General features: G+C 36.6%; 1 non-coding gene across 1 annotated transcript; it reads right to left on the minus strand.

Moving 5' to 3' along the window:
- Positions 1-37645: 37645 nt before the first annotated feature.
- TRNAG-CCC lies at positions 37646-37718 on the minus strand. Its single transcript has one exon. It is a non-coding gene; the product is annotated as a tRNA-Gly (tRNA).
- Between the last annotated feature and the right edge of the window lie 106461 nt (positions 37719-144179).

The raw sequence follows: 144179 nt of genomic DNA on the forward strand, positions 1-144179 counted from the left end.
GGTGGAAGCTTCAGGGCCATGGAGGAGAGCGCAGCCACAGGGGAGCAGAGGGCAAAGCAGAGACATTCCCACACAGAGGATCGGTGCAGACCTGCATTCACCAGCCCAAGAGGCTTGTCTGCTCACCCACCAGGGCGGGGTGGCGGGGGCTGGGAACTGAGGCTCTGGCTTCGGAGGTCAGATCCCAGGGACAGGACTGGGGTTGACTGTGTGAACACAGCCTGAAGGGGGCTAGTGCGCCACAGCTAGCCAGGAGGGAGTCCAGGAAAAAGTCTGGAACTGCCAAAGAGGCAAGAGACTTTTCCTTGCCTCTTTGTTTCCTGGTGCATGAGGAGAGGGGATTAAGAGCGACACTTAAAGGAACTCCAGAGACGGGTGTGAGCCGTGGCTATCAGCGCGGACCCCAGAGATGGGCATGAGACTCTAAGGCTGCTGCTGCCGCCGCCACCAAGAAGCCTGTGTGCGAGCACAGGTCACTCTCCACACCTCCCCTCCTGGGAGCCTGTGCAGCCCGCCACTGCCAGGGTCCCGTGATCCAGGGACAACTTCCCCAGGGAGAACACATGGCGCGCCTCAGGCTATTGCAACCTCACACCGCCCTCTGCCGCTGAAGGCTCGACCCGCATTCCGTACTCCTCCCCCGCCGTGGCCTGAGCGAGGCAGAGCCGCCTAATCAGCTGCTACTTTAACCCCGTCCTGTCTGGGCAGGGAACAGATGCCCTCAGGCGACCTACACACATAGGCAGGGCCAAATCCAAAGCTGAACCACAGGAGCTGGTCAAACAAAGAAGAGAAAGGGAAATTTCTCCATGAAGCCTCAGGAGCAGCGGATTAAATCTCCTCAATCAGCTTGATGTACCCTGCATCTGTGGAATACCTGAATAGACAACGAATCATCCCAAATTGAGGCGGTGGACTTTGGGAGCAACTGTAGACTGGGGTTTGCTTTCTGCATCTAATTTGTTTCTGGTTTTATGTTTATCTTAGTTTAGTATTTAGAGTTTATTATCATTGGTAGATTTGTTTATTGATTTGGTCACTCTCTTCCTTTTTTGTTATAGATATATGTATATTTTTTCCTTTTTCACTTTTTGTGAGTGTGTATGTGTATGCTTCTTTGTGTGATTTTGTTTGTATAGCTTTGCTTTTGCCATTTTTCCTAGGGTTCTGACTGTCCGTTTTTTGTTTGTTTGTTTTTTAGTAGAGTTTTTAGTGCTTGTTATCATTGGTGGATTTGTTCTTTGGTTTGGCTGCTCTCTTCTTTCTTTCTCTCTTTTTTTAATTACTTTTTAATTTTTAAATTTTTAATATTTTTTTCTATTTTAATAACTTTATTTTATTTTATTTATTTATTTTTTCTTTCTTTCTTTCTTTCTTTTTCTCCATTTTCTTCTGAGCCATGTGGCTGACAGGGTCTTGGTGCTCCGGCCGGGTGGCAGGCCTGTGCCTCTAAGCTGGGAGAGCCGGGTTCAGGACATTGGTCCACCAGAGACCTCCCAACCCCACATAATATCAAATGGCAAAAGCTCTCTCAGAGATCTCCATCTCAATGCTAAGACCCAGCTGCACTCAATGACCAGCAAGTTACAGTGCTGGACACCCTATGCCAAACAACTAGCAAGACAGGAACACAACCCCACCCATTAGCAGAGAGGCTGCCTAAAATCATAATAAGTTCACAGACACCCCAAAACACACCACTGGATGTGGTCCTTCCCACCAGAAAGACAAGATCCATTCTCATCCACCAGAACACTGGCACCAGTCCCCTCCATCAGGAAACCTACACAAGCCACTGAATCAACCTTACCCACTGGGGGCAGACACCAAAAACAATGGGAACTACGAACCTGCAGACTGCGATAAGGAGACCCCAAACACAGAAAGTTAACCAAAATGAGAAGACAGAGAAACACACAGCAGATGAAGTAGCGAGGTAAAAACTCACCAGACCAAGTAAATGAAGAGGAAATAGGCAGTCTACCTGAAAAAGAATTCACAGTAATGGTAGTAAAGATGATCCAAAATCTTGGAAATAGAATACGGAAAATACAAGAAACGTTTAACAAGGACCTAGAAGAACTAAAGAGCAAACAAACAATGATGAACAACACAATAAATGAAATTAAATTCTCTAGAAGGAATCAATAGCAGAATAACTGAGGCAGAAGAATGGATAAGTGACCTGGAAGATAAAAGAGTGGAAATAACTACTGCAGAGCAGAATAAAGAAAAGAGAATGAAAAGAGTTGAGGACGATCACAGAGACCTCTGGGACAACATTAAACACACCAACATTCAAATTATAGGAGTCCCAGAAGAAAAAGAGAAAAAAAAAAAGGGACTAGGAAATATTTGAAGAGATTATAGTTGAAAACTTCCCTAATATGGGTAAGGAAATAGTCAGTCAAGTTCAGGAAGTGCAGAGAGTCCCATACAGGATAAATCCAGGGAGAAACACACCAAAACATATATTAATCAAACTATCAAAAATTAAATACAAAGAAAAAATATTAAAAGCAGCAAGGGAAAAGCAACAACTAACATACAAGGGAATCCCCATAAGGTTAACAGCTGATCTTTCAGCAGAAACTCTGCAAGCCAGAAGACAGTGGCAGGACATATTTAAAGTGATGAAAGGGAAAAACCTACAACCAAATTACTCTACCCAGCAAGGATCTCATTCACATTCCACAGAGAAATTAAAAACTTTATAGACAAGCGAAAGCTAAGAGAATTCAGCACCACCAAACCAGCTCTACAACAAATGCTAAAGGAACTTCTCCAGGCAGGAAACACAGGAGAAGGAAAAGACTTACAATAACAAACCCAAAACAATTAAGAAAATGGTAATAGGAACATACATACCTATAAGTACCTTAAATGTAAATGCATTAAATGCTCCAACCAAAAGACATAGACTGGCTGAATGGATACAAAAACAAGACCAATATATATGCTGTCTACAAGAGATCCACTTCAGACCTAGGGACACATACAGCCTGAAAGTGAGGGGATAGAAAAAGATATTCCATGCAAATGGAAATCAAAAGAAAGCTGGAGTAGCAATTCTCATATCAGGCAAAATAGACTTTAAAATAAAGACTATTACAAGAGACAAAGAAGGACACTACATAATGATCAAGGGATCGAACCAAGAAGAAGATATAACAATTGTAAATATTTATGCACCCAACATAGGAGCACCTCAATACATAAGGCAAATGCTAACAGGCATAAAAGGGGAAATAGACAGTAACACAATCATAGTAGGCGATTTAAGAGCCCACTTTCACCAATGGAAAGATCATCCAACATGAAAATAAATAAAGAAACACAAGCTTTAAATGATATATTAAACAAGATGGACTTAATTGATATTTATAGGACATTCCATCCAAAAACAGCAGATTATACTTTCTTCTCAAGCGCTCATGGAACATTCTCCAGGATAGATCATATCTTGTGTCACAAGTCAAACCTTGGTAAATTTAAGAAAATTGAAATCGTATCAAGTATCTTTTCTGACCACACGCTATGAGACTAGATATCAAATAGAGGAAAAATTCTGTAAAAAATACAAACACATGGAGGTTAAACAATACGCTACTAAATAACCAAGAGATCACTGAAGAAATCAGAGGAAATCAAAAAATACCTAGAAATAAATGGCAATGAAAACACAATGACCCAAAACTTATGGGATGCAGCAAAAGCAGTTCTAAGAGGGAAGTTTATAGCAGTACAATCCTACCTCAAGAAACAAGATACATCTCAAATAAACAATGTAACCTTACACCTAAAGAAATTAGAGAAAAAAGAACAAAAACTCCCCAAAGTTAGCAGAAGGAAAGAAATCATAATGATGAGATCAGAAGTAAAAATAAGTTAAGGAAATGAGAGCAAAGATCAATAAAACTAAAAGCTGGTTCTCTGAGAAGATAAACAGAATTGATAAACCATTAGCCAGACTCATCAAGAAAAAAAGGGAGAAGACTCAAATCAATAGATTTAGAAATGAAAAAGGAGAAGTAACAACTGACACTGCAGAAATACAAAGGATCATGAGAGGTTACTACAAGCTAGTATATGCCAATAAAATGGACAACCTGGAAGAAATGGACAAATTCTTAGAAAAGCACAACCTTCTGAGACTGAACCAGGAAGAAATACAAAATATAAACAGACCAATCACAGGCACTGAAATTGAAACTGTGATTAAAAATCTTCCAACAAACAAAAGCCCAGGACCAGATGGCTTCACAGGCGAATTCTATCAAACAATTAGAGAAGAGCTAACACCTATCCTTCTCAAACTCTTCCAAAATATTGCAGAGGGAGGAACACTCCCAAACTCATTCTACAAGGCCACCATCACGCTGATACCAAACCAGACAAAGATGCCACAAAAAAGAAAACTACAGGCCAATATCACTGATGAACATAGATGCAAAAATACTCAACAAAATGCTAGCCAACAGAAGCCAACAACACATTAAAAGGATCATACACCATGATCAAGTGGGGTTTATCCCAGGAATACAAGGATTCTTCAATATACGCAAATCAATCAACGTGATACACCATATTAACAAATTGAAGGAGAAAAACCATATGATCATCTCAATAGATGCAGAAAAAGCTTTTGACAAAATTCAACACTCATTTATGATAAAAACCCTCCAGAAAGTAGGCATAAAGGGAACTTACCTCAAATAATAAAGGCCATATATGACAAACTCACAGCCAACATCGTTCTCAATGGTGAAACACTGAAACCATTTCCACTAAGATCAGGAACAAGACAAGGTTGTCCACTCTCACCACTATTATTCAACATAGTTTTGGAAGTTTTAGCCACAGCAATCAGAGAAGAAAAAGAAATAAAAGGAATCCAAATCGGAAAAGAAGAAGTAAAACTGTCACTGTTTGCAGATGGCATGATACTATACACAGAGAATCCTAAAGATGCTACCAGGAAACTACTAGAGCTAATCAATGAATATGGTAAAGTAGCAGGATACAAAATTAATGCTCAGAAATCTCTTGCATTCGTATACACTAAGGATGAAAAATCTGAAAGAGAAATTAAGGAAACACTCCTATTTACCATTGCAACAAAAAGAATAAAATACATAGGAATAAACCTACCTAAGGAGGGAAAAGACCTGTATGCAGAAAACTATAAGACACTGATGAAAGAAATTAAAGCTGATACAAACAGATGGAGAGATAAACCATGTTCTTGGATTGGAAGAATAAATATTGTGAAAATGACTATACTACCCAAAGCAATTTACAGATTCAATGCTATCCCTATCAAACTACCAATGGCATTTTTCACAGAACTAGAACAAAACGTTGCACAATTTGTATGGAAACACAAAAACCCCGAATTGTCAAAACAATCTTGAGAAAGAAAAACGGAGCTGGAGGAATCAGGCTCCCTGACATTACACTATACTACAAAGCTACAGTAATCAAGACAGTATGGTACTGGGACCAAAAAAAAGCCCAGAGATAAACCCACACACATATGGTCACCTTATCTTTGATAAAGGAGGCAAGAATATACAATGGAGAAAAGACAGCCTCTTCAATAAGTGGTGCTGGAAAAACTGGACAGCTTCACGTAAAAGAATGAAATTAGAACACTCCCTAACACCATACACAAAAATAAACTCAATATGGATTAAAGACCTAAATGTAAGGCCAGATACTATAGAACTCTTAGAGGAAAACATAGGCAGAACACTCTATGACATAAATCACAGCAAGATCCTTTTTGACCCACCTCCTAGAGTAATGGAAATAAAAACAAAAATAAACAAATGGGACCTAATGAAACTTCAAAGCTTTTGCACAGCAAAGGAAACCATAAACAAAATGAAAAGACAACCCTCAGAATGGGAGAAAATATTTGCAAATGAAACAACTGACAAAAGATTAATCTCCAGAATTTACAAGCAGCTCATGCAGCTCAATATCAAAAAAAGAAACAACCCAATCCAAAAATGGGCAGAAGGGGCTTCCCTCGTGGCGCAGTGGTTGAGAATCTGCCTGCTAATGCAGGGGACACGGGTTCGAGCCCTGGTCTGGGAGGATCCCACATGCCGCGGAGCAACTGGGCCTGTGAGCCACAACTACTGAGCCTGCGCGTCTGGAACCTGTGCTCTGCAACAAGAGAGGCCGCGACAGTGAGAGGTCCGTGCACCACGATGAAGAGTGGCCCCCGCTTGCTGCAACTAGAGTAAGCCCTCGCACAGAAACGAAGACCCAACACAGCCAAAATAAATTAATAAATAAATAATAATTAAAGGTGCTAATAATTAAAAAAAAAAACGGGCAGAAGACCTAAATAGACATTTCTCCAAGAAGATATACAGATTGCATGAAAGGATGCTCAACATCACTAATCATTAGAGAAATGCAAATCAAAACTACAATGAGGTATCACCTCACACAGGTCAGAATGGCCACGATCAAAAAATCTACAAAGAATAAATGCTGGAGAGGGTGTGGAGAAAAGGCATCCCTCTTGCACTGTTGGTGGGAATGTAAATTGATACAGCCACTATGGAGAACAGTATGGAGGTTCCTTAAAAAACTAAAAATAGAACTACCATATGACCCAACAATCCCACTACTGGGCATATACCCTGAGAAAACCATAATTCAAAAAGTGTCATGTACCACAATGTTCATTGCAACACTAGTTACAATAGCCAGGACATGGAAGCAACCTAAGTGTCCATCGACAGATGAATGGATAAAGAAGATGTGGCACATATATACAATGGACTATTTCTCAGCTATAAAAAGAAATGAAATTGAGTTATTTGTAGTGAGGTGGATAGAACTAGAGTCCGTCATACAGAGTGAAGTAAGTCAGAAAGAGAAAAACAAATACTGTATGCTAACACATATATACGGAATCTAAAAAAACAAACAGACAAAAAACAAACCAAGTGGTTCTGAAGAACCTAGGGGCAGGACAGGAATAAAGACGCAGAGATAGATTTGGATTGGATTTGAGGACACAGGGAGGGGGAAGGGTAAGCTGGGACGAAGTGAGAAGTGGCATGGACATATATACATTACCAAATGTAAAATAGATAGCTAGTGGGAAGCAGCCCCATAGCACAGGGAGATTAGCTCGGTGCTTTGTGTCCACCTAGAGGGGTGGGATAGGGAGGATGGGAGGGAGATGTGAGAGGGAGGTGATATGGGGATATATGTATATGTATAGCTGATTCACTTTGTTATACAGCAGAAACTAACACACCATTGTAAAGCAATTATACTCCAATAAAGATGTTAATAAATACATAAAGTCTGTGGGTTCTGACACTTGGTCACCTCAACTCTTTCTTTCAAAACTCAATTCAGTTTTGACTCCAAGACACAGGACAAGAGGAAGCCTGATTATCTAGAAAAGTTTCTAACAGATTCAGTAACTCGCAGAGGCCATTTCTGAGTAAATGGGACATTTCTTCTCCTCAGTTCTCAGCTACAACCCAACCCAATAATAATGAACATCCACAATGACAATGTGATTGCATTTTTAATATACTCATAGATTCAACTTTGAACATTTACTAAAAAGCTAAATATGGAGTTTGAGATAAATTATTTTTTCCTTCTCAGATGACCAACGTAAACTGAGACATCATTTGTTACATAGTAGAGAAGATTAAAGACATTTCCCTCCTAGAAACTGAAACAGATAAAATGCCCATTAAAATCTGTATGGAGTTATAAAAATGAAATATATTTGTTCCACTTAGGCAATAATAGAGCTACTGAACTAATGTGTTCTTAATTATCACATATGGTTGTGAAGAGAATTTTCTGTTATTTCTGAATAACCTTCACTTTTTAATATCTTTTTTATAATCCTAAATGCATACAATTGTCTCCTTTACAGTATCTATGCAACATTTGGCTGAACACTAAACCAGTATGAAGTGTTTGTAGAGGGGCCAATCAGAGACAAGTTATAGGGACCGATGGAAAGTAGACATGACTTTATGTCAATAATATGGTCTAAAGATAAATAAATGCTATTTATCTCTAGACCACAGAAAAAAGTGTCTAGAACCCAAAGTGTTAGGCAAATCTAAAATTCAGGTGTTGTGGCAGATAAAGAGATTTGGGGGAATGTGATGGTAAAGGGGGCTTTACTTTATCCCTAAACTGAAATAAGTTTCCTGAACCTCCCTTTTACTGTCAATTTCTAATGCCTGTTTGGTTTCATGAATATGGCAAGTGGTTTGGGCCTTCCAGCTCTTAGGAAAAACAAATGAATCTAAATGTTTCACACTTAATGGTATTTGTAAAGGAAAGAAACAACAAAAGGCATTAATAAGCTCTGGGCTGAGTCAGCAATTCTAACATTTCTGTATTAAACATGGAAGTCAGCCAGAACAGAGCTTTAAATAACTTTTTTTTTTTAAATGTATGACATAGAATAAAAATAATGAATTAAAATTGATTCTTTCCTAGCATGACTGTTTATGATGTTTGTAAAAGAAATTTATGAGACGGTCTCTCTTCCCAGTAAAATTTACTGATTGGTTTATTCTTTGACAAAAGATGTGAACAGAACAATTTTGCAATTGCCTAAAAATAATGCTGGATTTATGGCCTGGTCAGAATGTAAGAGAAATTTAATCATCTGGAACAGATGGAAGTGATGTAGTCAGCAAAATCTGCTTCCTGAGTACAAATGGACCAGCAAAAGCTATCCTACTACAGAGGCATCCTGGTAAGAGATGGCAGAGACTCGGAAATAAGGAAGGAGAGATAAAACAAAAGACAGCTGGAAGACACCTGCCCAGAACCTTCACTCTTGAATAATTGCAAAAGGAAGCTACCAATAAAAATCCCTAATATATCCAAAACCCCCACTCCATTTTAAGGTCAACAAGAAAAACCTCTTCAAGAAGTCTAACCTTACTAAGAACTCTTTATTCCACTGCATTCTGAGGGTACTGATATATATTACACAGTGAATTCTATAGCTGCTGATTTCAAGCATCATAATTGCATTGTAGTTAGTTGTCCAGTACGTGATCTCCCTATATACATATTAAGTTATTTGAAAACAGAAGGTTTTCTCCTTCTAGCAACTAGGAAAGAGCAAAAAATGGAAATGTGCCTAATCAAAAATAAATAAATAAATAAAATCAAAGTAGCCTAAAGTGGTAGGCTTTAGAGCTAAACACTTTGGAATCTAAAATCTGACTCTCACATTCAACACATACCTACTCAGCCTTAGGACAATTACAACAATTAGATATTACAGTATTTGCTACACTGCCAACATACATAAGACAATTAATAGCAGCTGGTAAATGGTAAATGGCAAAGTGTAGGAGAAGGATTATATATAGAATGTATAGTCACAGAGGTATATCAAATCTTGAATTTTCTGACCACGAGAAGAGACTTCAATATCTTGAGCCTTGGTTTATTTATCTGGATAAGTAAGATGATAATGGATAACTTGGTAATTAAATGAAAGAGACCTTTGTCTGCTAAGTTATATGAACTCAACAAGTTCTATAAACTCATTGAGTATTAGTTATCTCTCCTTTAATATTTGGAATAATTAGAAAATTGCAGATATGTATACAAGTTGCATACTATTTCCTTTTGATATGTCATTTTATAAGCATCCTTCTCTCACTGATTTGCTGAATTGTGCCCTCACTAGGAGTCTTATTTTCTTTGTTCTGAAGAGAGAAAGACTTTTAGACACTTAAGCCTTCATATTAAGCCCCAGATCCAGAATTAGGTGGTCCATGAACAAAATTGTCTTGAATCAGTGTTCTTTATCACCAAACCAGATTTAGATCCGAGATGTACCCTGTCATTTCCTTGGTTAAATGGCAAGCCCAACATTAACTCCAATCAACAAAATTGATGAATTGAGATCCATCCTAGTCCTCCCGGATCTCTCTCTCACGTGTATAAGGTAAGACTCATTTTCTGCACCTAATAGATTTTTCTTAAGTTAACAAATGATGTAAGCTATATTATAAGAAACCATGATGTTCCACAGAATCCAGACTTTTGTGGCACAAAGTAAACCAGAATCAGAGGTTCTGATGCTATGAGAGACCCTTCTCCATTGTCCCTCCTTGCTTCCCGCGTGACTGCTTTGTTCTTTTCTGGTCAGACTGACATTTTTTGTTTCTTTGTTTCATAATGCACAATTTAGGGCCATGCATAGTCTCTAGATTACATGGTAAATATCCAACAACTTAAAGAGAGAAAATAACTTCACCCAGGTTTTCCAAATTACTAATGAAAAAATTCTGACTATACCAGCTAGGATTATGTTCCTAACTTCAGTCCAATTCACTGAGCATATGGGGTTGAAATTCTGTTTTAATAAGAGGCTCTAGTGTCCCACTGAACTACATGAATGGAGGGTGGCAAGATCGAAGATTTCCTGAAATAAGGTCTGGGAAGGCAATCAAAAAGATATTAGATATTCCTAGTCCCTTTCTATGTCAGGGACCCTGTGTTTAATCACAAAAGATTTGGAGAAACAGTTTCCATGGCAACTCCTCCTCATCATGAGTTTAATGATCGATTTGTCCCACTTTCTGGTCATTCTGTAACTTCCTTGTTTGTGTAGATCTCTGAGAGCCATGACTAATGTCTGGTTGGCTTCTGGGTGTCCAAAGGACACTTGAATTGACTGTTGGCGTGCATTTTCCTCCTAAAATCACCTTCTGAGTTCTGATGCTCGGAAGCTCTTATTATGGCTTTTGGCATATCAAGATATACCTTGGACCACCAAGATCAACTTGTATTGTTGCATTCATTTTCCTTTCACTATTATCTTTCTCTAACATCTGTTATGTAATTTTCCAACCACAGCATGTACTACGGTCTGACCTTATGGAGATTCAAGAGAATCCTTCACATTTTGACAGCACTCTCCTCCAAGTAGCCTTTAGAAACACTTTTGTCTTCCTTGACACAATGTATTGATATAAAGAGGGGACATGATTCTCCCATATCCTGGAACACCAATATGCTGGAATGGCCCTCCTGCTTGGCGAACCTTATGACAGAGACCAAATTTCATGCTGATTAGTAGGCATGGCTATTAACCTTCTTGCTCAGCTCCCATGCCAGAAGGAAAGAAAAACAGGACTTTACTGGGGCAGTAAATATTCCATACAGCCTTGGATAAAAGTAGTTACATCTGTGAAAGATTTACATTTATAGTCAACATAAATTAACTGTCCAAAAAATGAAAAATATAGATGTCTACATAATTTACTAGTGGACTACCTTGCATAGCTTCAAAGTATATTGAAGTGATTACCAGCAGAGCCCTAGTGATGACAAGCAGTTTAGATTCACTGTGAGGATATTATTGCTTCCTACACAAATGAATGAAAGTACAAATAATGTAGCTTCAGGAGGACACTCTTCTTTTCTTTGTATCAAATACTTGGCCGTCATAAGACAGGGTGGCAGAAGCTTTGGGAAGATGCTAATCTCACACACTGTATCAACTTGAAATTATGGAGGGAAGATGCATGTGCTCTGATTCCTTGTGATAAAAATGTATTTTATGAGTTAAATGAACATATGCTTCTGAAAGGATAATGACCTCTAGGAAACACTACCCTAAGTGAAATTTGCCTGATCTAAGAACAAATGTATAAATTAAAATATTAGCACAAGAAATATATAAGAATCTAATTATTTAATACATGTTATTCTAACAATAGAATTTTAGCATTCAAATGAATCTAATATATCCTTTTGGGTTACCCTTCTACTCCAGTAAGCAGAGCAGATGAACAGAAAAGTGAAGGCTGCATTTTGAGATCACAAAGTGAAGACACAACCTACTCAAAACTAAAACCTTAGTAGTATGATTCTTACTAGAATATTCATTAACTTTTACCATTCTCTTTAAGAAAAACCATTTAGAATGTCTGGCACATTTCCTAACACATAAGTGGTACTCAGTAAATATTTGTGGAATGGATTAATCAATGACTCAATATTTATTATCTTCAGTGGAAAAATCAGGGTTCAGAGAAGTAGAAGACAGAGTCCTCTTACCTAATTGCTCTATAATTCAGTAAGGAAATACAACTCAATATATTTAAAGCTCTTAGTTTAAGCCAATTATTCCAGACACAATGTCATTTTTGCAAAAGTTTTCCCAGAGAATATTTTATTACTGCCACTTAAATGAACACCAACTATAATTTAGGAATATGAAGTTATGAATACTTGGGTCTTTCTCAGTCTAAATGGCGTTTCCAAAACATGAACAACTTTTGGAATTTGACCTTTTCAGCCTACTTTGTTGAGTTGCTTCACTGACTTTGCATGTTTTCATCTTCTGAACTGTGAAGTTAGGTTGAAAATAAATGTAGATGTTCCTCTTGATAAATATATGAAGTGAAAAGGACTGTCTCTAATCTTTCCTGAAATACAATATTCCTTCTATTCTCAGAATCAGAAAAGATACCATTATGATTCCACCACTTTTGTATCTTTAACAATGTTTTAGTACTATATCATATTATATCATTGGTACAAACTTCCATTAAAAGCTGCAAGATATGTGTGTGTTTGTATATATGTGTGTGCATAAATAGAACTTAAAATGAAAATTCATGATTGTACATTTCTGTTTCATTTGTAGACCATTCCCTTTCCCAACAAAATAATCAGTTCTCATTGACTATCATCACTTTCAAATAATTATATGTACAATGTCAAAATACATAATGATCACCCAGATAATTAGCGAAGAATAGCAATCCTACTACCAGCTTTAAAAAATGACTGATATTTGAAAGGGAAACCATGGGCAATAGTACTATATGACAAAATGTGAGAGAGAATCAATCATCCCAACATTCGGTCTGCACTGTTTCACTGCAGTATAGCCACTGTTTTCACATGGACCAGAGCTGCCAAAAATACAGACTCATTTTCAGCTAGATGATACTACATCAGTAATCTCCAATGAGGGAGATTCAAACAAAAATGTCCAGTAGCAGATTTTTGTAACTTTAGCTTAAAAGACAGTTACTTCTCACCTTGGCCTTTTCCTCCTTCTTTTGGGTTGGAATGTGAACATGATGGCGAGATTTGGATCAGCCATGCTGAATTATGAATTCATATTGGAAATAGCATCCAGGCAAGGAGGAAAAACACCAGACAAGGAGGAAAAACAAAGTCAGAAGGATCTTGGTTCCATGAGGAAACTCATGGAGCATATTCCCCAAACTGTCTTTGGACTACCTGTCTCTGTACTCTACTTTGAGCATAGAACAAATTATTTATTGAATTTAAGATTTTGTTACACCAGGACTCTCTAACTAATTAACAAATTCAATTGTTAATTATAAAGGTAATTTGTATCTAGGAAAAGTTTTTGTTGGGTACTACACTCAAGTGGGGGGAAATATACATATTCATAAATAGAAAGAAAATGTGCTTAAATGGTATCTTCAGAAGACCTAAGAATTTTTTGTTGTTATTTGGCACCTCAATTATTCTACCTTGCTAGAGTAATATGTACATAGGGAATAATAACAGAGTATATCTTATTCATTTTAAAGGGCATTGACTACAGAAGTGAGTACTTCATTACAGTGAACAATTTTAGAAAAAGAATAATCCCCCCTGCAATCCAAACTTCAGTATCTAACGAAACAGATTTTAGAAATGACTGACACAAATGAGAAGAAAATTTTTTGAAATACAGAGAAAAAATATTTGTCTCCAGAGCTTAGGGCTGTAGTGCCCTGTATTCAATATGCAGGTCTTCTCAAAGTCAGGAGGCCTCTGGACCCAATAACCAAGGGGAAAAAGAGACGAGTGAGAGACAGAGAAAAAAGGAGGGAGGGAGAGAGAGAGGAGAGAGGAAGAAAATAATCAATTGTCTGTGTTTTCTCCTTCAATTCACTGATAGAAAATAGTAGCCTCATATTTAAGCAAAACCCCTCTTCTTTTTTTTTTTAACATCTTTATTGGATTATAACTGCTTTACAATGGTGTGTTAGTTTCTGCTGTATAACAAAGTGAATCAGCTATACATATACATATATCCCCATATCTCCTCCCTCTTGCGTCTCCCTCCCACCCTCCCTATCCCACCCCTCTAGGTGGACACAAAGCACCGAGCTGATCTCCCTGTGCTATGCGGCTGCTTCCCACTAGCTATCTATTTTACATTTGGTAATGTATGTCCATGCCATTTCTCACTTTGTCCCAGCTTACCCTTCCACCTCCCTGTGTCCTCAAGTCCATTCTCTATGTCTGCGTCTTTATTCCTGTCCTGCCCCTAGGTTCTTCAGAACCACTTGGTTTTTTTTTTTTTTTTAGATTCCATATATGTGTGTTAGCATACAGTATTTGTTTTTCTCTTTCTGACTTACTTCACTCTGTATGACAGACTCTAGGTCCATCCACCTCACTACAAATAAGTTAATTTCGTTTCTTTTTATGGCTGAGTAATATTCCATTGTATATATGTGCCACATCTTTATCCATTCATCTGTCCATGGACACTTACAGGTGGAATTTCTGTCTTTCAAACAACTTATCCTTGAGGAAGAAAAGGCGAAAGGAGAAAGTAGGAGGTTTAAAGTCATTCTGTTTGTGATAAAGTTGGGACCTGAGAAATATTTGTTGAATGGAGGCATGGATGAATGAATTAATAAATAAATGAACAACTGGGTAAGTGATGTCAACAAGTTGCACTACTTTTTTTAAATTGTGCTCTGTGTGTATGTATACACACATATACATATTTATATATGGTCTTTCCTGAAATATAATAATATAAATAAATATATGTTTAAATTTACATTTGGTAAAAAAATCACTTTTTTGTATGTAACTGTATGAATTTTAACATACATATAAATTTGTGTAGCCATCACTACAAACAAGATACAGAATAATTCCACAACCCGCAAAATTTCTCTTGTGCTGCCCCATGCTAGTCAAGCACTCCCACAACTCCTAACCCCAGCCAATAAGAAACCTATTCTTCATCCCTGTAATTTTGTCTTTTCTAGAATGTAATATATTTAGAATCAGATAATATGTAATATTTGGTTTCTTTCACTTAGCATAATGCTTTTGAGATTCAGTTGTGCTGTTGTGTTTATCAATAGCTTGTTCCTTTATAACTGCTGGATAGCGATCCATTATACCACAATTTATTTATTCAAATGTTAAAGAAAATTTAGGTTGTTCCCACATTTGGGTGATTATGGATAACACTGCTAGAACTATCCATGTACAGATTTTTGTTTGAATATATAGGCATTTCTCTAGGGTACATGCCTAGGAGTGGGATTGCTGGGTCTCGTGGTAGGTGTATGCTTACTTCAACCACCAGGCTGTCTTCCAATGTGGCTGTAATATTTTGCATTGTTACCATCAATGGATGAGAATTCCAACTGTTCCATACCCTTGTCAGAATTTGGTATTGTCATATTGTTATCTTTGTAAATTTTATTTTAGCCATCCTAATAGGTATGTATTAGTACACCATTCCAGCTTTAATTTGAAATTCCTTAATGACTAATTTATATTTTTCTTGTGTATAGTTGCTTTCAAGTATCTTCTTCAGTGAAGTATCTGTTTACATATATTGCCTGTTTAAATTGGTTTATTTGTTTTTTCACTGTCAAGATTGGAGAATTCTTTATGCATCCTGGATAAAGCGTTTTGTTAGGTATGTGATTTGAAACTTTTTTTTTTTTTTTTTGGTGTGTGTGAAATCTCCAGATTGTCTTTTCATTTCCATAACATGGTCTTTTACAGAGCAAAGGTTTTTAATTTTGATAAAGTTCAGTTAATCATTTTTTATTAATCATTATTTTATTGTCATAAATAAGAACACTTAGCCTAACTCAAGGTCACAAAGAGCCTTCCTATGTTTTCTTTTTAAAATGTTTAATAGGTTTATGTTTTACATTTAAATAAATCTATGATTCAGTTAATTTTTATATATAGTATAAAGTTTAAACTTCTTTTTTTTGCATATGGATGTCTGATTATTCCAGCAATATTTGTTGAAAAGGCTATGCTTTCTCTATTGAATTGCATTTGCAACTTTTTCAAAAATTAATTGACCATATTTGTTTCCATTTCTGCACTCTTTATTCTATTCCATTGTTCCATGTGTCTACACCACATAGCCTTGATTAATGAAGCTTTTTTTAGGTCTTAAAATCAAGAAGTCTGAGTCTTATAACTTTGTTGTTCTTTCTAAAAATTATTTTAGCTCTTCTATTTCAGGTCTCTTTCCAAATAAATTTTAGAATCAGCTTGTTTATATTTATAAAATACCTTCTGAGGTATTTAGAACTGAAAAACACAATAATGTAAATGTTTAAATCACCAAAAAGACTCAATAATAGAGATGACATGTGAAAAGATCAGTGGAACTGAAGGTAGATTAGTAGAAATCATAGTCTAAACGACAGAGAAAAAGGATTGAAACCTTCTGAGATTTTGATGGAGATTGCATTAACTCTAAAGATCAGTTTGTGAAGAACTGGCATCTAAACTATACTGAGTTTTCCTATCCAAGAACACTGTTTTTGAACTCTGAGATAAAATAAAAAGCTGGTTCTTTACAAAGTCACTCGAAGTAAAATATCCCATAGGGATCTCTAATTTATGTGGTAGTTGTCATATGTATTATATATACATAATTTGAAAAAAAATCAGACAATGTAATAATTTTTGCTTTCAACAGTCATACATATTTTAAAAATTGTAAAAGGCAAAAATGTAATCTATTACACTTACACAGATAGTTGCTGTCTTTGTTGCTCTTAATTCATCCCTAAGGTTCCAGATTTCCCTCTTTTGTAGTATCTTTTCCATTGAATAAGCTCCTTTGCATCCTTTTAAAGCATGTTTATGGATAACAAATTGTCTTAATGTTCTTTCATCTGAGAATACATTTCACTTTCATTTCAGAGAGATAGTTTTGCTGAATAGAGAATTCTAAGTTGACGTTTGTTTTTCCTCTCAGAACTTTAAGAAATGCTGTTCTACTCTCTTGTTGCCACCACTAATTTCGATTAGAAATCTAGAGCCATTTGAACCATTTTCTTCTATGTGCAATGTATTGTTTTTCTCTGTCTGCTTTTAATTGTTTTCTCTTTATCCTTGGTTTTCAGAAGTTTGATTGTAATGTGTCTGGCATGGTTTACTTTAAGTTCATTCTGCTTGGAGTTTGCTGAGTTTCTGGGATCTACAAGTCTATGAGCTTTACCAAATTTGGAAAGTTTTCAGCTATTGTCAGTTCAAATATTTTGCCACGACATATCTCTTGTGTCTTCCTTTTGAGTCTGCAATGACACAAATGTTAGAACTTTTGATATTGTCACACAGGTCCCTGAAGTTCTGTTCATCTGGATTCAATCGTTTTTCTCTGTTGTTTAGAACTATGATTTCTACTAATCTACCTTCAATTCCACTGATCTTTTCATATGTCGTCTCTATTATTGAGTCTTTCTGGTGATTTAAACATTTACATTTTTATGTTTTTCAGTACTAAAATTTCCACTTTTAAAGATTCTTCTTCATTGACAAATCTTCTATATTTCCATTCATTTGAAGACTGTATTCATGGTGCATGATTATAATGCATAATTTAAAGCTATTATGAGACTTTGGGTCCTGTAAAAATCTCTTAAAGAACTTTTTTTAAAGCAACCAGTCAAACTGGTTTGATTCAGATCACAAGTCCTGACTTACTTTTTTTTGAATTGTGATTCCAGTGACAGTTTAGCTTTCAAAGCTTTTGCTGGCCAATTTTGGTTGGTCCAGTATGTGAAACAACCAAGTTTCACACTGGGGTTGGCAGTGATCCACACATTTGTTCAGTCTTCAAAATTTTTGCGTTGTTGATTCGGATCAGTTCTACACATGGGTAGTTCAAGGAAGAACCCAAGACTTACACAATATATATTCAAAGCATCTCTTTTGTCTCCCTCTCTGTGATCTTCTCCATACTCCTGAATTCCCAGTGTCCTCCTTCCTGCTGCTCTGGTTAAAAACCTGAGGATTTAGTATCCCCATTGTATTGCACATTTCCCATGACTGGGTCAGTGTTGAAGCAAAACAGCAAGAGCAAAGAGTGTGGAACTGTTCCTGCTGCCACCACCCACCATCTCCCCTCCCCGCTGTCTCTGTTGCTCTCAGGTTTTCACCAGGGTTTGCCGAGCACAGTGCCGGAGGAGCCAAAAGAGTTTCATTCTGCTACCTCCTATGCCACCATCTCATTCCTTTGTTGAGAACCAGTGTTTTTTCTTATAACATTTCTGTCTATACCCATGTACAAATCTTGGAGTTATGAGAGTCTAATCAAGAAGATACAGGAGAAAAATGAGCATAATATAATAACAAAAGCACAGAGCAAAACATAACAACAACAAAAAGAGCAAACACAAGGAGGTAATTTATCACCATATGGCCATTTTTTGTTTTAATTTCCCTACTCTGTCTGCCTGCTCTCATTTACTGCACACCATCCTCTAGCAGCTGCTTGATTTCTTTCCATGATTTTTACTAATAATCAGTGAGCAGCAGTAGCTAAATGTGCATACTCCATCTTAACTGAAACTAAAAACGTCTTGCACCGACAATATATAAGAACTGCTGAGTCCAATAGACTATTATGAATGGCATAAGAGAGATACATGTTAAGAGAGGTGAGAGGAGAAAGCATTATTGTCAGCATCTGGGAAAGGATACTCTGTATTCCTGATTAGAGTTCCAGATTTTGATTACTGAAATAAAGATGGAAAGTTATTTCCTTAGAGATGGCATTTGATACTTTCTTGACAGTCAAGGTTACAGAATGAACTAATTAAAAGGGAGAAAGAAAGATTGAAAAAGAGGGAGAGAAAGAATTCTTCTACATGAGAGGTTTGAAGAGGTAGAGAGGATTATTATATATGGGAGATTCGAAGAGGTAGTCAAAGATATTTCTCACATCAATAGTTTTTCTTGTAAGTGTTATTTTCCTTGGTGTATTATATCTTACATTCTTTCGTCAAAGCACGTTTAAATATATATATATATATATATATATATTTATACATATGTATAAAACATATATACATATTTTGTTTAATTTGTGGAACTACATTAAAGCAAATATTGGAAAATTGATTTAGGACAGTAACTAGGGAAGACTAAGAAGAGACCACAATATAAAAAACTAAATAGTTAAAAGAAATTATGAGTGTATGGTTAAATTTAAAGTCATAATCAACAGTTTCAGTTGCCTGTTTAAGCAAGTGTTGACTCAGAGGATGATGGTAATATGAGATGAGGGTTAGAAAATGCTGTAATAGGTAAATCAAGAGAAAGCCCTTTTGGTGGCAGTCTTGTCAGGGAGAAAGTTATTGTCATGTTCACTAAACATGCACAACTCTAAGAGTCAAAATACCCCAATATCTCATACTCAGGAACCGTTAGAAGACAACTGATCCGAAATAATGTAGGCATCTGAATTCTATTGGCAAGGGATGAGCCCAAGGACGAGAGGCCATTAAATTGATTAAAGCAGGAGGATGTTTTTATCTTCATTTTAGGTTGACCATTTTGACAAGAGTGTTAGGATTGACCCAATTGAAAGGGTCAATACTGAAAGGAGGATAGGCAGTCATGATGCATGGCAACAGTCTTTGACAGAAGGGGAAGAACTGTTATCTAATGCAGTTTCTGTAACTATGAAAGTTGGGCAAAATTTTGATAGATGTTTAGGCTTACTTAGAGTGGACAGGACATGGTCCTTTATTGTATGCAGGTTATTGGTGGTTATGGAGACGGAGGAGTTAGGGTGAATTTCAGATTTCCAGTTTGTGAAATTAGCAGATAGCAAATGTTGAGACATAAGTGGGAGTCAACATCTACCAAAAAAAAAGTAGGCAATGAGAGAACCAAAAGTAAGTGGTGGGGTAAAAGAAGGAAAAAATTGTGATTTTATTTATGGATATTTCAAGATGTTTTTGAGCCATAAATTTTTGATGTCCAGTAGGTAGACAGAATTGCAGGATGAGATCTTCTACCATGGAATCTGGGAGTTCAGTTCCAGAATCAGGAGTTTATGGTTATAGGACAGTCACATTCTAGAAAGGTGAGTTACAGGAATGGCTCTGAGAATAGGGCAATTGTTATCCCAAATAGTGGTGGCAGCATAATTCTCCATTAACCTGGCTTCTTTGAGGTACCAAGGTTAGATGACACTGAAGGTGCTTTAAGTATAAGTGCTAGGGAGAGGTAGATAGAATTGGGTGCTATGAGTCTCATTGTGGTGTTAAGAATTATAATAAACAAAATCTGATTTTGTTCATACTGCACAAAACATAAATCTCTCCACAAATGTGGAAGCATTTTAAAGCATTTGGAATTATTTCTGGTGAACTACTGTCAATTCATTTTTTATCATCCACAACCAAGGGTACAAATAGAATGATTTTGATAATTTTTTCCTTTTGAAAAAATAATGGTTCAAAAAATTTGAGGACTCTTTTTAAAAAGAAAGAAAGAAAAATAGGGAAAAAAATTTGTCCTTAACTTTTTACCTGACTTTTCTACTTTCAACAACTTTAATGACAGTTTCTATCATTTCTGCACAAAACGCTGATTTTGAGCTCTTATCTGGGCAAATTAGATATACCATTAAAATTTGAGCCATGAAAGCACTCGGAATTATTTCTCCCCAAAATGATGCAGCTGCTCAAATTTGAATTCAATATTACATGTAAACTAAGTCCCATTCAAATATAATATGGATTTTAAGCAAAGAAAATTTTCATCACTGAATCAGGATTCTGCTTCTCCATTTTGGAAATAAAGATTGGATGGAGAACAGAAAATTGTCTATGAATGTGCCCATTCTTGACAAACTTCTAATAAAAGGCCTTACGATAAGATTTTCTTTAATACCTGAAGTAAAAGTATAAATATCTAGCCAATTATTGCTGCTGGAGGATTTTGTCAACAAAATAATTTAGGAGGAAGTAATATGACAATTTCCACTATACACTGGGGGAAATGAGGAGTAATTTAAGATACAATATTGTTTTATTATCTCAGAAGCCTCATGACTTTGGACTCCTCAGATTGAAGCCCTGAAAGGAAATGTAGAAATGATTAATACCATCAGCTGGGCTTACGGAGCCTGATGATAAGAAGTCATTTTTTCAGGAAAAAAGGCAATTGATTATCTTTTAGTCAGAAAAAAAGAAAGTGACTATGGTATTTCATATATTTAAGTTTTATCTTCTTAGAGGAAATGCAAAGTTACTATATACTAGTGTTTATCAATAACGTGTAGATACATTTGATATTGGTATTATGCCTATCTATTTTCTAAGTGAAATAGCTCATTTCTTCTGAATAGTGGGATCATGGAATTAGTGTTGTCTTTTTTGTGCCATTCTGCATTTTCTTAATTTCTATCAAACAGAATGTACTCCTTTGTAATTAAATATATATATATATAAATTTAAAGATTACTGGCAGCATCATAAGAGATGCCAGCCACAGAGAAACTTTAAAATATGTGAAATACTTTGAAGGGAAGCCTAACCCACAGAAAATAAACTGTTCAATTATAGAATTATATTCCCACAGTGAGCTTCTTTAGGTAAAGAATGGTCTCATTTATCTTTTCTGGCCCATCAAACAAACTTGACAAATATACGATGACTAACAGATACCTATGAACTTTCAAGAAAAAGTACTATTTCAATAGTTTTTGTTTAATTGAACAGAGGAATTTTAACACAGTTCATCAAAATTTAAATAAAAGTACCTTCTTTTATAGAAAAGATAACTGATATCTAGGTAGATTCACTTACCTTCACAGAAACGTAGTGGGAAAGATTCAGCAGATTATTCCAACTTCAAACCCAATGGTCTACCCACTTCCCTACAGCACTTTACTTAATTAATAAGCATTACTTAATTAATAAGCATTTACTTTGCTTAATTAATAAGCATTTTACTTAATACACATCTGAGAATCTGATGTGTACAAAGTCCTATATGGGACAGTATTTACAGGCAAGAAAGTGCTCTAGACTTTAGAACTCCCAATTACAAGAATTTACATCTAGGGGTTGACCACAGAATCGGTGCTTTATGAAAGGATAAAGAAGAAAATTGGAAAGTCAACCCACATACATCTCAAGCCCTTTCAGAGAGTCTCCCGTAGCTGAAACTGCTAAACCTTCTGGAATAGCATCAGTATCATCCCTGTTTCTTACAAGCATAAGGGTAGTTGCTGCATTTTGAGAAAAATATTTATTCTACCTAGTTTCTATACTGAATATAAGTCATTCTTAAAGATTGTGAAGTAAATTATGTACTTTCATTCATATAGCTCCACTGATGAAACTGATATAGAATAAAATGGACCTCCAATCCAAGGAGCACCCAGTATGAGAAGACAAGCAAATGGCTAAATATGTCTCGTTTATCTGAACTCAGACTTTATGAAGGCAGATGCTAATTCATCTCTGCCAAAGAGAAACCTCTAACAAAAACACAAACTATGTCAATTGCTACGTGTTCTTCTCAAAGGTCAGGTAAAAACTACAGGGCTCTCAAAAGTGTTTTAAAGTATTCTTTGCTGGAGAGAGTTGATTTAATTATCTGTAACCTGTCCTCTGGGGACAATTAAAATCTGACAGCACTCTGCACAGACATATTTTCAGGAAAGGAAATGCTAAAGATACTTTCTGTAAAACTCCTAACACAAAACTGCAAACTTTCATAGTCCCTCAATTTAATTCACATAGTAAGAACAGAACTAGATTTATTACTTTGTTCTTGTTTGCTTGTTTGATAAATATCACTCTTTCCCCTCCCCCAAGTAACACTACCAGGAATCCAAATGATTCAACAGCAAGAAATATTTCAAAGCTAAGAAAAAAGCAGCCGTAAAGAACTGAGCTTAATTGTCTTCACAAATCTAATCTGACTGTTCTCATAATGCCTTCTTCCCTGGGTGCCTCTGCCTCAGACCTTTCGTGTCAAGAAAGAAACAATTGGGCTTCCCTGGTGGCACAGTGGTTAGGAATCCGCCTGCCAATGCAGGGGACACGGGTTCGAGCCCTCGTCCAGGAAGATCCCACATGCTGCGGAGCAACTAAGCCATCGCGCCACAACTACTGAGCCTGTGCTCTAAAAGCCACGAGCCACAACTACTGAAGCCCGCGCGCCTAGAGCCCGTGCTCCACAACAAGAGAAGCCACCGCAATGAGAAGCCTGTGCACCGCAACGAAGAGTAGCCCCCGCTCGCCGCAACTAGAGAAAACCCACGCGCAGCAACGAAGACCCAATGGCAGCCAAAAATAAATAAATTAAATAAATTAAAAAAAAAAAAAAAAAGAGCCCTCTTTAAAAGTCATGAGGGACACAAAATAATTTTTTTTAAAAAAAGAAAGGAACAATTAACACAGACTTAAGAGTTCAGGTTAGGTTTTGGAAATGATACTTTCACATTCTTGCAGGAGTTCAGAAAAAACAAAACTATATATCGGTAGTGATTTCAACAATAACTAGGTGTCATCAGATATGATGAGCTCATTTGAAGGCTGATGTTTAACTCTTGAGGTTTTATCACTAGAAATTGATGTCAAGATCATGACACTGGGGGGAAAAAAAGGAAGTGATTTCTTTGCTATTTGGCTTTCAGAAATGGCTCAAATGACTTTTAATTTGCTTTTAAGGAAGGGCTGAGATTAACTGGGAGAAAGTAGATTGGGCAGATTTTCTCCATGGACTTTGAAATTAGCATTTACAGAAGTGTATTCTATGGAATACTGTCTTTGAAATGTTTGTAATCAAAAACAAAAAGATTCTATGATCCACTATATTGGTGGAAAGGTGCATTTAAATAAAATTAATATCTTACCTTTCTTTATATTTCTCATAACTTTTTTTCTAGCTAAGTAGGCATTATCACTTTCCAAGAAAGATATAAAATGATCAATTCTCCAAAATTTATTTGGTCCCATACCCTGTTTATTGCTAACCATTTATGGAGACGTGTTCTTCAATGTCAACTCTCTGGAAGGACACCTTTCTAGTTCCAACATCTCCCATATCTTGTGATTGACTCCTGATTGACATACAATACTGTTTTTTTGGTTGGAAAGGAGGTATGAGCCGAGTTATTTAGAATGCAGCCTTCTCAGGATTTTGGCAGCCTAGTATTAAGGCATCTGTCTAACAGAGTAAACTACTTTTTGCACATATCCATGGTATCAGATATTGGGGTAAGTACTCTTCAAAATGTAAGAGGAATTCAATATGGCCACACAGGTAAGGAAAATGAGACTCGGGGAGTTAAAGTAATTTGTGCAGCTAATTGTGACAAATCTGGAAATTAAACCTAACTCTGATGTGCCCTCCACCCAGCACTAAAGATGAATGTTTTTGGTGCGTGTTTGCATGGCACTTAAACATGTCTCAGACCAGAAGCCCATGTAGATTCCAAGAGAGCAAACCAAGTCAGCCAGGCCACCATCACTTTGCTATCAACAGTGCAGACTCATCTATGGACTTCAGAACACAGCTAAAAAACCTATTTCCAATCCATTGCTAACCTCACATTACTTATGATTTTATAGGATATTGAGCTAGATGGTAGAATAGGCTTCTTGTGCTTGTCTACAAGAACCAGATACTGTCTCCCCAAGATTTGTATTTACAGTCTAGTAATCTGTATATTTAACTAACTTCCCAGGTAATGCTTTTGCAGGTGATCTTAGGACTGCATTTTAAGTAGCTCTGATATGGACGATATGAAGACTGCCAGATACTGCTAATCTAGAAAACACAACTGGCTTTCCAAGATAATCATTCTGCAGCACAAAGGCTCTGTTGGACACTCAAGAAAACGAGGTAAAAGTCAGAATTTACTAGATTTTCCCACTGTTCTTAAAAGGCTCATGTCGTATTCCTTTGTCTTTAAAAAGCTAGCTCAGATTAGGGGAGAAATAATCTGCTACTATTGTTTCTAATTTAATAATTCATTCTTTACAGACTTTGCCCATGTGCTTATTTTCAAATCAATGTTCAATTCAGACTACAAATATTTAGGGGAGTAGTAAGAGATGGGCTCCATGAGGAGAACAAAAGTAAATCAAACAGTGATCTTGCATTCTGACATCTTAGATTGTAATTGGAAGTAGGAGGGCAAGTCACATAAGAAAATAAAGTATGGCAATCTCATTTTTCTAGAACAAGAGTTGCATTTGTCTGATTAAGGGTTTTTTATTGTTCTGCTTCATGCTTTAAGAAGCAGAAGTATGGACACAAAATGTTGGATTTTTGCACATTTAAATAGAAGGGAACATTCTAAATGAGCAGAGCTGTATACAACCCAGAACTTTTGGATATTAGGACTACTATATCAAACAGAACTTAAAATAACACAATTAAAAATCGATAAATAAAACCAGTTTCTGAATCCCAGAGGTCCCGGTCCATGTACTGAAACTTAGCAAATGTAGGCTTTCCAACATTAAGAATACCACTTTCTTATTTATCCAGTGAACTTATACCCATGTTTTGATTGTAATCTTATTCTACTCTCCCCATTTTTTCCAAGTTCTTTTCTGTTTATTTGAACAAACAAAAGAAATAGTAACAGAAAATCACTGGGGGAAAGTAAAATGTTTTTGAATAGACCAAGGAGAAGCCCTGGTTTAGGGTTAAACTAGTCCTTTTCAGCACATGTCATACTGGCAGTTCTCTTATTCAGTGTCTTGCAGGGAGACAGATAATATCACAGCATGCCATGGAGGCAAAGAACTGAAGGGCCAAAACAGAGCCCTCAGAAAGGGGTTGAGTTATTGATTTTGTTTTCTTAAGTCACATTTCTCTGAAAATGGAGATGTTAGGTTTCTAAGAGGAAAGATGCTTTCAGTTTTATTCCTCCCTGATTTCTCAACACTAGGAAAGAACTAGGGAATGTGATAAGTATTTCAAAGAAAATTTATGCAGATATGCAACCTAGTGGTAGCAATGGGACTAGAACCCACTTTTTCTGACTCAAGTCTGATGTTCTTTATGATTTTGCTTGTTTGTTTGTTTTTAAGAATGCATTCAATGGGATTCCAATAAGTTGTGGGTAAAATGGCTTCCATAGGAAAATAACTATTTTTACTCGTCACACCTTCATTTGGGGGTAATCTCTGAGAACTGCTGTGGAATAGAGCAGTACTTGACAAGACATTAGAGAGGAAGTAGAAAGCAGAAGTGGAGGATTTTCCAAGCTAGAACATCTTCCTTCCCTGCCAGCTAGAATGGAAGCAACTATAGCTACTTCCACAGGAAGTGTCCTAGGTAATCAGGGAGGGTTGGGCTGGGATCCCTGCTTACCCTGAGATGTCCTTCCTGTCTCCATAGTGATCTCAGAATGAACAACTTTTACAAAAATAGAACAATTCCACTATCCAATTAATACTTGAAGAAAAGCTAAACACTGCATGTTTTCTGTTCATGTCCGTATATGGTAAGCAGTTCCAACCAGGTAACTAGTATGATTGGCAGAAAAAAAAAAATGCATTCCTAAGTTCTTATGTAGAGATAATCATGATTGTGAGCATTTTTCTAGTTCCTCTAGGATTTAGAACTAAATTATGAAATTGGTAGTATTATACTTCATATATATACACATACACATATGCATACAAACACACACACACACACACACACATACATATGTGTGTATACATACAGAGGCTCAGAGATTATCTTATACAGCTAATTAGAACAGAGCCAGAATTCCAACTCAAGTTTTTCTGCCTCCAAATCTGTTTTTTCTTCTCTATACCATGATGTATTCTCTTCAGAAACAGATTGTATTTTGCAGTTTCAAAATGGCTATACACCTATATTCTGTGCTATATGGCATTCTAATATATTCTAATAATTACTTATTTATTTTGCTCATTGCTCATCTCTGACTCATGCTCAAAGATTCAGTTTTCACCTGAGAGTTTTGAGTGGGAAAATTATGGTGAAAAGAAAAAAAAATGACTGCGATTTAACAATAGGCTTGAGGGACTTCTTTGGCTGTCCAGTGGTTAAGACTTCATCTTCCAATGCAGGGGGTATGGGTTTGACCCCTGCTCGGGGAGCTAAGATTCCCACATACCTTGAGGTCAAAAAACCAAAACATAAAACAGAAGCAATATTGTAACAAATTCAATAAAGACTTTAAAAATGGTCCACATCAAAAAAAAAAACTTTAATAAATAAATGAATATAGGCTTAAACCCTGGCTATGCCAGAAAGTCATAATATAAACATGGATTAATTACTCAAAATATCTTGGGGTCTCAATTTTCTTCTCTTGAAAATGAGAACAGAGTTTCTCTCCTACACAATTTTAATGATTAATATTAATGAGAACTGAAATCACCTAGTATATATCAGGAATTTGAATTCATATGCCTACTCGTTTTATCCCTCATCTATTTTTTCATCTTCTGTATTTCCACTTCTACTCCTCATCCTGTTAGTTTTACATTGGTTTGTACAATTGGATTGTGCAATTTCTCATGTGCAGATAATCATATCATGCTTGAGATATGAGATATCATGCAAGTCCTCTTCTGACCCTTCCTCCTTCATGTTTGACTTGATGGAATTAGTTGTATTTTATTTGTAATTCTGTTGCAACTTTTGTCTTGTTTTAGGAGTGAGCATGTTTACTTGAACTTATTAGACTAAATGTAGAAAATATTGGCTCCAGTTTAGTCATTACTATCACAAGCACGTGAATGACAGATCTTAGACACCAGAATCAATAATTCCCTTCTCTTATGTAATTTTCCTTCCAGTACCTCCCTCAGTGGGTATCAAAAGCCTGATAATAATTGTTAAATCAAATCCTTTCATACAGGACAGAACAGGAGAAGAAACATTGAAAACAGATAAGGATGAAGAGAGAAGTCTCCCCATTAGAAGTGCACATATATTTTGATTGACAGTTAGAGAAGGAACCTGCTAATTGAATAAAAAGATGGGTGTTGTTCCAGGTAAGTGTAATTTTAAAGAAGTATTGTGGAGTCATAAGAGGAGATGATGTGTCTGAGAAATATTTTTCAATGACATTGGAACATGTGTTAGGAGTTAGGGGGTGAAGCTTGTGGTAGCATTTTGGGTAGATACAACACAGAAAGTAAGAAACTCAGACAGTCTGGAAACCACAGCTCACCAGTGTTGATTCATCATTGGAATAACCTGCAACATTTTGAAAAACACAGATTTCTAGTATTTACTCTTTGAATTTATGATTTTGCAGATGCAGGTGAGGCCAAACATATATACATGTATGTATATATGTATGTTTATGTGTATAACATATATATATCATGCAATATATACAAATATATACATATATATCAAATATATACACATACTCTTTTTCAAGTACCCAGGGATCACTATTATCAGCCAGGTTTCTGTACTGTTAATGTACATACTGGAGAACCTCGAAGAATTTTGTGTCAGTGGGAGAACTGGTGATCTAGCAGCACTGTGCATGATAGATTGGCATTTCAGGGATATCAGTTAGTTCAGAAAGGAGATTGTAAGAGAACAGTGATTTAAAAAGCAGGCTCTGGAGTCCAAAGGCTGAGGATTTAACAGTAAGTATCATGGGGTGAAGATTATATATGTATAACTTGTAAAGTATATGGCATAGAACTTGATATCCATTCAGCACCCAAAAGGGAGTGCATTCCTGGGGTCTTCACAGTGGAGCTGGAGAAAGGAAATATGCTTACAAGATATTTTGGTGGTATATCAGTAGGAGTAAATCATTAAATTTGGAAAATGGCTCAACTTCGAAAATGTAGGCATTAAATGATGGATTTGATTGTGTGCATGATGCATCTGAAGTTTTTGTAGTATATCCAGATAGAGATGTATAGCAGGCAGAAGTGTTTACTGGAAAAATGTGGAGAAGCTACATCATTGGGAGACATACAGGCTTTGAGATCTGTGGATGATTGCTCCCTTTACTCACTAGCTCTGTCTTTCAGCCCCATATCTATCATTTTGTATGACCCTGATAATTCTCCTCAAAGTCACAAGGCTGCCAGTTTTGTATTTTTATTTATATGTTATTTGTCTACTGACTGTTTCCCCAGGAGAAGGCAAGCTCTGTAAGGGTTGATACTGTGTCTAGCTTGTTTGCTAGTGTATTTCCAGCACCTGGGTAGTGCTTGATGCTTAGTATTTGTTGGATGAATAAATGAATGGTCAGTTTAAAGAAATCTTAACCAAAAGCACAATGTTTAACTAGGTCATCTACTCTTTTATAACCATAATGGCAAGAAGAAAAAAAAAACATCTCAGCATATTCTTTCACCACCAATATCTCAATAATATTAGAAATGATAGTACTTTTATTCTACAATTATGCAACTCAAATACCTAGTATTACAGTTCCACAATAATTTTGTCTTGTCTTTTAATAAAATGTGACATATAAATCATCAGAGTGCTAATAATAAAACAAGTAGATTACATAAATACAGCTTGTCTCATTGCTATTACACACTATAAACTTACTTACAGTGCTACTAACAGTTGACTCTTCTCAAATATAAAGACAACCCTGGAAAAAATTTAAGGGATAAATTTTAAAAGTAACGTATGAAATGAGACAAACAGTACATTAAGTGTAATTTTCTTATTCTTAATTATTCAAGTCATAAAAGCAGATGTAAAACTTATATTGAGTAATACATGTTAGTAAGTTCATATTCAGTTCTCTCAAATCAAATGATACAGCCCTGTTTTATAGCTCTAGAAGTACTTTATTCTATGGAACACTGAACTAATGACCAGATATAGAATTTTCTGCTAGCTTTAACTTAGCTCTGAAAAGTCATATCAAATGCAATAAAATTATATTGCATCTTGTATTATTGATATTTGTGTTACTTCCTCTCTTTGAGTTATTTCTCTTTTTATGTTCTCACTAAGGCGAGATATTAAAAAAAAATATCAGGCAACCCTCTTTGGAAAGTGCATCTAATGAGAATGAATCAGTGAGAAAAGAAATATTGTCTTTAATAGCTTTGAACAAGATCTCAGGTGTGAGCAGGTACTTTAGTTAGTCCAACCACTTCATTTAATATGAATGTAAAGTTAAACCCAAGGAGCTGAAGTTTCCTCTCCAAAGTTATATGTTAGTCAAGGGTGATGCTAAGATTAGAACTCAAGTCATCAGATGAAAGTACTCCACTATATTATGATAGTAGTGCCTGGGAAATGGCCATACTAGGAGAGATTAGTCTAATATTTTTCCTGTGTTTAATGGGCATTTCTTTAAGGAAGGGAGCAAGTTAAGCAGCAGTCTCACATACTCATGCTTCAGTATTCATCTGCAGCCCAATAGGCCAATAAATTTAATACTTCAGGGAAATAAAAAAGAGTTCCCTGTCAGGAGAGTGTTCTGATACATCCATATTGTAAGTAATATATCCAACTGATATCCCCATTCCTATGGAAGATGGTATAGTCATTCATCATTTATTCATCAATGATTCACTCAGTGTTTAGTGAGACTCTACTGTGTGTAAGACATTTTTTAAGCAAATTACAGATGAAAATTTAAATAAAGAACAAAGCAGCTTTGGACAAAGTAGAATGCATGTTGAAGCTAGAGAAATTAAGTAAATGGTCACATTTTCAACTATGTAATTTTTAACTGTAAATATTTTTCTTTACTAATGTAGATTTAGATAGGAAGGACACATCTACTCATACCCAAACCCAAGAAAATGTCCTGCTATAGGCTTGCCCTACTGCCATGAGCAACTAGATAATTAAAGAAAATATATTGAATACAAATGTTTAGATATTAGACAAAAGTCACAGAAATGCTGCAAGCCTCGGGACTTCCCTGCTGGCGAAGTGGATAACACTCTGTGCTACTGATGCAGGGGGCCCGGGTTCTATCCCTAGTCAGGGAACTAGATCCCACATGCATGCCACAACTAAGAGTTCCCATGCCATAATTAAGGAGCCCACGTGACACAACTAAGACCGGTGCAACCAAATAAATAAATTTTTTTTTTTAAAGAAAGAAATGCTGCAAACCTAAACAAAAATAAAATTTAGGTAAGTCTTATGATTTCTCAATTTATAGCTCAGAAACAGTTTTCAGGCTACAGAGAGAGGGAGGATGCAGATTCTGATAAGCTTACTGTGTAGAGAATACAGAGATTAGAGTTTGGGGGGAATGAAACAATTAGAATTTTCAGGTGACAATACCAGAAAAGAAGGAATTACATAGGCAAAGATCTCCTAAGATTTGAAATTTTGGCTGAATACTGATCTCCATACATGAATAAGATGAAACTACCCAAGGCCAAAGAAAGAACCACTGGAAAGCAAAAGACCATATATTATCAGAACTCACATAAATTTGGCAAGAGTTGGTGATCCTAGCAGCCGGAGTGGAATGACCTCCTAGGAAATGAGGTATCTGTTAGATTCTTCAGAATGATATTGCCATAGTAGTGGGGCTAAAAAAATCCCAAAATAAAGGCTCTCTGGAACTGCCATAACAAAGGCCAAAGCAAGACTTGAAAGCCTCAAATTGATCTAAAGTTAGCTGACTGTGTGTCAGAACAAAAGCCAATACTCATTAAAGGAATATAACAAAATCCTGTAGGCAATAACATAAAATTCACAATACTTGATACCAAACAAAAAATTATAAGGCATAGAAATTAGGAGGAAAATATGGCCAATTACCACGTATATTGGTCAATAAAAACACCAATTCACTATTTAACTCTGCAAATTAGGAATTACAACAGAACTTCTTCAACCTGATAAAAATAAATCGATGAAAAACCTACATAACTGATCAATATTCAATGAAATCCCAACCAAAATCACAGCAAGTTATTTTATAGATACTAATAAAGTTCTTCTAAAATTTATATGTGGAAGGCAAAAGGCCCAGAATAGTCAACACAGTGTTGAAGGAGAACAAAGTTGGAGGACTGACACTATCTGACCTCAAGATTTACTATAAAGCTGCAGTAATCAAGGCAGTGCCGTATTGGCAAAAGAATACACAAATAGATCAATGAAACAAAATAGAGAGCACAGAAATAGACCCTCATAGATATAGTCAGTTGATCTTTGACAAAGAAGCAAAGGTAATACAATGGAGCAAAGACTGTCTCTTCAAAGACAGTACTGGAAAAACTGATATCCATGTGCAAAAAAAAAAAAAAGAAATCACAGACCTTACACCCTTCACAAAGATTAACTCAAAATGGATCATAGATCTAAATGTAGAATGCAAAACTATAAAATTCTTAGAAGATAACATAGGAGAAAACCTAGATGACCTTGGGTGTAGTGATAACTTTTTAGATAAAACACCAAAAGTGTCATGTATTAGAGCAATAATGTATAGGCTGGACTTCATTAGAATTAAAAATGATTGTCTGCTCTTTGAAAGATAATGTCAAGAGAATTAGAAGACATGACACAAACTGGGAGAAAATACTTTCAAAAGACATATGATAAAGAACATTTGGTAACAATCCAAAATATACAAAGAACTCTTAAAACTCAACAATAGGAAAACAAACAACCTGATTAAAAAAAAAAAGGGCCAAAGACCTTAACAGACACTTCATCAAAGAAGATATACAGATGGCAAATAAGCTTATGAAAAGAACTCCACATCACATGTCAGTAGGGAAATGCAAATTAAAACATTAAGACACCCCTACACACCTATTAGAATGGCCACAATCCAAAATGCTACAACACCAAGTGCTGGAGATGATATAGAGCAACAGAAACACTCATACATCGCTGGTGGGAATGTAAAATGGTACAGCCACTTTGGAAAACAGTTTGGTGATTTCTAACACTAAACTTACCCGTAACATACGATCCATCATTCATGTTCCTGGTATTTACCCAAAGGTTTTGAAAACTCTTGTCCACATAAAAACCTGCAAATAGATGTTTACAGTAGCTTTATTCACAAATGCCTTAACTTGGAGGCAACTGAGATGTCCTTCAGTAGTGAAAGGATAAATAAAAAAGTGGCCTATCCAGACAATGGGATATTAGTCTATGCTGAAAAGAAATGAGCAGTAGAGTAATTAGTGGAGTCTGCCAGCTGGGCTGATCAGGAAAAGAGACAGTCAAAGAGAGGCTTGAAAAAAACCACTGTCGTCCCAGACTGATTATACACATGCCCCAGGAAGCACCCTCTAAGGAGCAACATCATAAGTTTTCCACCTCAGGGGAAACATGTTACTAAAATGGTCCAGTTAGTGACTAAACAAAAAGCAAAAACAACAACAAGCCTTGGAGTGGAAGGCATTCAAATCATATCCAGATTTGGTGAATTAATTATCTAAAATGTCCAGTTTTCAACACAAACTTTTTTTTTTAAAGAGTTAATTTTATTTATTTTTGGCTGTGTTGGGTCTTCGTTGCTGTGTGTGGGCTTTCTCTAGTTGCAGCGAGCGGGGGCTACTCTTTGTCATGGTGTGCAGCCTTCTCATTGCAGTGGCTTCTCTTGTTGTGGAGCACGGGCTCTTGGCGCGTGGGCTTCAGTAGTTGTGGCACACAGGCTCAGTAGTTGTGGTTTGCGGGCTCTAGAGCACAGGATCAGTAGTTGTGACCCACGGGCTTAGTTGCTCTGTGGCATGTGGGATCTTCCTGGACCAGGGATTGAACCCATGTCCCCTGCATTGGCAGGTGGATTCTTATCCACTGCGCCACCATGGAAGTCCCTCAACATAAACTTTTAAAGCATGCAAAACAACAGGAAAATGTGACGTATACTCAGGAAAAAATTCTATGGGAGAACCCAGATGTCAGATTTAACAAAGAAGTCAAAGCAGCCATTATAAATATGTTCAAATTACTTAAGGAAACCATCTTTAAAGAAGTAAAGGAAGGCAAAATGAAATGTTTCTTCAATAGAGAATATGAAAGAAAAGATAGAAAAGAAAAATTTTTTAAGCACTAAATGGAAAGTATGGAGGTGTAAAGTGAAATAACTAAAATAAAAATCCACTGGCGGGGCTCAAGAGTAGACTTGAACCGGCGTAAGAACAGGAAAACAAATTTAGACTGGTAGAGATTATGGAATCTGAAAAACAGAGAAAAATAAATGTCAAGAAAATAGTTTGAGAAAAATGTGAGATACATTTAAGAATACCAACATATGCATAATGGGAGTACAAGAAAGGAGAAGAGAGAGAAAGAAACAGAGGAACTATTTGAAAAATAATAGCTAAAAATTTCTCAAAATTGAAAAAAAAATTTTTATCTAAATACCCAGGAAAGTCAACAAACTCCAAGTCAGATGTATACAAAGAGATTAACACACAAAGAGATCATTATAACAATGCTAAAATATAAAGACAAAGAGAAAAATCTTGAAAGTAGAAAGAGAAAAATGATTTACCACATACAAAAGGACTCCAGTAAGATTAAGAGCTGACATCTCAATAGAAACAATGGAGGTCAGAAGGCAGTGTGTTGATGTTGAAAGAATAAATATTGTCAACAAAGACTCATATCCAGCAAAACTATTTTCTAAAGATCAAGGCAAAATAAAGCTTCCGCAGATAAATATGAACAGAGATTTTTTTTTTTTTGCTAGCAAATCTGCCTTAAAAGAAATATTAAAAGGTATTTTTCAGGCTGAAAGCAAGTGCCCCCAAATAATAATGCAAATCGTCACTGACAAAAAAAAGCATCAGTAAAGGTGATTCTGTAATTATACCAAACACTATAAATGTATATTTCATCTCTTTTCTTCACTGTTTAAAAAGCAATTATATGAAATAATATACCACACTTTCAATAATAGATAAAACAACTAGACAGAAGATCAACAAGTTATTAGAAGACTTGAACATAATACAAACCAACTAGACCAAACACTATAGACATCTATAGAACACTCCACACAACAACAGATTTTACATTTTCTCAAGTTCACACAGGACATTCTCCATGATAGACTATATGCTAGGCCATAAAATCAACCTCAGTCCATTTAAATAATACAAATTATGTTCTTGGGCTATAATGGAATGCAATTAGAAATCAATATCAAGAAAAAATTTGGAGAAACTGACAAGTAAGTGGCAATTAAAGAAATACTCCAAATTAACCAATGGGTGAAGAAAAAGAATTTAAAAGATAAATCAAAAAAATACCTTGAAATGAATGAAAATAAAGAAACAGTATACAAAACTTATGCGATGTAACTAAAGCATTGCTTAGAGTGAAATGTATAAAGTGTGTATATTAAAAAAGAAGAAAGATCTCAAATCAATACTTTAAACTTCTAAATTAAGACATGCAAAAAAGAGAAAACTAAATCTAAACAATAAATGAAATAATAAATATTAGAGGGGAAATTAATTGAAGAGAGAATAGAAATCTAATAAAGAAAATCAAGGAAACAAAAAGCTTTATCAGAAAAATAGTTGATGGTAAGTAAGGACATGATGTTGAACATCATTGCCACCAGGGCATTATACATCGAAACTACAATGAGATGTAATTATATATACCCATTATAAAGGGTAAAATTAAAATGTTTTATAGTTGCTGAAATTAAAAATATACATATCTGACAATATCAAACACTGGTAAAGATAGAGAACAACTGAAACACATTTCTTTCTGGTACAAATTCACAATAACATACCCATTTTGAAAAAAACATTTTGGTAGCTTCTTATAATATTAAAATATACTTCCCATATGACTCAGCAACCCCACATTTTAGGTCTTTACCCACGAAATATAAATATATGTTGCACAAAGACATATGGTTTTGTTTGAGTGACATATATAAATGAATGCTCATAGAAGCTTAATTCATAATAGCTGCAAATCACACAGAATTCACATCCCATCAATTGGTGAATGTATAAAAGATTTATGTTATCTATTCATATAATAGAATATTACTCAGCAATAAAATAAAGGATGAACCACTAATACATGAAACAACATGGATGGATTTTAAATTTGGTATGCTAAATGAAATTAGTCAAACACAAAAGACTACATACAAAGTGGCTCCATTCATATGAAATTCTAGACATGATAGAAAGCAGTTCAGTGTTTGCCAAGGGCAGAATGCTAGAGTAGGAAAATGACTGCAAATTGGTATGAGGGATCTTTTGAGGTGCTGGAAATGTTTAACATAATGATTGTGATGGTGATTACATGGGTAAAAACTCATTCAACTCTACACTTATATTTGGTGAATTTTATTTTATGTAAATTATATCTCATTAAAGCTAATTAAAATAGAGAGATAAATTATGTATACTTAACACAGCTGTACAATCTGAGTCTGTTTTCTTTTCCTTTTCCTTTATTTTCTGAATATATAGGAGAGTAAGTCTTCCTTCTTCCAAACCAACGCCTACTCACTATGGAATAGACTTACTTTTTACATTTCAGAGCAGGCTTCCGCATTTCATATTCTGTAACCGTCTACTGGCTGGGATATTTCTTACAACTGTTTTCAAAAACAAGGTAAGCTTTATTTTTCAAAGCATTCAAAGCATGTAAATGATCACATCACTTTAAAACATGACTATGCAGTGGTTTACACATGAGTAAAAACATAACCCCATGGTATACGGCCATAATTTGACTGTGAAGTTGCTCATTATTTTGGTTAAGAGAAAACAGTGTGAAGAGTTTTAGCCCATATACTACTACCAAGCATATATTTAGCTCATATCATTAACTCATATTAATTTATTCATACATTTATTTTTAAAATATATCATTCAAATGAGTGGAACACACACCTACTGAATATATTTTTTTCAGAAGAGTGTAAGGTTGAACATCACAGATAGAGAATATCATATTTGAGATGACAATTTAAAAAGAGATGGAGTTATTTGAACAAATTTGAGGATCACTCAAGTAAAAGTTAATAGTGCATATTAAGTTATTTTGTAAAGAAATCAAAGTCCAAATACGAATCCTAAATTGTATCCTAGTTTCTGTCCAGAAATATCTATTACTGAAAACCCAATATACTTTGTTGCTAAGAAAAAATAAAAGAAGATTTCTTTCTATTCTTAAAATCTGTGGACTCATTTGACAATACTAAAGATGTATAAACAAATCTGTTACAGCTTTATAAACAAGGTATTAAAAATTGCAGTGGGACATCTTAGATACAAGCTGCAATTGGTGCTAAGATCTGCTTTCAGAGTCTACTTCTGTAAAAAGTAAGGAGGTAATAATCTGACACTGTTTATGTGTTCTCCCACTGTATAAAGATGGGAGGTCTAAATTGGCTCTAGGATACCCCTTAAGAGTGCCAACTTATCCATAAAGCACAGCAGGCACAGTGCCCAGGGCCCATGTTACCTTTAGAGACCATGGATATATTTTAATTTATTTTATATTTATTTATTATTTATTTGGCTGTGCCGGGTCTTAGTCACTGCACACGAGATTTTTGTTGCAGCATGTGGGATCTTTAGCTGCAGCATGTGGGCTCTTAGTTGCGGCATGCGGGATCTAGTTCCCTGACCAGGGATCAAACCTGGGCCCCCTGCATTGGGAGTACAGAGTCTTAACCACTGGACCACCAGGGAAGTCCCTATTTTAATTTATTTTAAAATGAAAAATTTTCAAAATGAATATATCTGGCTGGATTATTGTTGTCTTTATGCAACACACTCATATAATTTTATTTATTTACCATCTGATTGCATCTCGATGGTCAACATTTGAGCAAAGTTCATGGATCAGCGCATATTTGTACAAATAATGAATGGGTGCTCTGTAATAATACTGAATCTTCTTAAAGGGCAGGCTTAGAGAATGTCTGCATTCACATGCATACCAGCACTGGATGGCAAGCAGACATGGGAGAGGGATAGTGGCAGGAACTGGCCTTGTGATACCTAAAACTGTGTTGCATGACCTCCTGGGTTTTACGTGCCAGAAGATGACAATTACTGACTTTGTCCTTGAACTAGACTATATTTTTTAAAAACATAAATTGAAAATAAATGACCGTTATTGGGCCACTCTTCTTGGTAGTGGAAAAGAATCTTACTCAGGTTGTTAATTATGATTATTTATCCCACCACTGTTTGTTTTGCTCTGAGTGATGCCTCATACAGTGTCCTTTTTGTTCAGACACTCTTACAGGGCTTCCCACTGTGCAGTTCTTAGCTCCTCACCCCACGTTGAAACCCAGCCTGTGTGAAGCTGAGATATTATTTCTTCACTATTATGCATAATAAGAATTACAATTTGTTTGTCAATGATTAATTACTGCTTTTCCCAAGAGACAAAATGCTGAGTGTTTTCATATGCTAATATATGCCAAGCTGCCAGTGCTAACTCAGTTCTCTAATCCTAAAACTCACCTTAAGTAAAAGAGTATCAGTGTTTATTGCCAAAGTTGTCATTTGCCTGGAAATGAAATAAATATCTAAGAAGGATTTCAATGATAGACCTGCTTTTCAGCTGACAGATCACTCCTTGTTATCAAAAGGCAAATATATGTCAATGTGTGCATTACTTAAGACTCATGAGATAATTGCTTCAATTTGCCTGACAATCTGATAATGTCATTTGCACAGTTGTGAGTGGTGTCAACACTGAATGAATGTTCTCAAACGATATTAAAGGTGTGAAGCACGGTTGGAAAAAAAAAAAAAAACTCATTGAAGTGTCTTCTGTCAGATGAAATCCTAGGTAGTTGCTTGCCTCTTTGAATGTCTATGTCCCTGACTTAAATTTGATACTGGATTTATCACCAAATGAGACAAGAGATCCAAGACTCCAGCTGGTCTAAGACCATGTGTAGGTTTTCAATAACTGCTTTAAATTCAAAATCCTATTAATTGATATTTTTTAAATGTCCATATAGTGAGTAGGCAGGTACATATAACAAGTTAGGTGATGCTTGTAGGAGAAAACATGTTTTGAAATCAGACTCTTCTCATCTTGAACCCCAGTTCTACCACTAAGTTTCATGATATTAGGCATGTTTTATTTTGCTTTTTATAACGTTTATAATTATAGTTTTCTCATTTGCTTAAATGAATTTAATACTACCTATTGCTATGGAATTTTATTGAGATTACATGTGCTAATAGGAGAAGAACAATTGTTACTATGACTGGCTCAGGTTAAATATTTATTAACACTATTACATGTGCATTTAATCAAATTCTTAACTTTTCTAAGCCTCAATTAGTTCATCTATCAAATGGCTCCAATAATAAATCAGACGTAATGCTAATTTCTTTAAAGTGGTGTGATGGTCACATTAAAAACATATAAATATCTTAGCATATTATATAGCACAAAGATGATTTTGGAAATTTTAAAAAAATTTTCTGTAACCAACAATTAATATAGAAAAATGTTATATTTTTCCATATGAAGGCATTGACAGGCTTCAAAATTAACTGCAGTATATTTTGCTTTTATTATTCACCTGAGCTGGTGCTAGCAGCAGATTCTGCCTGGAGTAATTGTTCAGATCAGTGGTCTATGGCCAAGGACAGAAGAAATGAGACTTTTAATTAATACAGAACAGAAACCAGAGAGATATAACAGTTGAGGCATCTGCTAAACTATAAATCTCTGAACAGAAATGACTCCTTATTTGACTGCAATTCAATATTTGGAAATTATAGCTGTAACATGAAGTTTATCTCAAATAATACATTCTTATTTAACTTGGAATGCAAGCCTACAGTGCAGTAATGCATATACAAATGAATTATTATCATAGAATAAAAAAATAGAGGCTTAACATATTTTCTTGAATTCATGCATTCATCACCCAGACATCTACTAAAATGATAGCAGTTAACTCATTTCTTTTTTTTTAAATTAAAACTCCTAAGTACAAAAAGAGTGAGAAAGAAGACATTTGCACATGAGAACAGTAAACACGTATTTGGAAGATTTATAGCAGCTATATCGATGTTAATTTTCTTAACAGAAGTTAGAGAATCAGAAGTAAAAAGTGAAATGCTATAAGGAAAAAAAGAGAGATTCACTTATTATCCAATGGAGTCTCAGGAATTACAGACAAGGATATGTGATGGTTGAAGGTTAAATGAACCACAGTCAGACTCCTGCTTCTTCTATTCCTCCCCATGTTGGTTTTGATTCAAAGACAAGACACAAAGGAAGATTGGGAGAGGCATAATCAAAAATAAAGGAAGTGCTTAAATGCATTTCTACTCACTGAAACATGAGATTCCTCTTACCCAGAATCTTCCCCTGCTATTTAGCTCCCAAGTTTCTGAATGCCAGATTTTTTGAGCCCATTTTGGAGATTTTGAGGGGTTTTTTGTTTTGTTTCATTTTTGTTTTTTTTTAGAAATCGAATACTTCCATGGGAAAACATTTTAGTATTCTTCCTTCACCCTTCAGTGAATTGTATCAGTTGACAAACAACAACCACCACTGAACCAGAGCTAATTAGAAAGCATTCAGTGATTTTTCAATATAAATCATAATTTAAATATCACCACATAATTAGACATTTGAGGAGGGTCTCCACTATAAAGCTGGAGCTCAAGACAAAGAAGACATAGGAAAGAAATTAGAGGAAAAGAACACAGTCTTTGAGAAGAAAATCAAAACCTCACATCTATACCGATACATAATATTTTTAGAGAAAGTAAAAGATATATTTCAACCAAGAAACATGAAGATGACACTATATTAAAGAAATAGAAAATAAGAAAGAGTTCTGGGAAATTAAAAATTTAAAAAAAACAACTATGATGTGTTGGATGATAATGTCAGGAAAATCACTCAGAAAGTGACAGAAAAATGATCAGAGAAGAATATCAATAATCATACATAGAGACCTTCACTGTAGTGCATTTTACAACAGAAGATATTAGAAACAATTCAAATGGTTAAATACAGGTTAGAGTCACACACACATTATTTATGGATAACAAATATTTCTAATGGCATGTGACAACTCTCATACAGAAGAACTGAAAAATCTAAAAAATATATCTAACTGTGTTTTCACTGTGTTTTTAGGTTATAAGGTAAAAATGTTGTTGTTTTTTTAATCTAAATTGGAGATAATATATTGAATTTACTTTGACAATCTTATCTATAAAATAACGATAAAAACTATTTTTTCAGTTCCAGGTCCTTCATGCCCTTTACTGATTCTGATAAATTAATTCCTTCTTTGTCTAAGAAGGCAATGCAAAGATGCCATCTCTTCATTTGTAATGTAACATTTATTGAGCACTTACTGTATATCAGATATTGTGCTAAGCATTGAGAGTAACAGTGTTCACCAAATAAGCCAGCTTCTGCTATATTCTAAAAGGGAAAATAGCTAAGAAACAAACACAAAAAGCATAAGCACAAAAAGAAAATTATGGCTTGTAAAATGTGCCTTGAGGGAAAATATAGGTTAATAAAAAAGAATATCAATTTGATGGTCAGGAAAGTCCTCTAAAGAAGAGTTGAGTTTTGACCTGAGAAACAAGATTATGGAGCCATATTTTTTAAAATGCTGAACAAAAAAAGGAACTATAGACATTAACCTCAGGAAAGTCTCAATATAATCTAGAAACAAAATAAGTTCAAAACATAGTTAATTAGCAAACAAGAAAGAGGCATGTGATAATTTTCGAAGAATCGAGAGAAGAGGCAGGAAAGATTTGAACTGTGATCCTAATCAATGAGGCTCTGTTGGTTTAACCTGAGATTGATATGATAAATTTTATGTATTTTGAAAGCCATTATGGTCGTCTGGTGATAAATGAAGATGTGAGAGTCAAAGTAGGAAATGTTGAGAAACTATTGCATGACCCATGGAAATAGGATGGCACAATAAACTCCAGCTAATCCCTCACAGCTTAGTGACAGGGCTCACTACCTGAAAACACATCACTTCCTCTAGTTAGGCACTGATTTTGGTAATGGTGTTAATCAGCAAAGCTATAGGGGACTGAGAGAAAACACTGAACACAGAGAACTTTGTTTTTTCTTCTTCATCCAAGCCAGTCTTCTAATTGTGTTATTATTGTTGTTATTATTATTAACTATAGAAAAGTGCTATCTATGAGAATCATCTAGGCTGCTGTGTTGTAATAGAGGTTTGAAGGTCCCATGCTTAGACCTATTGAACCAGATTTGCGAGGGCTAAAGCTCTGGAAGCTGCATTCTAACACACTCAACACACTATTCCCCAGGTAGTTCATTTCACTGGAATATATGGGAACAATTCTTCCAAGCTACGTAAGTAGCAAGCTGTCCTGACACAAAGCACTCACGCACCTTCGATTTTGTTGAAAAGTTCCAACATAGAGAGCTACTACCAAACAATGCCACATTACAAGTAAAAAAGAATTTTAGACACTGAAAGTACTGTTCTTTCCTCATGCTTTTGAATTCCATTTTATTCAGAATTAATTTAGATAACAATCGACAGTATAAGATAGGTAAGACTTTCCTCATCCAAATGGTAAGCCCTTAAGAACAAATGTAGTTTCTTTTGAAATTTGCCTATCTGATCCTTAAGTAAAACTCAGAAACTTGAAGTAAATGTTTTATTAAAGAGGACACTTTGTAAAGAGAAACAAATGTAGCACTCTTGAAGTCAACATAAGCTAGGTCATGACACTCTAGAAATCAAATTATTTATTTTGTGTCTGATATACTGTGCCTTTTGCTTTTAGTCTAAGTAGTAAGGATTTGAATAGATATTCAGCTGCTCAAGTAGATAAACTATCACTTTAATGCAAGCATTAAAGACTACAAAGAGATTAATAATTGCTGGTCCCAGTCATCAAGGGGAAGACAGTATAGCATAACATATAGCATGTTCCTACCTTTACTTTCTCTGATTCTAAAATTCGAATACTGTTGCATGTCCTGGGAAAATCACACTCTCTGTTTCAGTCATTTCAACATATAAAATGAAAGTGAAAGAGAACAAATGCTCATTTAGTGCATTCTATACACAAGCACTGAGCTTGGCGCTTTATATGTGATATATCACTTAACCTCTGCAAAAATGCAATATGATAGTATTATTCTAACAATATTTCATATGTGGAAATTGTCTTAGTATGGTTAACTTATTTGGCCAAGGTTATGCAAAACAGAAAAAAAATCCACTTTGATCTAATCGCATGGCTTATGCTTTTCTCTGCTCTGTCAAATTATCTTCCAAAAGTGAGTTCATTTTAATTTTCTTTTCTGTAGAATTAACTAGAAGCCTTTTTATTAAATTCTAATGTTCCTCAGGGTACAGAAAGGACAAAGTCCCATGTGTTGTTTATGATTTCTGTTTTGGTGCAGACCCACAGTGGAACTACACACTGGCCAGAGGAAAGAAGGGATTTCCTTTACAGAAGTTGTCCTAATTCACTTTACATAATGAAGAATCACAGAATGTCGACTATTAGGGTTAATCTATTCATGAGAGAGTAAATAATTTTTATCCCTTGTGGCAACTCAAATCCATCAGTAGAGATTCCCAGGAGCACTGTGTTGAGAAGGAATCTAGATTGTTGATGAGATTTAGCAGAAAGGATCCCAGGATCAATTAGCAAATTCTAATATAATTGGAGTAGGTGGGAGGACTGACACGTATTATGATAATTTCCAGTTCTTTCCTTTACCACTGTTAAAAACAGACAACAGTTCCAAAAAGGAGTTGCTTTATGCTAAGCCCCACGTCACCAACTGAGACTTAATTACAGTTTCAGCTCCCCCAGAAATGGAATCTTAAACCAGTCAGTCAGGAATCGCCTGATCAGCACTAGCTAGGCAATCTGCCTGATAGACCCCTGCCATCCCCTAAAGGAAAGTGACCTTGCAATAACCAACTGGCTTTTTTGCCTAGAATAAGTTTCTTGTTCCCACTCCCTTCTTCCTACAAAAGTCTTTCATTTTGTATAGCTCCTCAGAGCTCCTTTCTTCTAGATTGGATGCTGCCTGATTCAAGAATCATTGAATAAACCCAAGGAGATTTACTCCGTTGAATTTTTTTTTAATGGCAGTGATATAACTTGACCAAGTATAATTCTTTCATTCCTCATTCTAGCATCATTAAAATGGTGTTAATATCTACTTCTCAGGGCTCTGAGAAGCATTAAAGCAGTTAGAGCTGCTATAAATTGCCTACCCCATGCCCAATTTCTTTGCCACTGTATTATGTAGGTGCAGGGTTCAGCACAGCTTGGATGAGCTGCCGATGCTATGTCTGTCATCTGGTCTACTATCTGCCTTCACTAACGCGGGCATCTCTTTTGGATTGCCCCTCTCTCCATCTCTTCTGGGAAGCACTGGTTATATACATGCCTTGAGGCACAGCAGTACTGGATTTACTTCTGTCTCTGTCATGCAGTGCTCTGTGTGTTTGGGCATTTTATTTTTACCTCTGTGAGCCTCAATTTCCTTATATATCAAAGGTGGTTTCTAGTAAAATGGCACACACTTTTCAGGGTAGTTGTGAAGATCAAATCACTTGAGGAATTTTCTATCTAGAATGTGCCAAATGCCTAATTTAAAACTGGTTATATAATAATTTTATCATAATGGCTGATTATAAGACTTTTTATGTTTGTTATTATCTCTAGGCACCGCAATCTTCAAAGCACAACCAACAAAATCATTTCTCTTCCAGCCCACACACTTTTTCTTGCCCCAAATAAAATAAAGCCAGTTTTAGTTTTAGATTTAGAAAGGTATTTCTCAGTGGGTCTTAGCTTACTAATTACATCCAAAATGCCAGCCTATTTTTTTATTGTATTCTCAGACCAGGCTTATAAGAATGCTAAATTAGTTTTATGTCAATAAATGAGTTAACTGGAAACATTATTTTCTCCTTCCAAAAATCCAAATATTTTGTCTCAAATGTCACCTTTGAAGAGTTGCCCTTCCTGAGTGCATCCATTAAACTCTACCTCCTTATATTGTTTTTGCTTCATACAATCATTGTTCAACATAGTATTACACATTTTTTTTCTTGTTTACTGTTTAATTCTGCTAGAATGCAAGCTCCATAAGGACAAGGAATCCATCTAGTATATTCTACCTCTTGAATCTCCAGCAATTATGATAGTGCCTGACCCTTATGTTCAATTTTTTTAACTTTAAATTTTGAAATAACTACAGACTCACAAGAAGCTGAAAAGAACACTACAAAGATGTTCTGGGTACCTGTAACTCAGCTTTCCCTAATGCTAACGTCTTAAGAGAACTATAGTACATTATCAAAATGGGAAACTGACAATGGTAACACTAAACTATTCAGTATTAACTAATTGCAGATCTTAGGATTCACCAGTTTATGGTGAACTAAATTTTTGCATCCTTTCTGTATAGTTCCATGATGTTTAATCACATTTATAGATTTTTTTTTTATCACTACCACCACAATCAAGATACAGGACTATTCTCTTACCTCTCTCTCTCCCCTTGCCTTAGCCCTGACACCCTCTGATTAGTTCCCATTTGTACTGGGGTTCTCCAGAGAAATGGATCCAACAGGAGATAGATAGATAGATATAGATAGATAGATAGATAGATAGATAGATAGATAGATAGGTAAAGGAATGAGGAATCGGTTCAAGTGATCATGATGGCTAAGTTCCATGATCTGCTATTTGCAAACTGGAGACCCAGAAAAGCTAGTGATGTAATTCCAGTCTGAGTTCAAAGACCTGAGAACCAGGGTAGCTGATGGTGTGAACCCCAGTCCAAGGCCAGGAGAAGATCAATGTCCCAGCTCTAGCATACAGGCAGGAAACAAAAGAGGCAAATTCCTCCTTCCTTCTCCTTTTTGTTCTATTCAGGCCCTCAACAGATTGGATGATTCTGAACCACATAGGGTAGGGTGATCTACTTTACTGATTCCACTGATTCAAATGTTAATTTCACCTGGAAACATCCTCACAGAGACACCCAGAAACAATGTTTAATCTGGGCACCCCTTGGCTCTATCAAATTGACACATAAAATTAACCATCATATCAGCTCTATAATTTTGAGAATGTTAGGTAGGTTTAGTCTCTTGGTAGATACATAGATAGGTAGGTAGGTAGGTAGGTAGACAGATAGATAGATAGGTAGACAGACATACACATGTGCACACAGAGAGACACATACACACACTCTTTTGAGAATGGTTATATTTACTTAGCATAATATCCTTGAAGCTCATCCAAGTAATGTGTGCTAATAGACTATTGCTTTTAATTGCTAAGTACTTTTCCATATTTGTATCAATTGTGTCATTAAATAAATCCCACTTTCTATAATTTATGGCACGTGTTTTAAAAACATGTAAAAATATTTACATTGTAATCACTTTATTTTAAAATACTAACCTGCTGCTTTTCTTGACAAGGGTACTGTGTATCCTTTAGCAAGTGGTGGAAATTCCTAAAAAAAAATTTGATTGACTTTGATCTCCACATCCAGCCAAAGGAGGGTCTCCATCTTTATGGCTGTGATGTTTCAGTGTACGTGGTTTTTTCAGTGCTTCCCAGAGTTGACATAAATCAGTGTCAAACACATTGGAACGTCTTCTCTATTTATATCTTCCTGTTTTCTTTTCCCTTCCTGTTTCCAGAATAGGCTACCTTCTAAGTGGAATCAAGAGGAAAGAAAAGTCTCACTAAGCTGGTAATGAACTATTTTATTCTCTCTCTTTAAAACGCTTCTCTAAAAATATTTAATAAAGGGGACAATCCCTATAAGTTCAGATTGAGCAGATATGAAGCGAGACCCTGGAATATGAAATTTAATTGTGCTCTCCCCAAAACCCTGATATACTTTGAGAAATTATGGAATTATTTAAGGAAAACAAGCAAACAAATAAATAAATGACAATTAAAATCTCAAAGCTGTATGATATTGACAAAACTATGCAGGTTAAATACTTTTAAGTTAATGATTATCAAACTTTAATTAATGAGCTATTTTGGGAGTATCAAATAATTGTTTCCAAATCCCACCCCCCCACCCACCTAGCGCTGTGAATGCCTCTCACACCATATTAGTTCGCTGGTATGTGACTAGGAGAAATAACTACTTATAAAAAAAAATCAAGAGATGAAGCCATCCTAAAAATGAAGAAACACTGAAACTGATAGAAGTAACTAGTACTTCCTGTGCTTCCCATACGCCACTTTATAAATTGCTCACAAGAGCTTTCTGAAGTACACATTATATTCCCTATAGTAAACTAGTAAAATGAGGTTAGAAATATTATATAATTTGCCCAAGAGCCTGATGCTAGGTAGAGGCAAAGCTGGGATTACAACTTGAACTATCTGACTACCACCTTTATTTCCCTCCTTGCTCATCAACTACCGCTTATGCATAGGTCTGTTGGCTAGAAAAGACAGATTTTCCTGGGTAAAACTCTTTGTATAAAATTCCAAAAAATTTTTAAAAGGAGAAAAAGAAAGAAAACAACCATATCTGATCATCAAATACAAACCAAAAAACTATATAAAATTATCAAAAGACAGATAGAATTTTTGTTTTAAGGCCTAAATTGGGACACAAGAGATTTAACTTTCTAAAAACATCATTCTCCAATAAAAGGAATTAAGACTCCTGGATTGGATGTTAGAACAGAAAAAGGATATTAATGGAAACACTGATAAAATCTGAACAAAGTTTATAGTTACTTAACAGTATCATTCCAGTATTATTTATTTATTTTTGATAGTCCTCATATGGTTATTTAAGATTTTTCACACTAGGAGAAACTGGGTGAAAGGTATAAAGGAACTCACTGTTGCATTTTGCAACTTCTCTGTAAGTTTTAAAATATTCTAAAATAAAACATTTTAAAATTTACAGAGAGAAGTTTTTTAATAGAGGTATGTAAGGGAAGAGTGGTTGGATTTGAAGGCAAAAAATGAATGAGAAGATGTGCCTTGATAGTGGTGTGATGATAATAGTATACTGTAGACTGAGGATATGATGAATCCAGTCTCGTGAAGCTCAAATCTAATAAAATGAAATAAAACAAAATACCCAAACCAAGTTGAAGGCTTATGAATTTAAATGCCTACTGGATCTAAGCAAGTGTGGAAAACATATACAATGGATTAGTTGTGGCCAAAAAAACCCTTGAGAGTGTTGGTTATTTCTAACAGGGGGTAATAGACAACTAATGCTTATTGAGCACTTACTCTGAACAAGGCACACTCTAAAGTACTTTGCATGTAGTGGCAAATTTACTCTTTGGGTTAGATGATACAACCGAATCCATTTTACAGAGAAGGAAGCTGAGATAGAAAGTGTATAAATAACTTGCCCAAGGTTACAATATACAATGGCAAACTTGAACTCAGGCAAAGCAATTCCAAGACACATCCTCTTAGCCACAACATTCTGCCAGTGCTGAGCCCTTACTAGCCCTAATAATATTTCCTAAGAAAGAAAATCAAACTTGTGTGCCCAACTTTTAAGTTTTCTTAAAAAAAACTTGATATGCATATTTTATGTTTAAAAGCTTGATTAAAAGACATTGGAAAATAACACAAATTTAATTTCAAAATATTCTAACAGCAAACAAACAAATGACAGTTCTCCAGACAATAGGTTGTTAGAAGAATCACAAACTACTGGCAAACTAAACCATAAATTGAACTCAGGGTATATCTTAATGCCTTTAAAACTCCTAGAACATTTCATAAAAATTCAGCAACACTTTTAATCATCATAGAGCAATACATATAATAAAAGAAACACCAAATGCTATGTATGAAATAGAGCTCTCACTTGAACTGGTAGAGCTCTCACTTGAATTTGAGCTTTCACAGATGCTGACCATAGACTCTAGGACTTTCACCTGAAACAGCAATATAGAAGCAGAAGTGGGGAAAAAGAACTGGAACCTCACTGCTCACTTTTTACGAAGCAGGTTCATGAGTTTCCGTAGGAAATTAAACTTTCTGCATCACTGAATTATGTACCACCCCTCCAAAGGCTATTACATGCTTATTCACTCATTTAATTAATGTTGAGTGTCTACAATATGCCAGGCATTGCATTTACTGATACAAATAAGAGAGGGAAAAAAACCCCCTAAATATTCTGTAATAACCTATATGGGAAAAGAATCTGAAAAAGAGTGGATATATGTATATGTATAACTGAATCACCTTGCTGCACAGCAGAAAGTAACAAAATATTGTAAATCAACAATACTCCAATAAAAATTTTAAAAAATAACAAACTTTTTTTTTCCTATTTGAAAATACAGGGCTTCCCTGGTGGCGCAGTTGTTGAGGGTCTGCCTGCCAATGCAGGGCACACGGGTTCGAGCCCTGGTCTGGGAGGATCCCACATGCCGCGGAGCGGCTGGGCCCGTGGGCCACAACTACTGAGCTTGCGCGTCTGGAGCCTGTGCTCCGCAGCGGGAGGGGCCGCGGCAGTGAGAGGCCCGCGCACCGCGATGAAGAGAGGCCCCCGCTCGCCGCAACTGGAGAAAGCCCTCGCACAGAAACGAAGACCCAACACAGCCAAAAATAAATAAATAAATTAATTAATTAATTAAAATTAAAAAAAAAAGAAAAGAAAACTTTAAAAAAATTAAAAAAAAAAAAAAAAAATACAGATCTGGAACAGAAGAAAGTAGCATAAACACTTTTTACCAAATACTTAGCAGGCACCAATCACTTTCTTGTTTACTGTGAAAGGGTGAAAAGAGCATAGGCTTTGAAATGATTTTTTAAAAAATAGTTTTTGCCACTTACTGTCTATGTGATATCAAAATTTTTAATCATTCCTCATGAACATAACTTTGTTACCCTGTAAACAGAGGACAATAATTCAAAGAAAAAAAAGTACAAGAATTAGTAAAGTACTAGAGGCATCCTAAGTAGAAGACATATTATATAGAAGGCCATCAATGGCTGTTAGTTACCTTTTTAAAAAAATTACTGACTGCGGGACTTCCCTTATGATCCAGTGGTAAAGGATCCACCTTATAATGCAGGGGACGCGGGTTCGACCCCTGGTCAGGGAACTAAGATTCCACGTGCCGTGGGGCAACTAAGCCCGCGTGCCACAACTACTGAGCTTGCGCGCCTCAACTAGAGGCCACATACCGCAAAGTACTGAGCCCACGTGCCCTGGAGCCTGTGTGCCACAACTAGAGAGAGAAAACCTGCAGGCCACAGCTAGAGAGAAGCCCGCACACCTCAACGAAGATCCCACGTGCCGCAACTAAGACCTAATGCAGCCAAAAATAAATAAAATAAATAAATAAATAAAAAATAAATCTTAAAAATTATTGACTGGAATGAGACTCATTGAGCTCTGATCTGGGTATATATTACCTAGTGGCCATTCATGCTTTATCAGTTGAATGGGAATGGCAAATGTACCTATTGATAATTTACAGACTTGTGATTTTTTATTAAGATAACTCATATATAGCACTTAGCATAATACCTGGATCATCACATGTCCTGATCAAAGTTTAGCTAATACTTATACTTTGGGGTCAGTATTTCTCATGCCAGACCTAACTGAATTCATCCTAAAAAATGAGATATGTCAAGCTCTGTTATCTACACATTAGTGATGAAAATAAATAAGTTATCTGAAATACAAATCAATTTGGATTATGAAAATTATTAGATCTATGGTCTATGCTTGAAACATGAAATTTTGGAGAACTGCTCATGAATCCCGATGCTTAAGTTAATAATGTAATGTTCTGCTTTATTTCATCGTCCTAGAGACCTGAGCTGAGGTGTTTCATGTCCCCTGAGTATCTGCATATTCTTCCTAATATTACTTGGACCTCTCACTTCTATCTGCTTTGTGGCATTCTCTTGTCACCTTTATATCAGAGCAAAGAGAAGTTAGCTGTATCTGAAGAGATAGATTTCTACCACAGAGGACTCCAATTTGTCCTGTGTCACCGCACACATCTCATCATCTTATATTGGAATCAGGCCTTGACTTTTAGAAGCTCCTCTCTATGTTGATGCATTTGTGGATTTACCTTTAGCAAAAGCTCCTTGCAGCCAGGGATCCATGACCAGATAATGGGATCATTCATGCTTGCTGATTTATGCAGTAACTCTTGAACTGTGTCATCCTGAAGCTCTTTCATTTCTTCTGCCAAGAACCACTCAGACAGAAATGACTCAAGCTATTTGAAGGAAGCCTTGGGAAATGATCATTTAAGACAAGGGGAAAAGACCTTTCTCTCTAGCCCTTATTCAAGCCTCCTCATAAATATATCTAATTGAAATTTTCAAAGGTGTTTTTTTTTACAAGGGTCAACTCCTTTCTCTTGAATTTACTTTTCTTAAAATAACAGTGAGTGCTTTTATAACTGGGAAGCAATGTGATGTTTTGTTAAAGAATACGATTCAGAGTTAGGCAGACCTAGTCTTAAAATTCTATCCCAATTAATAACTGCAGATTCTTAGAAATTCATCGATCCTATCACACAGTTGTTTTCTTTACCTAAATGTGGGAATTTTAATAAACCTTTTTTGAGGTTACTGGGAATATTAAATGTGAGCATGCTTTAAAATGTCTTGTCCGGTGGCGCAGTGGTTAAGAATCCACCTGCCAATGCAGGGGACATGGGTTCGAGCCCTGGTCCGGGAAGATCTCACATGCCACAGAGCAACTAAGCCCATGTGCCACAACTACTGAGCCTGTGCTCTAGAGCCCACGAGCCACAACTACTGAGCCCACGTGCCACAACAACTGAAGCCTGCATGCCTAGAGCCTGTGCTCCGCAACAAGAGAAGCCACCGCAATGAGAAGCCCGTGCAACGCAACGAAGAGTAGCCCTCGCTCTCCACAACTAGAGAAAGCCCATGGGCAGCAACGAAGACCCAACGCAGCCAAAAATAAATATTAAAAAAATAAATAAATTTATAAAAAAAAAATGTCTCGCCTGGAACTTAGAACACATTCCACAAATGGTGATTGAATTCCTTTTAGGTAAATTTTGTTTATTTCAAGGGAAAGGACATTCTAATTATTAACTTGTTATATCTTTTGTATGAGTCACATACTCTTGCACTTTTTGTATGGGTAGCATACCTTTATTCTTTTTGTCCCAGGATGGCATTACTGATATTGAGTATGTAACTCCTTCGTTGTCCAAATAAACACAACTCAGAAGTATAAGGGAGTTAGTGCCACAGGGACTTAACTTTTGACAAGTGAGAGAGGAAGCCAGCTCAAATATTCTTTCTCTTTCCTTAACTTAAATGCAGCCTCTCAGAAGGCCTTCCCTTGATCTTGGCTCTCCCTTCTTTTCTGTTTTATTATTTTTTATTATTCTTTTCCTTTATTTTTGCTTCCTTGAATTGTAGTCCCTATTCCTCCAGCTCCAGTTTCTGGTTAATTAAGCTAAAATAGGAGTTACTATAATTACAATTACACAACAAACGATTATACAGTAGTTACCAGGTACCAGAAATTGTTCTAACTGCTTTATATATACATATCTACATACATACCTATTTTATCCCCTCCACAAATCCAGTGGGATTTTTTTTTCTTATCCCAATTTTACAAATTGAAAAATTGAATCCCAGGGAGACTATGGAAAATGTTTGAGTTCATGTATCTAGCAACTAATAGGTCTAGGATTCAGATTTAGGCCTCAAGGCCAGAACCCATGCTCTCAACTACAACATCATTCTGGCTTAGGTTGGGGAGAACTATTAAGGAATGATAAGGGAGACAAAACAAAAAAAGAAACCAAAAGGAAAAACTAGATTTACTGCTAAGATGGATGGATGAAAGGAAATATCTTGGTGTAACTAGCAGAATGTATGCACCACGCTGGTTTCAGGCATCATTAAGGTCATAGATGTGAGAACCTTAAACTGCATTTAGTACATCCTTATTGAATATGCTGGAAAACTGAGATATAGATAAAGACTTGGCCCAATTTGATCTACATGTTATAAAATGATGACAGTTATAAATTTGTTACAATTAATGCTGCTTATTTCTTCTGGATTCATCACCATATATGAGTCTACATATGTCATGAGTCTACATGAGTCATACACAATATATGATTTGCTATATTGTCCATGAGTTCAAATAATTTAAGGACACAAAGATCACTTGATACCTAATTAAATATTACTGAATGCTAGTTGTCCACACTAATAGAAAGATACAAGGTTTTAAAGTTTTCTTGAGACTTTAATTCTTAACAAATTCAAGAAAATAAGAAATTGAGAAAAGCAAAAAGACTATGTCCATTATGAATTACATAGATATTTATCATTAGCTAAATTTTCTTTTGTCCATAATCCTGAAAGAAAGGAGTAATTGAAGGAGTGGGGCTCAGTCTGGCTTTTGAACGAATATATTTTATTTATTCAAATATATAATTAGCATTTATTGACCACCTGATATAAATTGAATACTGGACAAATCTTTGAGATATACAAGATGTAAAATAAATCCCTTTTCTCCTAGAGGATGTCATAGTTAGTGGGACACACACAAAAACATATAAACAACAATTATCATGGTAAATTGCGATAAGTTCTGAAACAGTTTACTAAAGTGATTTAGAAATACTGATGAAATATCACACAATAACATGTGGAGAGAGATATTTTGAGAGAATATTGCAGAGAGTAGAAATATACCTGCAAAGTCAGTGATTTTTTTATGTTGATTAATCTTTAGATATTTTAATTTATTCAGGAAAGAAACAAAGATAATAGCATTCATTCACTGAATTCATTGCCAATGAGTGGCTTCATCTGAATCGTCAAAAAAATGAAGAGGAATAGTCTTATGGAAAATATTTTTATCACAAAGTTTTTGTCAAACTTGTCAAAGCTCTTGAGTATATCACTTCTATTTTTTGATAGGGTCTGCTAATGATATGTATTTTGTGATAGTGACATTTACTTTTCCTAGATTTTTTGAATTTTTATATTTTAGTGATAATGATATTTATCTTTTCTTTATATAGCCCCCCATTAAAATAATGTCTACACTATTATATTACCTGCCCTCTGTGTTTAATAAAATATTATTAAAAGGATGAATCAATATATCAACATTAATTTAATGATACTGGGGTTCTATTTTATTCAGAATTCTTCTTATTATAAAGGACAAAATTAAAAAACTAGCTCAGGGTAAGGGAAAACTTACCACATATTGAATCACATTATTGGGAAGTCTGATGACAGATTTGAGTATCCATAAATAGAACATTTCAGAATCCCCTCTCCTCTCCTCTCCTCTTCCTCCCTCTCTCTCTCTCAGCTCTTATTTCTTCTTATTGGCTTTATTTCCGATTAGGCAAGCACCCATGACAGGGAAAAGAGCCCTCAGAAACTTGATGCCAAACTGGTCCTCAGAGCTGGAAAATTCCTCATTAAGAACATAGTATAATCTATCTTGTTAAATCTATGTTCTAACTCCTTGGAAAGAGAGTTTGGACCAGAATCATCAGGTGGTAGGTGGGCACAGGACAGGGATACATAGTCTTATCAGAACACAGGATGGGGAGCAGTTCCTTAATGGAAGGATGATTGCCTTTAATCATTTTTTTTAAACAAGATTCACTACTTGAGAGATACAGTGGGGTCTGATTATATGATCTCTGTTGTCATAGGAAAATTTATTACCCATCTTACTAACATGCGTCAAGAAAAAGATACTACTGGTTCCTGGGAAACAGTTAACTAATAATCATTTGCACCCTCATCAACTAAGGCTGGGCTCCTCCAGATTGTAGCAAAGACAATAGGGATTATTTTTATTTTTGCCTTAGCACATCTAACTATCTGTAGACAGAGCCCCTAATTCTTCCCTAATGGTCTCTGGTTGTGGAATATTAAACATCAGAAGTTGGAGTTGCTCAGGTGTAATAAGTCTTCTGAAATGGAACTGTGAATTTTATGCAGTTCCAGACATCACAAGCATAGTCAGGATTTCTGCATAACCTTGGATTCCAAGGGAGTATGAGTATGCAGCTGAAAACATCTCCAGAACATGTGCATTCCTGTGCATTGGCTATTAATTTAGTCATGCAAACTGTCAGTCAGACCATCAGCCAACCAGCCTCTGAGCCAGTGCATCAGGCAGCTGTGTAATTGGTCATCCCTTTAATCAGATACTTAGTTAGTCAGCTGACCATCCATGAAGGTAGTCAACCAGTCAGCTAGCAAGTTAACTAGTCTGTCTGCCAGTCAACCAGCCAGTAAACCTTTGAGCCAGGCAGTGATTGAGCAAGTCAATGAGTGTCTCACTTCAGCTTGGCAGCCAGGCATCCAAGCCTTTTGCCAATCAATCAGCCATTCTGTCAGCCAGTCAGTCCTTAAATCTAGAAATAAAGGGGGATTGCCCAACTTTTTTTGGTTTTTTGTTTTGTTTTATTTTTAAGATTGCTATGGTTTACTGCTTATTATATCAATATTTTGCTCAATTGTGAGCAAACTGAATCATTCCATTATAGATTTTCCAACTAGACAGGATATTTAAGACAGCACAGTGTTGTGATTTCTGATAATCAGTACAGACACTGTACCGAAAATTGTAGAGTCAGTAGGTTTGCAGAGCCATCTCAGCATACTTAGAAGAATACTCACCTTAGGAAGATATATTTACTAAGAAAATAAAGGAGTAATAGATACAGAATTATCAGGTTTTAAATTCTACAATTAATAACGTCTCAGATATTCCATTTATATAGTATTTCTTAAATAACTTCTTTAAAAAATAAAATAGAGATTTACCTTTTAGATATTATAAAGTTAAGAATTTCAGGTAATCCAGACGTATCTTCCTCAGTTATTTCAAACGAATCCACTTGCCTCTAAAAAGAAAAAGAAAAGTCGATTCAATGATTGTTTCTTCTTAAATTCATTCATTTTACAATCATTTATGCACTATATAATAGATAATGTGTAAAAGCTCAAAGTTTAAAAGCAAAAAAAAAAAAAAAATCTGCTCTGAAGGAATTAATGGACTTTGACACTGGTGAAAACAAACATTTAACTCAATAAGGGTTCTAATCCTGACAAAAGTATAAATCTTTATGTGATTGCCCAGGGATGTTTCCAGAGGAGGAAATGATGCTGAGACCAGAGTTCTGAGGAGTAGGAGTTGTTTGCCTGTCCATTAAGAGTGGAGACAGAAATAACAAGCCCTCTGGGAAATGTGCAAGGGTCCTTTCAGAGAAGTACCAAACATCCTATTTTCGTGGATCAATCTACATGACTGGAAAATATCACTCAGGAAATGAGGCTGCAGAAGCCAGTGAGATCATATCATGCCTATTATGTTCTTATGTGAATTTCATCCTCAAAGTGGCAGAGTAACCCTGAAAGGACAGTGTCCGAGAGCAGAGACTCCGTGCCGTCCAAAGTCTACATACTGACAATTTCTACATGGCTGCTCTTATGTTCTTGGACAGTGCTCTTCAGACTTTTTTTGTTCATGCATTTCCAAATGAATTTTGAAAACCTCAACCTCTCGCAAATATTTAAATTGACACAAAACATTTAACTTTAAGTGTAGGCAATTATAAATGTTGGAATTCCTGGCATATTTTAATGCTGAAATTTTAAAAAGACATGTAGATTAATCTTAAAAATACATTCAATGAAATGAAAATCTTACAGCAAGTTGATAACCACTTTTTTTGGGTTCCTGGACCCAATTCCAGCGTGTGGAAAGGGGGGTTTCCACATCACCAATAAGCAATTCTCAGACACCAGCTGGGGGTCCTACAATTCAACCCAACTATGACACTATCTGCCCAGAGACAGTGTCAGATCTGATAGGTAAAAGGCTCAGTCCCACAATATTGCCCTTCCTCGCCATACTCCCCTGCACAACACACGCACACTTCGGATACCAGTCAAAAGCCCAGGTAGTCACCTGTATTTTTGACTCACCAACTATAAATCACAGGTTCCCATGACCCCCTCCTTGGGTTCCATTAATTTGCTTGAGCCGCTCACAGAACTCAGAGAAACATTTTACTTACTAGATTACCAGTTTATTATAAAAGGATATAATTCAGGAACAGCCAGATGGAAGAGATGCACAGGACCAGGTATGGGGAAAGGGTGAGGAGATTCCTTGCTCTCTCTGAAGGCACCACTCTCCCTGAATGTCTACAGGAAGCTCTCCGAACCCTGTCTTTTGGGCTTTTTATGGAAACATTATTACATACGCATGATTGATTAAATGATTGGCGCTGGCAGCTGATGCAACTTTCAGCCCCTTTCCCCTCCTTGGAGGTCAGGGGGTGAACTGAAAGTTTCAACCTCTAACCACAGAGTTGGTTCCCCTGGCAACCGCCACCCATCCTTAAGTGAGTTCCAAAAGTCACCTCACGAATATAACGAAAGCCACTTTTATTAAATTCCAAGTGCTTTAGGAGATCTGTGCCAGAAATGGGGATGAAAACCAAGTATATATTTCTTATTACAAATCACAATATCACACCACCATCAATCATTTTATAAATTAACAAGAAAACTTTTCTATAACAGAGTTTTATTTCTTTTCTACTTGAACTCATTTTTTTTTTCACTGTTTTAAAAAAGTTTATCCTAATGTAATTGTTTATCCTGGAAAGTATTTTATTTTTCATCATACCATACTTTATAACAAAATGCATTTGTAAAATATTTATAAATTATGCACATGAAATATTTTTATATTATAGCATCCTACAGCTAAAAGGCTCTAAGTCTTTGAACTAAATTAGATTAATATTATATTGCAATTAATATAAAAATATTAGTATAAATTTTTTCCAACCTTAATCACATAAAAATATTTTTGCTAAATTGGATTCTTACTGTGAAAGGAGCTTTTTATCAAGTAAATCATTTATTCACAGAAGAATATTTTTTCTCAGTAGAATGGGACAAAGACCAACACCAGTTAAACTTTTTTTTTTTTAAACAGAGATAAATGCTGAGTACGCATGTACACAGATAAATAGAAGAGAATAAAAGGAGTTTTGCCATATAAAATCACTCAATTTGGCAAGCCCTTTTCAAGTTGCAATTAAAAAATTTCATAATCCTCTATCACCAAAAAATGTTCAATGATCTGTCAGTAGATACCTCCATTATGTACACCTATAATTTTGTTGGAGAAAAGTACTGAAAATCATCTGATTTGCAAGAAAATTAATTTTCTAGTCAATGGAGTCATTACTTTCCTCAATGTCTGGAAAGTGCGTCAAAAAAGTTTTACTAAACTTAACAAATTGTTATTAACTTAACCTGTTGTTCATCCATTTAGAAGCACCTTGTTTAACCTTACCTAACCTGAAAGAGTTGAAAGACGTAATATCATTAACTTAAAGCATCTTTGCCAATATTACATGAATATCAATATACATAACAATTATTTCTGTATTGAAGTATAACTTACAAGTAGTAAGTTGCACTAACATTTGGTTCATGGCTCAATGGAGTTTTACTTTATCTAGATGAAGTCATATATCTATGTATGCACTATCTATATAAAGTCAATATCCTTCTGGTCTCTTTTAGCATTCTCTAAAAACAATACTGAAGTGCAAGGGAGGAAAACCTTTTCAATAAATGGTGCTGGGTCACTTAGACAATCAAAGGAGAAAGAAAAAGTATATTGTACCCCTGCCACTGTTGGAGGAGGTTACTGACAGGACATGACCTCCGGTGAACCTGCCCACTGGGCTCAGGCAATCAGAGGCTCTATACACCCTGCCTTTGGAATGTAGTTCTGCCCACTGTTTCCACAGCTGTAGCCAGTTTAAGAATATAGCTTTTAGAGAGTAATGTGTCATTGAGATCATCTGCACTGAATACCTGACTGATCCCAGTTAAAGCCTCCATGCAAACTTTTAAGATTCTTGTAGGTGGGTGCGGAGATCTCCTCCTCTCAAAAGGTGGCCCAGGACAAGTCTCGCATGTAAGTTCCTTTGCTTATTATAAACAAATATTTAATTCTAGATATATTGTAGAACTAAATATGAAGGGAGAAAATAAAGCTTTCAGAGGAAACATAAGAGAACATCATTATTTCTTCGGAGAGGATTAAAGATTTTCTGAATTGGACAGTAAAATTGTTGAACGTTAAAGAAAAAAGTGAATATATCAGATTATACGAAAATTGAGAACTTCAATGTATTCAAAGGATCCATTAACAGAGTTGTCAACTGAAAGAAAAGCCCTGACGGGCAACTTTACTGTTAGGCAAAGTAATACCAGGGCCTTAACGGCTTTGCAACCCAGGGAGACCCAGTCAGGCCAGATACCGCAAAGTGAGTCCCACCATTGGGGCTGCGACTGTAAAGGTAAAAAACACAAACAAGGTGAAAAAGCCATTCAGTTCTGATTGGTTGGTGGGTAGCTGTAACAGTTATTTTGGTTCAGTACTTTGCAAATGTCAAACTGTTACCGAATTAAGTCATAAGCACCCTGCTCTGGCCCTAGCCCGGCCAAGGCTCTCTTGCCTTGGTGGGGACGGGTTCTTTTTCCCATCAGGTTCAAGCAGCCGAGTAACAAAACCTAAGCTGAAAGCAACACAGCACAAGCTTTATTCAGCGGCCAAAGAACAGAGAAGCGGGAACTAAGTTCATAGATCAACATCTCGCCCACGTGGCAAGACGGATTTAATTTTAAAAAGTAAAGACAAAGCGGAGAGGCATGAGGCTAATGATAGGGAGGCATATGCATTAGTCTACGGGGAGAGGCAGTTTTTCCAGGGAGGGGGGTGCCACCCCCTTTCTATCCTTTTTGGGTCTGTTCATGGCTGCTGGTAGGTGTGCCCTTTAGTATGCTAGTGGAGTAAAATCAACGTATAATGAGACTCAGGGTCTGTTGGAGGTCAGATTCATCGCCATCTTCGTCCCAGCTGGTTTTACTGTTGTTGTTGTTTGTAGCTTCCCTTATCTCTGGACCCTTTGGCTTAAAGATTTACGTTAACTCTAGCTAAAGGTGGGGTTGGAAGGTTGTGAGCAAAGACCTGGAGCAGCTCTGACAACAAAACTGCAAGCAGGTACTTCTGCAGAGGGCGACAATCAGGCAGCCATTTGTTCTTCTTGATTATGCTTTTGCTTTTCCATTGCTCTGAGGACTATTATCAGTCATCGTGGCATTTCTTGTGCTAGCCTTGGCCTCTTTTTTTTTTTTTTTCTATTGCCAGAGTGACCAAACAATCCGATAGAATGAGAGAAGATGGTCACAGTACATATTTTATTTTCAGAATATATAAAATAACTCTGATGAATCCTTAAGGAAAAGATGAACGACCTAATAGAAGAGTGGGCATACTACTTGAAAGCATTTCACACAAGTGTAGATGCAAAGGTCTAATGAGCCCAGAGAAGGTGATCAGCCTCATGAGAAAAAGCTTGTGAAAATCACAACGCGTTACCACGTGCCAACTACCCAAAAGGCCGGAAGAGATAGGCAGACAATACCAAATGTTGGCAATAATGGGGGAGACATTAGGAATTATCCTGATATTATCAGTTGGTGAAACTCTCTGGCAGTTTCTTATAAAGTTAAGCATATTTTATGACCCAGAAGTTTCGCGCTTAGTTATCTACTCAACAGCAGTTTAGTATTATTTATTGAAAAAACTTTGCTTTCCACTTGGAAACTTTGCTGCAAATCAAGTGACCCTCGTTGTATGTTCCTAAGCGAGTACCGTACTTTTTTGCAGATGGGCGGGGCGTCCCGCGTGCTCACTGAGCGCTGTGGGGAGGGGTCGGGCCCAGAGGACCCCGACCGGGGCAGGCGGTGCTGCCGGCTGGAGCGGAGAGAAACGCCAGAGGGAAGAGCGGGCTGGCGCGCAGCGCCTCTGCTGCCGCCGCCCATGCTTTCTGAATTACTGTGCGGTTAGGGAAGGTCTTAAAATCAGGTACTGGGCCCTTGAGTTTGTTCTTCAAGATTGTCTTGGCTGTTCTTAGAGTGTTTGCATTCCCGGATGAGTTGAGAATTATCTTGTCAGCATCTACAAATAAAAAGCCTGCATTTTTTTTTTTTTTTTTGATTGGAGCAGTCGTGAATCTATGGGAGAATTGAGATATTAACAATTTGAGTCTTCCAAAAGAATTAGGTACGTTTTAAGGTTTCTTGTATCTTTAAAATGTTACAGTTCTGGATGCTGTTTTCTACAACTTTGTTAATAACTCTGAATTATAGATTATTTTACACTCCTAGCTCCCTGTGAAGTCTACGAATACAAAACTAACTAATGACCATAGAAAACTGGAACTTAATCTTTCCATTTTTCCTTCCGGGTGTTTATGTTTGCTTGTTTTTTGTTTGTTTTTTGTTCTTCCTTTCATCTGCGTTCAGTTTGCCCATCTAAATTCCTTAAGTGTTTTGGTACTAATTTCATCCAAAATAATAGTGACCCAAGGCTAGCCATTCGCATTCTTTCCAGTTCTAGCATACAACCCATATATGTGTTTACAGTAGAGAGTTATAAATAACATTGAAATGCCATTCAGTTAGAGTCGTTCTCCAAGATTGTAAAGAGATGGATGGTCTCCAGGGGAGGGTTGTCATAAAAAGGAAAATCAAACCAGCTGAATAATACAATAAGTCCCTGTAAAAAGCTAGCTCAGCCAAGCAGGGATATGAAAGGTGGCAGCCTTTGAGGAGATGGCTGACAGATTTCATTTGTTGAGGATCAGATCTTGCCCTGGTGTCACATGTCATATTTTCCCACCACCCTTTTGGTGTTCTACAGGCACCCTCGCCAGGTGCTGTCAGGGGAATATGCAGAGGCTGCCAGTGAAATGGCAGGCGTGGTTAAGTCAAGTGTATAAAAAACAGCCATTTTCTCCCCTTCTCTCCTGCTGAAAGGTTCAAACAGAATCTCTAGTTGATTTACTAATCATATAGGAAGAAAGTGAAGCTAGACTAAATAAGTTTGACTCCCCCCCTTCTTTCCTTCTCTTTTTCTCTCCCTCCCTCCCTTCCTTCCTTCCTTTCTCTCTCTCCCACCTCCTTTCCTTCCTTCCTTCCTGCCTGCCTTTCTCTCTCTCTCTCCCCCCTCCTTTCCTTCCTTCCTTTCTCTCTCTTTTTCTTTTTCTCTTCCTTCCTTTCTCTTTCTTCCCCTCTCCCCTTCCCAGCCTCCCTCTCTGCCTTTCTTCGTTATTCTTTTCCCTATTTTCTTTCTCTTAATTCTTCTTTAGTTCCTTTTTTAATTTTCAATGTAATTTGCCTTCCCTACCCCAGCCTACTTACCTGATTTCTACTTCTCCCTTGCACCTTGTGATTACAGAGTTTTATAATAATTCTTTTATGATTATTTTCTGACTGTGTTGTCTTTTGATAGTCTGAGAGTAATCCATCCAAAGGTTGTCTAAGGCTCATGCTTGCTTCATCGGTTATCTTTAAGAAGAGTCTCCTTGACCTCTTCATTCAATTTTACCACTCTCACTCTCCTTTCTCTTTTTATATCTTGTGTGTGTGTGTGTGTGTGTGTACCTTCTCTTTGTCAAGGCACTGTGCTAGGCGCCAAGACCTGAAAGATTAGCAAATGTTCACCTCTGACCAAGACACCAACTTATTCCTTCAATTGTCTTAGTTTGACAATTGAGGATTCCAATCTGTGTATCAAGAAGGAAGTCAAGGCCTTCACAATAAAGATCATACAGAGTTTACACATAAACTTGAAACATGGTATTCAGAGCTTTACGATTTATGTAGGGATATTATTTATATATGCACTTTAAATAAATGTTGTGATTTTCTCTCACAAGGCAACAGAGGAATCTGAGGTTTGATTCAGTCTGAGATTCTGATACCGGGGTCTCTATATGAGTTCATGATTCTCAGCCAACTCCATTCCTGATCCTACCCTATTCTCTTTTCTATCCCCAACTAAGACACTGACAATGTAGTTAAAGTTCCCAAAATTATTTCAATAAACATGTTTGAGTCTAATAACCAAAAATTAATATGGTAATACTATAAAAGGGAACCAGACATCTTAACCAATTGTCCTCAACCTACCTGTGTATACTATGTACTGTATGCAATTGCTTATTCTCTCTCTCTCTCTCATAGACACACATACAATATATACTGTGTAAGTCATGCAATAAGTTTGAAGAAATATTTTGAATGAATGACTAAATCATCTTGAAATAATTATTTTTCAGTGTACTATATTTTGAATGATATTTTGAACAATATAGAACGGACAATTTCAAATTATAAGTATAGGTTTTAAACATGACAGTTATTTGAAAAAATTATAGAAACCTTTTCATGTATATTTGGAGTAATAATATACTCCATACAGGCCTCAAAGTTTGAGAATCAAAAGCAAGCTTTATAAAAGTGTATGTGAACCATAAAGCTATTATCATCATTTATGTCATTAACAGTGACGTTATTTCATAAATATTTGGGGAAATGTCATTAGCATAAAATAGTATATTTTCACGATGATGAATTTTAATAAGGGAATAAAGCTAAATAGACATATGTATTTATGTGTGTGTGTGTGTGTCTGTGTGTATGTATATATATATATAAAATTATAAATAGTTTCTCTCTTTTTGTGTATATAATTAGAAGTATTCAATATGGAATATCTATGCACAATATAAAACTTAAAGCATTTTTCTGAGGACTAGGATTTGATTATACCCTATTTAAAATCTAGTAAGTTGAGCCTGATACTTTTTTTTAATAGATGCTGGCAGAAGACATGAAACTGCTTGGTCAGAGACAAAGGACTTCATCACTCATGGCACAGTAAGTCGCATGAGTATCCACATGTTTGTATCAGTTCTGCTTGCCCCACAAATCCCACGCAGACGGTCTAGACAGACGCCTGCTACACAGAGGGTTCTAATGCAGAAGGGAATCACTGAGCTTACAAAGCCTACCATTTTATAGCAAGCAGGAGACAAGTAAACCTTTGTCCCCAGGGGAGATGTTACCTCACCCCTTGCTGCAAACACAACTCTGAGAAATGGCCCAGGTAATGTGTTCAAGCATGAACTGTGGCACCAGCAGCGCATGTGGAAACGTGAGAGATGCAGGGAGAAATGTCTCATATAGTTTTGAATTTCCCTGTGAAGAAAAATAATGTTGAATCTATATAACTTGGTATTTACTGTAATTCTGGACTTTGCTCTAGTATTTTAAATCCAGACTTAATATAAAAATGACTTTGTTTCAACCAAGTGAGATTGAGTCCTCTAACGTTTACTTAATGCCTACTGTGTGTATGTCACTGAGCTGGGTGCTTTGTTACATAAGAGACCATTCAGTGCATAAGAAAGCATTCCAATAAAAAGGGTTTCAAAAATAGTATTTCAGACAGCAGACTGTCTGAGAAGAAGCAAGGCAAAAAGGAAGCTATTGTCTAGCAGTGATCAATTTCAGACAGTTTCAAAATGCCTCTGGTGATATCATTCTCACCATCTCATAATGTTTTGCAAGTTGTTCGGAAGAAAACATTAAATCACCCAGTCAGTAGAGCTATTCTGTTCCCTATAACTCATATAAATCCACTGTGTACAGGAAATCATTTAATCACTCCAATGCCATTCTCATAGATAAAGCTCTGCCTCTTTCTTTAGAATTATGTTACAGATGTTGCAGAATCTGTTTATTCATAGAAAGGAAAATGTCAAAAAGTGTACAGTTTCTGTCCTGATGGAGGGTTTAATGCATTTGTGTGCACACACATACACACACACAGACTGACCTCTTTCCGTCTCTGTCACCCTTCTAACCATCATCCTAGCAAAATCTCTCAACTGCAATAACCAACAAATTATTCTATAGTTTGCACTCTGATTTACTCCATTTTCTTATACATTGTTACAATCTTAGGTAGAGTGATCTTCAAAATGTAAACCTAACAATTTATCTCCATGCTAAAGCCATCCAATGGTATCCTATTTTTGTTGGGTTAAAGCAAAAACTGCTTAACAATATCTACACCCCCCCTAGATTTTCTACATTAGGAGTCTGAAAACAGTGGCCCATGAGCTAAATAAACTTTCAACATTATTTGTAAATAAAACTTTATTGGTATGTAGCCATACATACTTACTTATGTATTGTCCATGGCTGATTTTGCACTACTACCAAAGAGCTGAATAGTTGCAATAGGACTGTAAGGCTTGAAAAATTAAAAAATATCAATCTTGCCTGAATTTGTATTCTTTTCTTAATGGAAGTATAGTTGATTTGCAATATTATGTTAGTTTCAGGAGTACAGCAAAGTTACAAGATTCGGTTATACATATATATGTATATATATATTTTTATATTCTTCTCTATTATATTTTATTACAAGATATTGAATATAGTTCCCTGTGCTATGCAGTAAGTCTCTGTTGTTCATTTTCTATGTGTTTGTGTGCATGTGTTAATCTCATACTCCCAGTTTATCCCTCCTCCCCTTCCCCTTTGGGAACCATAAGTTTGTTTTCTATGTCTGTGAGTCTGTTTCTATTTTGTAAATAAGTTCATTTGTACTATTTCTTAGATTTCACATATAAGTGGTATCATATAATATTCATCTTTTTCTGTCTGACTGACTTCACTTAGTATGATAATCTCTAGGTCCATCCAGATTGCTGCAAATGGCATTATTTCATTCTTTTTTATGGCTGAGTAATATTCCATTGTATGTATATACTGCATCTTCTTTATCCATTCATCTTTTTTTTTTTTTTTTTTTAAATATTTATTTATTTATTTATGGCTGTGTTGGGTCTTCGTTTCTGTGCTAGGGCTTTCTCTAGTTGTGGCAAGCGGGGGCCACTCCTCATCGCGGTGCGCGGGCCTCTCACTATCGCGGCCTCTCCCGTTGCGGAGCACAGGCTCCAGACGCGCAAGCTCAGCAATTGTGGCTCACGGGGCCCAGCCGCTCCGCGGCATGTGGGATCCTCCCAGACCAGGGCTCGAACCCATGTCCCCTGCATTGGCAGGCAGATTCTCAACCACTGCGCCACCAGGGAAGCCCCCCATTCATCTTTTTTAAAATTAATTAATTAATTTATTTTTGGCTGTGTTGGGTCTTCATTGCTGTACACAGGCTTTCTCTATTTGCAGCGAGCGGGGGCTACTCTTCGTTGTGGTGCGTGGGCTTCTCATTGCAGTGGCTTCTCTTGTTGTGGAGCACGGGCTCTAGGTGTGCGGGCTTCAGTAGTTGTGGCACACGGGCTTAGTAGTTGTGGCTCACGTGCTCTAGAGCACAGGCTCAGTAGTTGTGGCGCACGGGTTTAGTTGCTCCTCAGCATGTGGGATCTTCCTGGACCAGGGCTCGAACCCATGTCCCCTGCATTGGCAGGCGGATTCTTAACCACCACACCATCGGGGAGGTCCCATATCCATTCATCTGTTGATGGACACTTAGGTTGCTTCCGTATCTTGGCTATTGTTAATAGTGCCACTGTGAACATTGGGGTGTGTGTATCTTTTCGAATTAGAGCTTTTGTATTTTCTGGATATATGCCCAGGAATGGGATTACTGGATCATATGGTAACTCTGTTTTTAGTTTTTTAGGGAACCTTCATACTGTTCTCCACAGTGGCTGCACCAATTTACATTCCCACCAACAGTGTAGGAGAGTTCCCTTTTCTCCACACCCTCTCCAGCATTTATTATTTGTAGACTTTTTGATGGTGGCCATTCTAACTGGTGTGAGGTGATATCTCATTATAGTTTTGATTTGCGTTTCTCTAATAATTAACGATTTTGAGGATCTTTTCTTGTGCTTGCTGGCCATCTCTGTCTTCTTTGGAAAAATATCTATTTAGATCTTCTGCCCATTTTTTGATTGGGTTGTTTGTTTCTTTTTATTGAGTTATATAAGCTGTTTGTGTATTTTGGAAATTAAGCACTTCTTGGTTGTGTCATTTGCAAATACTTTCTCCCAGTCTGTAGGTTGTCTTTTCACTTTGTTCATGGTTTTGCTGTGCAAAAGCTTATAAGTTTGATTAGGTCCCATTTGTTTATTTTTGCTTTTATTTCTACCAAGTTTGTATTTTATTGCTGCATAACTAACTACAACAAAATTATCAGTTTAAAACAGCAAAAATGTATTACCTGCCACTCCCAAACCCCACACCAAGGTACCCCATGAACATCTGGAACAGTGTTCAATGAAACATGAAACTTAAACTCTAAAAGAAAGTCTACTTAAATATTTGAAGTGAAGCGTTTGACAGTCAAGGACAGTCAATATTGCCAATGTGTCTTTTTTGATTTTATTCAAGTAGTTTGTTCCATTACTGCAGTCAAATAGGTACGATTTAAAATGTTGATTCCTAGAAGGAAAACAACCTGTTAATAATGGGTAGAAGACTTGAATGCATATCTAGCCAAAGAATGTATTACAAAAGCAAATAAGCACATAAAAAGATGCTCAAAATCAATAGTAATAAGGGAATTGCAAATTAAAACCACAATGAGCTACGAGTGTCTACCTAGTAGTATTACTAGACCTAAAGACCAGAATTTTCAAGTATTACAGAGCAGGGGTTGTCTGGAGTGAGGAGTGCTTGTGAGGACTGAGTGCAAAGGGATAATAAGGAACGTTTTGGAATAATGAAAGTGTTCTAAGTCTAGATTGTGGTGCTTATTTCAGGATTACACACATTTGTCAAAATCCATCCAACTATACATTTATGTTGTACACTTTAATTATGGAAGTTGCATGGAAATTATAATTAAAGAAAGATGTTTAAAATGTTTATGGCTCATAATCTCCCAAATTTTCCTATAGGATTTTTATTTGAAAAATATATTTTAGTTTCCAGAGAATCCTTTAAATACATACTACATACACACACATATACACACTCACACATATATACACACACGCATCCGCCTCCACAGGTAGTTGTGAGAAGGTAGGCTGACAAGACTGGTAGAATCTACATGCAAGGTAAAGTATGAGGGTAAACAAACTAAAATAAGCAAAAAAAGTTATCTATAGAGAAGAGAATTGAGGAGACACCTGGCCAGTAAAAAGAGAACTCTGCATGTGTGTTTGCGTGCGCACGCAGATTTGTGTGTGAGAGAGAAAGAAAGATGCCACTGTATATGATTTTATACTTTCGACCCTTCAGTCAGACATTTACTATTTGAATGAATTTGTATGGATTTTTTCCTTACAAATAAATAGACTTGATTAAAATGGAATGGAATAGAGAAGGAGGTTTTAAATACTGAATTTTAAATGGTGACAAAAATCATATGTATGAATATGCACGTGTGTATGAGAGTGTGATGTTTTAGGATCTGGATATAATGTGGTGAAGCTTAAGTGTTCATTAAGCCATAATTTTTGTGGTCCTAGTGTGAATCAGGGCTGTTCTGAGTGCATTTTTATATTCTCCTACAATTAATTCTCATAATTTTTAGATGAGAATGTGGTGTTTACAGCGGGTTGTGTGAAACTCTCCTCTATCTTATACTTAGAACCAGTATTGGAATAAGACACAGGAGAGCTGGAGATGGACATAAAAATATCAGCTTAGCAAACAAGTTAATTGAAGAATGTGCAAAAGATTTTTACTAATCCTTTATAAAACATGTCACCGTCTCAAGTATATACTTTGAAACAGCTCACTGGAGAGAAATTTGGGATCTCAAGCAAATCAGTGTCCCAAGACATCTGTCTTGCACTGCAGAAAAGCAAGAGAAAGAAAGTGTTCTTAATCCCAACAGTCTTTAGGTTAGCACAACAAAAGCAAGGTACATGAACTAAGTAAAGGAAGTCACCCACAGTGAGGTCATTCAATCTGCCTCTTTTCTCCCCTTCTACACAATTAAAGACTTAATTTTCCCATTTTACAGATGGGGAATCTGTGCATCGATACAGGTAAGATATGGAGAGTTACACAACATATCCAAAGTCACACAGTTTTAAGGGGTATATTTGAATACCACCCGATTTGTATAAGGATTATACACATAACAGTTATACTGTTTTTTTCTTCTCACTGTATTTTATCTGGAGACTTCAGTTTCAAAAGATAAGGTTTGATTATGTAGACCTGCAGTGCTAAGGAATTAAGTTTGCATACTGAAATTATGGAAAACAATATATATTTCTGGTATAGCAAATGACATATTTGTTTTTTAGAAGGAAAAAAAAGTCACACTTAATAATGTCATACCTTAAATCCAAACTGTTTTCAATTCTTTATATTTTCAGTGTCTAACTTCTCCTGTGGTTATGCATTATACATTCTTTCTCCCTTCTGTGGGCATATTTAAGTTTTCTTGTGTTTTCACCTTCTCTTGGCTCTCAGGCATACTGGGAAAACAAGGTGATAAATTGTGTGACTGGGAAAAGGGAATCTGTGAAGAGAAAGAGACATTCTTTTACCAATTCTTTTCAATGTTTTGTGAGATTCTTAGTCAACACCATGTGGATTTTATGTGTAAATGGGACAGAGACAAAGAAGTTGACCTCTGAAATGAATAAGGCATGTGGTATTCTAGGAACTTGGGTGGTAGCGATAAGAAGTATGTATGTATGCATTATATATTTATACACACACATATATATATGTATGTATGTATATATATATTTTTAAGCAGCTCCTATTTTACCCTTGGCACCACAATCCTTTTCCAATTCTGAATCCCAGCCAGATTCCTCAACTCCACCAATGTGTCTCTCACTGAAAAATAAATGTCATGTTGAATCCATCTCCACCATCTTGTTTCTCTAAGGGGATTAATTGAATATTAACTACATCTTGATTGAGTAGATACCCAATACCAAAAAAAAAAAAAAAAAGAATATCATCTAGAAAAGCTTAGCAATTAGCTAGACCAACTTCTTCATTATTCAGATGATGAAACTGAGTCCTCTTTCTGACCAGACCCTAAACTTGGGGCCCTGTCTGTGACTCAGTTATTACAGTTTAGCAAGGGTCCTGCAGTCAGTTTATCAGAAATCCTCTACTCTTTGTCTGACCACCTGATCACGCTGGCCTGCTCTCAGGAAAAACCCTTTTGGAGCAAAGAATCACCCTACCTCTTAGTAGTTTTCCATCTGCCACCCCCGTCCTTACCCGGACCCTGCGACCCCTGACCTTGACTATAAATCCCCAGTTTTCCTTATTGTGTCCAGAATTGCACTCATCTCTCTTGCCTACTAAAAAACTTCATTATAGTACTCCCTCACTTGAATATATTCTTTGATATTGTCTTTAACAAATGTCATGAATAATTTTTCTTGTTTTTTTCCCTAAGCACAAGGTGTGCTTATTGCTACTGGCGTATCATTTATCCTGGACCTTCTCAGCCAACTGAGATGGATCATATATGCATGTATAAAGACACATATATTTACATTCTGTGTACTCTATTTAGATATGTGTGAAACTAGTAAAATAGTGGAGGTTTTGTATATTCATGATATATATGTGTGTATGTGTGTGCCTATATGTATATATACACATACATATAAATATATACATTCATATGTTGTATTTATTCTATAAATCATTATTATTTCTTACAGGATTTTTTCCATTTAAAATTGGATTTTCAACCTATACATGTGGCTGTATGCAAATAAAATGGATCAATTCTGTATTCAAATCCAATATATGTAAATACAACATAAAGCTTCAAAATATTACTGTTCACTATTTAGTCAGATGCACAAGCCACAGTTATATATGGATTCTGCTAGTGATAGAAATCAACTCCTGTCACACACATGCCTAAGACGAGAATGTGGATGAAAGAGAAGGCATCACAACTATCTTCAGTTGTTTATAGATAGTATGAGAGAACTGTTTCCTAGTACTGAGAAATATCTAGGTTGAAATCCTACCTTGTATCATTTGTAGAAACAGCTCCCTTGGAATATCCTCCCAGAGCAATCCTTACGATCATTTGTGACAATATCTTGCAGGGATGACACACCTAGGGTTGTGATTTTTAGTCTAGGGAATATACATACTAATGACCATTGCTCTTTGAAATGGCTAGGTTGGTTTACAGTCCAAGCAGCACCCAGAGGTGCTTTCTGTTCCCTCACTTTCTCAAGCATTATCCAGCTTTCTACTCTGTGGGAAATGACAATGCAAAGTGATCTCCCTTTGTTCTGTAAATTTTTATTTTGTTGATTGTACTTTTTGGTCATATACTTGTCATACATTTGCATCCCCTATGTGACTTTCCTATTCATTTAATGTACCTATTGTTCTTGATTTTGTCTCATTTTCTTGTTTTGCAGCCAAACCTTGTCAATTTAAGTTATGATTTATCCTCAGTTTTAAATTTTGCAAATAACTTGCCTCAACTTGACTTATGTCTGTTGTATTTGTCTATGTTTTCATTTTTTGAATGGAAGTCCTTAAATTTGATGGATTTTAACCCAGCAAATTTCTCTTATATAGTTTATTTTTTCCATGACAGGCATAAATCCTCTCTCTCCCATTGAGCAATGATAGTCTATCATTTCCTCTTTTCCCTTTATAATTCTAAATTTCGTATTTAAATACATAAACCCTTAAAGGTTTATTTTTGTATGTTGTGAAGTATTTACATTATTATTTTCATGTAATGAGAACTTTCACAGTGTATCCATAAACTAATCAGTTCTTTCCTAAGTAGGTTTTGATCTCCTGTATCTATCATAAACTGAGTTCTCATACATAGAATGTTCTGTTTCCGGGTTCTGTGTTCCATTTCATTTTTTGTCTATCTCAGCCCAAGTAACTATTTTTAATAATAGTTTGGAGAATATTTTGGAGAATATTTAAAATCTGATAGCGCAAATTTTCTGTTTGCTCAAAATTTTCATGATTGTCTTGAGTGTCCATGATTTTTTCCTACATAAATTTTCCAAAAAGTGCAGCTGAAATTTCATTAGACTTCCAAATATGTTTAAATTCATTTGAGGGTGAATTGGCACTTTTATAATATATTAAGTAATCCTGTTCATCAACATGTTATCTCTTTTTTCATTAAGATAGTTTTTCACTTGTTTGGTTATTCAATCCTTCCCATTATCTCAATCTTAAAAGCTTCTCAACAATACTTATCATAACCTCTCCTAATTGTATTCCCTAGATAGTACAGATCCCACTCCTAAATTCATGAATGATGTAACATAATCATATTCAGTTCAAAGAATAATGTTATGTTCATTCATTAATTTCATTATGTTCATTAAGACTAGAGTTTAAGTTATACCTTTTTCATCAACTAATTGTGACTTTAGAAAAGTCATTGTGCATCTATATCTCAATTTTCTTCTTTGTATAATAGATTAATAGATTAAATATCTGATTTAAAATGTCTAGAATGTAGTAGACTCATCAATGACTAGTAATAAATAATCATATTAATAATACGTATTATTCTTAGTATTCTCAGTATTCTACTTAGTTACTATTTAGTAAACAAACTAAATTCTTCATGTGCATGAACACTGACATGGATGATACCATACATATCAATTTTTATGTTTACTCTGATGCCATTGTTACCTCTGACTGTTTGAAATGAGTATCCACTAGTTCTAGAGGATGATGTATTTATAATATTGTTTTTAAAGAGTTTTTATAGGCCAGATCTTTGGTAAGTGTATTACACACAATATTTTGATCAAAATGAACAAATACTCTATGTGTTAGATGTAAATATTGCCCCTGTTTTATAGATGATTAAACTTTGCTCCAGTAATTTTTCTTAAGGTGCTCAATTTCACATAGCTTGATCTGAGATGTAAACTCAGGTCTGCCTAAATCCAGAACTTCTGTGCTTAAATACTAGGCGGACCTATTACACAAGCTTAGACAAGAGCATTTCCCTTCTGCTGTCATTATTGTGGAATGAAAGGACATTTACACAAACTTTTCAACAATTAGTAGAGATGAAAGGGACATTTGTAGTTTACTCTCAGGGAGCAGAACATTATAAAGAACAATTTCCTGTTGTCTGAGGGTTCTATTTAATTGAAGATTTTTCTCTCCTTTGTTCTGTGTAAGAGTCTTAGCTTGCCATTACAATTCTCTTCAGAAACTAAAGGGGAAAACAGGCTATCGAATGGAATTTGTTTATGGAAAAGCATTCTGTAGTGCTGTCAGCTCAGCCGCATGAATTGAAGAACTTACTATGTGAGTGGGAATTTAACGTTAACACCTTGGGACCCATTGCCCAACCATGGGTTTTGTCAGGCAAACATATGCAGCCACTGGGAAAATGCATGTACTTTAGCAAGAACTTTTTAGTCATAGTTTGAAACTTTCACAGGTCTGAAAGTATTGTATTGCCTTCTCCTGTATTATGTGGATGGCAGGCATAATTCTTCCGTACTCACTGCGGCCCTCAATCATGATTTGTGTTACATTTGGTCGTAAACTTTCTGACATACTTTTATTAGATTTAATATAAATTACTCACTAAAGATTACACTCAGATTGCAAAATGGTAAGCATATTTTGATCAAGATGCCCATTTATCCTTTTTGCTTTCAGTCCCAGTGTTTAGTATATTATTTTCTCCTGCCTGCTCAGAATAATTTCGCCAAGGAATTTTATGTTATACCACATGACTACGTATACTTGGAAGACAGAGATCAGGTCGGGATCTTGTATGCACAATGACCAGGGAGAGTTCAATAACAGCTCAATGGAAAGCAAATCAGTCTTGGGTCCACGTGACATAAGTTTTCGTTTTAGCTCAGCCAGTAAGTAGATGGGTTATGCTATGGAAGTCACTTTCTCTCTGTACCTTAGTCAACAGAGACACTAATGGAGGTCAGACTTCCCTAAAAAATATTGACAAAAAGTGCTTCCAGATCCTGTACCTCTGATACCCTCCCCAAGATGTCTGTGTGTCCCCGGCAATCTTATGTTCTCCGGGTTAAGAGGGTCTCTTATTTCCTAACTTGACTGAATTCTTAGGGTTGGCTTTGTGTCTTGAGACTCTCCTTTATTGCCATCTTGGTATTGATCCAAAGGTAGAACTCATGCCCTTTCCATGAGTTTCACGGTAAAAGAACAAAAGAAGCAGTAACAACAAAGAAAACATCAGCAACAAAGCAAATACTTTTGCATTGCTCAAGTATGGATTATATTATAAAGATTTTTCTGGAGAAGATAGCAAAATCACATCCTCAAAACCCAAAAACAAAAAAAATTAAGGTAAAATATTATCCTAATAATATGTTAGTATTAGCATACTAAATAGTATTTCTGATTTTAGAAATCTGTAGGAAACACATGGAACCAATTATCAGGTAATCTGTCTACCTAACTGTCTTTTCTCCTCACTTTCCCCACCCACCTCAATTACTTTCCCTACCTTTCCTTGCCCCATCCCTCACTTGCACATCTCTTGTTGCTTTGTTCCTCTTTCCTTTTTTTTTCCCCATAGCATGACTTATTTCTAAGGAACACACAATTTGTTCATTTTTTATTATGTGTATTGTTTTTCTGTCTTCCCCACATTCCTAGTAGAATTTAAGCCAAAAGAGGACAATAATTTCTGTCTTTATTTTTCACTGATGGATCCAAGCACCTATGACAGTTCTTTGCTCACTGTAGTCACTCAATAAAGGTTTGCTCAATGAATGAAGAAACATCACTACTGGAAAAGTCTAAATTCTTCTCCTTCTGTGGAGAGCAACTCAGGACACATCACTGTATACCATTAAAATTGAAAGTCCTTGTTTTCTTTTTTATTTCCTCTTTCCAATTTTTTATTGTTTTGGTTTTTCTTTCTCTTAAATAAAAACACCATTCTTCAAATGCAGTTTTGTCTTGGATAATTTTATTTATCTGTTTAAAAAAAATTTTTTTTTTGGTTAGTACTTGTGTAGTATCTACCTTGGTCTATGATTTTCTTTTCAGGGTGCAGACACTAATTTTTTTTTTTTTTAACATCTTTATTGGAGTATAATTGCTTTACAATGGTGTGTTAGTTTCTGCTTTATAACAAAGTGAATCAGTTATACATATACATATGTTCCCATATCTCTTCCCTCTTGCATCTCCCTCCCTCCCACCCTCCCTATCCCACCCCTCACAGGGAGCTGATCTCCCTGTGCTATGTGGTTGCTTCCCACTAGCTATCTATTTTACATTTGGTAGTGTATATATGTCCATGCCACTCTCTCACTTTGTCACATCTTACCCTTCCCCCTCCCCATATCCTCAAGTCCATTCTCTAGTAGGTCTGTGTCTTTATTCTCATCTTGCCACTAGGTTATTCATGACCTTTTTTTTTTTGCCCTTAGATTGCATATATATGTGTTACCATACTGTATTTGTTTTTCTCTTTCTGACTTACTTCACTCTGTGTGACAGACTCTAACTCCATCCACCTCACTACAAATAACTCCATTTCGTTTCTTTTTATGGCTGAGTAATATTCCATTGTATACATGTGCCACATCTTCTTTATCCATTCGTCCAATGATGGACATTTACGTTGCTTCCATGTCCTGGCTATTGTAAATAGAGCTGCAATGAACATTATGGTACATGACTCTTTTTGAATTATGGTTTTCTCAGGGTATATGCCCAGTAGTGGGATTGCTGGGTCGTATGGTAGTTCTATTTTTAGTTTTTTAAGGAACCTCCATACTGTTCTCCATAGTGGCTGTATCAATTTACATTCCCACCAACAGTGCAAGAGTGTTCCCTTTTCTCCACACCCTCTCCAGCATTTATTGTTTCTAGATTTTTTGGTGATGGCCATTCTGACCAGTGTGAGATGATATCTCATTGTAGTTTTGACTTGCATTTCTCTAATGATTAATGATGTTGAACATTCTTTCATGGGTTTGTTGGCAATCTGTATATCTTCTTTGGAGAAATGTCTGTTTAGGTCATCTGCCCATTTTTGGATTGGGTTGTTTGTTTTTTTGTTATCGAGCTGCATGAGCTGCTTGTAAATTTTGGAGATGAATCCTTTGTCAGTTGCTTCATTTGCAAATATTTTCTCCCATTCTGAGGGTTGTCTTTTGGTCTTGTTTATGGTTTCCTTTGCTGTGCAAAAGCTTTTAAGTTTCATAAGGTCCCATTTGTTTACTTTTGTTTTTATTTCCATTTCTCTAGGAGCTGGGTCAAAAAGGATCTTGCTGTGATTTATGTCAAAGAGTGTTCTGCCTATGTTTTCCTCTAAGAGTTTGATAGTGTCTGGCCTTACATTTAGGTCTTTAATCCATTTTGAGTTTACTTTTGTGTATGGTGTTAGGGAGTGTTCTAATTTCATACTTTTACATGTAGCTGTCCAGTTTTCCCAGCACCACTTATTGAAGAGGCTGTCTTTTCTCCACTGTATATGCTTGGCTCCTTTATCAAAGATAAGGTGACCATATGTGCATGGGTTTATCTCTGGGCTTTCTATCGTGTTCCATTGATCTATGTTTCTGTTTTTGTGCCAGTACGATACTGTCTTGATTACTGTAGCTTTGTAGTATAGTCTGAAGTCAGGGAGCCTGATTCCTCCAGCTCCATTTTTCGTTCTCAAGATTGCTTTGGCTATTCGGGGTCTTTTGTGTTTCCATACAAATTGTGAAATTTTTTGTTCTAGTTCTGTGAAAAATGCCATTGGTAGTTTGATAGGGATTGCATTGAATCTGTAGATTGCTTTGGGTAGTAGAGTCATTTTCACAATATTGATTCTTCCAATCCAAGAACATGGTAAATCTCTCCATCTATTTGTATCATCTTTAATTTCTTTCATCAGTGTCTTATAATTTTCTGCATAAAGGTCTTTTGTCTCCTTAGGTAAGTTTATTCCTAGATATTTTATTCTTTATGTTGCAATGGTAAATGGGAGTGTTTTCTTAATTTCACTTTCAGATTTTTCATCATTAGTGTATAGGAATGCAAGAGATTTCTGTGCATTAATTTTCTATCCTGCTACTTTACCAAATTCATTGATTAGCTCTAGTAGTTTTCTGGTAGCATCTTTAGGATTCTCTATGTATAGTGTCATGTCATCTGCAAACAGTGACAGCTTTACTTCTTCTTTTCTGATTTCGATTCCTTTTATTTCTTTGTCTTCTCTGATTGCTGTGGCTAACACTTCCAAAACTATGTTGAATAATAGTGGTGAGAGTGGACAACCTTGTCTTGTTCCTGATCTTAGTGGAAATGGTTTCATTTTTTCACCATTGAGGACAATGTTGGCTGTGGGTTTGTCATATATGGCCTTTATTTTGTTGAGGAAAGTTCCCTCTATGCCTACTTTCTGCAGGGCTTTTATCATAAATGGGTGTTGAATTTTGTCGAAAGCTTTCTCTGCCTCTATTGAGATGATCATATGGTTTTTCTCCTTCAATTTGTTAATATGGTGTATCCTGTTGATTGATTTGCGTATATTGAAGAATCGTTGCATTCCTGGAATAAACCCCACTTGATTATGGTGTATGATCCTTTTAATGTGCTGTTGGATTCTGTTTGCTAGTATTTTGTTGAGGATTTTTGCATCTATGTTCATGAGTGATATTGGCCTGTAGTTTTCTTTCTTTGTGACATCTTTGTCTGGTTTTGGTATCAGGGTGATGGTGGCCTCGTAGAATGAGTTTGGGAGTGTTCCTCCCTCTGCAATATTTTGGAAGAGTTTGAGAAGGATAGGTGTTAGCTCTTCCCTAAATGTTTGATAGAATTCGCCCGTGAAGCCATCTGGTCCTGGGCTTTTGTTTGTTGGAAGATTTTTAATCACTGTTTCAATTTCAGTGCTTGTGATTGGTCTGTTCATATTTTCTATTTCTTCCTGGTTCAGTCTCAGCAGGTTGTGCATTTCTAAGAATCTGTCCATTTCTTCCAGGTTGTCCATTTTATTGGCATAGAGTTGCTTGTAGTAATCTCTCATGATCATTTGTATTTCTGCAGTGTCAGTTGTTACTTCTCCTTTTTCATTTCTAATTCTATTGATTTGAGTCTTCACCCTTTTTTTCTTGATGAGTCTGGCTAATGGTTTATCAATTTTGTTTATCTTCTCAAAGAACCAGCTTTTAATTTTATTGATCTTTGCTATTGTTTTCTTCATTTCTTTTTCATTTATTTCTGATCTGATCTTTATGATTTCTTTCCTTCTGCTAACTTTGGGGTTTTTTTGTTCTTCTTTCTCTAATTGCTTTAGGTGCAAGGTTAGGTTGTTTATTCGAGATGTTTCCTGTTTCTTGAGATAGGCTTGTATTGCTATAAACTTCCCTCTTAGAACTGCTTTTGCTGCATCCCATAGGTTTTGGGTTGTCGTATCTCCATTGTCATTTGTTTCTAGGTATTTTTTGATTTCCCCTTTGATTTCTTCAGTGATCACTTCGTTATTAAGTAGTGTATTGTGTAGCCTCCATGTGTTTGTATTTTTTACAGATCTTTTCCTGTAATTGATATCTAGTCTCATAGCGTTGTGGTCGGTAAAGATACTTGATACTATCTCAATTTTCTTAAATTTACCAAGGCTTGATTTGTGACCCAAGATATGATCTATCCTGGAGAATGTTCCATGAGCACTTGAGAAAAATGTGTATTCTGTTGTTTTTGGGTGGAATGTCCTATAAATATCAATTAAGTCCACCTTGTTTAATGTATCATTTAAAGCTTGTGTTACCTTATTTATTTTCATTTTGGATGATCTGTCCATTGGTGAAAGTGGGGTGTTAAAGTCTCCTACTGTGATTGTGTTACTGTTGATTTCCCCTTTTATGGCTGTTAGTATTTGCCTTATGTATTGAGGTGCTCCTATGTTGGGTGCATAAATATTTACAATGGTTATATCTTCTTCTTGAATCAATCCCTTGATCATTATATAGTGTCCTTCTTTGTCTCTTGTAATAGTCTTTATTTTAAAGTCTATTTTGTCTCATATGAGAATTGCTACTCCAACTTTCTTTTGATTTCCATTTGCATGGAATATCTTTTTCCATCCCCTCACTTTCAGTCTGTATGTGTCCCTAGGTCTGAAGTGGGTCTCTTGTAGACAGCATATATATGGGTCTTGTTTTTGTATCCATTCAGCCAGTCTGTGTCTTTTGGTGGGAGCATTTAATCCATTTACATTTAAGGTAATTATCGATATGTATGTTCCTATTCCCATTTTCTTAAATGTTTTGGGTTTTATTGTAGGTGTTTTCCTTCTCTTGTGTTTCTTGCCTAGAGAAGTTCCTTTAGCATTTGTTGTAAAGCTGGTTTGGTGGTGCTGAACTCTCTCAGCTTTTGCTTGTCTGTAAAGGTTTTAATTTCTCCATCAAATCTGAATGAGATCCTTGCTGGGTAGAGTAATCTTGGTTGTAGGTTTTTCTCCTTCATCACTTTAAATATGTCCTGCCACTCCCTTCTGACTTGCAGAGTTTCTGCTGAAAGATCAGATGTTAACCTTATGGTGATTCCCTTGTGTGTTATTTGTTCTTTTTCCCTTGCTGCTTTTAATATGTTTTCTTTATATTTAATTTTTGATAGTTTGATTAATATGTGTCTTGGCATGTTTCTCCTTGGATTTATCCTGTATGGGAATCTCTGTGCTTCCAGGACTTGATTAACTATTTCTTTGCCCATATTAGGGAAGTTTTCAACAGACACTAATCTTATGTGTGACTGGTTTTTATTTACACATGAGCAGTTTCTGCCAGGGGCTTTTCTGTAGATGAGTGACTACCTCCTGAACAACACACTAGTAAGAGTTGGTTTTGCTTTTCTTGCTTTACTTTGTTTCTTCAGTCTCACATGAGGTATTGAAACTCTTAAAAGTGAAGAGCAAATGTTTCAGAGCCACAATATGTAGGAAACTCCACATTTATTGATCAGCTGTGCTGGAAAATTGACTTCCAAAAAGAACTTCTTCCCTCCATACCCAGTGTCCATCATGCCTCTTCTGTACCACCAGCACATTTCAAAAACCACCCTTTACTACCTTCATACATCTGTGGGCATTAATAGAATTGCTTGTCTTGCATTTTTATATTCTCTAGTTTCAAGGAGTCTCTAGTATAGTGCTTAAGGTATTATTCTCAGTGAAATGTCAGAGAAACACAAATAATGTATGTTTTTACTTATATGTGCTATCTAAAAAAGAAAACAAATGAACAAATGTAACAAAATGGAAACAGACTGAAAGATTCAGAGAACAAACTAGTGGTTACCATAGGGGAGAGGGGTCACAGGAGGGGCAGGATAGGTGGTGGGAATTAAGAGGTTCAAACTACTGGTATAAAATAAGTTACAGCAATGTAATGTGTAGCACAGGGAATATAGCCAATATTTTATAATAACTTTATAGGGAGTATAATCTATAAAAAAATCAAATCACTGTGTTCTATACCTGAAACTAATATAATATTGAAAGTCAACTATACTGAGCTCTGCCTACCAGAGCAACAGCCAGCTCTACCCACCACCAGTCCCTCCCATCAGGAAACTTGCACAAGCCTCATAAATAGCCTCATCCAACAGAGGGCAGACAGCAGAAGCACGAAGAACTACAATCCTGCAGCCTCTGGAACAAAAATCACATTCATAGAAAGATAGACAAGATGAAAAGGCAGATAGCTATGTACCAGATGAAGGAACAAGATAAAACCGTAGAAAAACAACTAAATGAAGTGGCGATAGACAACCTTCCAGAAAAAGAATTCAGAATAATGATAGTGAAGATGATCCAGGACCTCGGAAAAAGAATGGAGGCAGAGATCAAGAAGATGCAAGAAATATTTAACAAAGACCTAGAAGAATCAAAGAACAAACAAACAGAGATGAACAATATAATAACTGAAGTGAAAAATACACTAGAAGGAATCAATAGCAGAATAACTGAGGCAGAAGAAAGGATAAGTGATCTGGAAGACATAATGGTGGAATTCACTGCTGCGGAACAGAATAAAGAAAAAAGAATGAAAAGAAATGAAGACAAGCCTAAGAGACCTCTGGGACAACATTAAATGCAACAACATTCGTATTATAGGGGTCCCAGAAGGAGAAGAGAGAGATAAAGGACCCGAGAAAATATTTGAAGAGATTATAGTCGAAAACTTCCCTCACATGGGAAAGGAAATAGCCACCCAAGTCCAGGAGCCTCAGAGAGTCCCATACAGGATAAATCCAAGGAAAAACACGCTGAGACACATAGCAATCAAATTGGCAAAAATTAAAGACAAAGAAAAGTTATTGAAAGCAGCAAGGGAAAAACGACAAATAACATAGAAGGGAACTCCCATAAGGTTAACAGCTGATTTCTCAGCAGAAACTCTACAAGCCAGAAGGGTGTGGCATAGTATACTTAAAGTGATGAAAGGGAAGAACCTACAGCCAAGATTACTGTACCTGGCAAGGATCTCATTCAGATTCGATGGAGAAATCAAAACCTTTACAGACAAGCAAAAGCTAAGAGAATTCAGCACCACCAAACCAGCTCTACAACAAATGCTAAAGGAACTTCTCTAAGTGGGAAACACAAGAGAAGAAAAGGACTTACAAAACAAACCCAAACAATTAAGAAAATGGTAATAGGAACATACATATCGATAATTACCTTAAACGTGAATGGATTAAATGCTCCAACCAAAAGACACAGACTGGCTGAATGGATACAAAAACAAGACCCATATATATGCTGTCTACAAGAGACCCACCTCAGACCTAGGGACACATACAGATTGAAAGTGAGGGGATGGAAAAAGATATTCCATGCAAATGTAAATCAAAAGAAAGCCAGAGTAACAATACTCATATCAGATAAAATAGACTTTAAAATAAAGAATATTACGAGAGACAAGGAAGGACGCTACATAATGATCAAGGGATCAATCCAAGAAGAAGATATAACAATTGTAAATATATATGCACCCAACATAGGAGCACCTCAATATATAAGGCAACTGCTAACCGCTATAAAAGAGGAACTTGACAGTAACACAATAATAATATTATTAATATTATTATTAATAATAATTGTGGGGGACTTTAACACCTCACTTACACCAATCGACAGATCATGCAAACAGAAAATTAATAAGGAAACACAAGCTTTAAATGACACAATAGACCAGATAGATTTAATTGATATTTATAGGACATTCCATCCAAAAATAGCAGATTACACTTTCTTCTCAAGTGCACACAGAATATTCTCCAGGATAGATCACATCTTGGGTCACAAATCAAGCCTCAGTAAATATAAGAAAATTGAAATCATATCAAGCATCTTTTCTGACCACAATGCTATGAGATTAGAAACGAATTACAGGGAAAAAAACCGTAAAAAACAGAAACACATGGAGGCTAAACAATATGTTACTAAATAATCAAGAGATCACTGAAGAAATCAAGGAGGAAATCAAAAAATACCTAGAGACAAATGACAATGAAAACACGACAATCCAAAACCTATGAGATGCAGCAAAAGCAGTTCTAAGAGGGAAGTTTATAGCAATACAAGCCTACCTCAAGAAACAAAAATCTCAAATAAACAATCTAACCTTACAACTACAGGAACTAGAGAAAGAAGAACAAACAAAATCCAAAGTTAGCAGAAGGAAAGAAATCATAAAGATCAGAGCAGAAATAAATGAAATAGAAAGAAAGAAAACAATAGCAAAGATCAGTAAAACTAAAAGCTGATTCTTTGAGAAGATAAGCAAAATTGATAAATCATTAGCCAGACTCATCGTGAAAAGGAGGGAGAGGACTCAAATCAATAAAATTAGAAATGAAAAAGCAGAAGTTACAACAGACACCGCAGAAATACAAAACATCCTAAGAGACTACTACAGACAACTCCATGCCAATAAACTGGACAACCTGGAAGAAATAGACAAATTCTTAGAAAGGTATAACCTTCCAAGACTGAACCAGTAAGAAATAGAAAATATGAGCAGACCAATCACAAGTAATGAAATTGAAACTGTGATTAAGAATCTTCCAGTAAACAAAAGTCCAGGACCAGATGGCTTCACAGGTGAATTCTATCAAACATTTAGAGAAGAGCTAATACCCATCCTTCTCAAACTCTTCCAAAAAATTGCAGAGGGAGGAACACTCCCAAACTCATTCTATGAGGCCACCATCACCCTGATACCAAAAACCAGACAAAGATACTACAAAAAAAGAAAATTACAGACCAACATCACTGATGAATATAGATGCAAAAATCCTCAACAAAATACTCGCAAACAGAATCCAACAGCACATTAAAAGGATCATACACCATGATCAAGTGGGGTTTATCCCAGGAATGCAAGGATTCTTCAATATACGCAGATGAATCAATGTGATACACCATATTAACAAATTGAAGGAGAAAAACCATATGATTATCTCATAGATGCAGAAAAACCTTTTGACAATATTCAACACCCATTTATGATAAAAACTCTCCAGAAAGTGGGCATAGAGGGAACCTACCTCAACATAATAAAGGCCATATATGACAAACCCACAGCAAACATCATTCTCAATGGTGAAAAACTGAAAGCATTTCCTCTAAGATCAGGAAGAAGACAAGGATGTCCACTCTCGCCACTATTATTCAACATAGTTTTGGAAGTCCTAGCCACGGCAATCAGAGAAGAAAAAGAAATAAAAGGAATCCAAATTGGAAAAGAAGAAGTAAAACTGTCACTGTTTCCAGATGACATGATACTATACATAGATCATCCTAAAGATGCCACCAGAAAAGTACTAGAGCTAATCAATGAATTTGTTAAAGTTGCAGGATACAATATTACAATATTGTAATATTACAATATTAATGCACAGAAATCTCTTGCATATACTAATGATGAAAATTCTGAAAGAGAAATTAAGGAAACACTCTCATTTACCATTGCAACACAAAGAATAAAATACCTAGGAATAACCCTACCTAGGGGGACAAAAGACCTGTATGCAGAAAACTGTAAGACACTGATGAAAGAAATTAAAGATGAAATCAACAGATGGAGAGATATACCAAGTTCTTGGATTGGAAGAATCAATACTGTGAAAATGACTATACTACCCAAAGCAATCTACAGATTCAGTGCAATCCCTATCAAATTACCAATGGCATGTTTTACAGAACTAGAACAAAAAATCTTAAAATTTGTATGCAGACTCAGAAGACCCCGAATAGCCAAAGCAGTCTTGAGGGAAAAAAGCGGAGCTGCATGCATCAGACTCCCTGACTTCAGACTATACTACAAAGCTACAGTCATCAAGACAGTATGGTACTGGCACAAAAACAGAAACATAGATCAATGGAACAAGATAGAAAGCCCAGAGATAAACCCATGCACCTATGGTCAACTAGTCTATGACAAAGGAGGCAAGGATATACAATGGAGAAAAGACAGTCTCTTCAATAAGTGGTGCTGGGAAAACTGGACAGGTACATGTAAAAAATGAAATTAGGATACTCCCTAACACCATACACAAAAATAAACTCAAAATGGATTAGAGACCTAAATGTAAGACCAGACACTATAAAACTCTTAGAGGAAAGCATAGGAAGAACACTCTTTGACATAAATCACAGCAAGAGCTTTTTTGATCTCCACTTCCTACAGTAATGGAAATAAAAACAAAAATAAACAAGTGGGACCTAATGAAACTTAAAAGCTTTTGCACAGCAAAGGAAACCATAAACAAAACGAAAAGACAACTCTCAGAATGGGAGAAAATATTTGCAAACGAATCAACGGACAAAGGATTGATCTCCAAAATATATAAGCGGCTCATGCAGCTCAATATTAAAACAACAAACAACCCAATCCAAAAATGGGCAGAAGACCTAAATAGACATTTCTTCAAAGAAGACATACAGATGGCCAAGAAGCACATGAAAAGCTGCTCAACATCACTAATTATTAGAGAAATGCAAATCAAATCTACAATGAGGTATCACTCACGCCAGTTAGAATGGGCATCATCAGAAAACCTACAAACAACAAATGCTGGAGAGGGTGTGGAGAAAAGGGAACCCTCTTGCACTGCTGGTGGGAATGTAAATTGATACAGCCGCTATGGAGAACAGTATGGAGGTTACTTAAAAAACTAAAAATAGAACTACCATACGACCCAGCAATCCCACTGCTGGGCATATACCAGGAGAAAACCATAATTCAGAAAGACACATGCACCCCAATGTTCATTGCAGCACTATTTACAATAGCCAGAACATGGAAGCAACGTAAATGCCCATCGACAGACGAATGGATAAAGAAGATGTGGCACATATATACAATGGAATATTACTCAGCCATAAAAAGGAACGAAATTGGGTCATTTGTAGAGACGTGGATGGATCTAGAGACTGTCATACAGAGTGAAGTAAGTCAGAAAGAGAAAAACAAATATCGTATATTAATGCATATATGTGGAACCTAGAAAAATGGTACAGATGAACTGGTTTTCAGGGCAGAAATTGAGACACAGATGTAGAGAACAAATGTATGGACACCAAGGGGGGAAAGTGGCGGGGTGTGGGGGTGGTGGTGTGATGAACTGGGAGATTGGAATTGACATGTATACACTGATGTGTATAAAATGGATGACTAATAAGAACCTGCTGTATAAAAAAATAAATTAAAATTCAAAAATTCTAAAAAAAAAAGTCAACTATACTTCAAAAAAAAAAACATGGGTTTTAAAATTATAGAAAACTAAGTTCAAATTCTGTTTCTGAAACCTTGCTTTCAATTCTATATCAAAACCACTTTGAGTGGGGTATGTAACCTATCTGCTTACCAATTCCCTTGTACACAACATAGGGCTAATGACTCTGCTTCTATCATGGGAGTTTAGTGAGACATTTACATGAGATGATACATATAAAGTTCTTAGCAAATCACCTGATGTAGCAAAATCTCATTAAATAAAGGCTATAATTTTTATAAATATGAAATGCTCCCTTTGAACACTCATTTGCATACTAAATAAGTATGAATTTTCATTTTAATTTTGCTAGTCATTTCAGATAAGTTTATCTCTTTGCAGTATACTTGTGCATGCATGCACATATACATATGATATAAACATTACCAAATTATCTACCTGTTCCTTTTAATTTTTTTATTTTATTTTTTAATTTTTGGCCACACCATGCAACCCGTGGGATTTTAGTTTAATAACCTGTTCTGAAAATCACAATATGCAGAAATAAGGCTATAGTCTTGGTCATTGTTTACAAAATTTTAAATCCTAGATATAACCTACTTGAGGGAAACAAAAGACATGAAAGTGATTTTGCTAATTCTAAGATGAAATCAATGATGCTTAATATGATAACGCACTGAAAATAAATGCCAGGATGTAGAGAATTACGATGAGTTGTTTTGGTCCCTTAGAAATTTAGAGACCTGAAGTTCCGTTTTAGTGATGTCACTCACTGATGCATATGTGATTTTTAATGTATTGTGTTCTCTCTGATTTAACTCCTATCCTTTTTTCACTGTATCTGTTTATTGGTCTACCTCACTACCTCTGTTTCTAGCTGTCAGTATACCATAGACGTTAGTGGCACAAATTCTGATGTCATATGATCTAGGTTCTAATCATCTGTAAGCAACCTACTTGTTGGGTATATTATGGCACATTATGTATTTCTCCTTTGCCTTAGTTTCTTCATTTACAAGCTGAACATACCTTTCAGGGTTTGTGCTAAAGAAAAAATGAATTAGCATACATAGAGCTCTTTGAAGAGGACAAGCCTTACAGAGAACAATGAATAATATAAACTATTAATATGGTATATTTTAATACCTGGCATGGCAAGCTTTACTTTACCAATATCACACTATTTTTAAAAAATCAAGTGTTCTGTTTTGTTTCTTATTCTACATGGAATGTGGACTATTAAAGTTGTTTCTAAATCCCATTAACCCCACTGTGATTATAATTGGAATTATATTAAATCCATTTATCAATTTGTGAAGAATCAAAATTTTATTGGTATTAATTACCCCTGAATCTAGCAAGGAATATAGTATGTCTTTCAATTTTTTAAAATCTTTTTAAGGCCCCTAAACACATTTAATATGTACTTTATATGTGCTCAACATATTTCTTGTTATTTTTAATCTGCATTTTACTTTTGTAAATGAAATGTTTGTTATGATTTCTAACTGGCTCTTGTGAATATATAAGGAAGCATCCTTTATCGTTATGCATATTCCCTAAACTCTCTGAATTTCATTTTTTAATATAATCGGTTTCTAATTGTTTCAGTTGAATCTTCTGAAAAGATTATCATACCAACTACAAATATTGATATTTGTCTTCTTCCTCCATGTTTATACTTCACATCCTTTTCACATAATTTACAGTGTTAGAATAATGTTAAGTTAAATTATATGTTAGCCATCTTTCATTTTATCCTGATTCTAATATGATTATTCTAAGTTTTCTTTTCTCCTCCATTAGCTGAAATATAGAATTTCACCACTCAGTGTAGCTTAGAAATAATCTGTTCTTAATTCTTATTTTATAGGGGAGAAAATAAAAGATCACAAAGTGTAGCAAATAGTTCAAAGGTTCCCAGCAAGCTAGAGGTGTAAGTTTACTATAGCCCGGTTATCCTTAGTGGAGGCGGTCTTGTTTGGGATATTTTATTCTGAATCAATCAAATAAATAATTAAGTGTTTTTTTCTCACCTTTCTCATTCTGCTTAATTTACTGTTTCATTAAATCAAGGTTAGTTCTATTAACCATTGCTGAAGCAGCAGCAGGAGAGCTTGTATCACTTTCTGACCTGGGAAGAGACATTCTTGTGTTTTCCCAAGTTATAAAGAGAATGAATTTTATACATTTATTGTCGCAATGCATCTAATAATTAATGAGATCTTAGGAATTCTCAAAGTCTCAGTTTTCAAATTACCGGAGTTCAAAATCTAAGCATCTGAAATTTCCTTTCTCCCTGAGAGATGGAACAAGTTACCATGTGATGTGGTTTCCTACAAAATCCGGGTGGATGGATCCTGTGCACAGGTAGAGACAAACTGTTTTATATTTCAAAGAATAATTTGGTATCCCATTGACTTCAGTAAGGTACATTGTTATGGAACACGAGACCGGCACACTCTTTTCATAAGGAATGTATATTATGGGCATTGGGCCGTCTCTGCAGGCCAGCCCCACTGTCTGTTATGTTTCTAGTTGGGTAGTTTGTGTCCCATTTCTGGTGCAGAACCTGGAGGATCCGTGCTGAAATTTCACTCCTGGGTGCATGGTCCTCCTAATGCCTCTCCTAAAGGACCTAGGAAATTACCAACCTTTGATTCCAGAGCCCCAGAGAGTGAATGGAAATAGGCATTTGAGGGTGGTTACTACAGTTATGAGAATGGGTAGGGCTAATGGTGAACAACTTACAGTGCTGTGAAGTTTTGATTTCAGGGGTATCTATGTAGTTAATAGCTTTTCTGAGTGAAGAGTGGAGTTCCTACTTATTCTCTATGGATCAGGAATTTAGTGAACTGATGGAGGGCCAAGAGCTGATTCTGTCTTCATGTGCTTAATTGAAGGCAGACTCAGGAACAGTGGCTTGAAATGTACATCTCCCACTGGAAAAGGAAACATGGAGTTTGCAGATCCCCTGTTCCCAGAGGATAGTGTGGTTTACTTTGAGCATTCTGGGGCCTTTTCTCCAATGGAGGGACTGTGATGATTGCAGACACTATTTAAAAGGCATGGGTAGACAGAAAGCATGTCCATTCCTGAGATGGGATGTTTGTTATGTGGAGGACGCCTCTTGCAAATGGTATCTCTGCAAAGCAAGTGGCTGTTCTTAAGTGTCATGAATCCTGGGCAGGCAAGTGTGACATACTTCAATACTTAGTATAGCTTCTACAAGAATCATTCTTAAACTCAAGTTATTCACCCTTTGAAAGGTAGGAAGATTCAGATTGTCAGTGTTGTTGTTTTTTTTTTTTTTAATTGGAGTGTAGTTGATTTACAATGTTGTGTTAGTTTCAGGTGTACAGCAAAGTGATTCAGTCATGCATATACATATATTCATTCTTTTTTAGATTCTTTTCTCATATAGGTTATCCCAGAATACTGATTACAGTTCCCTGTGCTATACAGTAGGTCCTTGTTGGTTATCTATCTTGTATATAGTAATATGTGTGTTCATCCCAAGCTCCTGATTTATCCCTCCACCTTGAGATTGTCAATGTTAATGTACATATTCTGTGAAAGAATGCTTTTATAATAAGGTCCTTAAGAATCTGAAAAAGTGTGTGTGTGTGTATGTGTATATATATATATATATATATATATATCTGAGTCACTTTGCTGTACACCAGAAACTAACACAACACTGTAAATCAACTATATTTCAATAAAAAAGTGTATTAGGAGAAGCCAGAGTTGTAGATGAGGCATCAGGAGGTGGAGTTAATGTGTCATCTTTTAAGTGTGTGGGACTCCAGAGATTCATGAATAAAGAATAGTCTTCCAAAAATGTGGATATCCCATGCATGAGGCAATATATCTCATTAGATGTATCCAGTTATCCTAGCTCTTTGATACTAGCCATTATAATTAACAATTCCAACCTTGATCTACAGAGAAGGGGATAATATAGGATTAAACAATTAAACAGTCTCTTTTTTTCTTTAATTAAGAATAGCTTTTGCTAAATAAAAACATTCTCTCTTTCCACTCACTGCTTTTTCACATGATTTCCAACTTTGTGATGTGGTGTACACATTTCTGAACTCTGAAAGAGAACGGTGCTCTGTGAGAGAGATATACTCAGTCCAGCAATGAACTTGAAAGTATTCCAAGTATATGTGAGATAGAAGGGTTCCAGACAGAGTGATGTTCAAGTCTTCTTTTTGCATGTGCTTTCTGTCTTTATCTAGTTAAAAATGCTTGCACTTAGCAGTCATTTGCATGTTATATAGACATTTCCCCTGATATTTTTAATCTTTGACACCTTGTATCATTATTAAACCAATCACCAGTAACACCTACTTCAAAAGTGATACATTATATCCCTTGAGTTTATCCATCATAGAACAATCTCAGTCCATCATCACATGAATTATTACAAAACTCTTTTGATATGTGTACCAAAAAGGGGAAAGTAGTCTCTTGTCTTTGAACTTTTTAAGACAATCGCATTAGGGCTGAACTGTACAGCACTCTCATGTCAATTATAAAGACATTATTCAATGGCTCTACTCAATCCATTTGACTTACAGTTAACCCCACAACTTTCACTATTAACTTTCCACTTTTTAATATTTGACACTTACACATCCTAAAAGATTGGTAGGATCTTTGAAATAGAATTAGAAATCAAGTATTACAGGGTTTTTCAGAGTGGGGGATGTGAAACTGGGGTATAAATCAGAATGATTTTTAGTGGAACACAAGATGGTTTTAGATAGCATGCTAGCAAGGCAGTAATTAATCTTGAATCTTATAGTGAGAAAGTTATTCTCATCTCAGCCTTCTTTCACTGCCCCTGGATACATCATGGAGAATGAATCACTATATTTCTAATGTGTCTTTAACACATCTTCAACATATGCCATTATAACCAAGATAGAGTGGACCTTAGGCTCAAAGCCTGGAACTAGAGCATGATAAGGTGTATATTTGTCATTTAAAAATTTTTGTAATCTTATATTTAAGGTAAGTAAATATGATGATTTTCCATTTTTAATTGATTGTAATGATAAAAAGTTTCCTTTTAAATATATTTACAATTTAAACAGCAATTTAATTTTTAAAATATCAACAAATAATAGTAAAAATAGTATGTGAAAAGGGTCCAAGTCATAATGACAGTATGCCAATGACTAAAGTTTGGAAAATACTGACCTAGTATAAAACACTCATTTTATAGTTGGAGGACTGAATTTTTGAGTAGCCAAAGTTGTGGGGGACTGAATCGTGTCCCCTCCAAATTATTTGGTGAAGCCCTAGCCCCCAGTTCCTAAGAATATGATGGCTATATTTGGAAATAAGACCTTTACAGAGGTAGTTAAGGTTAAATGGGGTGGTAAGAGTGAGGATTATGGGTTTCTAATCCATTCTTGCTGGCATTCATATAAGAAGAGGGAATGTGTATACACAAGAGAGACACTGGGGATGTGGACACAGATGAAAGGCCCTATGAGGGCAGAGTGAAAAGTTGGCCATCTGCAAGCCAAGGAGGGAGGCCTCAGGAGAAAGTAAACCTGCTAACACCTTGATTTTGGATTTTCAACATCCAGAATTGTGATAAAAGAAATGTCTGTTTTTAAGCCAGCTGGTGTGTGTTATTTTTATTATGGCAGCCTGAGCTGGCTGGTACAGTGGTCAAAAATTTAATCAGAGCAGGAGAGTCACAATTTGAACTGTTGTTTTCTTACTCCTTTCTAATCCCTCATTGAGAGTTATTATGTATTCTTCATTTATAGAAGCTAGAGTGTCTTGGGACTTAAGAAGCGAATGAAAATAAGGCAGTCTCTGGCCTTGAATTCTTTTTTTTTTTAAATAAATTTATTTATTTATTTATTTATTTTTGGCTGTGTTGGGTCTTTGTTGCTGCGCGCGGGCTTTCTCTATTTGTGGCGAGCGGGGGCTCTTCGTTGCAGTGTGCAGGCTTCTCATTGTGGTGGCTTCTCTTGTTGCGGAGCACGGGCTCTAGGCGTGTGGGCTTCAGAAGTTGTGGCACGTGGGCTCCGTAGTTGTGGCTCACGGGCTCTAGAGCGCAGGCTCAGTAGTTGTGGCACATGGGCTGAGTTGCTCCACGGCATGTGGGATCTTCCCGGACCAGGGCTGGAACCTCTGTCCTCTGCATTGGCAGGTGGATTCTTAACCACTGCGCCACCAGGGAAGTCCTATGTACAGTCTTAATAAATAGATCTAATGGGAATACAACTGCTTTTATCAATATCTTCTTTACTGTGGATGGAAATTATAGTATCTCAGTAATATAGACCAGCGATTCTCAACTGGAAGTGATTTTGTCCCCCTGGTAATATCAGGAGACATTTTTGGCTGTCACGACTAGAGGTGGATAGTTGTGCTAATGGCATCTCATGGGTTGAGGCCATAGAGACAGCTAAACAACCTGTGATGCACAGAACCACCCTCCAAGACAAAGAATTATCTGGTCCAGAATTTCAATAGTGCTGAGGTTGAGAAACTGATGTAGAGAGAACAGAATGGTGGAAAATAATTAGACCCAAGTTTGTATGAATTTGAAATCCATCCTCTGTGCCATGTAACAAAATGTCAGTACAGAATTGAAGACATTAAAAACATGGTCACTTGATTAAAATGTGCTCAGGTTTCTTCTTTTATAAAATAGGATGATAACCTGTTTCTTTGTGTATCAGAGGAATTGGGATGAGATGATACATGTGCTAGACAGGTATAGCCTGATGTACATTATTTATTATTTCAATTACGTTACACATCATAAACTGAGAACTAGGACTTATTTATCTGTTTGTCCCAAGTCCTAGGTATGAAGATGGAATAAATTACGCAATTAGTGAGTGAGTTGATACATGAAGTAATGCTTAGGTTAAGCTCCATCACTTATTTCTGTAATACCAAGATTTAACATATATGTGTTGGAGATGGTAAAAGGGTAGCCCAGAATCTGACATAGGTTGAGACAAATTATACAATATAAAACTATCATACTTTTTATTTATTTCATTAATGTTCACTTACATCGAAGTGGTGCCTTGGAACACTTGCTTTTGTGAATAAAGATACATACAAATTTGGGATATGTTTTGCATACTTAATTCATGAATTAACTCAGATCGTTGGAGAAAAAGTCGTTGAACTGGTGGTCAGCTCCTTTTCTTTCACCCGTTTTTCTATCACTCTTGAACAGATGGTTGGTTTGTGGTCCCACTGGGTGCTCCAGTGGTGCTCATTGAAATTCTCTTGTTTTATAGGCTGTGTGCCTTCATACCTTCCATATGCCTCTTAATTAAAGAGAAGATATCTTTTAATACTTGGATACATTCCTTAGGACCTGCCATCCAATAATGCCACTGAATGACTTCCATTTATTGGTAATACTAGCACAAATAAGGAATAAGTGTATCCAAAACTATTTGCAAATGTATAACGTAAATCATCTGGAAGTCAACAGACTAGTTAGTTTTTTCTGTTGTTCTTAATGAATAATTTAAATGTAGTAACTAGCAATATGGAATTATTTATATATACATATGTGATTTTGAATAAATATATATATATATAATATTGTTTTAAAAAATTGTAGTTCACTTTTATTGGGCACTTATTATTTGCCCAGCACTGCTGAGCATGTTATATAAAATATTTCACTTCATTTCCACAAGTCTCTATGAAGTATAATTATTTTCCATTTTACAAATGAGAAAACTAAGCTCAGAATTAAATATCTTGCATGCAGTTACACAGACATTAAGATATAAACTTAGATTCAAATTGAGAAAAACATAGGCTTTCCTTAAACACAGGAAAAGCAGCAAATATTTATTAACATTCCTAGGTCAGTATCATTTGGACAATAAAAGGATAACAAAAGGAAATTCTGAAGCATATAGGCACTAATGTTAAAACATTTTGTCAGAGTTCTAAAATGATCCCAGATCCTGAGATATCAGAGCAGTATTTTCAGGGACACTCAATTTTCTCAGTCTGAATGTTGTTGTATTACTGTTTTCTACTCTATATGGCAATTTAAAAAAATTAAGCAGGTAAATGAATACATCAGTCTTCAGTTAGAAGCTTATTAAAGGGGAGAAGTTAATAGAGAATTGAGTGCGCCATATGGGAATATTGAAACCCTGAGTTTAAATTCTGAAACATCATTTATGGTTTTTGTGTCTTTGGAGAGTGACCTTCAGTTTTATCATATTGAAAACTACCAGTAATTGCCAATGAAATATTTATGTGAAGAATTAATGAATGGCTATTTGCTATATGTGAAAACAAAGAAAAACCAAACCAGACAACAACAACAAACGTAATGTCTGACATATACAGCAAATGCTCTCTAACAATTGTCGGCCTTTCTGTCACCGCATACATCTAACTTTCAGTTACTTCATAGTCACCTCATTTAAATCCTGCATATGTGTTTGGCAGGATGAATTGTCTCTTAATGCAGAAATGCTGCCAACATGAAGGTAACAAATCTAAAATACAATAAACCTGAAACTAAAAATCACCTTTACTCCAACAGGAGTTGTTCAGCTCCTACTTTTATATGGATTTTGGACAGATTTCTGTTGTCCTGAGGGAGACACATAGCATTTAAAAGCCTCATCAACATTTGCCGGCTATATATCTTCCTTTTGCTTTTTTAATTTATGTGTATAACTATACCTATAAAACAGGTTAATGTTTTTCAAATCCACCATAACAGTCAGTGTGTATTTCTTAAAGCAGTTACCTTGGGATATCAATGAATTAAGAGATGGATTTAAATAAATTGGTTAACTGTTGTTGCCAGAGGTGTTAGAGTTTATTCTTTGAATGAAGAAGTGAAAAAATTCTGTGGCATAAGACATGGCAATAACTTTGATGATGTTTCACTTGAGGAAACATGATAGACCAGAAAGAAAATAGTCCTGAGAGTCAAGAGCCCTGGGTTCTTATCCTAACATAGTTCACTGAGTGATGAAGGCAAAAGAGAAAAATGGAGTTGCACATATTGGTTAAAAGCATAGGCTCTGAAATCAGGCTGCTTAGGTAAAAATACAGCCTTACTCTTTTATTATTTCTATGACCTTGAGCAAATTTCTTGATGCGTCTGAGTTCAGTTTCCCCATCTACAAAATGAGGATAGCGGTAGTATCCTCCTCATTGGTTTTTTGTGAAGACAGAAGCAATAGTGGATATAAAAACCTGAGGGCAGTGCTTGGAACAATGGAATCACTCCATAAGTAATAGTTCATGTTATTGTTGATGTCATTATCATCTGTAGCTCTACTTTCTTTCATGAAATATGAGAGAACTGGGATAATTATCTCTAATCGCATTTTCAACAGTCACATACTATGATTTTTTGTTTTCGTTTTGGGTTTTTTTTTTAGTTGTTCTGAAAAATCCACTTTTAGTTATCAGAGTCACTGAAAGTACATAAGAATTTGTCCTGTTTAATACTGATTTTTAGCACTGAAAATAGCATTTCATGATACGTACAATAAATATTAGTTGAATGTGTATAAATTCATGGACACCAGGTAGACCTGATTAAATCAGCATCTCTGAGACTGATACTTAGGGAGTTGATTTCTAACCAACCTCCTCAGGCTATGTAGATGTGGTTAATCTGTGGCCTACGATGTGAAAGTCATTGTTTTAGGGGATCTAATATGTGAAGGTGGTTGAAGTGACAATATAATGTTTTGTCAAAATGGGGACAATTTTAGTTGTAAACTGGGATCTTGATAAGTATGACTACAAAGCAGGCATCAGTCTAGACTTGACTGATCATGCGGAAATGTAGACACTCTGACAGTGTGGCAGTGAATCGAGGAGGAATGACGCACAGCTGTTGACGGATCCCAAGAAGACACTTGTATGCAAGATCTCTAGAAGTTTACTTATTTGGGCTGAGTTTGTTGGAAGCCAGTTGAGCTGGCAAAGTTATAAGACCCCAGTTTGACCCAGAGTCAGGAATTTATGTAACTATTACATTCTTATTCAGGAAAGCAACAAGTAATGCAAGGGAATTCAATCAGTGATGCAAATTTGAACACATATGAAAAATACACATTTTTTAAATTCCAAAGTATGTTTAAAGATCAAGATTTACAAAACCCAAGAACGACCGATATAGATCAGCACTTCCAAAATCCTACCTAGTAGTTCTGGGAATTCAGTCTCCTCAATGGCGCTTGAACTGAGAAAGTGAATTCCTCCCCCACCCCCCATTAGAACCCATTGCTACCTTTGAAACCATCTCTCTCTTGCTTGTGCATTCCTCCCAACCCCAAAATACTGAAGTATGAATAGTCTAGTTAGAGCTGTTTTCTTTCATCCTTCTTCATGATCCAGTCTCATTCAAAAAGGGGATTCTCCAGGTATGGACATCAGTTCTAATACTATATTAGTCATCCGTACTAGTGGGAAATAGATGCAGCAGTTGGGGGTAACCAGAAACTCTGTTTATGGAAGGCACCAGGAATGAAGTCAATGTTGGCATCACATTCTAAGTCAAATAGTGTTTATTTGGAATGCCAAAAGAAAGGCAGAGGAAGTAGGCAAATGCAAGCATAGAAGTGCAAAATCAAATCAGCATTCAGGAGACACTCCAGAATGTTTAAGACATACATGATGAGTTGGCCAGATTCCCTGGCTTTTGGATATTGTTTGCATCATATGTAGATAGATTTGTGTGTGTGTGTGTGTGTGTGTGTGAGAGAGAGTGTGTGTGTGTAATTAGTTTCCTACATTATTTCTTACCAGGTATAAGTGTGTTTCTCTTTTTCTGCTCTCAAGATTATATTTCCCAGTGAGCCAAATGAGCACACTGAGAAAGCTTTTTCATGGTCATGAGGCTGAAAAGAAAAAAAAAGTGAAAAGCAAAGTCCACTGCATAAGCCAAGGCAATGGATGATATCCAGACAAGACAGGGGTGATTATTGGCCACTTCAGGCATCTGGATGTTCGGTGTTTTCAAATAGAATCATTCCTCTGCAGAGTGTCTCTCTGTGTCTAGCAGCTACAAATAGATCCAAGAGTTGCCAGAGTTTCTGTCTTCTGATCTCATTATACAAACCACTAAAATGAGCAAAGGAATAACTCCCCAAAGCTTTCATGTAGTTAATGGCAGCAGGGGGAAGTCTGCCTTTGATATACACCTGTTCAGCATACCTAACTCACTTTGTGCCTTTACTTCAAAAGCAATTTAATGGGGGTGTCTTTCTTTCAAAGGCAATATCACAGTAATGTTATTGGCCATTTCAGTGTGTGTATGAGTGTGTGTGTGTGTGTGTGTATGTATAAGAGAGAGAAAGACAGAAAGAGAATTGAAAACATCTCCATTTTTAGGACAAACACTGTTGTGTTTGCAACATCAACCTTGTAATTAAACCATTTAAGAATATTGCCCAAGCACACAGAGATACATTGGTCCAGTTTCTGGGTATGTAGTGAAGTGCTGGATGCTATCATCCAGCAGTGTTATTATTTCCTGGCCACACATGGATTTAACAAATAATTCTTGCATACTGGGAACCTGTAATTCCTTGCTGAAGAGTGAGAATGAAAGTGAATCAGGAACCACACAAAAGTGTGAAACAAGAGTCAGTCTCTACTCTTGAAGAATTTATGACCGAATAGGGCAACCCAACCTGCATGCAGCTGTGGTAAAAATTGGAATGAATAACCATTAAATCCAACTAGTCACCAAGGACTGTGGGCTAATTCTGATTGGGAGGGAGGCTAGAATGCAAAGTATGGCAGAGTAAGTTTCACATAACGATGGTCAGTTTTACTAGGTGAAATGAGTAAAGTTTGGTAAGAAAGTGATGTGGAGAAAAGCCTTGTAGGAAGGGGATAGAGGCATATGCAGAGGGTTGAAATAATGAGTTGAAAATGTAACAGAAAGGGAGAAATAATAAGCAAATTGGTGTGCCTGATGCCTAGTTTATGAAGGGATTTACTAGAGAAGATGGCACTAAAATTATTTAGAACTAGATAACAAAGGTCTTCACTGGAAAAAAAAACTATGAAATTTCATTATTTTTCTGAATTCAAAGTGATTCAGTTAAATTACTTTGCAAACAGGCAGGCTGTGTTGGTGTCCATCTCTCTTTCTGAGGTTCAGGACAGTGCGTCTTTTGAATTTTACTTTAAAAATTATTGTTATTGTGTTTTCGTTCATGGATTCCTTGGTTAAACTTCATGGCAGTAGAATGTTTGTGCTGTGATGTGTGTGGTGTAGAGTACTTGAATCATCACGTGGGGCTTTGATTAATGAATTGAAAACTGAGAGACTCAAAAACAGACAGAAGCTTCTGCTTCTCTGAGTACTTCTGAGCATTTGCTGGAAGTCAAACACCATTAATGAATCGAGTGCGTGCTTCTTGGCACTTTATTATTCAACAGTCATCTTAATTGTGAATAATTCCTAAGAGCACTGGAGTGAAATATGAAAGGGATGGATGTTAAAAAAAAATTAAGTTTTCATCATGAATCTAAGTCTCAGAAATATTTAGCAAAAGTCCAGTGTAATGAAAGGCAAAATTGTAGTTTTAAAGTTAGATAAAAATTTTTGGGTATTCATACCAATTGGGAAACTTTGAAAAAATATCATTAGCAATTTTGGGTACAAACATGTAGGCATTTTAGGGGCAGAGACTTTTGTAATAGCCTCAGGGATTAGCACACGAGAGACTGAAAAAGAAAGATGATAACGATAATTGTGACAGCACTTCTTGTATTAGAGGAACTGTTCAAATATTCTCTATATAACATTTGATATTATCAACAACCCTATGAGGTAGATCCTATGATTGATATCTCCATTTCACTGATGAGGAAACTGAGGCACGAAGAGGTTTAGTAATTTGTCCAAGGTTTCACAGCTTTTGAATGCGGACTTGGCAGAACTAGGATTCAAACTTACATAGTCTGGTTCCAGGGCATGTCTTTAAATCATATGCTCTGCTGCTATTGGTGAATGTAATTATAAGAATAAATAGGTGAAAAATAGTTAACAATACAATAGTAGCTAACATATATCTAGTTGGTATGTATGCCAGGCACTGTACTGAAGACTGTACCAACACTTATACATTCAATCCTCAAAACATACCTGGGAGGTAAATATCATACTGTCCTCCCCCAGTCCATTACACAGATGAGGCAGATGAGGCTTAGAGGTTCAGTAACTTGTCCACAACCAGTAAATATGAGAGACATTTGTCTATCCCGCAACTACTGCCTTTGGAGGCAGTATTTGTAATTCTTTTTTTTTTTTTTTTTAATTTATTTATTTATTTTTGGCTGTGTTGGGTCTTCGTTTCTGTGCGAGGGCTTTCTCTAGTTGCGGCAAGCGGGGGCCACTCTTCATCGTGGTGCGCGGGCCTCTCACTATCATGGCCTCTCTTGTTGCAGAACACAGGCTCCAGACGCGCAGGCTCAGTAGTTGTGGCTCACAGGCCTAGTTGCTCCGCGGCATGTGGGATCTTCCCAGGCCAGGGCTCGAACCCACGTCCCCTGCATTAGCAGGCAGATTCTCAACCACTGCGCCACCAGGGAAGCCCAGTATTTGTAATTCTATACTTCTGTGAATGAATCTTCGACATGTGTCCCAGAGACCGCACATAACGTCATACTCTAAGAGACCAAACTATATCACTTATTCTGTAAGCTGGTACCCTTACCAGAGTGAAAGTAGGGGTTGTCGCAATTACTTCAGGACAACAGGCCTAAGCTGGATCTTTCCTAGATAAAGCAGACTGTATAGACTTTCTTCACATAGACTAGTGACAGAGCGCTGGACTGGTGATCTGTGTTAAAATAACTCACAGTTAAAATCTGCAAGAGTTCGTTCAATCCTGGATTAATTAACTCTTCTATTTAGACCTCTCCTGACAAAGAGGGGGGTGGTGTCAGTTTGAGCTGCTCTAACAAAATATAATAGGCTAGGTGGCTTATAAACAACAGAAAGGTATTTCTCACAGTTCTGGAGGCTGGAAGTCTAAGATCTGAGTGCCAGCATGATTTGGTTCTGGTAAGATCCCTCTTCTGGCTTGCGGACTGTTGACTTCTCATTGTATCTTCATACGGCAGAAAGAGGGCAAGAGAAATTTCTGAGGTTCCTTTTATAAGGTAACTAATCCCATTCATGAGGGCTCCACACTCTTGACCTAATTACCTCCCAAAGGCCCTACCTCATCAGACCATCACATTGTGGGGAGGGTGGGTAGGATGTTGATATTTCAGTTGTGTGGGGACACAAACATTCAGTCTATTGAAGGTGGTATGATTACTTCCGTGTGTTTTTCCAAATCCACACATTCTTCTCCAGGAAGCCTTCCTTAAACTCCCTTCTCTTCCCTTCCTCCAGTTAGCCTCACACATTCTTTGTTTCCCTCTGTTGTAACTCTAATCAAACAGTATTCTCTTATCTGGTTATTGTTTGTCTTCTCAGTAGGTTTGGGAGGACATGAAATGTCTATTTTTGTATCCCCTCTACCTAGTGCAATGCATGGCACATGGCAGGCACCCAATGCACATTTAAATGGCAGGGGAGGAATAAGTTTTCTTGGTGACAAAAGTGTTGTCATGTATGAGCCAATTTTTCATGTATTTTCACCATTACATCAAAATTTGGGATCATCATTGCTTGGGACAGATTTTCTGATTAAGGAGTAAAATTACAGTGTATTAATTTATTCAAATGTTTATTCATTCAGTCACTCATAGTAACAGCTCACAGTCTTTCAGGCAGTAAATGATAGAATTGGTGATTGAACTCAGGTTTGATTAAAACTGCAGTCCAGTTTCAGAATGTGCTGGTGAATCCGTCCCAAACTATCTCAGCTTTGGAAAAAGTTTCTAATCTCTTGGGTGAAAATAGAATGATCTGATTGGTTGGAACCCTGAAGTGACATTAAAAGGATGCTCCAGAGTTTGAGATCAGGTTATATATTGGAATAAGCCTGCAGCCTCCCTGGGTACCCATTTCAAAAACTCAGCATTCATTTGGCTGTATAAGTTCTGGTCTGTTTGTTAAACAATTAGTGACATTACATTTTCTCATAACCTGTGTTAGACCCCATTCAAGCATTTAATCAACATGTGCTTAAAGCAGAGTGTGGGGAGATTGTGTACTGTTCCAATGCTTTTGGGGTGGCAGTGGCACACAACTTCCTCCTAGGTATTAGTATTATGTGGTCTTTCTTAATAAATAGTTCTGATAAGACTTTTCAGTTTTTGTTGTATGAGTAAAAAAGAAACTGTTTGTATCTGGTTAGATAAAGACTCTTAAAAAGTTGTCTTTCCTGGGGGGATGTGGGTCCCACCAAACTATAAAGTAGTAATTTCACTTGAATTATTCACAAACACTAACATTTAAGCAAATTAGGCTGTTATCTCAACTTCCAAATTAGAGACAAACGTTCCTTTCCAGTCAACAGAAAGTTCTATTTGTTTGAGATAATATGGTTACCTCAGTATTATTAGTTTCTTTTGGTTGTGTTTTATAACTATATCTAATAATCACAACATTTGTATTTTATGCCAAATATCCATTGCGTAACCAATCAGTTAGAGCATTTAGATTAATTTTCTACCCTATTTCTTTTTGTTTCTACTTCTACTTTTGTTTTTTTTAAAGGCGTGCATTCTTCTAGAGAGCTTTCTTGTCACCCACCCCCCGCCCCCACCAAATCCACTCTATGCTTTAAAATTCTAGAAAATTAAATTTGTGCAAGCAAGAAGTTAAGACAAACAAATGGCTTAAAAACATCACAATCAAGTATGATAATGGCAAAGTGTTATACTTTTAATAAATGATTAGGAACGGTTGTAATGCAAAGATTTATTTCACAGAACAAAAGCACTTAAGCAGGAGTTTATATTACTGTTATGCTTCAATGATGATAACATTGGGACTTCAACCTGCATAGCTACAATGATTAATTAATGCCCTTGTTCAGGATGAGTGAGCACCATTATTGTTCTTAAATAGGAAAAGGCAGATAACCATTACTGATTATTCCACAATTCCCAGTCTTACTTGTTAAAGACTAAAGAATGCTCAAGTAGGTTGTGCAGTTTCTAAGCTGCTCTGAGAAGCAGAAAATAATAGAATTTCTATGCCATGTATGTAGGATTAGCTAAAAGATTCAAATTAGCAGTCAAAATTATCTCTGAAGGTCTAAATTTAAAATTTATTCATATGAATAACATTTTAACACCTTTAAGGAGAGATAATTTAGATTGCCAATATAAACTTCAAGCTGTTATTTCTCTATCCACCACAGTTACCTCCCATCAAAATAAGTACAGTAAGAAAAAACCTACTGATCAAAAAACAAACTCTGTCAATCTAACAAAAGCATTTTCCATAAGCATGAGCTTTGCTTACTTATGATTTTTATTTTGTTTTGTTGTTTTCTGGGGGCATTAATGAATTATATCAGGTATTTTGTTCTTAAAAAAAATCATACCACTACACTTATTTTTCTGATGCAGATTGATTTGGGCAAGTTCTGTGAGTTACAGACTATTTCTTTCTGAGTCTTGGAAATGCTTCAACCAAATCTCCTCTGGAATTCTCCCACCATTTTATTTTATTTTTTTAAGATTTAATTTTATTTATTTTTGGCCGCGTTGGGTCTTCATTGCGGTGTGCGGGCTTCTCCAGAGCAGTTAAGGGAATTTTCCAAGGTCACAGAGCAAATTATTGGAAATCATTGTTACATATATAAGGACATTCTTCTGCCTTGTTAGCTACAGTCTAATGAGTAAAATTTAATCTTCCTATGATCCTCAGGGCTTTTGCTAGGCCTGCAATCATTATGAACATCAGTGATTAGCATATAGGAAAGTGAACTGAAAGATGGGTTAATGTTTGGAATTTTTTCCTCTTTTTTTTTTAATATTTAAGAGAATGATTAATTACTTTCCCCACAATTACGTCTCTTTCCATTTTACCCTTTTCTCCTAAAAAAATAAAAATAGAACCTTTCTTATACCAAAGGAAGTTGGTAACAGGCCAGGTTCTGGAAAGTTGAACTTCTATTGCTTTTTAATTCAACTTCATAGAATTTAGAGTTTCAATTATAACAAGAACCTATAGGAATCTGTCTAGTCCCTTTAGCCATTTTCTCCTTCAAGATCCCCTTTTACAATCTTTTTACAGATAATTAGTTTTTTCTTCCAAGACTATCCCTATTTCAGGCAGCAGAGGTGATCAGGTTTCTAAATAAGTTCGTTGGATCTGAAATGTAACTCTTTAACTTGTGGTTTCCATGAGTCAAAGAACTCTCATGATTCTGAAGAATGAGTATCTATGGGCAGGTACATATCTTACTCTCCAATGTAATTTTTCTCTTTTTTAAAAAAAAGATTTATTTATTATTTATTTAATTTATTTTTGGCTGCGTTGCGTCTTAGTTGTGGCACGCGGGCTCTTAGTTGTGGTGTGCAGGCTTCTCTCTAGTTGTGGCATGCGGGTTTTCTCTCTCTCGTTGTGGCACGTGGGCTCTGTAGTTTGCAGGACGTGGGCTCTAGTTGAGGCACGCGAGCTCAGTAGTTGTGGTGCGTGGTTGCCCCGCGGCATGTGGGATCTTAGTTCCCCGACCAGGGATCAAACCTGCGTCCCCTGCGTTGTAAGGCATATTCTTTACCACTGGACCACCAGGGAAGTCCCTCTGATGTAATTTTTCTAGAAAATACAGAAGAAGAAAGGGCAAAGCATATTTATGTATAAAAAGACACATCTATCTTTGCAGACACATGCTGCTAATTGCAGAAGAAATGGCCCAAGTTTTAAAAAGACAGGAAATTAATACTACTTTTTTAAAAAATAAATTTATTTATTTATTTTTGGCTGTGTTGGGTCTTCATTGCTGCACGCAGGCTTTCTCTAGTTGTGGTGAGCGGGGGCTACTCTTTGTTGTGGTGCGCAGGCTTCTCATTGCAGTGGCTTCTCTTGTTGTGGAGCACGGGCTATAGGCGTGCGGGCTTCAGTAGTTGTGGCACACGGGCTCAGTAGTTGTGGCTTGCAGGCTCTAGAGCACAGGCTCAGTAGTTGTGGCGCACGGGCTTAGTTGCTCTGTGGCATGTGGGATCTTACTGGACCAGGGCTCGAACCCATGTCCCCTGCATTGGCAGGTGGATTCTTAGCCACTGTGCCACCAGCGAAGTCCCAATACTACTGTTTTGTAAGAAGGAAGATTTTTTTAAAATAATGAATCTTGTAAAATAGCCTCATGTTTTGCTGAACTTACAATGGTTTCTGTGACGGAACTTTTAAATTATTTGTAAAATAATAAAATACAAATAAGTTCTCCTTTCCATCACTGAATTAGAAAAGAAGGATATATTTTTTCACATATACCTCAGAAGATCCCATTTGCTAAATCTCAGGTTTGCCAGATGTTGGACTGATAGGCTTATACCAAATGAAATAAATAGACATTAGGAGCCTATATCCATCAATGCAACTTTTTCTTCCTCTAAGATTCCCACGTCTTTTTAGGCTTGAATTACTCCTCACCTCTCTAGTCCTTCAGGGTGATATGAATGCTATAATTGTTGTAGTTATTATGTATGAGCACCTGCCTTGTGTGTGGTCCTATGTCATGTGCTGTGTGAGACACCAGGGAGGCCACAAAAAGGTCCCCATCCCTAGGAGCCTCTGAGAGTTATTTGGGCCAAACTGAGGATGGAAATTAAGACACACATTTTTTCTTCCTCTCTTATACCATGTGACTTCTCTTTTCCTGATCTGTCGTCTTTGCCTGTCAAGAGGAGGTGCTTATATAAGGCAATGTTTAAAGACAGTTTTAACTCAGAAAACTAGTCCATAGGTGTACCATAGAATTTAACAGCATTTGCATTGTTCAAATTTTTGCCCATCAACAATTAATGGACATGAGCCTGTTTGAGTGTTTTAGCGGTGACATACTTACCTCGTAATACCCATACTTTCTACTTAGTCCTTTTAGTCTGTTAATTTAGAGTCTTGGAATCAAACATTATAGTTTTCACATAAAGGACAGTTTTAGAGTAAATTAGATACATATACTATCATGGAAAAAGTGATATTTGATATTTCAGCTGTCTTTTAGATTTGGACATACATGGAATTTGGTCCAGTTATCAGTGTAGGAAGTCACTTTAAAAATCCCAACAGTAAATGGACAAGAGATATTCCACAGAAGATTGATTACTCAGGAGACAAGCAACTAGAAAAACCCACCTGCAAGTAATGGCCTTGGTCTGCTTTTCTTTTACCTCATCCATTTATGAATCACAGCATTTTAATCAGTGGAGAACAATGTGCAACTGTGCCCAGTGTAGAGTGGTGATGGGACAAGCAGGTGTGTGGATGAATAATCAGTGATGCTACCTAAACCCACAGGGCATGACACAGACGGAGTGGCTAGATCTTGAGGGACCGATTGCTGTGAGGTCCCTGTGCTCTGAGGAGGCTCAGCTGGAATGTCTATTGCTGTTTATATGCTTTAGCGTGTAAAGGCACTTAAAGTGTTAACTCATATGTAAATACACTCTATCGTTTATTCTTTAATCCAGAGAACAGAAAGGTGAGCGAGAGAAGCAAGACAACTTCTGTAAAAAAATAAGACTCAGGATCACATCATTTGATTATGATGCTCTTTTAGAGTTAAAAACTCTGGGAATAGTATTGCTCAGGAATGGGTCTGCTCCTAGTATCCCAGGTAAATAATCTGAATAAGAGAAAACCATATGTTCTCCCACCATCCACCACGAACGATTTCTCCTCTAACTCATTCTTTCATGTGCCTTGACTGGTATCTACTCAGTCTTCTCCTCATGACTCTAGTCTCTTGTTGAACTTCAGAATCTTTCTAGATTCAGGAAGTCTAAATTTCCCCTCCCCCAATACTCAGAATCCTTTGTTTTTGCCTCCCGTTTATTGACTGTACTCTTTTCTTTCTGTGAAAATATCCATGCATATTTAAGCCTCATGAGCAGTACTGTTTAAGCTCCAGTAAATATGACAGTGTGTTCCCTCAAAGAGATGCTGACTACATATTTACTGAATGGATGAATGAATGCAAATAGATCACCATTCAACACTTACCTTGTGGGCACTTCCTTTGTTCCAAGCATAATTCTAATTTCTGCAGACATGGGAGGGGATGTGAAGCTTAAAGAGAGTTAATAGAGACATCAGCCTGGCTTCAGTATACCATATGGACAATCCAAACCTCTTCTAGCTACAGTCTTTAGATGGATCACCTTTTTCTCCATGTTCGTTTCCCCCTTCTCCATGATCTGGTGCTGAGATTACATGGCTTTTGAATTTTTTAGAACCACAGAAAGAGCTAAAATGAAGGCAGTGATCCAATACTCTGCCTATTGGCACCTGCAGATTGAGGCAACTCGGCCCCTAAAAGGTGGAATAATTTTTCCAGAATTGTACAGCTACTTTTTAGTGTCAGTTCTAGAATCTTCAGCATTTTGCGCTCAGGTCCTCATATGCTGAGGCTCCTGCCCATTCCATTTTTTTTTTCTGGAACCTAAGTACTAATTTCTGATTCTGTGGGTTTGCATCAGCGATGAGGTATCTCCTGCTTTTCTTTAGCCGGCTAACTTACGGAAGCTGTAAATGATGTTAGCCTTGCTGTGCTAACATGCCCTCTGATTCAGGGACACATCCCAAGTCCTGTTTGTGAAATTGAAACATAAGATTTGTTATGGACCAGCACAGGTATTTCATCACTTTCCTTCTTGATTCTAATTGAAAGACAGAAAGACTGTCTAATGCAGAGGCTGAAGGCATGAGCTTTGTAACTACCTCTCTGCAGTTGGTTATGGAACCTTGAGTAAACCTCTTTACATCTGTGAGTCTCAATGCTCTAATCTGTAAAATGGGAAGTAGCTGTCACATATTGGTAGTCATAGTGGTTGTTTTATAAGAATTAAATGGAATACTTGTCACATGGGTACACCAAATGCACGTGTGCCGCAGTACTATTGTTTTTATATTTTTAAAACCTAAATACATGCACTCATCTACCTCCTGTGCTCCTGGTAACTTCATCCTCATTCTTGGAAAACAAAAACAATCTATATACTCTGTCAGTTTCATTGAACTGAGTCTAAATCTTGCCTTTGTTCCCCATCAAGGCAGCATTCATTAATCTTCTGGTACATATTCCTGTCATATCACATGTTGTCCCAACTGTACCTGGTACACATTTCTTTCACGTTGCATGTCTCTCGTAGCAATAGATGAGAAACAGTTACTGCCCACAGCAATACTTTATGTGGTCATTCTCTTCTGCAGTAATGATAGCTTCTGGAAGTAGGAGTCATTCCATTTATCTCTTTAGCACAGTTTATTTGGGGTGGTTTTGAACTCACAGTAACTACTGAATAAATCCTTATCGATCAATGAATGAATTGCTATCTGTTTCCTAGGACATGCATTAACAGTTTGAGACTCTGGCTTGGAATTTTAGAGATAAAACAGACTATAGTCAGCATGACCTATAAGCTCTTAAACAGGGTTCAATGTATCTAGGTTCTGGTTTTGTTTTGTTTTGTTTTTTTAGTTCTGCTACTTATTTCATGGAATTATGGGCAGGACACCTAGATTCTTTGGGTGCCAAATAACCAGCATAAAATAACAGCACTAAACTAGTGAATAGTTTAAAGTATATGCAGACAGTTATCCATCTTCATTTCCGTGGTAGGAATGAATTCTGATCCCAGATGTAGCTAATTGGGGAAGAGTACCATGAAAAAATACCGGTGCCTGTCCTGGGAAGGAGAGGGCAGAGCAGCCGCGCATATGCCACATCCTTTTCAGTCCTGAGTGTTTCTATTTCAGGAATACCATATTTCCAGTGTTATGCTGTTTCTTTTTAAAAATAATTACCATTGGGCTCAGAAAGATCATATATCTTATACAGAGTTATGTATGGATTATGTAAGTGTGGCATTCCATATGTATCAAGTTCAACAGGAACGTTTCCAGGTAGAAACAGTTTTTTCCTAGCATGCATCAGTTATCTCTATTCTTCCATTCTGCATACCGTGAATAAAAAGACCATAAACATAATTAGAAATTCTATTAAGAATATCTTAAAACAGGTTCCTTAATTTGAAAACAGAGATAATGGGGGGAGAGTAGGAAAGAAAGGTGATCAGAATTGGTCGAGTGGAAGTATTTTAAAATACAGCTTCCTGCAAATTGGCAAAAGGCAGAGTCACAAATGCAGAGATGGTTCCTCAGAGGTCAGAACTCTTCACTCTGCCTTGGATTTGGATATTGTGGCTGCTTAGTTATGAGCCAGCAGCACCATCTAGAGGTGTACAGCAATCCTGCACACAAAAGAAACAAAAGAATGGAGCTCATCTATTTCAATGGAGCAATGGCAAAACCATTGCTTCATTTTTTCAATATATGTATATATAACCCCTTTCGGAATGCCTGTAAAGGAATTGCTTCCCATTCCCATTAAGAGATAACTGCAGTGTTCATTATTGGGAACATCCAAGGCTTCATTTCAGAAGCTAAAACTTACCTCCACAACTTCCCTACTCAGAGGAAAGTCACCGACTTTCAAATCAGTTAATTTATTCCACACATTTTACTGGATACCTGCCATGCCTCAGGCTTTGTGCTCGGTACTAGGGGGGCACAGACAAGAATATATTACTGACTGTCCCCCTGTACACCTAGCGTACATAGCCAAACCTAACCACACGTATGAATCTTCTGTCTTATCCTTTTAAACAGTTTCTGGGTAGTAGGAGTGGGAATCTTTCCAAGCATTCATTAAATTTCAGAAATACTTGTTCTGTATAAAACCATCAAGAACTTTTAAAACGAAATCATAGATTCAAATAAATTTAGAGTGACGGGGGGATGCTACAGTCTTAGAGTAGTTGCTATCAAACTTTGGTGTACAGGAGAATTACCTGGTAGACTTTTAATTATAATCCAGAGTTGCAGACTTCGAGCCCCAGACATTCTAATACTATACACGTGTGGTATGGCCCAGGATGGTGCATTAGATTTGAATGTTTATCTGTTTTTCAAATTAGGCTTTTGGGGGAAATGCTCTAATTTTGACTCACAGGGGAGCTAATTCCAGGATCATAAGCCAGAAGTGTCTTTTTAAAATTGTTGCCTCATTTGTTTTCTCATTTGTTTATTGTTTATTGTTTAGACTAGATAATACCTAAGGACCACACCAATACTATAATCTGGTAGTGCCAAGTAATTAATTTACCAACCCCTTCTCTTTACATCTGATGAATCAGCTCCGTCACAACTTGGCTGTGGCTACATAATAGAATAATTTTAAGAATCATTCTATTAAAGACAGACCTTTAAGTTTACTAGTATCCACATTTTGATCTAGGTTTTATTTATATAAAAACATACCATCTGGGGCTTCCCTGGTGGTGCAGTGGTTAAGAATCCGCCTGGCGATGCAGGGCACACAGGTTCGAGCCCTGGTCCGGGAAGATCCCACATGCCACGGAGCAACTAAGCCCGTGCGCCACAACTACTGAAGCCCTGCGCCTAGAGCCCGTGCTCCGCAACAAGAGAGGCCACTGCAATGAGAAGCCTGCGCACCGCGATGAAGACCCAACGCAGCCAAACATAAATAAAATTTTAAAAATGTTAAAAAAAAAAAAAAAAAAGAAAAACCATACCATCTGAGAGTATTTGTGTAGTGAGCCCCTTGTTAGATTCAACTGGAATCCATTATATTAGCAAACTCACAGCTGTGAGGCTGTGTGGGTGCAAGGAAGCTGAAAATTAGAAACTTGAGTGGATTTCAATACCTAATTCCACACCAAACATAGGCAAATTAGAGCTGGGGAAAAAATCCTTCTAAGTTGAAGGCAATTTAGCTTTCACTCTTTCACATTTCGGCAGCCCCTGTTTTGAAAGATGTCCAAGTGTAAGTCTGTGGGATTTAAAGAACTGAGCTTTTCGAAAGAAACATGTAAAACGTCCGTGATGATAAGTATCTTTCATGTAATCTCCTCTACTCTGCTCTTCCTTTTATTCTCATGGAAAAAGGCCCCATTATATCTCAGTTGAACCATTAAACTAGCCTGGTAGTGAATTACCCTGATGACATTCTCAATCCCCAAACTCCCCAAATTTAATTTCCATAGCTCCACCATGGAGAGCTTTCTACACTGTCAATATGATTGTGTCACTTATGTAAAATCTATCAGTAGTACTGCACTGACTTAAGAACAGATTCCAAATTGGTAGCATTCATCTGTGATGTGACCTCATGCTTCTCACCTCAACTTCAAATTTCAGATGTGCTGAATTTCCCAACTCTTACAACTCCTTGACACCTCCATGACTTTGCACCATTTTAACCTCCTGATTGTGGTTTGTGATTTTTTTTAAAATTTAATTATTTTATTTATTTATTTTGGCTGTGTTGGGTCCTCGTTACTGTGCGTGGGCTTTTCTCTAGTTGTGGTGAGCTGGGGCTACTCTGTTGTGGTGCATGGGCTTCTCATTGCGGTGGCTTCTCTTGTTGTGGAGCATGGGCTCTAGGCACGTGGGCTCAGTAGTTGTAGCTTGCGGGCTCTAGAGCACAGGCTCAGTAGTTGTGGCGCATGGGCTTAGTTGCTTCACAGCATGTGGGATCTTCCTGGACCAGGGCTCGAACCAGTGTCGCCTGCATTGGCAGGCGGATTCTTTTTTTTTTTTTTAACAAATTATTTGTACTGTTTTTTTGTTGTTTGTTTTATTTATTATTTATTTATTATTTATTTTTGGCTGTGTTGGGTCTTCGTTTCTGTGCGAGGGCTTTCTCTAGTTGTGGCGAGCGGGGGGCCACTCTTCATCGCGATGCGCGGGCCTCTCACTGTCGCGGCCTCTCTTGTTGCGGAGCACAGGCTCCAGACGCGCAGGCTCAGTAGTTGTGGCTCACGGGCCTAGTTGCTCCGCAGCATGTGGCATCTTCCCAGACCAGGGCTCGAGCCCGTGTCCCCTGCATTGGCAGGCAGATTCTCAACCACTGCGCCACCAGGGAAGCCCGCGGATTCTTAACCAATGTACCACCAGGGAAGTCCCATGGTTTGTGATTATTAACAGGATAATTCATCTCAGCCATTACCTGCCCTCTGGAAAAGCTTTCTCAACTCCTCAGGCTATGTTAGATGTCCCTTCTCTTGGGTTTTTTTTAGAAACCTATACATTCTACCATGAGAGATGCATAGCATACAAGAAGAAACAAGATGAGTGGTTTAACTCTAATAGTCTAAAAAACCACAGGGTTTCTAATTCTTATTTGTAATTATCATTAGAATGTGAGTTCGTCCAAGGCAGAGAATACAATTAATTTTATAGTATTCTCTAATTTTAATCTCAGTGATTACATGTTTAATACAGTCACGAACACTCCTATTTGCCTCTGTTTACCATGTGATCTTGACTCTTATCTATAGTTATTCTTAAAAAATCGAGTTCCAGAAATACAAGTTTAGGGGGGAAAAAATCTCAGGGAAATACTGGAGTTGCAATGGATAGAAGATACTTTAGTTTCAAAGAAATATTAGAAAACTCTTGTAGAATTAGTACAAGTTGTTTATCAGTCATTTCTTAAATTTTGAAAATTGAAATATAATTTTAATCTTTTTTTTTTTTTAAAGATTTATTTATTGATTGATTGATTGACTGATTGCTATGTTGGGTCTTCGTTTCTGTACTAGGGCTTTCTCTAGTTGCGGCAAGAGCGGGCCACTCTTCATCGCGGTGCGCGGGCCTCTCACTATTGTGGCTTCTCTTGTTGCGGAGCACAGGCTCCAGACGCGCAGGCTCAGTAGTTGTGGCTCATGGGCCTAGTTGCTCTGCGGCATGTGGGATCTTCCCAGACCAGGGTGCGAACCCGTGTCCCCTGCATTAGCAGGCAGATTCTCAACCACTGCACCACAGGGAAGCCCAATTTTAATCTTTATTGATATAATTTGGAACTGCAAAGAAATCAGTATCTTGCTGGCATCAAGTTTCACTTGTTAGAATATTTGATCATCCTGGGTTACCAAAGCTAGTCATAAGATAAATATTGTTATTTTAATATATTTTATGAGAGAAAGAGCCACAATTTCATCAGTTAAAAAAGCCCTGGCTCAATAAAATGGACAACCTGGAAGAAATGGACAGATTCTTAGAAATGCACAACCTACCGAGACTGAACCAGGAAGAAATAGAAAATATGAACAGACCATCACAAGCACTGAAATTGAAACTGTGATTAAAAATCTTCCAACAAACAAAAGCCCAGGACCAGATGGCTTCACAGGCGAATTCTATCAAACATTTAGAGAAGAACTAACACCTATCCTTCTCAAACTCTTCCAAAATATTGCAGAGGGAGGAACACTACCCAACTCATTCTACGAGGCCACCATCACCCTGATACCAAAACCAGACAAAGATGTCACAAAGAAAGAAAACTACAGGCCAATATCACTCATGAACATAGATGCAAAAATCCTCAACAAAATACTAGCAAACAGAATCCAACAGCACATTAAAAGGATCATACACCATGATCAAGTGGGGTTTATCCCAGGAATGCAAGTATTCTTCACACTGATGCAAATCAATCAATGTTATACACCATATTAACAAATTTAAGGAGAAAAACCATATGATCATCTCAATAGAGGCAGAGAAAGCTTTCGACAAAATTCAACACCCATTTATGATAAAAGCCCTGCAGAAAGTAGGCATAGAGGGAACTTACCTCAACATAATAAAGGCCATATATGACAAACCCACAGCCAACATTGTCCTCAATGGTGAAAAACTGAAACCATTTCCACTAAGATCAGGAACAAGACAAGGTTGCCCACTCTCACCACTATTATTGAACATAGTTTTGGAAGTTTTAGCCACAGCAATCAGAGAAGAAAAAGAAATAAAAGGAATCCAAATCGGAAAAGAAGAAGTAAAGCTGTCACTGTTTGCAGATGACATGATACTATACATAGAGAATCCTAAAACTGCTACCAGAAAACTACTAGAGCTAATCAATGAATTAGGTAAAGTAGCAGGATACAAAATTAATGCACAGAAATCTCTTGCATTCCTATACCCTAATGATGAAAAATCTGAAAGTGAAATTAAGAAAACACTCCCGTTTACCATTGCAACAAAAAGTATAAAATATCTAGGAATAAACCTACCTAAGGAGACAAAAGACCTGTATGCAGAAAATTATAGGACACTGATGAAAGAAATTAAGGATGATACAAATAGATGGAGAGATATACCATGTTCTTGGATTGGAAGAATCAACATTGTGAAAATGACTCTACTACCCAAAGCAATCTACAGATTCAATGCAATCCCTATCAAACTACCACTGGCATTTTTCACAGAACTAGAACAAAAAATTTCACAATTTGTATGGAGACACAAAAGAACCCGAATAGCCAAAGCAATCTTGAGAACGAAAAATGGAGCTGGAGGAATCAGGCTCCCTGACTTCAGACTATATTACAAAGCTACAGTAATCAAGACAGTTTGGTCCTGGCACAAAAACAGAAATATAGATCAATGGAACAGGATAGAAAGCCCAGAGGTAAACCCATGCACATATGGTCACCTTATTTTTGATAAAGGAGGCAAGCATATACAGTGGAGAAAAGACAGCCTCTTCAATAAGTGGTGCTGGGAAAATTGGACAGGTACATGTAAAAGTATGAAATTAGAACACTCCCTGACACCATACACAAAAATAAACTCAAAATGGATTAAAGACCTAAGTGTAAAGCCAGACACTATCAAACTCTTAGAGGAAAACATAGGCAGAACACTCTATGACATAAATCACAGCAAGATCCTTTTTGACCCAGCTCCTAGAGAAATGGAAATAAAAACACAAATAAACAAATGGGACCTAATGAAACTTAAAAGCTTTTGCACAGCAAAAGAAACCATAAACAAGACCAAAAGACAACCCTCAGAATGGGAGAAAATATTTGCAAATGAAGCGACTGACAAAGGATTGCTCTCCAAGATTTACAAGCAGCTCATGCAGCTCAATAACAAAAAAACAAACAACCCAATCCAAAAATGGGCAGAAGACCTAAATAGACATTTCTCCAAAGAAGATATACAGATGGCCAACAGACACATGAAAGAATGCTCAACATCATTAATCATTAGAGAAATGCAAATCAAAACTACAGTGAGGTACCATCTCACACTGGTCAGAATGGCCATCATCAAAAAATCTACAAACATTAAATGTGGAGGAAAGGGAACACTCTTGCACTGTTGGTGGGAATGTCAATTGATACAGCCACTATGGAGAACAGTATGGAGGTTCCTTAAAAAACTAAAAACAGAACTACCATACGACCCAGCAATCCCACTACTGGGCGTATACCCTGAGAAAACCATAGGTCAAAAAGAGTCATGTACCAAAATGTTCATTGCAGCTCTATTTACAATAGTCAGGACATGGAAGCAACCTAAGTGTCCATCATTGGATGAATGGATAAAGAAGATGTGGCACATATATACAATGGAATATTACTCAGCCATAAAAAGAAATGAAATGGAGGTATTTGTAATGAGGTGGATGGAATTAAAGTCTGTCATACAGAGTGAAGTAAGTCAGAAAGAGAAAAACAAATACAGTATGCTAACACATATATATGGAATCTAAGGGGAAAAAAAAAAAAGGCCATGAAGAACCTAGTGGCAAGATGGGAATAAAGACCCAGACCTACTAAAGAATGGACTTGAGGATATGGGGAGGAGGAGGGGTGAGATGTGACAGGGTGAGAGAGTGTCATGGACATATATACACTACCAAATGTAAAATAGATAGCTAGTGGGAAGCAGCCCCATAGCACAGGGAGATCAGCTCGGTGCTATGTGACCGCCTGGGGGGGTGGGATGGGGAGGGTGGGAGGGAGGGAGATGCGGGAGGGAGGAGATATGGGAACGTGTGTATATGTGTAGCTGATTCACTTTCTTATAAAGCAGAAACCAACACACCATTGTGAAGCAATTATACTTCAATAAAGATGTTTAAAAAAAAAAAAAAAAAAAAGCCCTGGCTCACGTGGAAGCAACCTAAGTGTCCATCAACAGATGAATGAAGAAAGAGGATGTGGCACATATATACAATGGAATATTACTCAGCCATAAAAAGAAATGAAATTGAGTTATTAGTAGTGAGGTGGATGGACCTAGAGTCTGTCATACAGAGTGAAGTAAGTCAGAAAGAGAAAAACAAATACCGTATGCTAACACATATATATGGAATCTAAAAAAAAAAATGTCATGAAGAACCTAGGGGCAGGACAGGAATAAAGACGCAGACCTACTAGAGAATGGACTTGAGGACATGGGGAGGGGGAAGGGTAAGCTGGGACAAAGTGAGAGAGTGGCATGGATATATATACACTACCAAATGTAAAATAGATAGCTAGTGGGAAGCAGCCACATAGCACAGGGAGATCAGCCCGGTGCTTTGTGACCACCTAGAGGGGTGGGATAGGGAGGGTGCGAGGGAGATGCAAGAAGGAGGAGATATGGGGATATATGTATATGTATAACTGATTCACTTTGTTATAAAGCAGAAAGTAACACACCATTGTAAAGCAATTATACTCCAATAAAGATGTTAAAAAAAAAAAGTCACAAGAAAAAAATTTGTAACTATGTATTGCGACAGATGGTAAGTAGACCTATTGTGATCATTTCACAGTATATACAAATATTGAATCACTATGTTATACACCTGAAACTAATATAATGTTGTATGTCAATTGTATTTCAATAAAAAATCCTCTCTCCTTGAACAAAAAAACAAAACAAAACAAAACAACAACAAAAAGCCCTGGCTCAAATGCAGGTCAGTAAAACATACAGGCAACCTTTGTATTTAAAGACAGGAAATCCCATCAATCAATACCAATATGAGCATATAATGCAAAACTTGAACTTCCAAGTGTCTCCTCTCTGATGGATTTAGAAAGAGTGCAGTGCTGATAATCCCTTCACTCACTTTCTTTAACAAAATATGACTCAAATTTGACAACATGGTATATTTGATATTCTTTAGATTCCATTTGCCTGTGAGTTTGAAACTAATGTTAATTGACATTTAAAAATTTTTCTCCCTGTCTTCCCATACTTCAGCCCTAAATTCACTGTCACATTTCTCAATCTTTATCCCCCTTTTTTATCCCTGCCTTTTCCATGTTACCCATCTCTCTGAAATGCCCCTTCTCTCTGAGGCTCCTGATCAATGACCACTGTATTTATAGAAAAGCAGTTTGGCAATATGTATTAAGACATTAAAAATGTCCAAATGCTTCTTCTCATTTTTGATTCTCAGGAGTCCATTCTATTGTAATATTATGGATACAGGAAAATCTTTGAATAACAGAGATTTTAATGACATCTTAAGTTATAAAACAGTTTATAAATTGAAAACAATGAAAGGGTAATGGTGAATTAAATAATTATCAATTGTCAGGATAGAAAATTATAAAGTTACTAGAATCTTGTCTGTGAAAAGTTTGTCATAAAATTGCCAAACACTAAACTGGAGGAAAGGAGACAAGATGTAGGAGTATCTTAATTTAAAAAGAATAGAATATAGAAACACAAATATAATAAAGTAGAATAAATAAAAGAGATTTATAAAATAAAGTGTTGAAAAATATGGTTACCTATGGATCTCTTGACAGAGTGATTTTACTTTCCTTCTAGAATTTTCCCCACGTTTTCTATATTGAACATTTGTTATTCTTCTAATGATTGAAAGAAAACGTGACTGTGAAACTAAGATACAGAGTGATAGGGCTTTAGACATTTTGTTATTGTAGGATCATAACATTCAAATTAACATCACGTTTGGTTTTTGTGTCCTAGAACCTAGAAGGATTTTAAGATTGATCGATCAGTTGATCTGTCTGTCTACCTACCTATTTATATGTATCTATTTCCCGTTACCCTCCTCGTACCTGTTTTTTTGAACCATTCATTATCCATTGACCAGGCCATTTCTTAACACATTAATTATTCTCTTGGACTGATGAATGAACTTGCTTATTAATTATTCTTAGAGCATATTCAAGATGTACCATATCTTAGTGGAAAGTACCTGAACTCTGGAATCAGGCACCCAGACTTAAATATCTTTGCCATTTATTAAGATGTCTTTACAAAACTTGTTTCATCTCACAGAGCTGAAAGTTTATCAAATAAACTTGGGGGTTATAAAGAAGGTAGGGTAAAAGAAAAAAGGAAGTGAACACAGGTAAAAGTTCCTAGCATAGAGGAAATCTTGCATCAGTCGATGAAAATTATACCCCTTGCTCACTGGGCCCAGTGTTTATTTAGGATCCAGGGCATATTTTTCCTAACCAGGTAGAGAGCAGGCATTAAATAGGAGCAACTTAACTGTATTCCAGATTCTGGTTCTTGGGGGACATTGTTCTTCTTCATTTTATTTTATGTGTCTCTCTTATGATCACCTGACGTCATGGATATATGAATGGAATTAGTTGAGGATTTTTCCCTCTGAGTTTGGCCTGATATCTCATGAGTCTCTGGAGGTATCTATCAGAGTCTCACAAAGTGGGACTTCCCTGGTGGTCCAGTGGTTAAGACTCCACACTCCCAATTCAGGGGGCACGGGTTCAATCCCTGGTCAGGGAACTTAGGGTCCCACATGCTGCACAGCACGGCCAAATAAATAAATAAACAAATAAATAATGTCTTGTTTAAGCCACTGTTGTTGTAAGTTATATGAAGTTAAAAACATTCTTAAAAAAGAAAAAGAATCTCAAAGTAAGAAAAGAGATATACATCAATAAAAGTGGAAAATGGAGTGATGTAGTTATAGGTACTTTATTAGATTCAGAGAACTTGAAATACTGTTATATTCATCTTTTATTTTCATCCTCATAGAAACCTTATAAGGAAAACAGGGAGGACTTAAATGCACATTTTACCAATGGGAAAACTGTTTCTAACTGATTTATTGAAGGCTCACAAATCAGCCATGGTAGTTGTAATGCTCTGTTGGTAGAAGAAATAATTGTATAGTAATAGTGATAGCAATAGTATTGATGATAACCAGAAAAGAGTGCTTACTATTTGCTAAGCCCTATTAGCAACTCTATAAGTTAAATGTTATTATTCTTCCCATGGTGCCAGTGACTAAGCCAAAGCACAGAAAGTTTGAGTGAAATACTCAAAGCTACCTAGCTAATAAATAATAGTAGCAGGACTCAAAGCCAGGCATTTTGATCCTAGAACTTCTGATATGTTATCTCTCCAGAAATGACAGGCTTAGAGGAAAACTTCAATCTAAGACACAGTGGAATGCCACAGTGAAATAAAACTGCAGGGAAGATAGCTTAATGGATACAAGTGTGCCCTCTGCAGTCAGACTACACAGGTTTGTAGTCAAGGGGCTACTTATGTGTGACTTTGGACAAATGGGACTATTTATTGGAACTTTAGTTTCCTCATCTGTAAAATGGTGATAATAATAGCACCTATCGTATAAGGATGATATGAAGCTTCGGGGATAGAATCTACATTAAGGGCTGACATAAATGATCAGTGTGTTTCAGTAAATATTATCATGGTCAGCTTAACACATATAATTAACCTGAGGCTAAAAGCAAATGTGGTTATTGTTTTGTTTTTCATTCTTATCAAAGCATATAGACAGTGGTAAGTACAAAATAAATGGGTGTTAAAATATCTTCATTTGGGGAAGAGACTACTCTAGAAATGGCTGCAGAAATTATTGTTATTGTCAAAGAATGCTCAGTTAAGTCCGTATGTAGAGGCATGTAGATAAACAACCAAGTAATGGCTTCTGGAGGGGAGCAGTCACTTAAGTCTCGACTGTGTAGGGGAGAAGTCTAATAGGTTTGGAATCCTGTGGCATTGTCCTGTGGCATTCTGTATTTCCCCTATCATAGCAATTATTCCACCTTATTGCTTACCTTTCCTCTCCCTCACTAGACACTAAATATCGTTAGTGGCTTGTGTATTGCCTGGAAGCAAGCATACCTTTCATAAGAATTTACCAAATAGATGAAAGACACACGTTCCAATGGATTAGTATAGCTTAGACTGAGAAACGCTATTGAGACCTTCCTATGGACCATGTTACATTAGGAGCCATGGTAGCACTTGGAGAGGCTGCCTAACACAGTACCCGGTACTCATTAGAGATTTACCAGCGAAAGTGACTCTCAGTTGACTTTTGAAAGAAAGAAGAGAGAGATTTGGAAGATATTGCAGGCAGAGAAGGAAAAATGCAACTTTGTAAAGAATGGCTGATCTAGAGTCTGGTATCAGCCTGCATCTGTGGCTTTAGTGTGGAGTTCACAGTGGAAAAGCACCCAGAGGCAGGATATGCAGCTGAGGAACAGTGTAGGCACAGGACAGACTGTGAAGAACCAAAGAAATTCTGTACCAACGAAAAAAGGCATACCTCCCACTGCTAAACAATTTGTTTACAAAAATTCCCACCGTCACAGTCTTGATTGGGTATGCAAGAGAAATGGCCAGAAAAGTTTGCTTTATTTTTTTTTAACAAATTTACCAGGTGATTCTGATTTAAGGATCATGTTTGAAAGGTACTACCTGATGAGGCTTTTAAAAAAGCAATTATTAATATTAGTTGGTTATACTCCCTTTGGATATTTCAAAACTGTGTCCCTTCCTGTACATACCCATAGTGAACCCTTTTGTAAATCTTATACAATTAGGTGTGTTTTAAAAATATTTTCTAAGTACTGTACACTAGATTCCTTTTACAATTTTCTTTCTATTTATATAATTCCTCTAATACGGGTGATTCTTTTTCTTACCAAGTTTCCCATAAGGAAAAGCGTGACTCTTTTCCTCCCCCTCTCTCACAGCCCTTTGACTTATCTAAGCTTTTAAGTTTCAATTGAACTGGGCTCAAATGCTATTTCTGCAAATAGCCTGACCTTGCCAATCACTCTTCCTCCTTTTGGATAATATGTGACACCTTCTCATACCTCCTCACCCGCTGCCTTTCACAGTCTCACCAGGGGTTTCCCTTGGACTTTGTTCCTCAACCCAGACAGTTCCTGGTTCTGCACTTTTTGCATTTCCCAGGGTGAAAAGCACTCTATGCTACCTGACTATATTAAGAATGAAATGATCTCCACTTGAAGAGACACATGATGGCATGACATTCAGATGAATACAGATGGTGGAGGTAAGGCTTCAAAGATACAGTCCAGTTGGCAAACCTCCTCAACAATGTAGGTTATTGAATCAAAACAAGGTTAAAAGCCCATATTTCTATTCTGGGAGCTATAATTGTTCTTAACAGGCATATTAATGCATGCCCCTTATTTAAGCAATTAGATTTTCATTTTTGGGGGGGTATGGAGAAAGTTTGTTGATTTATGCTTTTTCCAAGGCACATAATATATATATAGACCCTTAGGCTAGGAAAGAAATTGAAAAGGGAAGAGATAATACTGAATAATACCTATCTCTGTAAAATGTGACATCATGACTCATTGGAATATAAGCCCCATGAAACAGGGACATCACCTGTTTTGTTCACTGCATTATCTCAGCTTCCTGGATCAGTGCCTGAGAGTGCCCTTTAATAAGTATATGTTGAATAAATGAAAGTCATGTTAAAATGTCTGGTTCATATGAGGTCCTTAAATGGCAGCCATTGCTTTTTACTGTAACTAAAATTACTTTAATACTAAAATACTAATACTACTATAATAATTACTACTGCTTTTTTGTAAATGAAAAGTGGTCCACAGTAGCTTGAATACATTGTAATGAATAAAAATAGAAGGGATGTATGTGAGAATGATCAGGTACATTGGATAAAAATTACAAAGGGTAATTTATATCAAGATAAAACTGCATAGATTTTACACTGTAAAGCACTGGGAAGAAATTTTCTATGTATGTGTGTCTTAAACATGGGAGTGGCACAAAGACATGTATGCATAAGAAAGATGACTCTAGCCGTGATATGGAAGAAGCACAGTGAGAGGGGAAGAAAAAATGGAAAGTATGGAAAGAATGAAAAAAATCAGAGGTAATGAACTGAACCAAAGCAGAGGGAGAAAAATTTACTTTGGATTTAACTTTTTAATGTTTTATAAAGTTATTAATAGAAAGCATTATTAATTATAATATTTGCATATTCACTGGTAGAATATAAGCAGAAAAAGAATAAGATATATCTTAGATAGAAGCTCTATCTTTAGTTTATGCTAATTCTGTGGCTGGTCACCAGTTCTAGGCAGAGATCAAGCTGAATCGAGGAAGTCATGATTTTTGTGTAGGAAAATCCATCAGAGTTTCTGAAGGCAAGATAGCCCTTACTTTGTAAATACGATAAAGATTCCATCTGAATTCCACATACAAAGAAATTATATTACTTCATCTCTAGCAATAGGTTGCTGTTTGACATTCTGATTTGTAAGGCAAATTAAGAATCTTAGCATTTGAACCAATTTTGGAGGGAGACACTTTGTCCAAATGTCTGTTCCAGTTATGGAACCAGTTCTACAACATCCTGAGAAGTAGAAATATGTAATATCGCCTTAAATGTCTTCAGGGCCAGAAAACTGACAATGTCATAGAGCCGCCCATTATTTTATTGACTCTCTCTGAGTATAAAAATGGCTCTAGTGAGCTAAAATATGTCTCCTTAGAAATTCAGCTCATTGTTTCCATCTTCTCCCTCCTATAAAAGCTCTACTCTCTCCTAATTCTCTGTCTCAAAAGCAAGCATGCCCAGTTCTTTCCCTAATATTTAAATGGCGTGATTTCTGGAGTCTTTGCCAAACATTCTTGTTCTTCTCTGTTTGTATTCCAGGTTGCCAACATGCTAGTAAATAAATGAAATGTCAACGTTTGAAAAGTTTCACTCTTGGGACTTCCCTGGTGGTCCAGTAGGTAAGAGTCTGTGCTCCCAATGCAGGGGGCCCGGGTTCTATCCCTGGTCGGGGAAGTAGATCCCGCACGCATGCCGCAACTAAGAGTCCACATGACGCAACTAAAGATCCTGCATGCCGCAACAAAGATCCCACGTGCTGCAACTAAGACCTGGGGCAGCCAAAATAAATTAATTAATTAAAAAAAAAAAGTTTCCCTCTTGGCCTTCGGTAATGCCTTTACTACATAGCAATCAAGTTGTTCTTAAAACATAAATCTTCTGAGAATACCCTCCTACTAAAACTCCCAGTAGCCATATAACATGTTGTAGGAAAAGACCAAAATCTTTCACCAGCCTGCATGCTCTTGGCACACTTTACTTTTCTCTTCAGCTCCATTTTGCATATATATCGCAGTGTTTAGTATGTTATGGTCACATTGGCCATCTCTGTGCTTAATGTGCATCAAGCTCTTTTCCAACCCAGCACCTGTGCACCTATTCCCGCTACCTCTTTTCTTGTCTTCTCTTTTCTTGTCAATTCCCTCTCTTCCTTTGAGCCTCATCTTGACAACCACCTCCCTGATACCAATGGATAGTTGTTATATTGTTTTACAGTGCCTCCTATTAATCCTTAGTATATTTAAGGTACTATTAAAAGTACTCTTGGTACTTAACTACATTTGTGTCATTCTTTGCTAATATCCCCTTCACCTACTGGGCAGTAAGCTCCATAAGACATACGTGTATTGTGTTCCCCAGAGCATCCTCAGCAAGAGACACAGTTCCAGACACGTAGTAGAACTTCATGAATATTTATCAAATATGTCAAAATTAATTTTTTTTTCTCACAAAAGAATATCCAAATCATTACTTACGGGGCAGAATAGCATAATGCTTAAGACTTCAGGCTGGGGGGGGGGGAAGTTCTATTAACCACCTAATACCTATGTGATTTGGGGAGAAGCTACTCAAACTTAACATTTTCAGTCTGATATAGAATGGGGTTAATAATCATGTCTCCCTCCTAAGCATAGTATGGCAATGAGAAGAATTACATGTAAATATCTGAGCACAATTCCTAGCACAGAGTAAGCTGTGGTTAGTTATGGTTATTTGTCTTCCAAGAGTCCTATATGGACTGATAAATATTGAATGTTTGCTAATAGTTGTTGGATGAATGGATTCCAGTCACAGTGTACGGGTGCCCAGGGAAAAGTCTGAAATAGGAGTCAAGATACATGTATTTCACTTCTGTTTCCACCAGGGAGTGTGTTTGTGGCACCATGCAGTAGTGCTAATGAATGAACATTTTTGAGCCTCAGTTTCCTTAAATATAACAACAAAAAAAAGTTAAGAGCAAAATCTCTCCACACTGTCATTTCAGCACTGAAATGTTATGGGTCAAATATGCTTTGTAGACAAGACCTTATATCTGTAATATTATTTGAGACACGTTTGGAATATCTACTAGTCTCACACTTGCTCGAAGGCTCTGTTTATGCAAGCAAATTGAAGAGGAGACGCGAGCCTATTATAGAGCAGAATCTGGGAAAAGGGGACTCATTTGACCTGAACTGTCTCCATCAATACCCTTCCCATGGTGATGGCTCAACTCCTCATTTGACAATGTAGACAGAGCCCTGAGGAAGGTTTGAGGGCAAATACAGATTGAGATAGTGAAACTTGCAAAATACATGCTCACTGCAAACTATTTGATGATAGGGGATTGTATGCTGGATGAGAGCATCGTGTTTTGATGTAATGTAGTTTAATTTGCTAAACTCTACTTAGCTGGCAATATCTGCCACTGGTTTTGATTATACAATCAAAATGGAAGTTTTCAAGAAGAGCACCAAATTTACGTGTGGAGTGCGTGGAAATTTAAAGTGCCTCTGAGTTCCAAATGTTTTCTATGTCATGTTGCATGCAAATGGGAAATGCTTTTATGAGTTAACAAACCATAGCAATGGAATTGGAATTAGAGGACCAATTTTTTTTTGGCTAAGTTGGGTCTCCGTTGCTGTGCACAGGCTTTCTCTAGTTGTGGCGAGTGGGGGCTACTCTTCGTTGCGGTGTGCGGGCTTCTCATTTTGGTGGCTTCTTCTGTTGCGAAGCATGGGCTCTAGACACGCGGGCTTCAGTGGTTGCAGCATGCGGGTTCAGTGTTGCGGCGCACGGGCTCTAGGGTGCGTGGGCTTCAGTAGTTGTGGCACATGGGCTTAGTTGCTCCGTGGCATGTGGGATCTTCCCGGAACAGGGATCGAACCCGTGTCCCCTGCATTGGCAGGCGGATTCTTAACCACTGTGCCACCAGGGAAGTCCCTAGAGGACCAATTTTTGAAGTATAGTCTTCCATAGAGAGGTTTTGCACAAGTCACCAATATATTCTAATATTTTCCACGTTTCTTGAAACTCCCAAGATCTCTTGGCCTCCTTATAAATTCCTCAGATATGCTGTCCTCCTTACAATTTGCAGGACTTTACATTGGCTGCTCTATCTACTTAGGTCATTTTCCTATCAACCCCATTTTTGGGAAGGGGTTCTGGTCAATTTCTATTTAAGTTTTAGGTTTTAAATTCTAATTCCTCAAAATGGACTTTCTTTTAGTCTTTGGTCTATTCCAGCAACTCCCTTCTTATCTCGTTTCAACTTGTAATTCTTTTCAAAAAGGACTTACCACAGTTACAATTTATAATCAGCTATGTGCTCATAAATGTATCTTTAGTTTGACTCTCCTTTCATTAGACTAAAGAGACTATGAACCCAAGAATTATTTTCGCTTTGCTCAGAGCTGGATTCCCAACACAGCTCAGAGCAGGCACTCATATCTCTGGTTCCTGAAGTACTGGGTGACATGTTATATGCAAGGCCCAGCGTGGGTAATCAGTAAAAACATTCTTTGAAAGCTTGACTTGGGGAAGTCACTCCTCTGAACCCCTTTTTTTGCCCTATCTGAAGAAGTGCTGAATGGGACGATTCCCCATGTTCTATCATACAGAGGGTAAAGAGGCATCATCTTCTGATTTGTGAAGAAATATTTTTGGTCTGAAATGGATTACCTTCCTTCATTATTGTCCATTTTCCATCATGTCTCTAATTTACTAACAATAAGATAATCATGTTCTTCTAAGTTTCAAAACTGCATAACAGTGTATTAGAAGACGTTTTAAACAGAATCCCTAAACTTAATTCTGTCCCCAAATCACTCTTCAGATCATGTAAACAACTGGGCATCTTTAGTGCTTAGGTAAAATTGTGCTTCTGTTGTATGTAAAATGAGAAATGATAAGAAAGATACCGCTTCTTGGTCTAAATTTCCCAAGTTTCAAATTGTTTTGTAACTGGAGCAATCTGGCAAGAGGGAAAAGGAGCATGTGTGGAGATTTCTTGCTGATGGTGACAGAGCCTTGGGAAGTGTCAGAGGTAAAAGACCTATTCTAGTGAGAGGTTGCTCATGGCAGTGCTGTGTCTTTGGGGAAGAGGTTGAGGTTGAACCTTACCATGGGCAGTATTTGAATTTGATACATTGCAGGGTGAGTGGGAGTGGAGGTGCTATCTACCTTTTGCACACCTGTTCTCTTTGTGAGATTAAAATGTTTGCTTGGTCACTTTCATGTTTATTTAATCAGGGTATACTTACTTATCTTAGAAAAGGCAGGTAAATCACATCCTAAACTAATGTGACAGCAAAGACAAATTATGCTTACCTGAATATTCAAAGCTTTTTCTGATGAGACAAGTTACATGAAAAAAATGTAAATTTGTTTATTCTTTAAAGATATAAAAATGGCACTTTATGCAAATTAAGTGAATGAGATTCCCAAATATAAAACCACAGGATTTTATGATTCTAACTACATTTTAATCAGAAGAAGAGATCCCTTAAACAAAAACCCTTTAGTTAATTTAGGTGTGATAAGAAACTCAGAAATATACTGATGTTCAGTGTAAATTCCATCCTAGTATTTACATTATGGAACATTTGCTGCTACAACAAATAAACAGAGTGAGTTTGTTTTAATAGCTCTTCTTTCACTATTGCTTTTCCTGGAATTCAAGAACCAAAAGTAGGAGAAAGAGATGCCCCGGAACTCACCTGGAATTCAAATTTATTTATATTGATAGAAGCATTAGTTTAATAAATAAGAACATTCTTATCTCACCTTACAGGGTTGTCTTGAAACTCTCCTGATGGAAGCAAAAACAAAGATGAGTTGAGAGGTTTACTAATAAATGGAGAAAATACAGGTTTGGAAAAGGCTTGTGCCTATTAAGTCCATTTCGGTGTCCAACAAGCTCAACTGGGACTTAAATGCAAGTCTTGGTGAGTAAATTAGAACAACAGCATGCCAATGAGAAATGAGAGAGATAGTCATTGCACATGGACCTGAGAGGCACAAAAAATATGATGGCGATTGTTGTGCTAATGTTTGCCGGAGGTGTCCTACAAGCCTGAGCAAAGTCAGTTTCATCACTTGAAGTCTACTCCTTAATTGACACAAAATGCAAGTCCCTGGAATGAGATTTGGCTGCTACCTTAAGGGCTGTGGGTGCTTTATCTTAATGTTTTATTGATGGAATTCTGCTGTGCCCATCACTGGGACAGCATTAGGAGACTCATTAGTGAAACTTGCTCTCAGTTCCAAAGATCCTTTACCGATCCTCTTTGCTGATTTAAAAAGCAGTAAAGAGAAAGAGTGATATGAGCAGTGGCTAAAGGGTTATTTTCTACAGGAAGTCGTGAACTGCTTTTGGCATTCCCTTTTTATAACTAGGATTTTATTTCATTTTCTACTTTTACCTGTGGTTCCCCAAGAAGGAACACTTCTACAAATTGAATCTCTCTCCCTTGACAGGTTTTTTTCCCTCTTAAGCTGTGGCCAGTGTATACTCTGACTCAAATATGCTGAAGACTTTTAACTTTCTGAATAATCTACCTTGTCAGGTTACAGCAGTATTCAAAAATATAAAAATTAGGGTTTTATTAATATCATGACTTTATATATCCTACATATTCAGTAGGTATGTGTCCTTAAATTTCTTGGGTAATCTTCACCCCATAAACATAGATAATTTTTGAGAAGGATAATTCATCATTTAACTACATGTTCTTTGATCTCTTTACTTTTATAGGATTCTTCCTATAAACACAGTCCAAAATTGGAAAATAAAATCCTTTCATCAGGTAATTTCCAAAATTTTACTTCTGAAAATGTCATATCATGTGCTAACACTGTACATAGACACCAAAATATTTTTAAAAGACAATAGGCACAATATGTAAAAGATATCGAGAGCTATAAAACTATACATATCCATAGGTTAATAGAATTTAGGAAAAGAAGATTTAGAAAACTTAAAAGAAGCATAAAGCAAAGATCTTTATCCTCCCTTTAGTAAGAATATTATGTCAGAACTGATTATGATAGCTCTACATATATTACATTAATAAATAATAAAATTAATTTTCATTTGTTGGCATAAGATTCAGGTACCCTTACTTAATAATGATGAAATATTAATGAAATTCAAAGATAAAGAGTGTTTCTAGTCATTGTGAGATATTTCTAGGCACCTGGGATACATAGACCACATCCTAATCCCTAGTACCTGTAAATATGTTACTTTATATGGCAAAAGTGACTTTTCAGATGAGAGTAAGGTTACAGGTCTTGAAAGAGGGTGCTTTATCCTAATCACATGCATTCTGAAAACTGAAAAATGATGGAAGAAGAGAGATGTGATATAAAAAATATTAGACTTGCTGTTGCTGGCTTTGAAGATGTAGGATGGGGCCATTAGCCAAAGAAAGTAATGAATAGCCCTCATCTTATAAGCAGCAAGAAAAACAAGGACCTGGTTCCTACAACCCCAAGGAGCTGAGTTATGCTAACAACCCAACAAGCAAGAAATAGATTCTCGCCTGGAGCCTCCAGGATGGGATATGATTTGCTGACACCTCAATTTTAGCCTGATGAGATTTGTTTCAGATTTCAGACTTACAAAACTGTAAGATAATATATTTGTGTTGTCTTAAGCTTGTAAATTTTGGGTAATTTCTTATGCAGCAACAGACAACTAATACAGTATGTTATATATTTTGTTTGTCTTTTGTAGAATGGCCCTTACACAGTGTTTTCTGAATACCCACTGATAAAGAACTTTAATAAGGTTCTACAGTGAAAGTACAGTCATGAAATATTCTCATACATATGAATTAGTCACACCGACAGGGTTTGAAGTGGGGTGTTGAGGATGGTGTTCCATGCAGCTGATGGATTAACTATTAAAATAATATTTTTAGATAAAGCAATGGGATTACAAAGAAAGTTAATTATGTTGAAATAAAATTGTCAAAGTGTTTTAATTATGGCATAGAAATATAAGTGCTTCCTCATTAACATATTAAATAATCTCTTAAGTACTATAATTTTTAAGTAGCATTATTAATAAACAATATTTCAAGGTGTTTGAAACACGGTAATAAGATAAGAAAACATTTGTGGTAGCCACAAATGACAGTGTATTAAAGACTCTGTGCTTTGTTTCCTTCATTAAACATAAAACAAAAAACACTAAATTAGGTGTATTTTTTTCCCCTCTGAATTCACAGAACTCCTAAATTCTATCATAAACACATGGATAAAAATTCCTTCTCTGTGTCAATGGACTGATTCGACTCCAAATCAACCAGTGAAAAGTGAACTCTTAGAGAAGATCAAAGAACAGGTATATTTTAAAGACTATCAACAATTTATCTCTGAGTAACGTGAACCCATCACATTTTTATGAACAGTTGGAATAACCATTTTCCTCAGCTCTTATCAGAATAGTAAATCCTTGATAGGTTAAGTAAACCAAATGGCACCCTCTTGTTTTACCCTTTGTTTATGATGGCAAAGTTGAATTTTGCAAATTTTAATGATCTCATTTTCTTTCAACATCTCATATTAGTCACATGGAAAAGTGCCCTAAAACCAGCAACAACAAAATAGGTGCTGTGTGCTGTGACACAAATATGATAATTGCACTCAAGACGCTCACAAATAGAAGTGAAATTAGGTATGTACAGAAGTAATTGATAATACAGCAGATAAACCATATGTATACTTTATTAGGTCTGTGAGGGAGTGATGGGGTTGGATGGATGGGGAAGCCAGAAACAGTTAGGTGTGATTAGGCACTTGTTCAGAGAAGAGGTGAACTGAGCTGGTTCCTGAAGACTAGATACCCTGTAGATCAAGATTTTTCAACTTCACACTGTTGACATTTTGGCCTGAGTAAGCCTTTGTCATTGTAGATCGTCCTAGGGATTGTACAATATTTGGTAATATTCTTGGTCTTTAACTACTAGGTGCCTGTACCCCGTCCCCCAAGTTATGGCAGATGTGTCCAGATAGTTCCAAATGGCCCTGGGGAGCAAAATCACCCCTGAGCTGAGAATAAGTGCTCTAGGACCATGGTATACTCAAAGTATACTATAGGTCTCAACAGTATTCGTGTCACCTGGAAGCTTGTTATAAATACACAGTCTAAAACCTTCATTTTCACAAGATTCCTCAATGATTTGAATGTACATTGATTTTGAGAAGCATCCTTCTAGGCTGAGAGGCCTCCCAGAAATAGGAATAACGTGTACATTGGCAAGAGGGCACGGCATAGAGAAATTCAAGTGGTTGGAGTGTACAGCAAGGGTGGGACGCAAGCCTGGAGAATCAAACAAGAGCCAGAAGACAACTCACCTTGACAAGCTCGTAAAAGCATCCAGATACTCTCTGGGGAAAGGGAATCAGTGAATGGTTTTAATCAGAGAAAGAATCTGATCAGATTTGCCTTTAAAATATAATTTTATGTGTGTGCAGCTCTACTGTCACTTTAATTGAATGAGTAGACTAAGGAATGGGTGATTTGTGAATTTCTTTCATATCACACCTCAAATTAGCAACTGTTAGCTTTCTGGTTAATTTAAGAAGATGACCTCTTCCTCTGATCAAAGCAGCACAGTGATGGTACAAGCAATTGTCAGGAAAAAATGCAGAGCAACGTTCAATATTTCTTGAAGAAGGAAGTCGTGTAATGTCTGGAGAGACATCAGGTTAAGATTAAATCTTTATATCATGTTGAGATGGGTTTCCTGCTGTTCTAGAAATTAATTTGAGTTAATCATGATCTTTCCACCCTTTGTCATCCTTTCCTCCATAGCTGAATTAGTCCATAGCACAGCAGCCCTACAAACTGGGAGGCCTGATTTTTGAGTTTGGCCTGAGGATAGGAAGTCAAAAGCTGGCAGAAGACGGATGCTTTGCAGTGGTGACAAATTTCGTTTCCTGGATAAAGTTGCTGACTGCAGTGTTCCAATTGGAGTAGCTTATCTGCCCCTCCAGATGTTGAAATAATGACAGATAATCAGAGAAAGCTTGACAAGAGGAAGAAAAGACCCCGCTGAAGAAGCCAGCCTGTTTGTATGTGGGAAAATGAAAGCAACACTTACTGAGATCCGTCTTCTGATGAGGTGTGTATATACGCCATTATAGCTAAAAGATGGTGTTGCTGTACACACGTCCATGGTGGGAAATGAGAGGATTTTGTGTTGTTGGAGATAGAGACAATACACAATTATGATTCTCTTTTCCCCACAGGATTAATAAATCATTATATCACTTTATTAAATATGAAACGACCTCTGGTACCTGTGTTGAATGACAGGACACCAGTTTATAATGACTGGATGTGTACTACTGCATTTTTCACAGCTATGGCAGATAGGTGAATTCCTTATTGTGCACAAAATTTCCAGCACTTAATATTGAAGATGTGTTCTGAAGTCATTAACTTACTTCCAGATATCTAAATGAAGTATATAATTTAATACATAGTAAACAAGTGCAAGAGAAATCTTTTTTTAACAAGTTGAAATTTGGGGCAGCTGCACAATAATTCACACAATATTGATCTTGGTGATAGATTAAAGCATGAATAGGTAATAGAGTGAATAAAAAGATGAATGATTAAGAGTTTGACTTATCTAAAATGCACATAAGTATACAGTGTTTGAAATGTCGATGATAACTGATGTGTGTGTGCTCATGTATGTGTGTGTGTGGAGAAAACGAAAATTGTGTTGTTTTATGTGTATCTTCTTCCGTATTGTTACATCTTTGTTTTTTCCTCTCTGATTTTTATTTTTAAAGAGGTCATCAACCTCCTGTGAGAGAAACTTGTTCTCACCAGAGGAAAACTCCCCAGTTGTAAAATACGGTTTGTAAGATGAAAGAAACACTTCTCCAAAGATTTCACCTCTCCTAAGAGGTTTCTTTGCATCTTACTTGGACTGCTGAAAGAACGTTTTCACAGTATTCTTTGCAGTAACTTTTCATTCGTGGCTGAAAAGCACTTATCATGAAATTCTTTCTGCAGTGAGTTGAAATCTAACTCTCCACTGTGGCCTCTGAACCATACTCCTCAAGTAAATCACTATATGACTGAATCTGAAAGCTGTATTCCAGCTAGATTAATGAGCATACCAAAGAGGGGACATGGGGAAATCAGAAAGAGAGAAGAATTGTAGAGTAGTCAGGGTATGGCCTTTATTAATCAGACTTGGGTTGAAACAGAAAATTCCATAGCTTCCTGGTACTGTTTTGGAATGTGACACCTCTCAGACTTCCCTTAGTACCTCTAAAATAAGCCACAGAGGAGAGAGCACGTTTATATTACATTTGTTTTTCACATATAAACAAACTAGAATGCCAGAACTTTTTGAGGGTGTAGCAAGGGCTGCTTCACAGACAATATGTTTTTCTCAAGTCCTTAAATTGGCATTTAGGGAAAAGTACAATCATTTGAGTCTTCTGAAGATCCACGTGAAGTGAGTAACAGAAATGGATATATAATTAAAAAAGAAAATTTCCTGATGAGTAAACCAGAGAATATGTTTATGTTTTCTCTTTGCTATCCATTATCTATATCGTTGGAGAAGAGATAAGATACGGGCTATACAAACTTACGCAATTAAAAATTATGGTTCCTTCAGGTATATTTGTGTTGCAGGATCTGTATTCCAAAATGATTTGGCCAATTACTAAATCACATTTCCAATCTGTGATACATATAACATATACTTTTTCAGTATAGTTGGATACCCCTTGGCCAAAATGCATATGTTTTTTTGCAGTAAAAAATACTTAACATAAAACTCACTGTCTTAACCATTTTTAAGTGTATGATATTGTTAACTGTATGCACATTGTCAGCAATAGGTCTCTAGAACCTTTTCATCTTGCAAAACTGAAACTCCATATCCATTGAACATCAGTTCCCCATTTCTCCCTCTCCCAGCCCGTGACAACCACCATTCTACTTTCTGTTTCAAAGAGTTTGGCTATTTTAGATATCTTATGTAAGTGAAATCATACAGTATTTGTCATTTTGTGACTGGCTTATTTCACTTTGCATAATATCCTCGAAGTTCATCAATGTTGTGGTATATAACAGGATTTTCTTTTTTAAGGCTAAATAATATTCCATTGTATGTATATACTGAATTTTATTCATCTGTTGATGGACATTTAGGTTGCTTCCATCTTTTAGCTATTGTGAATAATGCTGCAGTGAATATGGGTGTGTATATATTTATATCTTTTAGACCCTGTTTTAAATTCTTTTGGATATATACCCAGAAGTGGAATTGCTAGAGCATATGTTAATTCTATTTTTAATTTTTCAGAAACCCCATACATTTTTCCATAGCAGCTGCACCATTTTACATTTCCACCAACAGTGTACAAGGGTTCCTTTTTCCCCCTGCATCCTTACAATCATATGTTATTTTCTGGGTGTTCGTTTGCTTGTTTTTAATAGTGATCAACCAAATGGGTGTGAGATGATATCTAATTGTGGTTTTGATTTGCATTTCCCAGTTGATTAGTGGTGTTAAACTTCTTTTCATATGCTTGTTGGCCGTTTGTATATCTTCTTTGGAGAAATGTCTTTTGATGTACTTTGCCCATTTTTTAATTAGGTTATTTTGGTTGTTGTTGAGTTGTAGGTATTTTTTACATATTCTGGATATTAATACCTTATCAGATATATGGTTTGCAGATATTTCCTTCCATTCCATAGGTTGCCTTAATTTTGACTTTTGTAGTGTTTTGTACTTTACGAAATATGATCATAACTTTTTAAAAAAATTTCTCTTTCAAGACATTCTTTTTATTTTTTATTATTTTTTAAAATTAAAAAAAATATTTAGTTATTAAAAAAAAAAAAAAAAAAAAAAAATATTTAGTTATTTATTTGGTTGTGCCAGGTCTTAGTTGCGGCAGGTGGCCTCCTTAGTTGTCACGTGAACTCTTAGTTGCAGCATGCATGTGGGATCTAGTTCCCTGACCAGGGATCGAACCTGGGCTCCCTGCATTGGGATCTTGGAGTCTTAACCACTGCACCACCAGGGAAGTCCCTATGATCATAACTTTTATCTTGAGCTTTTATATATTCCTCAGTGAAATTGCAACCTAGTACCAATGGATTTTAATGTTGTAGCATTAGATTTAATACAAATATTCCCTCTACCACTTCTACCTATACCAACAGGTATATACATTCTCATTCTCTTTTTCTCTCTGTCTCTCATGTTCTTCTCCCCAGTATTTTCTAGTCTGTATTGAATTCCCATTTGAATTTTTCACTTTTTCATGAAGTTAAAATTTATGGTAAGACACATGGTGATATTAGTGAAAATATAATTGTATTTAGGGAATAGCATGAAACTATCCAATTTTCATTTATAGCAATTAGAAATACCATGGGACACAATATAGGAGTTTTGAAGACTCAAATTGCATTATAAGATCAAATACCTTACTTACATATCATATTGTCTGATCTGAAAGTCTGGTCACATGGATGAAAAAGGACTCTTTGTGCTTCTTCAGAAAGCAGCAGCAGTCTGGGATTGAAATTTTGTAATATTTTATGTTGATGGACCAAGGATAGAATATTTAGAATATGGTATCTCATAGAAATTCCAGGCCCTTTGAAAATTTCTAAAAGTAATAATAGAAAATAAATCCAAAGAATGACCTCAATTCAATAATAGCTATAATGATATATAATACTTTGCCAGTAACTATTATACATGTTTAACTTGTAATATGTCTTTTAATCTGCACCACAACCCAACATGATTGATAGTATTATTACTCTCATTTTGCAGATGAGAGTTCAAATGTGATGGAACATGCCCATGGTTACAAATATGGTATGAGGAAGTGAGCAGATTTGAACCCAGGAAGTTTGACAGATTCCATGTGCTTCACTACTCCATATTAACTCCTTTTTTGCTTACCTGCTTTAATGGCTTGAATATATTATTTATGAGATCAGCATATCAATATATAAATGAAAATTGTTAATTGTCAACAATCTGAGATTAAGAATATTTAAAATAACGTCCTTGGAAATTGATGGCTTATGTCTATTTTGCAAATATTTAATGTCTAGGAGCAGACAGTGCCTTTTGGTTAGAAAAGAGGGTTTTGTTTTCATTAGAAACCTGGTTTAGAATAATTTGTCTCTTTTATAATGAGGTGAATGGCCAGATTTGCCAAATTGTATTTCATGAGACCTAATTAAAATCAGGTGAGAGGGCAAACATGCGTCACCATGTTGTTTTTAATAAAATGAAAATCAAATGGGACTAATTAGGGAGAGTGACAGCCTTCATTAGATTCCTTGGAGACTGCAAAATAATATGGTTAACTTTCCTGACTATCCAAGAAAATATAGAACTCGGAGCTCATCTTCAGTCACTAAAATGTTCCAAATGTAGAAGTAAACAAAATCTGAATTCTTTACTTTTCTGTTACTCATTACCTGTGGGACCTCAGAAGAGTTACATTAGATGAATTTCTCTATTTACTAAGCACAGCATTTGAATGGAAATATGTTTGTAGCCAGAGTTCTGTGTGGCAGTTGTGGCCCTAGGCCTTGGACAGCTCCCTCATGAAAAGTGCCATAGGGGAGCAAAATCTGCCACCCCAAAATGTCTCCTTGGCATCTGGATTATTTGAAGCTAAAAACACGCCCAAAAAGACTCAGAAAGAAACTGACCTTCTTTCTAACTGCCTGAAGAATGTAGATAGAGGATCTGTTCCAGGAAGATAACTATAGTATGCATTAGGTGTACCAGCAGGGAGGAGCCCAGCAGAGTCTGTTAAAATTCCTCTTTGTGTCCCTCTGTCTCTGCAGGGCCCAGCAAACATTTCTTTACCAAACATTTGTTTTTCCGTCTCCATGAGAATTGCCGTCCTCCCCTTTGAAGTCCCAAACTACTGCCCCAATTTCCTCTTTTGTCTTTAACTAAAGATGGTGTTTAAGGTGAGGGTTTTAGCCATCTTGACAAGTTACCTAGTTCTCCTGGGTCTCTCCCACGTATACCTGTTATTAAACTTTTGTTCAATTTTCTCCTGTTAACCTGTCTCCTTCAATTTAATTCTTAGACCAGCCAGAAGAACCTGGAAGAGTAGAGGAAATTTTCTTCCTCCTTGACAGTGCTTACAAAATCATTGGGGAAGAAAGATATATAAATAGACGAATAATTCTGAAATAATCACAACATATATTGGGACTTTTCCCCCCCCCAAAGAAATTGATGTTGGGGAGGTGTAGAAGTATGTTAATGAAAGCTTACAGTAAATGTTACCAAACTCAGGTTTGATTGCTCACCACTTGAAAGCCAGTACTCAAGAGACAAGTGTTGGTTGGAAAGGAAAGTTTGCTTTATTCAGGAGGCCAGCAACCAGGGGAGAAGGTGGACTCATGTCCAAGAACCAACTCTAAAGATTCTGCTGGACCATGAAAGTTTTTAAAGGGAGAAAGGGGAAGTTAATCACAGTTAATCATTTGTGGAGGAGGTCAGAGTCTTCGTTATCTTCCACTGTGTGCAGACTTTCTTCTGATTGGTGGGTGGTGAGGTAACAGGGTAGTGTTCCAGGACTCTTGTGCTCAGTCTGAAGTTGCCATCCTCCACCCGGGTGGGGGCCTTAGTTCCTGCAGAGGAACTCGAAGATACTGTTTTGTGTATTCCTTGAGGAGGAACCAGGACCCTGCCCCATAGCTGCACTATTGTTTCTTGACTGTTCCTCCTTTGTTTCTGCATCCCCTCCCTTGCCTGATTAGCAACTGTTCGAATCTACCCTTTGGAACTCAGTCAGGGAAGGTCAAGGAGGCTGAATGAAGCCTTTTTTTTTTACAAACAAGAAAGGAGAGATCCAGAAAGGATTTGTACCCAGGAGGGCCCCATGAGGTCTTGCTCGGTTTCAGTCCTCCCTTTTCTTTGATACTTTTCAATCTTGAGGAGAACAGGTGTTGAACAAGAAAGGGAATACCATTTTAGATAGGTTAATCATAAACACTTTGAGGAACTTGGTTTTAGGGGGACTGGGATTCATAAAGGCCTGGGAGATAGCAAGGGTCAAGCTTTCTGGTTTAGCTAAGTGACAGTTGCTCTGAACTTAATGTGAGAAGTCCCAGACACAAAATCACCTACAGGTTACATACTGATAATCGTCTCCCCAGTGAACAGAACCAGCTAGTATGAGGTCAGGACATTTATCATCCAGTGTCAGAGTGTGATTTCACATCCAGAGAGGCCACACTTGCTGTAGGGACTTGAAATAGTGATGCTGCCTCACTTGATCTCAATTTCTTCATCCTTAAATTCAAAGGGTTGGTGCAGTTGAATATTATTCAGCATTAAAAAGGAAACAAACTACCCACATATGCTACAGCATGGATGAACCTCAGAGTTACTATGCCAAGTGAAAGAAGTCAGGTGCAAAAGACAACATGTTGTATGATTCTGTTTATCTGTGTTATGTCCATAACAGGGATATTCGTAGAGACAGGAAGTAGAATAGTGGTTACCTAGGGTTAGGAGTGGGAACAAAGATTGTCTGCAAATACGTATGAGGAATCCCTGGGATGATTGAAAGCTTCTAAAACTGAATTATTATGATGATTGCACAACTCTGTAAATTTACCAAAACTATTGAATTGAATAATTAAAATGGGTGTATTTTATGATATGTAAGTTGAAACTCAATAAAACTGTTATCAAAAAATATCAATAGAAAGAAAATTTGACCTAGTGGGGATAAATTCCTGAAGGCCTTCCTAGGTCTGAAATCCTCTGATTCTATGATTCCAAGTATAGTTTTCTTAAAATTCATTTTCTGTATTTTTTTTTCTTTAATTTTTAAATTAAATCAAGATATCCTTATTTAAGGATATGGCCTCAACAAAGATGTTTATCTCACTTGCTCTGAACAATGTGCAGAACGTTTGCCTGACACTTCTTACTGTCTTTCTGCTCAGGTCTGGAAATGCTCATTGTCCTCATCTCACTGTATGCCATGAGGTTTACTCTGACCACATAAACTTCCTCTGAAAGGAAAAACCAGGGATACCAATTTAGACCCTACTGAATCTTTGTCCTCTACATGATCTAATTCTTAAGATTTTTGGAAGATTTACCCTTTCTAAAATGAGCTGTGGAGGTCTACACCTTAATTAAGATAATTTAAGTATTACTATTTAGGTCTTCTGAAGGAAAGGGGTTCTGCTCTGTTTCATAATAATCAGCTTCTTCTAGGGGACAATGCGCAACATGACTCATCAGTGTTCTTAGCAGAAGTTAATTTTGCTTGTTAAAAATGAACATATGCATCTTAGCATTATCTTCTTATTTAGAACATTAGGATTTCTTGTCTGGTCAGCCTTACAGAAAAGAAAAAAAAGAGATAGAGAGCTCATGTGCAGATTTTGTAATAGCACACACATGTCTTTTGCCACCCAATTGCTTCCTTCATTTATTCAACAGTGCTTGAAATTCCATGTATCCCTAATTAGGGATGACATAAAAGTGAATATAACCTTGGCAGAGAAGATATGGACTTTAAGTTCCTTCTTTTATTTCTCCTTTCATTTCTTCTTTTCTTCTTTCTATACAGACTGTAAACTCCATGAAGTGAGGGATGAGGTAGGATTTTCCTTTGCATTGTATTCCTAGCACGTCTCAAATAGCCTTGTTCAGTGGATAGATATTGGTGGATGAGAAAGTGAACAGTTTACACGACTGTGCAAAGTCACAGTAATGAATCCTGAGAAATGAAACTGTGAATGAAAAAGATGTGGCTCCTATTATCATGTGGTGTGAAGAAGACAGGTATTCGACAAATTATGATGCAGGTGAAGGTCACAAAAGAGAATAAATAAAACATGTTTCCACACTGCTCGGTTACCATTTATAGCAGTGATTCTCATCCTCGTTGCATGTTAGAATCCGTGAAAAACTTATAAGGAAAATAGCAAAGTCTCTGACCCACACAAGGGCAAAATTAGAATCACTGGAAATGGGACCAGGGCAGTGGTATATTTTTAAACTTCTAGGTAATTCTAGTATATAACTAGGTTTGAGGTCTTCTGATCTGCAAGGTCATGATAATCCAGTCTGGACAGGGGTACGGACATCTCTGCTGTCCTACAGACTCTGGTAGCCTCTTACCTGTTGGCTTTCTCTACTCAGGTGGGACTCTGGCCTTTTACACCCTAAACGTCACCCCACATCCTTGCAGACTGTTCACACAGTCCTCAATATCAAGTTGTATTGAGAGAGCATTTAATTTAGCAAATAATACTCTATCTACCCAGTCTTCAAAAATAGAAATGTTCTGACTTCTCCCTGTGTATATTGAATTACTCAACAAGTCTGTCAATCTCACTGTATTTATTTATTTATTTATTTATAGTTATTTATTTATTTGGCTGTGCTGGGTCTTAGCTGTGGCTCAAGGGATCTTCGTTGCGGTATGCAGGATCTTTAGTTGTGGCATTTGAACTCCTAGTTGCAGCATGTGGGATCTAGTTCCCTGACCAGCGATCGAACCTGGCCCTCTGCATTGGGAGTGTGGAGTCTTTAGCCGCTGGACCACCAGGGAAGTCCCTGTATTTATTTATTTATTTATTTTACATCTTTATTGGAGTATAATTGCTTTACAATGGTTTGTTAGTTTCTGCTTTATAAAAAAGTGAATCAGTTATACATATACATATATCCCCATATCTCCTCCCTCTTGCATCTCCCTCCCAGCCTCCTTATCCTACCCCTCTAGGTGGTCACAAAGCACAGAGCTGATCTCCCTGTGCTATGTGGCTGCTTCCCACTAGCTATCTGTTTTACATTTGGTAGTGTATATAAGTCCATGCCACTCTCTCACTTCGTCCCAGCTTACCATTCCCCCTCCCCATATCCTCAAGTCCATTGTCTACGTCTGCGTCTTTATTCCTGTCCTGCCCCTAGGTTCTTCAAAACCATTTTTTTTTTTTTTAGATTCCATATATATGTGTTAGCATATGGTATTTGTTTTTCTCTTTCTGACTTACTTCACTCTGTATGAGAGATTCTAGGTCCATCTACCTCACTACAAATAACTCAATTTCGTTTCTGTTTATGGCTGAGTAATATTCCATTGTATATATATGTGCCACATCTTCTTTATCCATTCATCTGTTGATGGACACTTAGGTTGCTTCCATGTCCTGGCTGTTGTAAATCGAGCTGCAGTGAACATTGTGGTACATGACTCTTTTTGAATTATGGTTTTCTCAGGGTATATGCCCAGTAGTGGGATTGCTGGGTCATATGGTAGTTCTATTTTTAGTTTTTTAAGGAACCTCCATACTGTTCTCCATAGTGGCTGTATCAATTGACATTCCCACCAACAGTGCAAGAGGGTTCCTTTTTCTCCACACCCTCTCCAGCATTTATTGTTTGTAGATTTTTTGATGATGGCCATTCTGACTGGTGTGAGGTGATACCTCATTGTAGTTTTGATTTGCACTTCTCTAATGATTAGTGATGTTGAGCATCCTTTCATGTGTTTGCTGGTGATCTGTATATCTTCTTTGGAGAAATGTCTATTTAGGTCTTCTGCCCATTTTTGGATTGGGTTGTTTGTTTTTTTGATATTGAGCTGCATGAGCTGCTTGTAAATTTTGGAGATTAATCCTTTGTCAGTTGCTTCATTTGCAAATATTTTCTCCCATTCTGAGGGTTGTCTTTTCGTCTTGTTTATGGATTCTTTTGCTGTGCAAAAGCTTTTAAGTTTCATTAGGTCCCATTTGTTTATTTGTGTTTTTATTTCCATTTCTCTAGGAGCTGGGTCAAAAAGGATCTTGCTGTGATTTATGTCATAGAGTGTTCTGCCTATGTTTTCCTCTAAGAGTTTAATAGTGTCTGGCCTTACATTTAGGTCTTTAATCCATTTTGAGTTTATTTTTGTGTATGGTGTTAGTGAGTGTTCTAATTTCATTCTTTTACATGTAGCTGTCCAGTTTTCCCAGCACCACTTATTGAAGAGGCTGTCTTTTCTCCACTGTATATTCTTGCCTCCTTTATCAAAGATAAGGTGACCATATGTGCGTGGGTTTATCTCTGGGCTTTCTATCTCATTCCATTGATCTATATTTCTGTTTTTGTGCCAGTACCATACTGTCTTGATTACTGTAGCTTTGTAGTATAGTCTGAAGTCAGGGAGCCTGATTCCTCCAGCTCCGTCCTGTATTTATTTTTAAAGTCATTTTTCTCCATCTCATCAGCTATGGTGAGACTTCATAATCTATGATCTAGTGACTGCATTGGTATTCTAAATATTTTCTTTCTCCCCTCTCCAGTTTACTTGGTAGTCCCAGAGCAAAGTTATCTCCCTATAACTCACATCATGTTATCCACTGCTTTATAAATACCCTGAGTAAAGATAAGACAAAACAAAGCAAAGTTCCTTCAGAATAGCCTGTTATAAAAATTTTAGACTTCTTAAGGTAGCAAACACAACTTCTTACATAGTTTGAATCTAGCACTTACTTCTAATCTCTTCTCTACCTGCTTCTCCTCTACCCTGTAAGTCATTTGCCTTAATTGATCTGTTTTTTAAACCTCTCCTAATCTGTATCTGCCACACTTCTGAACTCAAATGCCTTTCTCCCCTACATCCCTGAAACTCCCCACCACCTATTCAGAAGCATGCCTGTTTTTCTTCAAAGTCAAGTTCAAATGCAAATTCCTGTGTGAACCCTTACCTGTATTCTGCTTTTTAGGGATTTGAAGCATGTTGTTGGTTTTAGCAGAGGAAATAAGAGTTACTCTTAGCCCTTCTAATCCTGATTATGTGACCAAAGATAAGGCTTATATTAAGCAATGGATTTTATTTAAAGCTTACAGTTCTACCCATTCCTCCAAAATCACCAAGAGTTTGCTTGAGTCATTGATTACTTACAAGTGAATACTGGAAAATTGTGGATATGGAGAATAGTTACTTTTTTTAAACCAAAATTCTGGAAATAAGGTTGAAACTGGGATGCCAGATCTGATCAGTGTAAGTCTGTCTTTGTATTTTTCAGCATCATAAATACAGCCTACAAATAGTTTACTATGCTCTAGAATACAGGAGAAAAAATTTAAATGAATATTCAGTGTGATTTGTGGAAAGACAGCTCAGAGGTGTATATCTTGCAGTGGAACTGTTCTTATGAAATATTATTGCCCCTCAAATATATATACCATTCTGTCTTTTTAACATATTTTTCTTCAACACTTTTCCAATAATTGTGACTGGAGAATATATACTGTGTAATTACTATAGGCGATTTAGTACTACAGCTAGAGTATAGAACTGGAGCTTTTTTGGCACCTGATTCATAATTCAAGGAACCACTGAAACGTTAAACAACCAGGAAGCCCACATATTATGAGAAACAGTAACTAGGGAAAGTCTGGGGATACATGGTAGGGCATTGTATCCTCACATAATAAAGCAGGTTATTAGATTTCCTAAAATAAGTAATCCCAGAAGAATGGCTGTATATTGCTGACTTCATGAGTCACCCTGAAGACCCACTTCTATTTAGAGAGTGAATCTCTTGGATTAGAAAATTTGCATTTAAATGGTCTATTTCCCCCTTGCAGCTACAGGTTTCTGATAGGATAATACTCCTCTTTCTTTGTGCAGCACATGCAGAAAGGGTCACAATAAATCCCATCATTGTGATGATCCAAGAGTTTATCAAAGGACTTTGAAGGTATTCTAACAGACATATTTGAAATATGTTTTCCTGTATCTCCTTTTGGGAGTTTTGAAATATATTTAGGATAATTAGCTATTTCCCTGCAGGCTATCTTTATGAATTTGAGAAAGATGCCATCCATTTTCTTAGTAAATTAAAGAAAAACACATATTTGAAAACTAACTGCTAATTTCAATAGCAAAATAGGCAATAGTTTAACACTTACAACAGTCTCTTTCTAATACTGCATGCCTCTTAGAGAAATTAAGTAAATACAGAACAAAAGGAAATATAACCCAGAATCTTGGTGTTGAATATTTCTCATATAGAACCTTAGAAACAGCCACTACGGCTGGAAATTATCTCTCATATTATATGGTATGACATCCTAAGTTTAGAAATTATTTGTCCAGTTTGCAAAAAGGGAGACTTATGACTAGAATAATTCAAAGGATGTAGAAACATTTGGGGCTTGTTGTAGATGTTTTATCAATATCAACATGCTTTTAAGACCCTTCTGAGACTTAGTCCAATGTACTGTCCATTACAGTAAGAGGTGCCTGTAATGGAAATGTCTGTATGAAGTGGATAAGAGACGGGAGGAAGAAGAGCTTTGTTCCCATCTTGTGAATGTGTGTGTGTATATAACACACTTCCAAACTTGAGCTAATGGAAGGATATACCCCCTGCTCTTTGTTAGAATATATCAACACATCACAATTTCAAGTCTCACTAATTTAATTTAATTTATTAATTTATTTTGGTTCTAATATAAATACAAACAAGATTTATTTCCTTAGGGAAACTAAACACAACTTACAAAAAAAGAATAAACGTAAAAATTGCTAGGAAAACCAGCTGTAGAAAGAATAGTAAGTAAAGGGGGGCATCTTATCATATACTAAACATATCTCATAGCTTCTTTTTAAAAAAACAAACAAAAACTCCAAGAAACAATGTAGTACTGTCATATAAGTAGAGGAAACAGTAAAATAGAATAGAGTACATAAGAATTTGTAAGTGAAACTGAGCTGGACCCAGTGGGGCCCTCCCATATACACATCCTTTCTGTGTCTTCCATTTCTTCTTTGTAGGAAATAGGCTTCATTCAGCCTCCTTAACCTGCCCTGAGTTCCAAAGGGCATATTCAGACAGTTGCTAATCAGGGAAGGGAGGGGATACAGAACAAAGGAGGGGCAGTCAAGAAACAATTGTGCAGCTATGGGGCAGGGTCCTGGTTCCTCCTCGAGGAATATACAAAACAGTATCTTCGAGTTCCTCTGCAGGAACTAAGGCCCCCACCCAGGTGGAAGATGACAACTTCAGGCTGAGCACAAGAGTCCTGCAACACCACCTTGTTACCTCACCACCAGCCAATCGGAAGAAAGTCTGCACACACTGGAAGATAACAAAGACTCTGACCCCCTACCCAAATGATTAATTGTGATTAGTTTCCCCTTTCTCCCTTTAAAATCTTTCTTGGTCCAACAGAGTCTTCAGAGTTCGTTCTTAGACATGAGTCTGCCTTCTCCCCAGGTTGCAGGCCTCCTGAATAAAGCATCCTTTCCTTTTCCACCAACACTTGTCTCTCACGTATGGGCTTTTGAGCAGCAATCAGCCAAACCTGAGTTTGGTAACAGATTATGGCACCCAATGTGGGGCTGCACTCTCGTGGTGTCTTGCTGCTCGGGGTTTCCTGGAGTAGTCAACTGGCCATGCAGTGTGCCGGGACGATTGAGACAAGCCAGCTGCTCCTGGCTAGCCGGCCCGCCCCGAGAGGGTTATTTTCAGGGATGTCTCAGCAGCTGCTGAAACTGTTTGTTTCAGGGGTTCTTCCTGTTTCTCTCCTGCTTGGCACTGGCTGCCAACTTTTGCTTTTGGTTGGTGGAAATGGAAATGTGCATCTGATACAAGCTGATGAGCACCAGGACTGGTGAGCCCACCAGTGTGCACGTGGGCAACCTTCCCCTTGTGCTGTTTTGGCGTTTTGCCAGTGGGTTCTGACGTGCGTTTGCCATCGAAGGCAGTTCGTGTTGGGGACCCCGTCCTAGTCATCCTCTCGGCGAACTTGTGACGGAGATGTCTTTTGGTATGTGTGTATTCCATTTGCATGATTGATATTCTTGTTGCCTTTTTGTAGAACGGGAAACTCAGGTTCAGTTCTACCTCATAGCCCCTTGGGGCACATTCTGGGTGATTGGAAGGATTTTAGCTATGATCCTATGACAAAAGAAAGAAAATTACTCTTTTAACACTGTGTGGCCACAGTATTCTTTAGATTGCAGAAAAAATTGGTTAAGATGAAACAACTTTGAAATTCCAAAACTGGTTCCTTTTGTATATGCAGTTAGAAAAAGCTGGCTTGATAAAACATCTTTTCGGAATTCTGACTGT

This window comes from Balaenoptera musculus, chromosome 19 (assembly GCF_009873245.2).
Source record: "Balaenoptera musculus isolate JJ_BM4_2016_0621 chromosome 19, mBalMus1.pri.v3, whole genome shotgun sequence".
In the NCBI taxonomy this organism is placed as follows: Eukaryota; Metazoa; Chordata; class Mammalia; order Artiodactyla; family Balaenopteridae; genus Balaenoptera; species Balaenoptera musculus.